The 144,179-nt window shown below is 37.4% G+C and overlaps 1 non-coding gene across 1 annotated transcript; it reads left to right on the top strand.

Annotated features, from left to right (window-relative positions):
• Window positions 1-61,896: 61,896 nt before the first annotated feature.
• On the top strand, window positions 61,897-62,003 carry LOC123953650. Its single transcript, XR_006820913.1, has one exon. It is a non-coding gene; the product is annotated as a U6 spliceosomal RNA (small nuclear RNA).
• The last annotated feature ends 82,176 nt before the right edge of the window (window positions 62,004-144,179 follow it).

Here is a 144,179-nt window from a genome sequence, read left to right as displayed (position 1 = left end):
AAGAGGCTGCCTGAGGAAGTCAGGTACAATAAAAGTTGTAACCAGGGCAAGGCAGTGGGGGGTGGGGGGGAAGGAGGGAGGGATTTGATTCCCCAGCAACATATTCCAATTTGAAATGTTTGCTTCCCCTTTTATGTTGAGCTTTATATTTGTAATCACATGCTCAGTGTCTATTTTTCCTACTACAATATGAGCTCCTCACAGGGCATGATTATGTCTGCCTTTTTAGAAAGGCAGTATCTCCAGTACCCAATATGGTGGCTGCCCCAGTGGAAGTACTCAAAAAAAGTTTTGGGAACAAATGAATGCACGTAAGACACACTGTGAAGGAAAGAAAACAAAATTTGGAGTCAAAACTTCTGTTCGGTAAGGGGAAGCATGATGACAGAAACCGGGAGAAGTAGAAACAGCAATGTTGGAAGAAAAATTATGCTGCTAGATGAATTTGAACTGATCCTGGGATATCCATGTAGAAATGTTCAGAAGGTCATTGGAAATATTGGATTATATGCTGAGAAAACTGCCAGTGCATCCTCCTTTAATACAGAAAATTGAGCTGGTTGGGTGAAGTCCTTTGATTTCTAAATTCCATTTGGCAGAGAATACATTGCAGTCATGTATCCAAATTAAAAAAAAAATGCACAAAACTAAGAAGCACAGTTACCTTTTCCTCCCCATTCTAGTTCTATGTCAGAAATTTAAATATCTGCTTTTATGCCATTTTTACTTTTAAGAGACACTTTTTGGTAAATTAAAAACTTGTTTTTTACAACCTGAGGGTTTTGAAGGGTCAGGGGTGGGAGGCTGGGGGAACAGGTGGTGGGTAATAGGGAGGGCACGTTTTGCATGGAGCACTGGGTGTTGTGCAAAAACAATGAATACTGTTACGCTGAAAAAATAAATAAATTTAAAACAAAACAAAACAAAAAAACTTGTTTTTTTTTTCCTTTTTAATATACTCAATTGAATTGGAAAAAATCATTGTATGAATTAAAAGAAAATGTATTAGATTAGAAGATGGTTTTTATTTATTAGTGGTATTAATATCTCCTTTTAGTTGGGATAGTTTTGTGCCCATCTCTGGATGCCAAAGGAATGTCAATGGTGAAAGATCTTAAGCTTTGATATCATACTGACCTAAACTTGAATTCTGAGCCCATCATTTTTTACGAGTTGCTTAATTGCTTTGGACCTCACTTTTCTCATCTATAGATTGGGGTTCTATCACCCACCTAACAGATTTTGTGAATGTGAAATATACACAGTTTTGGGTTGAGCAGTAACGTCCCAAACATTTTTCCATCTCTCAGAACCTGTGAATATGACCTGATTTAGAAAAAGGGTCTTGCAGATGTAAGGATCTCAAGATGAGATCATCCTGAATTGGACCCTAAGTCCAATAACAAATGTCCGTATAATAATAGACAGACACAGAGAAAGCCATGTAGAAAGGGAGGCAGAGACTGGTGTAACGTTGTCAGCCCCAAGAAGCCAGACAGAGCAAGGAAAGATTCTTCCTTAGAGTCTCCAGATGGAGTAAGGCCCTGCCAACACCTTGATTTCAGACTTGGGCTCTAGAACTGTGAGAGAAAAATCTGTTGTTTTAAGGCACCAGTTTCTGGCAATTTGTTACCGCAGTCCTGGGAAACTAATATACACACACTTATATACTCACTTACTCTGTCCACATACACACTCCCTAACTGCTAGTTCTTGTCCCTCATTCTTATTGAAACCACCACACCCCAAGCCTTCTTATAATATAAAAGTAAAACAAAATGACTGCTGGGAACATTTCACTGAAGGAATTAAGAGAATATCTGTGTGACATACTGGTATCAAGTGCGAGCGGGTAATTATGAGACACACAAGGAGTACAAATAAGGGAGTGATAGTAAAGGAAGAAGAAAATGAAGACGTAAAGAAGAAATGGGAGAAAAAAAAGAAGGAAAAACAAAACGCCCTCTGCTCCCTCCATCAGATCTTAGAGTCCTTCACGGTGGGCATTCAGTGGAAACCAGAAGGAAATAAGAGGAGACATAGTAAAGTGAGGAGAGCCACAGATATTTCAACTGTGCCCTCGTGGCATTTCAGAGCTGCTACACCATCAATCTTACCAGGTTGGAGGGACTGAGATATGGGGCTATTGTCAAGTGCAACTTTCATTAAAACCAAAGCCTTTTGGCTCCTAATTTTCAATCCACTAAATGTACAGTTTCTGCTTGACATCCAACAAACATCACTCATTCTCCCCTGTTTTGCTCAGCTGTCAGATAGAAAGTTAAAAGAAATATTAGGTATAATATAAGAAACTACAATAATCACAGCAGTCATAATCCCTCCTGTAACACTATATTTTTCTGAGTACATTAGTTACTTGTCATTTCTAAAGAGCATTTATTTAACAGTAAAGTTATTTTCTCTGCATCAGTGGCCCACATTCAAAAATAAAAAAACTGAAGTTCCCACGTATAAGCCATTAAAAAAATATTAGTATAAATAATCATATGGCATGAGGAGCATATTAGGAATAGAAAGAAAAACCTCTTCTTTCAGTCCAAACAAATATATAATGCAACTGGAACAATGAAATCTACCAAATACCAGGTGATTGTAGGCACTCCTATAATTTCTCCAGGAAAAAAAAAATTTCCTGATGCCCTTGATAATCACAGGCTTTCTTGGTCTCTCATCTCCCCAGTCCCCATAGTGGTACAATAGCTCTAGGACAATTATATTAAGTCCTGAGAGAAAGGCTGTGGTCACTTGCCATATGGTCAGTAGTCACCCTGATAAAGTGACATAAAAAAGTGGCTATACACATCTGTGATTTATTGAAATAATTGAATCAGGGTCTTATTTTCGTTTGTTACCATAGTTAGGCTGGGAATCCAGAATCCAGAATTCTTCTCTTCCCTGTACATTTTGCCTCTATCTCTGGAAAAAGAGACCAACACTGTGTTTCTAAAGATAGTGGTTAAACATAATTAAACACTAAGCCCTAGGACCTCAGAAGCACCGAGTACAGATCCAGTGACCTTCCTGAATTTGAATGAAACTTGTAAATTTCTGCAGGGACCCCAACAGCCTTAAGCCAGGACTGTCTCCAATATCTTGGGACATAAAAGCTCCTAGGCTTTTCTACAAGCTAATTCAATGGGAGATGTCTTTGAAAACAAGACTCTGATGATCTTGGCAAAGGAGGAGTTGAAATGGAATTCTCTGGAATTAGAAAAATAAAGAACTGTGAAAGATCTCACAATTATAAAACAAAATTTGTTAACTTTAACACTGGCCTCAAGGGTGGAAGTAAGTGAAAATTTGCCCAGTGTTATTCATTAGTTTGCTATTTAGGTATACCAGATTCTATTTGTGAGAAATTTCCCATTACATTAACACATTGTTCTTCAGTGGAATAGATGGCCTGGACAATTGTCATCCCACCCGTGATATCTCAAGGAAATGCTCTGCCAGTTCCACCTTTTTCCTGACATTCTGATAACTAGAATTAATCACCTCTGGTACAGGACACATGGAATAACACAGTTTAAAGGACAATCAAAGCTGGCCATGCATCTGAGCAGATTGCCAGGGCTTTGCGGGAAGATGACAGCCTCAGCCCTCTGATAAGGGAGCTAGGCAGGGAAGGCCAGATAACCCTGAGATAGTCAGAGATCAAAGCAGTCCAGGTCCTCCACCCTCACTGAAATGTTTTTCCTGAAGAGAAAACTTTAAAACATTAAGAAAAAAAGAAAACAAAAAGACCATATACATTTCTATCAGAGAGCAGAAGAGAGGAGTGACTTTCTTTTCACTAATGTCTTTCCCATGCAGGGGTCTGTAAGCTTCCTTTCAAGCACTATGGAGGGTTTCTTAGAGTCCATGGACACTAAACTGGGGGCAAAAGTTTGTGCATCTTTGTCAGGAAAGGATTTATAAACTTATGACTCAAAAGAGTTTAGGAACTACTGAGGTAGTGGAGGGAGATTCATTATTTCTCCTCACTATGCAGTATTTATTAACATAAGCCCTAAAAAGAATAGCTTTCAGTAATGTAATTCCAGTTCTGTGCCTCTATGTAAAAAGAGGTGAAAGCAAGGGTCCTAGACTACCTGTTAAAGTTGTCATGTTTTGTGACTCTGTGCCTGCCAGGAGCCGTGCACAATGAAAACTTACTCATTGTGAAAATGGCATCACTATAAAAACTCACCTCATTATATCTTCATGACCATCCTGTGAGGGAACTATTTTTACTTCCTGGAAAAAGAAACTCAGAAACAGGTTTGGTAACTTACCTGAGGTCACACAGTTAGGGATACATAAATTCAGCATTTGAATTCATGTTGTGGGTTCTAAAGCCTGTACTAGTTCTTAGAACTCTTATATGATGGTTTCATAGGTCTTGCATTCCTGTTCAAATGGATTTCAGATGCCTCCCATGGAGATGTTCATAGGTATACATTGAATATTTCCATATTTTTAATATATCCTGGTGATTTCAAATCCAGAAAAGGAAAGGTATTCTGGTTAGTGACAGTATGAGTGACTGTGCCTATTCTAACATGTCATGTTGATCATTTTAACTGAGCTTCAAAGGGTGATAACTGTAGCTAGATGGCACAGAGTGTGGATTCCTGTAACGTCTCAGAGTGGCTGAGCTACGGCTTTGTCACTATCTTGTGCTATGTTTTGGGCATGTCATCTTTCTTGAAACTATGTCATCATCTGTCAAATGAGGGCAATGACTCACCTCCCAAGACTGTGGTAAGGGTCAGATGATATCACTAATTTAAGAAATAATCTTAAGGTTAAAAATAGAAATAACCTACAACCTAGCAATTGCACTACTAGTTATTTAGTCAAAGAATACAAAAGTACTAATTCAAAGAGATAAATACACCCCAATGTATAGCAACATTATGTACAATAGCCAAATGATGGAAACAGTCCAAGTGTCCATCAAGTGATGAATGAATAAATTAGATGTGATATATATATATATATATATATATCACAGACATTATATATATATGCATATACATATATACATACATATATATGTACAATGGAATATTACTCAGCCATAAAAAAGAACAAAATCTTCCCATTTGCAATGACATGGATGGAGCTAGAGAATATAGTGCTAAGTGAAATAAGTCAGTCAGAAAAAGACAAATGCCATATGATTTCACTCCTATGTGAAATTTAAGAAACAAAACAAATGAGCAAAGGTGGGGGGTGGGGGGAAAGAGAGAGGCGGACAAACCAAGAAACAGACTTTGAATTATAGAGAACAAACTAATAGTTACCAGAAAGGAGGTGGGTTGGGGGATGGGTTCAATAGGTGATTAAAGAGTGCACTTGTTACGAGCAGTGGATGTTGTATGGAAGTGCTGAATCACTGTATTTTAAACCTAAAACTAATATTATACTTTATGTTAACTAACTGGAATTTAAATAAAAACACGTAGAAAAGGAAATACTCTGGATGTAGCACTGAAGATAACATTAAGATGTATAAATACTTTACACAAGGCACATTACAGAGTATTTCCATTACTTGATTTCAAACAGTAAGCTCTTTAAGGGCAAATTCCTATCTGCTTTGTGTTTGTCTCCACAGTGCCTTGAATCTCATAAGAGTTCAGTAAGAATGATCCAAGGAAGTAGTTAATTCATTCAAATCTATCACGAGGTCATAATGCCATCAGATATGCAACATGTGTGTATGTGTGGGGGTCAAAATTTTAATTTGTGTTGTAGAAGAATAATTATCAAATAGAATGAGTAAATGAATGATGTTTCTATGTAACTATTTGCAGAACTTGCAATTTAATTAAGGGTTATGCCTTCATTAGGAATATTAGTATGAAAAGTATTTTTCGCTGCTTGTGAAATTCAAGGCTTGTTGGAAAGCAGACAACTTAGCAGTCATAATCAAAGATTTTACTCCAGAAGACTATCTTCTAAACTGTTCAGCAGAATACTAGTCTCAAGATGTGTGTACGCAAATAATTTTGGAACATATATATAATGTTTCTTTCATAGAGATTTAGCACATTAAGACTTAGATAAGCTTTAAGGATGAATCCCACTTAATTTTGTTTAGCCAAGGATTATTTGGTCTTCGAGTTCATTTTTCCCCTTATTCCCCTCCCCCTTTTCAAGAATCATACACTTACAAGCCCCTGAATAAATGTGGGGGAAATGCTGATTTGGAAATAGAAGAATAAATGGAAATAGTCAATGCTTAAGCCAATTGCTGTTACATAATTATGGACATTGATTCAAACTTCCATTGTAGAGTTTCATTATAACCAAGTACTTTGTGAAAAAGCAAGAATATTTAATCAATATATGGTGTTGCAGAGGTGAAGACAGTCTGTATAAAAATATACTTGGAGTACACATGACATTGTGCTCCTTTAATTAACATATAAAGAGCCTTAGTAAATAAACAGAAAATGTCAAAAACCTCATAGACCGAGAATAAACAATTGAGAGAGGAACCACAAATATAATCTGAGGATTTCTGATAATAGAAGAAATGTAAATTAAGACTACAATGAGATAACTTTTTAAATTATTAAATGGTCAAAATCAGAAACTACAATAATACATGTATTGGCAAGAATGTGAGAAATGATAGTTCCATTCATGGTTTGGGGAATATAAATTAGCATAATTCCTATAGAGGACAATGGGGTAATAATCATAAAAATTGAAAATGTACGCCTCCCCCTTCGACATAGTGATTTCCTTCTGAGATTTAATCTATATTAGTACCAGAACATATCTATAAAGAAGTTTGTAGAAAGAAATTCACTGCATTATTGTTCATAAGAACAAAGGATTGGGAAAAAAGAAACAAAACTATATGTCCACAAACTGGTTGAATAAATTATGATAAAGCCATCCAATGGAATCCCATGAAGGGTTGGAACAAGGCAGCTTTTTATATGTAAATATGAAATGATAAGCTAAGCGACAAAATGCAGAACACTGGATGTATCTGTGCCATGTGCTTACTTAGGAACAGGACATCTTTGGAAGTTTTCATGGAACTCTGTTGGAAACAGTTGCTTCAGGAGAAGAGAAGGAAGTGGACAGGGTTAGGAAGGCTTATTTTTTTTTAATTTTTTTTTAAAGATTTTATTTATTTATTTGACAGACAGAGCTCACACGTAGGCAGAGAGGCAGGCAGAGAGAGAGGAAGGAAAGCAGGTTCCCTGTTGAGCAGAAAGCCGGATGAGGGGCTTGATCCCAGGACCCTGGGATCATGACCTGAGCTGAAGGCAGTGGCTTTAACCCACTGAGCCACCCGGCCTCCCCAAGGGTTATTTTTCACTACATACCCATTTGAACTTTTAAAATGACTTTTGATCATATATATTATTGAGTATTCAAATAAAATGTATTAGTTCAATTTAAAAAGAAAAGGAAAATGACCAAAAATGCACAAATATGTGCCATTCATGGACATATGATTGACTTTAAAATCAACCAAAGGATAACTTCTTAATGAGGTTCCACTGTTTACAACATGCATAGAAAAATGCTTACAGTATAGGAAAAACAGGAACAACATTTTCTGGAGTATTTGCAAAATGAAAGAATTAGCCAGAAAAGTTTTGCACACTTGTCCTGTGGAATGATGACCTCAAAATAACCTTTGTCATTTTGTCTTTATCAAATGTCAGACACATACGATTCACCAATATCACTATCATTCTTAGCTTTAATTGTATGTTAGTAATGAGTCATTTAGGAGGTCAGGAATAATGATACTCTGATATGGGATAGAAATCTCTCAGAAGAGAAATTACCAAAATAACCTGGCCCCAAAATGAAAGCCATGGAAAGCTCCATTTTTGTAAAGCTGAAAAGCATAAAGACACCTTTTTCAATTGTGACACGTTTCACCTCTCCTTCCCACTTGTTCACTGAAAGTAAACAAGAGGCTTTTGTTGTTTGTCTGGGGGTTTGTTTGTTTGTTTTTTTTAATTTACTATGAACTAGATATGGCAGTCATTGATATGAAAGAGATTATAATACAATTAGCTCTACAAACCTGAAAAGAGAATGTTCCCCTTTTCCTTTTTTTTCTTTCTTCCTTTCTCCCTTTCTTTCTCTCTCTCTCTCATCTCCACTTCCTTCCTTCCTTTCTTCCTACCTCCCTCCCTCCCTTTTTCTCTCTTTCTTTTCTTTTCCTTCCTTCCTTCCTTTCTTTCTTTCTCTCCCTTCTTTCCCTATATAATTGTTCTTTATCGAAGGGAATCTAATGTAAATTCCTAGCCATCAAATTATAGCACTCAAAGAAGCAAATTTTTCTTTAGTAAATTTTACTTTTGTTACAAACAGAAACAAATTAATTCAATAGGGAAAAACATCCAATAGCTTTGGGGTATGCAGTCTTTTAAGGCTGGCAGATTTGCCTGTATTTGAAGACCAACCTAATGGGCATACAAGAAAATTTGGTCAGATACCTATAATTAATGGAGAACAAACAGTGATTTTGTTAGACCTCATGGAAATGACTGGGCTTTACAAGATTTCTTTTTATTCCATGTAATTTCATCTTGCAAAGCAAAAGACAATATGTATTATATGTGTGAAGCAATGTTTTTATTTATAACATTGATCTGATTTAGAGACAACCTAAGCCTTCCTGAAAACTAATACATTTAGTCTAGTTCAGGTAAATTCCAACTGTATCTTGACTGAAATAATAGAACATTCAGTAGCTCTGCCTGTGAGGTTTTTCTCTCTCAGGAAAAGTTGCATGTGTGTTGCTAGTTGAAGAAATTAACTAAAGCTTACATAGAGAAAGAGTAAAAAAAGATGAGTTTATAACTTAACATTAAAAACTCATTACTAGACTAAAGCAAATACTAATGTAATTCCTTTATAAGCCCAATGATATGGCTTAATGAGTAATGAGTGAAAAAATTGGATGCTCTTTTTCTCTTCCATTTGAAATATGTAAAGTTTGGTAACAGCCAGATAATGTGGTTCAGTTTAAACTGTGTTGGATTGGCACCTACAACACTGGATGATCATTTCAATTCTGCCATTTGGTAGCTGAACAACTTTGAGCAATAATCGGAATGTGTTGGCTTCCATTTGTTCATGACCTAAAAGAATTGGACTAGATGATCCCTAAAGTTTGTTTAGCTATAAAATTCTAAGATTCTTATTCAAATCAGCAAGTGAGGTTTGCATGCCAGTAAATCAAAGCAAGAGGATGGACATGCTGTTAAAGACTCATTTGAAGGTTGCAGCATCAGAGAACTTGTGCAGTAGTATATCAATCCTTTGATACTGTGAATATGGTTTGGAGTTCTTAGCACTAAGAGCTAAACTGAAGGGTTAGCAAAGTGGTATTTATAACATTTGTACATTATAGTGAAAGAAAACATCAAAATGTATATATTGAATTATTTGATTTAAACCTTGTTTTTTAGAGAAAAGTAACTCATTCCATCTTTCATTCTATAGCATTCCCCTCTTATGCATTACCTCTGAGCCTTTCAGGCTCACCTGTCTTCAAGCTCATGTTAGATCAGATGAGGCAGATGAGGCACTGGCACTTCTTGCCAAGCGATTTATGGCGGGAGTACTCTTCAGCAAAATCTATAATGGAGTGAAGAAAGCAGGGTAAGGAAAGCAAGAAAAGCAGGTCTGCTTCCTGTAGGACCCAGGTTAACACATATTATAACCAGATTTTTACAAATAAAACTAAAGTGTCCTTATATATTAAAGCCCATACTTTTCATCAGTCTCTGAACTATCCATTCCAGGATGAATACTCAATCTTTGGATTTCACACTATACCCCAGAATACTTTCTGGTAGCTACTGGGTTAGACACAGACCTGGAAGAAACAGAGAAACCTCATGCTTTCTTTGCTGCTAATCAAACCCCACTAAGAAATGTGAGTTCCCTCAGGCTGAGTTTAAGACCCCACTCTGTAGATACGAGGAAATAGATAACAACCAGGTGCTCTTAATTAAGCTAAGAATGATTTGAAGCTTAAAGTCAAAAACCTTTATATAATAATTCACAGAAAATGGGCTTTGGGGAAGACGTATTCATACCAAAAACTCAATTTGTCCATCTGGAAAATTAAGGTTGTAAAAATTCAAAATAGAGAATAACCACTGAAATGTTACAGGGTTGTAGGGCTCTGAGAAGGAGGTCAACTACCTCTTAGGAGGAATCAGAGGGTACTATTCTATGTAACAGCACCTTGGCACCATCTGGAGGCCTGTCCTATATAGTCTTACTGGCCCAGAAACATAAATTGTCAGCATGCCAAAAGTGAGTCCAGTAGGTACATGGACTAAGCTCCCACTTAGTGGTAAAGTCCAGAATGTCTGTTGATTTCTATGTACTGAAAGCCATAAATGACAGGGCTGGGAGCCTCAGGGCTGCACCACTCTTCTATTGTAACATTTTAGAAGCCATATGATAATTACAACTTTGCTTTGTGAGCATGAAAGCAAAGTGAAGGAGGTACTAAAAAGAAGCTCTGACTCTATTGATGCCCTGCCCCAAGTCCCCAAGGCTCACCTCTGAATGTTCCCTTACCCATGGTGGACAATTTCAGCTATACCGTGGACAGCTTCCCACTTTAAATGCCTGCTTCTCTACACTTCTCTGCTTGAAGGCATCCTTTATGCTTACAAGATTGCTCAGCTACAAGCCAGAACAACACAGAAGGGCCAATGAGTTAATGCTGCCCTGGGTACAGTCTTCAGCAGAGACTGAATGGGAGTCCAGGGATAATGCCCCAGGCCACTTCTCCTACTGTGGTTCAATTCTGAGGGAGTATTTTATAAGGTTTCTCAGAAAGTCCCCAGCAAGATAGAACCCCAGTTATCCATATATCCAGCTTATTCATTATTGAGCGTTCTGTTGGCTTTTCTCTCTGCTAGTCTTGCTGGGAAAAAATGCAATCTGAATTTCAGATAAATAAATGAATGTGTATACATATATATGTGTGTTTTTATATGTGTGTATTCACATATCTGTATGCATAGAGAGATCACTGTATCTATCTATATATCTCTGTATATTTCTATTGATATATACATATAGGTAGATGTGTGAGTCTATCATCTACCTATCATTTATAATCTGTTATCTATCATCTGTTTCTCTATTATCTATCTAGTATCTTTCATCCATCACCTACTTACTATTTATCATCTATCTCTGTCTCTCATCGATCTATCATCTACTTATCAAGAGAGAGAGAAAAAGAAAGGGCAGCAATTACAAATCAGCTGGGATAAAATGTCAACCAGACTTGAATCTGGTGAAGAATTATGAGTATCCTGGGGTTCTGGGTGTCTCAGTCATTAAATCTCTGCCTTCAGCTCAGGTCTTGATCCCTGGGATGCTAGGATGTAGCCCTGAGTTGGGCTCCCTGATCAGTGGGGAGTCTGCTTTTCCCTCTCTCACTCTGCCTCTCCCTCCACTCACGTTCTTGCTCTCAAATAAATAAATAAATAAAATCTTTAAAAAACAGAGAAAGAATGAGTGTCCATATTAGTCTTGCAACTTTAAGTTGCAACGTCAAGGTAGTGAGGACTTGTCTAACAATTTAGGAGCCTCCTGATCTAGTTCAGCCCTTCATTTATAGATGAGGAAACTGATGACCAAAGGACCTGCTTGAGGACCAGTTGCTCTGTATGAGTGGCTCTTACACTATTCAACTTCAGCACAAAGGTATTGCATTTCAAAATAAAATACTTCTTTTACATGATACATAAGTTTACATTATACATAAATCAAAACATTAGTAATGCTGGTCCCCTCTATTCATGCAAATAACAGTTAATTCTGCATATATATTTTTAAAATATTAAACTTTATTTTGTTCCAAAACTTTAGCTTATGTTTTTCACCTCAAGAAAAAGCTTTCCTACTTTTATTGTGCCCAGTTATTTATTTTGGATACATTAGAAATGTAATATAACCTTGCCTTAGGATATATTTATATTCCCTGGAGGGGATAGGAGGGCGGGAGTTCTCTACCTCCTGCAGCTGTTTGAGGAGTAGGTGCACAGGTGTGGAAGTGGGTAGGGTGAAAACCAACCTTCCACTCTTCTTCCAGCTGTCTCTCTATGCTAAAGAGATCTTTCTTTCTTTCTTTCTGCTTTCTGTTTGCTTTTTTTTTAAATAGCTTTAAAGGAATGGAAAATTTCTGTGGTAGCTGATAGCAAATACAGAAAGGCTCATTTGCATATAGATGTTTCAGCTTGCAACTGCATAATCCCCTGAGAGAGGCCTTGTTTAAATGGGCAGGCAGGCTGGCACATGGCTGCCGGGCTCCTAATGAAAACTAAATTGAAACTTGGGAAACATTTGCCTTGGAGGTGGCCGGGCTTTTTAGAGTATCAATTTAAATCTGAAGGATGCAGGCAGTCCTGTGCCAAATTGCCCCTCACTCTTTAAAAGTCCTAAGTTAGAGGGTTGAGGAGAAATGGAGAGAAAACGATGACTGATTGGGTAAAATCTGAGTGAATCAATGCGCTTCTTCTACTTGGAAATTCTGCCTGAAGTTTCAAAACCATGAGCAGGTGGGAAAGTGGGGGAAGAACAGGGAGAACACAGAAAGTGGCTCCATTTTTTCTTGAAGGGACTATTCCCAGGTAACTAACTAGGTGAGTCAAGACTTTGAGACAACTGGTAATCCATTTATAGGCTAAAGACTTCAGATGGAAGCCCCCCCTGAACTTGACCTTAGGCTAAGCAGATAAGGACAAGTCTGAAAACAAGATAATGTGGAAAGAAAAGAGATTACAGAAAGGTCAAAAGATTAGCTGGGGGATAAAGTGGAAATCAGAGGAAAATAAGCAAAAGGTTAGAAACTGATACCAGGCAAAGAAGATAAATCAAGCTGGCAAGTGGAGGAAGTGAACATAGGAGGAAAATAAGAAATGAGATCACAACTGGCCACGGAATAGGAGAATACAAAGATTATTAAAACTGAAAATGCAAGAAAACAAAAGAACTGACAATGTGAATGAAGGAAATAAAATAAAAACATCAAACTGAATTATCTTTGTCTTCATGTCTGAATCTAATGAGAACTGGTATTTCAAAAATTTTTCCATATTTCCTTCCCAGGGCAAAAACAAAAAACAAAAAACTAGTATCTCCTTGTTGTTATTACCCAGAACATAGCTTTCCTTTGATCAACCTTTACTTCATAATCTTTCTGATTCAACATCTAGAATTGGGTATGATATCATCACTTATTAGCTAAAGCATAATAGGACTAGATCAAGCTTTTGATAAATGAATATCTGAAAGGAACTTTAGTGTAAGTATGAGAAAGATAATAAGACTTCTTCTACAACACATGTATGCACACAAACAGACCCAAGCACGCATACTTGCAAGCTTGCTAGATAGAGTATTTGTGATAAAGTATATACTACCCCCAGGAAGGACAACAGATGTATCCTACAGGGACATATATTATAAATAACATTTACTGACTGCCTACTATGATATTTGAGGTTGATGCTGAAGTGGTGGACTTGATTGGCAGTCTTTGTCCTCACATTGCTTACAGACTAATGTGACAATAAATGAGTACATGATGAGATATAACCTCTATAGGAAAGAAATAGAAGTGACAGGAAATTTTTTTCTAAAATCTTCTATCTATAGTGTCTCATCTAGATGAAGGATGAAACCTCAAACATGGTAGAACTTCTGTTAAACTTAGCTTAAAGACTGTATTAAGTGATATGGGTACCAGATTACAAGAGTGAAATTATTCTGTGTATGAAATAGGCAGAGATAGTGATCCTGAGGGAAGATGTTGGAATAGTATGAGATGGGGGAACCTAGCTAGAAACAGGAGTCTATAAGATTGAAGAGAAAAAGGGGTCCTGGAGGACAAAAAGAAAATGCACAATATGTAATATAAATCACCTTTTGCTCCTGTTCTGCAGAATCTCCAGAAGAACATCCATATTTTGTCAAGGTCTCATGAAGAAGGTTTTCTTTCAGGAATGAAGAGAATTGCTGAATTCTGCCCAAGGTTGCCTACCCTAAGGCTGTATCTGTTATGCAAAAAGAAAAAAAAAAAAAAATAAAGAAGATATAACAAGCTCAAACGTATTTATTCAGCATCTATTCTGTCACAGGCCATAGAGGGGGGAGGGCACTAGGGTTAAAATTATAACTGAGCCTGCCCCTGAAAATGACCTACGGGACTTTAGTAGAAAATATTTGATCTCTTTGCATCCATCATTCATGGATCCAACACCTCTTAAGGCAATATAAAACAAACGAGCGGGGCGCCTGGGTGGCTCAGTGGGTTAAGCCGCTGCCTTCAGCTCAGGTCATGATCTCAGGGTCCTGGGATCGAGTCCCGCATCGGGCTCTCTGCTCAGCGGAGAGCCTGCTTCCCTTCCTCTCTCTCTGCCTGCCTCTCTTGTGATTTCTCTCTGTCAAATAAATCAAATAAAAAAAAAACAAAACGAGCAAAGGCCAATGAAAACAAGTAGATAATCTCTAAGTATCTACAGCTAAATGGCACTGTGTGCTAACTGCATGTCAGATGCTATGCTGAACACTTTACATGCAGCATCTCATTTGAGCCTCACAACCAGTTTTTGAGGTAGGTATTTCTGATATTTTAATTATATAGATGAAGAAACTGAAACTTAAAAGTATTAAGTTCCCCAAATCATAACTATTAGGTAGCAATTCTGAGGCTAACCCATATCTGTTTTGTAACAAAGCCCATGTGCTTTAAAAAGATCATAGCCATTCTTTAAAATTCAAGGCATTATCTTAAAAATTAGAACTGGTTTAGTTAGGTTTTTTTTTTCTTTTCAGCGTAACAGAATTCATTGTTTTTGCACCACACCCAGTGCTCCATGCAATACGTGCCCTCCTTAATACCCACCACCTGGTTCCCCCAACCTCCCACCCCCCCCGCCCCTTCAAAACCCTCAGGTTGTTTTTCAGAGTCCATAGTCTCTCATGGTTCACCTCCCCTTTCAATTTCCCTCAACTCCCTTCTTCTCTCCATCTCCCTATGTCCTCCATGTTCTTTGTTATGCTCCACAAATAAGTGGTTTAGTTAGTTTTTATTATATACCAACGTCTTCCTCCTTGGGAAAAAGCACTCAATTTTAAAATGACAAACAACTGGGTGCCTGGTGGCTCAGTGGGTTAAAGCCTCTGCCTTCAGCTCCAGTCATGATCCCAGGGTCCTGAGCCTCTGCTCAGCAGGGAGCCTGCTTCTCTGTCTCTCTCTCTCTGCCAGCCTCTCTGCCTACTTGTGATCTCTGTCTGTCAAATAAATAAATAAAATCTTTAAAAAAATGACAAACAACTGCACTTAAAAATCATGAGGGCAATGTCTGTATTGTAACTACACAGTATTTTTTTTTTAAGATTTTATTTATTTATTTGACAGAGAGAGAGGTCACAAGTAGGCAGAGAGGCAGGCAGAGAGAGAGGAGGAAGCAGGCTCCCTGCAGAGCAGAGAGCCCGATGCGGGGCTCGATCCCAGGACCCTGAGATCATGACCTGAGCCGAAGGCAGCGGCTTAATCCACTGAGCCACCAGGCACCCCCTACACAGTATTTTTTAAAATATGTTTAATCATGAAAGTGTGTGACTGTTGGCTGTGATTCTACCCAGAATGTCAATTAGATTTTTCACTTGTGGGTTTTGGTGAAGAGTTAACACAGAAAATCACTGTAATCAACAATGCAAATTCAGTTCTAAACATCAAGGATTGTGTACTTGTATGGCACACGACCTCAGGATATCATTAAATTCGGCTTTTTTGTTTGTAAAAAAGTCATTTGAGTATTTGTGACAAAATATTTATGTATTGCTTGTGCCTAAGAGGAAAAAGGAAGGAAGGAATGATAGAAGGAAGGAAGAAGGAAAGTGAATGTATCTATTTGTATTGGAGGCTCCTTGCCTTCCATTTGACTAGTTTCCTTGGTGTACCTTTATCCTTGTCACTGACCCCAAGTGACTCTAAGCCCAGGCAAGATTTATCACATCAGAAATGTCAAGAATTTTTTAAAAAGTATTTATAGTTGGGCAATTAAAGACAAGATGAACTTTATATATAAAATTATATCCTCCTATAAAAAAATAGAAACCAGAAGAACAGAAATCCTTTTTCTTAGGCATTTTAATGACTATTGGACTAAAATCACTCATTACTCTTGGTCACACTGCATTTTGGTTGACCTTGTGGAATATCTCTTTTATGTTTTTCAAAATCACTTATCCATGCAGTTTTGGCATCTCTTTGCTGTGTTAGCAATCCCAGTTTTGTATTAGACAATACTTCAATCTTTTGTCTAGGTTCTGAATTTCCTCTCTTCTTTCTCATCAAAATATGTAAGCAAATACAAAGGAGTAATTGAGGGCTTGTCAGGTAATCTTAATATTTTGAAATGTTTATTCTAAATCATGCACATACTTGTATAAGATGCAGAAAGGTAGTGGTTACCTACCTGAAGTCCTGAGGTCACTAAGAAATTCCTAAATGTAATGATGAGAATCCTTGTAAAAAGTTCTGGAAACAGTAAAACAATGGGATGTTTACCACCATTAGATGACTATAATTTGGATTTTGCTTTATCTTATCAATGATTAAAAAAGGCATTGGTGTCTGTTCAGGGATGAAATTCATTTGTCTCTAAATTTTCTATCCTTTCTAGTCTTATTAGTTTCTTTAAATATTTATTAAGTGGTTGATTACTATTTGCCTGGTATTGTATTTTATGTTCATATATGATCTCATGTAATACTCATAGAAAATCTATATTCTGGCATGCATATTTCCATTTCATGGATATACCCAGAGAGATTAAGCAACTTGCCTGAAGCTCCACAGCTAGAAAGTGGCAGTTCTGGAATATGGATATATAGGTCTGTTTGATTCTAAACCCTGTTGCTTAATCTTCACTGCCTGCTCAGAGCAGCCTAGGAACTAGCCAAAGAGGCCTGATCTCCTAACCTCAATTCCCTCTACTTCTAACAAGAATGCTTGAGGACAAGATCCTGATCTAGGTCATGGTCTGAGTGGGACCAACCTACCCACCCCCCAACCTCGGTTCCTGGGGGAGGTACAAGATGCAGATATGGCCAATTAGAGCATCCCATGCTCTCACTATAATGGTTGGATGTGGTATTACCTGGCCTCAGTATATGGGCAGAGTCTACCCAAAAAGAAGCTAAGATGTTGAGAGGCAAGAATAGAAAGAATGCTAGACCTAGGAATAATATTTGAGCTTCTTTATCCAGTAGTAACTTGGACCCTTCTAAGGCCAATAGATTCTGTTCTTATTTTTAATTTTCCTCAAGCCAATTTGAATTTGGGTTCACTTACAATTGGAAAAAAACCTGATGAAGAGAACACATATTTCTCACTTGGTAATGAAACAACATTGGCAAAAGACATCATGGAACCAAGTGGAATCTTTTCCTACAGTCTTTCACACTTCCCTAACTTCTGACCATTTACAAAAGCTCTAGTGGGGCCACCTCTTTCAGCTTGGTGTTATAATCAAAGGTGGCGTATTAAAGTTTGCACCCTGTTCCTTTTTTTCCTGTTAAAGTCCTTCAATACACGCTATTCTCCTGCCTTTGTCTGTTTTGTTTTGTTCTCCTTACTGATACTTGGATCAGAAATGAAGATGGGGTCCAGGTCAAGGAGATTTGTAATAATTAGACCAAGAAGTTTGTCAATGAGTAGTAAGGGAAGATTTTTCTTTAAGTATTTTGTCATAATAATTTCATGAAGCAACTGATAAATTTGTGACAATAAAAAATCTTTGGACAATTAGCAAGTTACATTATATATATATATGACCTCTTAAAATATTTTTACTCAAATGACAAGAAAATTCAGATTGTATTTTTAAAAAGCAAAGATTTGCTTTAGAGATGCATGTATAGATGCCTCTGTCCTCCAATTTAGCTAGTGCTTAATAAGTGCTTATTGAATTAAAGGGTTAAAAATTACATCTCACCTTCTTGTTCATAACTAAGTTAAGGTATCAGAATCCTCAAACTAACCAGAATATGGCATTTGTCAAAGTACAGAATTTGTTCTGAAACTAGGTTCATTTTTAATTATGTTACTTTTTTTCCTGACTATTGAAATATATGAGTTCTTTATATATTTTGTATGTTAACCCTTCATCAGATACATAGTTTACAAATATTTTTCACAGGTTGCTTTTTCATTTTGTTGATTGTTTCCTTTGTCATGCAGAAGCTTTTCAGTTTGATGTGGTCTCACTCATTTATTCTCACTTTGTTGCTTTTGATTTTGGTGTCCAATCCAAAAAAATCACTGGCAGGATGAATTCCAAGGAACTTACCCCTCCTATGTTTTCTTCTGGGGGTTTTACAATTTCTGTTGTTACAAACAAGTCTTTTGAGTTGATCTTGTGTATGGCATAGGATAGTGCTTCAGTTTCACTCTTTTGCATGTGGATATCATTTATGGAAGATGCTACCCCTTCCATTGTAACATTTTGGGATTTTTGTTAGAATTAATTGGCCATATATACTTATATTTATTTCTGGGCTCTGTATTCTGTTTCATTGATCTATATGTCTGTTTTTATGCCAATACTATACTGTTTGATTATCATTTCTATGAAAAATACTTGGATTTTTCATAGAAATGATAACATTAAATCTGTAGATCACTTTAGGTACTATGGATGTTTTAACAATTTTGATTCTTCTAAACCATGAATACAGGATGTCTTACCATTTATTTGTGACTTCTTCAATTTTTTCATCAACATTTTATAGTTATCAGCATACATACCTTTTGCACCCATCCCTTGGTTAAATTTATTCGTAAAGATTTTATTCCTTTTGGTGCTATTACAAATGAATTGTTCTCTTATTTTCTTTTCCTGATAATTTTTCTGTTAGTGTATAAAATGCAACTGATTTTTGTATATTGATTTTGTATCTTTTAACTTTACTGAATTCTTTAATTAGATTTTTTTTGGGGGGATGCCTTCTTCTTTTTTCTTTTTTTTTCTTTTTATTTATTTTTTATTTCTTTAATTTCTTTTTAGCATAACAGTATTCATTGTTCTTGCACCACACCCAGTGCTCCATGCAATACGTGCCCTCCTTAATACCCACCACCTGGTTCCCCCAACCTCCCACCCCACCCCTTCAAAACCCTCAGGTTGTTTTTCAGAGTCCATAGTCTCTCATGGTTCATCTCCCCTTCCAATTTCCCTCAACTCCCTTCTCCTCTCCATCTCCCCATATCCTCCATGTTATTTGTTATGCTCCACAAATAAGTGAAACCATATAATAATTGATTCTCTCTGCTTGACTTATTTCACTCAGCATAATCTCTTCCAGTCCTGTCCATGTTCCTACGAAAGTTGGGTATTTATCCTTTCTGATGGAGGCATAATACTCCATCATGTATATGGACCACATCTTCCTTATCCATTCGTCCGTTGAAGGGCATCTTGGTTCTTTTCTTTAATTAGTTCTAATGTTCTAACATTTTGTTGTTGTTGTTGTTGGAATTTTTAGGGTTTTCTAGGTATAGCATCATGTCATCTGCAAACAGAGGATCATTTTACTTTTCCTTTCTGATTTGTATACATTTTGTTACTTTTTTTTTTAAATTTGTTTATTTACAGCATAACAGTGTTCATTGTTTTGGCATCACACCCAGTGCTCCACACAGTATGTGCCCTCCCTAATACCCACCACCTTGTTCCTCAACCTCCCACCCCCCGCCCCTTCAAAACGCTCTGGTTGTTTTTCAGAGTCCATAGTCTCTCATGGTTCATGTCCCCTTCCAGTTTCCCTCAACTCCCTCTCCTCTCTATCTTCCCATGTCCTCCATGTTATTTGTTATGCTCCACAAATAAGTGAGACCATATGGTACTTGACTCTCTCTGCTTGACTTATTTCACTCAGCATAATCTCTTCCAGTCCCGTCCATGTTGCTACAAAAGTTGGGTATTCATCCTTTCTGATGGAGGCATAATACTCCATTGTGTATATGGACCACATCTTCCTTATCCATTCATCTGTTGAAGGGCATCTTGGTTCTTTCCACAGTTTGGCGACCGTAGCCATTGCTGCAATAAACATTGGGGTACAGATGGCCCTTCTTTTCACTACATCTGTATCTTTGGGGTAAATACCCAGCAGTGCAATTGCAGGGTCATAGGGAAGCTCTATTCTTAATTTCTTCAGGAATCTCCACACTGTTCTCCAAAGTGGCTGCACTAACTTGCATTCCCACCAACAGTTTAAGAGGGTTCCCCTTTCTCCACATCCTCTCCTACACACGTTGTTTCCTGTCTTGCTAATTTTGGCCATTCTAACTGGTGTCAGGTGGTATCACAATGTGGTTTTAATTTGAATCTCCCTGATGGCTAGTGATGATGAACATTTTTTCATGTGTCTGATAGCCATTTGTATGTCTTCGTTGGAGAAGTGTCTGTTCATATCTTCTGCCCATTGTTTGATATGATTATCTGCTTTGTGTGTGTTGAGTTTGAGAAGTTCTTTATAGATCCTGGATATCAACCTTTTGTCTGTACTGTCATTTGCAAATATCTTCTCCCATTCCGTGGGTTGCCTTTTTGTTTTGTTGACTGTTTCCTTTGCTGTGCAGAAGCTTTTGATCTTGATGAAGTCCCAAAAGTTCATTTTTGCTTTTGTTTCCTTGGCCTTTGGAGACATATCTTGAAAGAAGTTGCTGTGGCTGATATCAAAGAGGATACTGCCTATGTTCTCCTCTAGAATTCTGATAGATTCCTGTCTCACGTTGAGGTCTTTTATCCATTTCGAGTTTATCTTTGTGTATGGTGTAAGAGAATGGTCGAGTTTCATTCCTCTACATATCGCTGTCCAGTTTTCCCAGCACCATTTATTGAAGAGACTGTCTTTTTTCCATTGAATATTTTTTCCTGTTTTGTCGAAGATTATTTGACCATAGAGTTGAGGGTCCATATCTGGACTCTCCACTCTGTTCAACTGGTCTATGTGTCTGTTTTTATGCCAGTACCACGCTGTCTTGGTGATCACAGCTTTGTAGTAAAGCTTGAAATCGGGTAACGTGATGCCGCCAGTTTTGTTTTTGTTTTTCAACGTTTCCTTAGCAATTCGGGGTCTCTTCTGATTCCATACAAATTTTAGGATTATTTGCTCCAGCTCTTTGAAAACTACTGGTGGAATTTTGATCGGAATGGCATTAAAAGTATGGATTGCTCTAGGAGGTATAGGCATTTTAACAATGTTTATTCTTCCAATCCAAGAGCATGGAACAGTCTTCCATCTTTTTGTGTCTTCTTCAGTTTTCTTCATGAGTGTTCTGTAGTTCCTCGAGTACAGGTCCTTTACCTCTTTGGTTAGGTTTATTCCCAGGTATCTTATGGTTCTTGGTGCTATAGTAAATGGAATCAATTCTCTAATTTCCCTTTCTGTATTTTCATTGTTGGTGTATAAGAAAGCCACTGATTTCTGTACATTGATTTTGTATCCTGCCACGTTACTGAATTGCTGTATGAGTTCTAGTAGTTTGGGGGTGGAGTCTTTGGGGTTTTCCATAAAAAGAATCATGTCATCTGCGAAGAGAGAGATTTTGACTTCTTCCTTGCCAATTTGGATACCTTTTATTTCTCTTTGTTGTCTGATTACCATTACTAGAACTTCTAATACTATGTTGAACAAGAGTGGTGAGAGTGGGCATCCTTGTCGTGTTCCTGATCTCAACGGGAAGGCTGCAAGCTTTTTCCCATTGAGGATGATATTTGCTGTGGGTCTTTCATAGATAAATTTTATGAAGTTCAGGAATGTTCCCTCTAACCCTATACTTTGAACCGTTTTCATCAGGAACGGATGCTGGATTTTGTCAAATGCTTTTTCTGCATCAATTGAGAGGACCATGTGGTTCTTCTCTCTTCTCTTATTGATTTGTTCTATCACATTGATTGATTTGCGAATGTTGAACCAACCTTGCAACCCAGGCATGAATCCCACCTGGTCATGGTGGATAATCTTTTGAATGTGCTGTTGGATCCTGTTTGCTAGGATCTTGTTGAGAATCTTTGCATCCATATTCATCAGTGATATTGGTCTGAAATTCTCCTTTTTGGTAGGGTCTTTGCCTGGTTTGGGGATCAGGGTAATGCTGGCTTCATAAAAAGAGTCTGGTAGTTTTCCTTCTGCTTCAATTTTTTGAAACAGCTTCAGGAGAATTGGTGTTATTTCTTCTTTGAAAGTTTGGTAGAATTCCCCAGGGAATCCGTCAGGTCCTGGGCTCTTTGTTTTTTGGGAGGTTTTTGATCACTGCTTCAATCTCGTTACTAGATATCGGTCTATTCAGGTTGTCAGTTTCTTCCTGGTTCAATTTTGGGAGTTTGTAGTTTTCCAGGAATGCATCCATTTTATCTAGGTTGCTTAGCTTATTGGCATATAACTGTTGGTAATAATTTCTGATGATTGTTTCTATTTCCTTGGTGTTAGTTGTGATCTCTCCCTTTTCATTCATAATTTTATTAATTTGGGCTTTCTCTCTTTTCTTTTGGATTAGTGTGGCCAATGGTTTATCGATCTTATTGATTCTTTCAAAAAACCAGCTTCTAGTTTCATTGATACGTTCTACTGTATCTCTCGTTTCTACCTCATTGATCTCTGCTCTAATCTTGATTATTTCCCTTCTTGCATGTGGAGTTGGTTTGATTTGTTGTTGATTCTCCAGTTCTTTAAGGTGTAGAGACAGCTGGTGCATTCTGGATTTTTCAATGTTTTTAGGGAGGCTTGGATGGCTATATATTTCCCCCTTAGAACCGCCTTTGCTGTATCCCATAGGTTTTGGACGGAAGTGTCTTCATTCTCATTGGTTTCCATGAATTGTTTAAGTTCATCTTTGATCTCCTTGTTGATCGAAGCATTCTTAAGCAAGGTGGTCTTTAGCTTCCAGGTGTTTGAGTTCCTTCTGAACTTTTCCTTGTGTTTGAGTTCCAGTTTCAAAGCATTTTGATTGGAGAATATGCAAGGAATAATGGCAGTCTTTTTGGTATTGGTTGAGTCCTGCTTTGTGACCCTGTATGTGGTCTATTCTGGAGAAGGTTCCATGTGCACTTGAGAAGAATGAGTATTCTGTTGTTTTAGGGTGGAATGTTCTGTATACATCGATGAGGTCCATCTGGTCCAATGTTTCATTCAATGCTCTTATTTCTTTGTTAATTTTCTGCTTCGATGATCTGTCTATTTCTGAGAGAGGCGTATTAAGATCTCCTACTATTATTGTATTCATATCAATATGACTCTTTATCTTGATTAATAGTTTTCTTATGTAATTGGGTGCTCCCATATTGGGGGCATAGATATTCAAAATTGTTAGATCATCTTGGCGGATAGTCCCTTCAAGAATTATGTAGTGTCCTTCTGTATCTCTGACTACAGTCTTTAGTTTAAAATCTAATTTATCTGATATGAGAATCGCTACCCCGGCCTTCTTTTGAGGCCCATTGGTATGAAAGATGTTTCTCCATCTCTTCACTTTCAGTCTGGGTGTATCCTTAGGTTCAAAATGGGTCTCTTGTAGACAGCATATGGATGGGTCCTGTCGTTTTATCCAATCTGCAACCCTGTGTCGTTTTATGGGCGCATTTAGGCCATTCACATTGAGAGTGATTATTGAGAGATAGGTTTTTATTGACATCATGTTGCCTTTGAAGTCTTTCTGTCTGTAGATTGTTTCTATATTTCTGTTCAATGATATTCTTAGGATTTTTTCTCTTTTATAGGACCCCCCTTAATATTTCCTGCAGTGTCAGCTTGGTGGTTGCATAGTCTTTTAAGCCTTGCCGGTTTTGGAAACTCTTTATCTCTCCATCCATTTTAAATGTCAGTCTTGCTGGATAGAGTGTTCTTGGTTGCATGTTCTTCTCATTTAGTACTCTGAATATATTTTGCCAGCCCTTCCTGGCTTTCCAGGTCTCTGTGGAAAGGTCTGACGTTATTCTAATGGGTTTCCTCTGTATGTAAGGAGCCTCTTTGTCCTATCTGCTTTTAAGAGGGTCTCTCTTGAAACATAATTCCTCATTCTAACTATAAGGTGTCATGAGGACTTTCAAGAATCTAAAATCTTGTGAGGAAGTCTTTCTGCCTCTAGTACATGAACGTTGTTTCCATTCATGAGATTGGGAAAATTTTCATAGACAACTTCTTCCACTATATCTCCTAGACTTCTTTCTTTTTCCTCCCCTTCAGGGATTCCAATAATTCTGACGTTGGAACATTTCATGGCATCGTTTATTTACCTGATTCTGTTTTCGTGGCTTCTGAGCTGTTTGTTCCAGGCTTCCTCCTGATCCTTTCTCTCTATCTGTTTGTCCTCCAGATCACTAATTCTATCTTCTGTCTCAGTTACCCTAGCTTTTAGAGAATTTAGATTGGATTGGAACTCATTGAGAGCATTTTGAACATCATCCCTGGTGGCTTTCAGTTCTGCCCTAACATTGTGAACATCATCCCTGGTGGCTTTCAGTTCTGCCCTAATCAATTCTGTTTGGTCATCCATGGCTTTCTCCAACCTAGCTATTGCCTGGATAATTGTTAGTCTGAATTCCTTTTCTGACATATTGTCTATGTCGATAGCCATTAGCTCTGTTGCAGAAGGCCCATCCTCTGTATTTTTCTTCTGTTGGGTATTCCTCCTCCTAGTCATTTTGGTAAGAGATGACTGAACAGATGCAGCTGGACTTATTGATTGTGGTGCAGTCAATGTGCACCCTGGAACGCTTCTGTGCAATCAGGATTCCCCACCCGAATGAGAGAAAAAAGAAAAGAAAAAGAAATAGAGAAGAAGAAAGAAAAAAAAGGGGAAAGAAAAAAGGAGAAAAAAAAAGAGAGAGAGAGAGAGAGAGGAAAAAAAGGGAAGATAAAAGAGAAGGCTAAGCCCAAATGGGCCACAAGGTAAGATTTGTGAAGTATGCAAACAAAAACAGACAAACAAAAAGAGTGATAAAAGTATATGACAAGAGAAAAAAATATGTATATATAAGCAAAAAAAAAAAAGGGAAGAACCTCATCAGAAAGAACCCCAAGTACAAGATTTATATATTATCAGGACAAACACAAATTCACAGAAACACTGACAGAAGGAAAAATTGGGAGAGTGGTTATAAATTCTCAGTGTGGGTGAGGAAGGTTATTTTGATTCTTCCTTAAGGTATCTTGATGTTTTTGTTAAGGGACTCAACTTTCCTAAGTTACTGGGGGATTAGAAACTGGTTTGCCTATAGGGGTAGCATTGATTGGGGAAAGGGGATTACCTTGAAGTTTAACTCTATATGTATAGTAGAAAATAAAAATTAAAAAAGAATAAACTAGACTAAACTAAGTTAAAATTAAAAAAGAATTAAAAAATAGAAAAGCAAAAGAAAAACACAGGTGTATGTATCAAAAAGTTCAGGTTAGAAGGTTATTAAAGAATTTGATGTACTGGACATCTCAGTGTGGTGGTAAATAGGATAAAAAATTATCTGTATGTATAAAAAAAAAGAACCAGAATATTGGTAAAGAGTTAAAAATAAAAGTTCTATTTATGAAGTAGTGGTGGTTGTTCTCTTGTAGTCTTTTTTTTTTTTTTTTTTTCCCTTCCTGGTTGGTTTTCTGGGGGAGGGGCCTGCCACGTGGGTTTTCAGACAATGATGTTCCCTGAGTTAGGTCCTCCTGCTCCCCTCAAGGGGGTGAGCTCTGAGGAAACTGTTTTTTTCAGCCTTTTGTTCTCTGGGGGTTTTTATGTTCTTTCATCTGCTTTCTCTCGCCTTGACAGCTTTTGATGGTTTTTGGAGGTTTAGAGGAGAGCAAACTGCACCCCGACCTCCCTCTCAGAGAGAAGCCTCAGACTGTTTTGCAAAAGCTGCTGGCAGAGTCGGTTCTGAGTCACTGTCCCTGGGGATGCAGGAGCTCCTCGTTGTACCCCAAACCAGGACAGCGGTGGCTGTTTGGGCAGCTCCAGACCGCCAGAGAGGTTCCGAGCAGAGATCGCACACTGAGATTTTCCTGCTGTCCCAGGCTGGGAATGTCTGTTTTTTCCGGATGCCAGAGCTCCAGGCTAGTGCCTATGAGCACGTATCCCAAGGGAGGGTATGGGACGCGCGCGTTTCAGGATTGGGGTCTGGCCAGGCTCCCAGCCCCTCAGGGGAGCCAGACCCCACTCGTTCTCGGGCGCGCTGACGTCAGGCGCACTGGCGGCTCAGGGATGGAGACCTGATTTCTTAGCCGCACTCTCTCTGGCTCAGCGCCAGCGGAGGCTGTCCGGGGACTTAGGTCCCTGACCCTAACCACCCAGGTTCCCACTATTACCGCCTGAGATCCTTTGCTCTTTGTTTTTTTGAGTGCTTTCAACCAGACTCCAAGTTAATGCTGGTCCCCAGACGCAGGGCACTCTCGTGTTGGGGTATTACTTTCCAATCAGTCACCTCTGGTGGCTCCCTCCCCCTTTTGTTTATCTTCCGATGTCAGTCTGACGCTCCCAGTCTGCTTTACCTGTCACTGGCGTCTTCTGCTCCTGTAGAGATCCAGACGTGTATAATTTTGATCTCAGTCTGATTTCATGGGTGGTCGGAGTTCTTTGGTAGGTAATCAGCTCACTTTAGGGTACAGGTTGAAATGGTGCCTCCTCCTACTTTCCCGCCATCTTGACTCCCCTACATTTTGTTACTTTATCTTGCCTAATTGCTCTGGCTAGGACTTTCAGCACTACGTTGAATGAAAGTGGTGAGAGGGTATCATTGTCTTATTTCTGATATTACAGGAAAAGCTTTCAGGTGTTCACTGTTGAGTATGATGTTAGCTGTGGGTTTATCATATGTTGTCTTTATTAGTTTGAGGAACATTTCATTAATACCTAATTATCGAAAGTTTTTATCATGAAAGGATATTTAATATTTTCAAATTCTTTTTCTGCATCTATTGGGGCAATCATATGATTTTTACCCTTCATTTCGCTAATGTGATTTAGCACTTTCTAGTTTCTGTAATGTAAATATTTCCACCATGGCTGATTTCACATTATTAGTGGTTCATTGACTGGCTTGCAAAATTCCTGAAAGTTTGGCCTTTAGATCTTATAAAGCAGTATGAGATTACCGATCAACTCCCACATGTCTCAGAATGGAGTTCCTCCTAAAAAAAAAAAAAAAGGAAAAGAAAAGAAAAGGAAAGGAAAGAAAAGAAAGGAAAAATCACTATGTTATTATCCTTGGCGGGAAAAACCTATAGTGCAATTGTTGGGTCATTGGATAGCTCTATTTTCAACTTTTTGAGGAACCTCCATACTATTTTCCAGACTGGCTGCGCTAACTTGTATACTCACCAACACTATAAGAGGTTTCCCCATTCTCTGCATTCTCACCAACATGTGTCCTTCTGTAATGTGTTAATTTTAGCCATTCTGACTGGTGTGATGTGGTATCTCTTTTGGGTTTTGATTTATATTTCCCTAATGCTGAGTGATGTTGTGCACTTTTTCATTTGTCTTTTGGCCATTTTTTAAAAATATTTATTTATTTATTTGACAGAGAGAGAGAGAGAGAGAGAGATCACAAGTAGAGCAGCAGGCAGAGAGAGGAGGGGAAGCAGGCTCCCCGCGGAGCAGAGAGCCCAATGCGGGGCTCAATCCCAGGACCCTGAGACCATGACCTGAGCCGAAGGCAGCGGCTTAACCCACTGAGCCACCCAGGCACCCCTCTTTTGGACATTTTTATGTCTTCTTTGGAGAAATTTCTGTTCATGTCTTCTGGACCTTTCTTGATTGGATTATTTGTTCTTTGGATACTGAGTTTAATAAGTTCTTTACAGATTTTGGATATAGTCCTTTATCTGATAAGACACTTGCAAATATCTTCTCTCATTCTGTTGGTTGTCTTTTGGTTTACTCAACTGTTTCCTTTCCTATGCAAAAGCTTTTGATCTTGGTGAAGTCCCAGCAGTTCATTTTTGCAATTGTTTCCCTTGCCTTTGGAGATGTGTTTAACAAGAAGTTGCTGTGACCTATGTCACAGAGGTTACTGCTTTTGCTCTCCTCTAGGATTTTGATGGATTCCTCTCTCACTTTTAGGTCTTACCTCCATTTTGAGTCTATTTTTGTGTATGGTGTAAGGAAATGATCCAGTTTCATTCTTCTGCATGTGTCTGTCCAATTTTCCCATACCACTTGTTGAAGAGACTTTTTTCCATTGGATTTTCTTTCCTGATTTGTTGAGGATTGGCTGATCGTAGAGTTGAGGATCCATTTCTGGTTTTTCTATTCTGTTCCATTGATCTATGTGTCTGCTTTTGGTCCAGTACCATACTGTCTTAAAGATTATAGCTTTGTAATAGAGCGTGAAGTCTGGAATTGTCTTTCCCCAGCTTTGGTTTTCTTTTTCAACATTCTTTGGTAATTTGGGGTCTTTTCTTATTCCCTACAAATTTTAGGATTATTTTTTCTAGCTCTGTGAAAAAAAGTTGAGGGTATTTTGATTGGGATTGCATTGAATGTGTAGATTGCTCTAGCAAGCATTTTAACAATATTTGTTCTTCCAATCCATGAGCATGGAATGTTTTTCCATTTTTTTGTGTCTTCCTCAATTTTGTGTCTTCCCCTATTCTTTTTTTTTTTAGATTTTATTTATTTATTTGACAGAGAGATCACAAGTAGGCAGAGAGGCAGGGAGAGAGGAGGAAGCAGGCTCCCCACTGAGCAGAAAGCCTGAAGTGGGGCTCGATCCGAGGACTCTGGGATCATGACCTGAACCAAAGGCAGAGGCTTTAACCCACTGAGCCACCCAGGCGCCCCACTTCCCCTATTTCTTTCATGAGTATTTTATAGTTTTCTGAACATAAATCCTTTGCCTCTTTAATTAGATTTATTCCTAGGTATCTTGTGGTTTTGGGTACAATTGTAAATGGGATTGACTCCTTAATTTCTCTCTCTTTTTTCTCAATGTTGGTGTATAGAAATGCAACTGACTTCTGTGCATTGATTTTATATCCTGTCACTTTACTGAATTCCTGTATGAGTTCTAGCAATTTTGGGGTGGAGTCTTTTTGGTTTTCCACATAGAGTATCAAGTCATCTGTGAAGAGTGAGAGTTTGACTTCTTTGTTGATGTAGATGCCTTTTATTTCTTTTTTATTGTCTGGTTGTTGAGGTTAGTACTTCTAGTACTATGTCAAACAACAGTGGTGAGAGTGGACATCCCTGCCGTGTTCCTGACCTTAGGGGAAAAGCTCTCAGTTTATCCTCACTGAGTATGATACTCACAGTGAGTTTTTCATATATGGTTTTTATGATATTGAGGTAAATACCCTCTCTTCCTACACTCTGGAGAGTTTAAATCAAGAGAGGATGCTGTACTTTTGCAAATGCTTTTTCTACATTTATTGAGAAATTTATTATTACATTTATTATTTATATGGTTTTTGTCATTTCTTTTATTAATGTAGTATATCACATTGATTGATTTGCTGATGTTGATCCAACCTTGAAGCCCAGGAATAAATCCAACTAAGTCATGGCAAATAATCCTTTTAATGTATTGTTGGATCTTGTTGGCTAGTATTTTGGTGAGAAATTTTGCACTCATGTTTATCAGGCATATTGGTCTGTAAGTCTCCTTTTGGTGGGGTCTTTGGTTTTGGGATCAAGGTAATGCTGTCCTTATAGAAAGAGTTTGTAAGTTTTGCTTCCATTTCTATTTTTTGAAATAGCTTCAGAAGAACATTCTTTAAATGTTTGGTAGAATTCCCCCAAGGAAGCCATCTGGCCCTGGACTCTTGCTGGGATATTTTTGATTACTGCTTTAATTTCCTTGCTGGTTATGAGTCTGTTCAGTCTTTCTATTTCTTCCTGTTTCAGTTTTGGTAGTTTTTAAATCTCTAGAAGTGCATCCAAATCCAGATTGCCGAATTTGTTGGCATATAGTCACTCATAATATGTTTTTATAATTCTATTTCTTCAGTGTTGGGTGTGATACTCCTCTTTCATTCATAATTTTATTTATTTGGGTCCTTTCTCTTTCCTTTTTGATAAGTCTGGCCATGGACTTATCAAATTTTTATCTTTATCAAAGAATTTTATTAATTCTTTCAGAGGACCAGCTCCTGGTTTCATTGATCTGTTCTATAATTCTTTTGATTTGTATTCCATTGATTTCTGCTCTAATCTTTATTAATTCTCCTCTCCTGTTGTGTTTAGGCTTCATTCGCTGTTCTTTCTCCAGCTCCTTTAGGAGTAGGTTAGAATGTTTATTTGAGACTTCTCTTGTTTCTTGAGAAAGGCTTGTATTGCTATATATTTCTTAGAATTGTCTCTGCTGCATCCCAAAGGTTTTGAACAGTTGTGTTTTTCATTTTTATTTGTTTCCATGAATTTTTAATTTTTTTTTTTTTAATTTCCTGTTTGACCTATTCATTCTTTAGTAGGATGCTCTTTAGTGGAATGCTCTGAATATATCAGTGAAGTCCATCTGGTTCAATGTGCCATTCAAAGCCCTGTTTTTTTGTTGATCTTCTGCTTAGAACATCTGTCCATTGCAGTGAGTGGGATGTTAAAGTCCCCTACTATTACTGTATTATTATCAGTGTGTTAGTCCTGGAAGATTTCTACCTCTCCTTGTATTTTGAATGACATCCTAGCTAGATAAAGTATTCTTGGCTACATTTTTTTTTTTTTTTCATTTAGCACCCTGAATATATCATGTCAATCTTTTCTGGCCTGCCAGGTCTCTGTGGATAGGTCTACTGCCAGTCTGCTTCTACCATTGTAGGTTACAGACCTCTTATTCTTAACTGCTTTTAGGATTTTCTCTTTGTCTCTGAGATTTACAAGATTCACTATTATATGTTGGGGTGCTGACCTATTTTTATTGATTTGCAGGTGTTCTCTGTTCCTCCTAGACTTGGATTCCTGTTTTCTTACTCAGATTAGGGAAGCTCTCTGGTATAATTTGCTCCAATATACCTTCTGTCTCTCTCTCTTTTTCTTTCTCTCTCTTTCCTCTTCTTCTCAGATCCCAATTATTCTAATATTGTTTCACTTTATGGTATCACTTCTCTTGAAGTCTCCCCTCATGATCCAGTAGCTGTTTATCTCTCCTTTTCTCGGTTTCTTTATTCTCCACCATTTTGTCTTTTATATCATTAATTCTCTCTTCTGCCTCATTTATCCTAGCAGTTAGAGCCTCCGTTTTTTATTGAGTCTCATTAATAGTCTTTTTAATTTCAACTTGATTAGATTTTAGTTCTTTTATTTCTCCAGAAATGGATTCTCTAGTGTCTTCTATGCTTTTCTGAAGCCCAGTTAGTATCTTTGTAATCATTACTCTGAACTCTATTTTCAACATCTTACTTATATCCATACTGATTATGTCCCTAGCAGTCAATACTGCCTCTTATTGTCTTTTTTGAGGTGAATTTTTTCATCTTGTCATTCTGTCCCGAGAAGAATAGATGAACAAAATACTAAAATGGCAACAACCTGAGGAATATACACTAAAAAAATGAGAAGAGACAAGAAACTGAAAAAAAATTTAAAAAGGGAAAGTAATCAGACAAGTGAACAGATAGAGCAATTTTCTGGATTCTCTGTGTGTTTTGGTCTGTTTCTTAGAAAACTAGATCCCAAAATTGTAAAGAAAGGAAAATTTATATATGTACAAAAATGAAATTAAATACAGTGAGAGGATAGAATGTATCTGTAAAAATGAAAATTAAAAGACCAAAAAAAGTAGAAATATAAACAGACAGGTGAACAGCACAGAGCAACATGCTATATCCTGAGTGTAAGGAAAAACATATATATACAAAAATAAAAATAAATGAAAGGGTAGAATGTAACTGTAAATGCAAAAATTATAAAAAATATTTGAAAAAATTAATAAATAAGAAATTTGTTGAGAAAGGAAAGAGAATAAAAATTAAAATTGAAAGAATAAAGACTCATGGTGGAAAAAAACAAACCATGAATTTTATATACTATTTTCCCCTAGCACTGGAGTTTTGCAGTTCTGTGTGATCCTTAAACTTGATCTTGGCTGGATGTTCTTGCTGATCTTCTGGGGAAGGGACCTATTGCATTGATTCTCAAGTGTATTTGCCTCAGGCAGAATTGCACTGCCCTTGCCAGGGTCCAGGCTATGTAATCTGCCCTGGATTGCTTTAGGCTTTTTGCTTTAGGCTTTTTGCCCTAGTTTAGTGGATGAGAATGAAAATGGCAGCCTCACAATCTCTACTCCTGGAGCTAAAATCTCAGGGCCCCACTTCTCAGTGAGCCCTCAGAGAAAAGCAGTCAATCACTCCTGCAACCATCATCTCTGTACTCTGTTCTTCCCCAGCCTATGGCCAAGTGTTTCTATCTTAGGAGTCCTGAGCTGAGAGCCCACGCCTGGGCTTGCTAATTGCAGTGGCTTCCCCACTCTAATGCCTGGGAACTCTGCCTCACTCAGGCACCCCCATTCTTCCTGTGACCCTGGGGACCCTGAGACCACACTGTCCCACTTGGGATTCCACCCTGCTTCACCACCTGAGTGCCTTTCAGGCAGGGACATCCCTCACCAGAGCGGACTTCTAAAAGTTCTGATTTTGTGCCCCACTACTATTATCACTCTTTGGTAACCAGTTTATGTAGGCACCCTCACCCCCACCCCCGAGGTTTATCTTCCCAAATATCACCTCAGAATCACTTCATTGTATCTTCTACCTTGAAGAAAATGGTTGCTTTTCTATTTGTAGAGTTGCAGCTACTCTTTTCTTAGATCTCTGGTTGAGTTTGCAGGTGTTCAGAATGATTTGATAGCTATCTTTTAAGATTTTATTTATTTATTTGACAGACAGAGATCACAAGTAGGCAGAGGCAGGCAGAGAGAGAGGAGGAAGCAGGCTCCCTGCAGAGCAGAGAGCCAGATGTGGGGCTCGATCCCAGGACCCTGAGATCATGACCTGAGCCGAAGGCAGCGGCTTAATCCACTGAGCCACCCAGGTGCCCCGATTTGATAGCTATCTAGCTGAATTCCTGGGACCAGACAAAACTTAGGTCTCCTACTCCTCCACCATCTTGGATTTCCACAGATGTATTTCAAATGCTCCATCCCCTGCAGTTCTGTCACTATAGGCTCTATCTTTGATGCTCTGTTTTGATCATTTTTTGGCTCCAGAAAGGATTTTCTTTTTTCTGCTGTTATTCTATATTCTGCTTCTTTGGTGTAGGACTTGAATGCTATGTTGCAAAAGCACACTTCCCAAGTTTAAGAAAAAACAAACCTAACTTAACGTCTAAACATTTGGCCTCATTCAACAATTTCTTTCCTTATAATTAATCCAAAAAGAGTTCAGATGCCTTGCTTCTGCTATTCATCAAGGTGATTGTCAATTGAAAAGAAGGAAAATAACAAAGAAAACTAACTCTTTAGAAACTCTTAAAAAAAAATAATAAGCCAGGAAGAGAGGGAACTCTTTAGAAAGCATTTGCAATTTAGAATGCATTTTAAATTATCCTGGTAGAATGTCCAGTGTTTCATGTATTACAGGCCAAAGAATACAAGGAACATTATTGATCATTTTCTTTGTGTGTGTGTGTGTGAGAGAGAGCTGGATTTTGGACTGCTCTGAAAACCTTTGCTGGCACCCAGAGTAGAGAAAAAGCAAAGATGTTCATAGCATTGTTATTTATAAAAGAAAACAATTACAAACAATTTAAATATACAAATATATGGAATGCTTTAGTAAATTATGGTGTAGCCACTGAATAAAGATTAGGCAGACACTTAAAGCAATATTTTTGAAAATTTAAAAACATAGTCAATAAATATTGCTTTATATTGTATAAAACAAATCACTCAATGTATGTGAATGTTCATAATAGTTTTATTATTAATACCAAAAAACTGGAAATAATTCAAATGTTTCTTTTTTAAAAAATTATTTGTCAGAGAGAGATCGCACAAGCAGGGACAATGGTAGGCAGACGGAGAAGCAGGATCCCCACTAAGCAAGGAACCTGATGCAGAGCTCAATCTCAGGACCCTGGGATCATGACCTGAGCCAAAGACAGCTGATTCACTGAAAGAACCACCCAGGCATCCTATTCCAAATGTTTCTTAAAATGTGAATGGATAAACAAAATTATGGTAGATTTATATAATGGAACACTATAAAAAGCAAATTATGATATGTGAACAAATCTCAAAAATATAATGTTGAGAGTGAATAAAAGCCACACACAGAAAACTATATACTCTGTTTCCATATATTAATTTCTAGAATAGGCAAAATTAATCTAAGGGAACAAAGAACAGATCAGTGCTAATCTGAAGCATCGGTTAAGAGGGACTCAGTGCAAAAGGACACAAGGAACTATGCTGGGTGGTATAAATGTCCATATCTTGATATGGGTAGTGGTTACACAGGAGTATTATTTGTCAAAAACCATCAAATCATATATTTAAATTTTATGCATTTTGTTATATAATTACCCCCAATGTTGATTTAAAACTGATATGTAGTACAATTCAATTAAGTGAAATAAATAAGAAACTATGCATAGAAAAATACTGTAAGGAACATTAATTGGTGTTAAATATTTACATTTGTTATGTCTAAGTTTGGAATTAACAATAATTTTTTCTCCTACTTGACTGTTTTGTTAAATTTCTACTAGATGTATATATTTTCAATGTTATAGATCTATATACTATATTATCTATCCATCTATCCACCATTTTGTTTTGTTTTGTTTTGTTTTGTTTTTGTCCCCTGGCTTTTCTATCGATCTGTTTCCCAATCCACCCATCCACCTACCTTCTTTTACCTTAAATTATAACTGTCATGTAGAACTGCAGTAACAGATATATATATATATATATATATATGTATATATATATATATATACACACAAATATATAATTTTTTAAAGTGTGCTTTAAGGCCCCTAGCATTATAACCCTCTTGCTTTTGATGAGTTAACTTGAAGATGCCTTCTTGATTAGTTTTATTGATATACCTTCTTCTGCCCTTCCCTGATTTGGGCAGTCAGTCCAGAGAAATTAATAAAATTGTTGATGTCTTTAAAAAGAGTTAGGCTCATTGACTGTTTAGAATGCTTTGATCATATATTTTGTCAGGATCAAAGAATAGGTACTATTGATTACCTGGTGTTCTATGTGGACCTATTTGTATGACACAAAGATTACTTGAATGGCATTGACTATTGTCTCTGGAATCTCAATGAAAATAGAGGTGATTCTCCTGGGAGGCAGCCTTTCTGAGCAAGAGCAACAACATCAACTATAATAACAAAAAAGAAAAGAAAAGAATCTAAAAGAATGATAATAATAAAATGTCTTGATAAACATTTATAAAACACTTTTACCCATAATAATTTCTGTGAGGTAACAATCCTGTGAGGTAGATAGGAGGAAATTATAGCCCTGCTTATCAGATGAAGACAATGAAGCTTGGGAGAATGGTCTCACTTAGATGAGAGAGCCACCAGGCAAGTCCAGAACTCCTCAAGTATTATTGTCTCTGCTTGCTTCAGTGAATTTTTGAATATTCCCTTTCTTCTACCCCCAGATTGCCATTCATGGAAACTTTCTCTTCTTCTGGGTTGAATAGACATGAAAAGTTCCTTTTAGTAAATCTGATTGTTACTATTATAAAGACTTTCTCTGTTTCATTCTTCACTTGAAGATGAGGAGAGTGAAATGTCTCTTACAGCTTACAAATATTTTTGGGCCACATCCAGAAAATTCACTAAAATCTAAAGACTTGGTTACATAAAGACAACAAAATTGGTTTGACCCATGTTTTCCTTCTCTGGCCTAAGTGTCATTATTCTGGATCCAACAGAAACCTGATTTGTGAGTGTGGATTATTGGCAAATGAGTAGAAATAGTGGCAATGCAGCTATACACACAGACAATTTCAATGAAGTTACTTAAACCAAAGCATTTCCTGATTTGTATAAACAAATAAATTTTCATTGGCTCTACAACTTACTCCGTAACCAATCAGTTTTAAGATACAGAAGATTTCTTCCACAAAACTTTTGTTCCCCAGAAGAATGTTTTTGGTTGCCAGATAAATTAGTGCCAAAAAGATGTATTTTACCAAAACATTTGTTTTATAGATTTCATGTTTACATATCCAGAAACATGATTACTTTTATTATTGGCATGAACACTTCTTTCTCATTTAAAACAAAAACAAAAACCTTTATCTGAGTTCCACATAAGAAAGCAATTGAGAACATTTCAAAGAAGGTACTTACTTTTTCACTATTATATTGGCTAAAATGCAATGAAAACCAATGTATTTAGCTGAGTGGAATCTTAACCCAATTATGTAAGTTTATGATTTTAATTAGCTAACTTCACTTTTTCCAAAAATAATGAAATCAAAGGTACCAAAATCATTTGAAGAGGAGAAAGAAATCGTATTTCTGAATTGTTGAAGCCAAGAGAAACTGCCTATGGAAAATTGGCTTAATCTAAGAGTTAATCTTTTTCTGCCTGAAGTTTCACTGAGCAGATGTTCCATTTTTCTCATTTTTCTTATCTTCTTGATATATGGTTTAAAAACATCCAGGGGAAAATTTAAAATTTCATGAAGGATGATGGTTTAGGACATTTTTTATATCTTCCAGAATTTTCTTCTTCAGGCAGATTATTCAGTAAGAATTCATGTTTGAAAATAATTGTAAACCCTGAGATTCCATGTGCTTAAAAATAAAGAACTAGTTCAAGCAAAGTGTAGTACACAATAGACTCTAGGGGGAAAAAATGGTTTGCAATGTGGTTGCTCTGAGTTTTGAAATAATTTTTTTGTTCCCTGCTTTTTTATTGCATGTAAGGGCAATTGCTATCAATCACATTATCTCCTTCTTTTATTTTTAATTCCAAATTTAATTAATGAATCAAATATATTTTACTTGCTTCGAGTAGTCAAAGTCAACATGCACTTTCTTCTGCCCACCTGTATAATGTAAAACAGAGGTAAAAGGTAGAAATGCAGAAAGAACAAGACAAGAACCTTGTTATCAGCATAGCAGGACTAGTTGGAAGTATGTTCATGCAGAATTTTCTTATTCACTCATTCACTCATTCATTCACTCATTCATTTAACTGTACCTGGCACTTAAAATTATTAAAGTCAGAAGACCACTATTTTGCAAATGACAAGATCTTGCTCTTGTTTCAGTCGTTAAAATGATTAGTAAGAAAACTGCTATCTGGAGGCTGACAAGGTCTGAGTATCTCTATTAATATTTTCAGGCCATTCTCTGGTATTTTTTAATGTTTTGGGTAAATACCCAATCAGTCAAGAAAATAGATCCCTTCTACCATCCCATGACCATCATCACAATCAGAGATCAGAGATGGATGAGAAAAAGCCTAATCATCACCAGAGGAAATGGAATGAGGCCTCTGGACTTTCTGTTTCCAATCACTTCACAAATAAGAGGGACCTCTGGGAACCTGCGGTGTGAGAACTAGACAAATACACTGAAGAGTACAGAAGCTAATTTATTATAATAAAATATGAGCACTGTTTGTAACCTGCATGCTGCCAGACCCCATTTTCTGATGACTATATAATTATTTACAGCATTGTTTGAGGATTATTTGTTGTAAGGATCCATGGAATATTGACAAGTCTATGAAAAACTGTAGATTAAAGAACTGCCAGAGGGCCATTCCCTAGGATCCTAGACAATATCAGAGCTTTTGAAATATTGTCATCAAAGATATCACTAACTAAAATGAAGGGATTTTTTCCCCCAAATTTTTATGATGTATCATAATTTTCTCTCATGGACTTTGTTGTTCCTTTTCCACTTAGGAGTTTGCCCCTATCCTTTGCCTATCGAAACATCCACAAACTGTGGAGTGTATACACTGTTCAAAAAAAGGCTAGGGGGGCGCCTGGGTGGCTCAGTGGGTTAAGCCGCTGCCTTCGGCTCAGGTCATGATCTCAGGGTCCTGGGATCGAGCCCCACGTTGGGCTCTCTGCTCAGCGGAGAGCCTGCTTCCCTTCCTCTCTCTCTGCCTGCCTCTCTTGTGATTTCTCTCTGGTCAAATAAATAAAATCTAAAAAAAAAAGGCTAGGGAAAGGACTCACTTCTCTAATCATATACCAGAAATGGGCCCCTGTAGACTGCAAAAGAAAAGGCTGATCTTACTTTACTTCCATCCCTGTCTACATGTAGAGTCTTGGTTTAATGGAGGGAGAGCTAAGTGCCAAGACTGTTTCTTTGCTTTATATACTAGGAATTGTTACCTAAGATTGATGGCACTTACATTGAGATGGCAAAATTCCTCAAATGAGAATGAAACCACAGCAGTACATATCGTTACATACTAGATACTCAATGAATATTTTTTGAATAGACTAATGAAAAATGAAAATCATTGAGTCTTGCTTCAACTATTCTCCTGAGTCTTATGTTCCTTGTCTATATGAAGTTGGACCAGATAAGAATTATACAAAGTTTTTTGGGGGTGAGAAAATTCTCTGTTCCTATCCCACATTACCGGATAAAAATGGGTAGATCAGCCAAGTCACCATCCCCCTCACCAAGATGTTCTCAGAAGTGGCACCAAATAATCAATCTTCTTCTTCTTCTCTTCCTCCCCCTACGCCTCCTCCTCCTCCTTTATTCTTCCTCTTCTTCTTTTTAGTGCAAAATGGTGGTTTTATTAAAGCACAGGGACAGGACATGTGGGCAGGAAGAGCAGCACAGGGGTTGTGAGGAGGAATTGATTATATACTATGAGGTTGGGGAAGGTAAGGAAAAATGGAGGTTTCAAAAAGATTTTCATAGGCTAAAGGGGACCTACAAGGAGGCCTTGTCAGTATCAAGTTAAGGCTGTTTTCCCCTCTAGCAAGGCATTAAGATTAAGAGTGTTGGTTCTACTCAATCTTCACAATACATATATTCTGTGTATCTATGTTCAGACAGGGGTCTGCCCAGTTGTTGGGAAGGCAGTAATTATTAGCATGAGGAAGGAAGAAGAAAACAAGAAAGCATGTTTTTCTCCCCAGGGGAAATGTCTCTGAGAAGCCAGGCAATAGGTAGGGCCTTAGTCCAGAGTGTTGTGACTCTGCAAAGGGCTAACTTCCCAGCAGGAAGTCAAGGCAGAAGGCCAGGCAATGTGGACCAGGCCCAGAATACAGAGGGGAAGAGAGGACTACCATTTGGTCAGGCCCCAGGTACCCAGCACTCACACCAGGCATACCAGATTCTGAATTTATGGCTAAACAGCTATTTTCAGACCCCTCCTGCTAGCAAAGCCATGACTCCTCACATACGCCTGCTTTGGTTCAGGAAGTAGGTGGGGTTTCCTGTAAGTGTAAATGTACAGCCAAAAAGGGAGAGGGTAAATGGCTTTAATAGACACAAACCAGCATCCTTACTATGGTACTGATTTGAACTATTTTGTAAAGTCCACTTGAAGCCTGTTGCATGGCCAGAAATGGAGGTGAAATGGAATGATGTTTTCTTCAGTCTAGATAAAAGCATAGAGACTTGTAAAATCACCTACTGGAGTTTTATGTCAATGTGTTCTCCTCCTTTGTTAAAAAAACAAAGGAAAAAATAGAGTACAGAGGGTTTTTAAAAAACATATTTTATTTCTGACTTGAGATATGCGCACAGTATCTAGAAGGATGACCAAGGGACAGACAGTTACAACTGATCATGTATTAGTTCAGTAGTCTAAAATATAGCTGGATCTAGCTGGACAAGATAAACAAATTAATAAACATGTAGAAATACAATGAGATTTTAAAGCTGAACAATGACTTCTACCATTGTACTACTACTAACTACCATTAGTAACGTCACTTTAAATCTCAATCAAACTGAAGAGCCTGCAGTGAAGATGCACCTGGGGATATTTTTCCATTGTATAAGGGCAGCTGAGATACAAGCTTAGCTTCAATCTTAGGAATCCAAATCCCAGAGCCTTTGGTTGCTTATGGCAGATCAGGATGTCCGTAGGAAGGCCCTTGGGGACATTTCTCAAGCTGGGAACTACTCTATAGGAGCCAATGCATACAGATGCAAGGATGTCCTTGAGGTTTATATTCTATTGGATTCCCTACTGTGGCTGGAAGTGTGTCTAATGGTGGCAACTTCAGATACTAAGGCTGACTTTGGGAGGGATGGGGAAGGCAAGAGAGAAATGTGAGCTTGTAGAGTCTTTTCTAGGGCCCATTAGAGGCATCAGGGCAGAGGTGGCCTGAGGCTAGGTGTGTGGCATGCTGACTTCAGAGCAGGGGTAAAAAGTTACTCTTATTTCCTTTCTTTTTATATTAGTCAGCTCAGGCTGTCATAATATTATACCATCAACTGTGTGGCTTAAGTAACATACATTTATTTTCTCACAGTCCCAGATGCTGGGAGTCAAAGACTAAGATGCTGGAAGACTCCATTCCTTGTGCAAGCTCACTCAGTCCTCATGTGGCCTTTCCTCTTTGTGCATATGGAGACATATCTCTGGTTTCTCTTCCTCTTCTTGTAAGTACCCCAGTCCTATAGGACCAGGGCTCTATTCTTAACGACTCTTTTAACTTTAATTGCCTCCTTAAAGGCCCTATTTTTAAATACAATCACATTGGGTATTAGGACCTCAACATATGAATTTGGGGAGGAGGAAACACAATTCAGTCCATAACACTCTCTAAATGATTTTGTTTTTGCAAAAGTAGCTGGAAGATGACAGCAGTAGAAAACTGTAACTTAATTCTAAGAGGGTAAATCCTAAATGGAACTTGAAGCAAAATAATAATAATAATAGTAGTAGTAGTAGTAATGACTTACAAGTACCTTTATATTTTTCTCAAAACACCATCATACAGATTTTTAATTTTATTTTTATGACAACCATGAGAGGTAAGTTGGAAAAAATATTGTCATTCCTTGCCAGGCAAGAAAACTTAGCCGGTGATAGGGAGGGTATAAAGTGATTTGCCTAGTAAGTCTGAGAGTTTAGAGGACCTGGGATCTCCATACAGATCGCACCATGTATGTTCCAGGCCTTTCTCCATCACATGTCTTTCTTCTGCAAGCTGCTGCTAAAACACTTTTCAGATGTCCTACAATGACTCAACAGGACAAGTATCTATAAGAATCTAGCAGTTATTATTATTAATAAGAAAGCAGCAGTTATTTAAAATAAGTGATATTAAGTCATACCCCAAAAGGTTGAGGCTCTCTATGTTGTTTCATTCTTGGTATAATTTCATTCTCAAAATATTTTCTGGGCATGGTTCCTCAAATAAATGGAAGAAAAATACCCTGGAGGAAGACAAAACCTTTAGTGTGAAATCTGTTGAATTTTTTTAAAGTAAAAATGAGGAAAGTTCAGAGAGAAACAGGAAAATTGAGCAGGGTAAGAGCTTTCTTACAAGGAATCTTTATATGATTGGTATCCAACAGGACCAGGCCAATAGGATATGGTTTGGAGTATTCCCCAAAACACAGTGCAGCTTTTCTGCGATTTTATAGGAGACACATCTGTGAAAACAGCTGCTTTCATAGTTTTTTCCTAATCTCTAATCAGCATGATTGGTCCATCCTTCTTCCTTCCCTCCCCTCTACTTCCTTGATCACTGAGCAACATTTGTGGATAAATACACACATGGACTCTGGAAAGAAGAAAATGAGGGAGATCAACCAGTGGTTCTCTGGATGTTTCTGGCAGGAGCAATAGGAGGTTTCTTCTGGTAGCCAGCCCATCTTCCTGTATTCTCTGTCACAGACCTATAGATTCTGCTCTGTTACAGTGGGTTGGACTTACATTCTACTGCAATAGTTTCCTCTTTCCTTTCCTTAAATTTTTATTTTATATTGTTTTGTTTCACTTTCATTCATTTGCTGTTAAAAAGGACATTTGGCAAACTGTCAGTTTAAGAATGATCTTCCAACCTAACCATTTAGGGTACTGAAATATTATCACTTGCAAGATTGCATTGGGTCTGCATGCTGAGAACTGCATGCTGTTCAGCTCTATGTTATGTTGATATATATCTATGGATTTTTCTTGGGTAGAAAAATCTGTGGAAAGGGGAGTTGGATTGTATTTTAAATCCGTAGTTGTGGTTACTTTTCAAATAATAGCATTCACCAGACCCATAATATTCTTGGCAATTACATTTCACATTAAATTGCTACTCTATGATAAGTTTGCTCAGAAACGGTCCACCTATATTACTTAGTTAAGTGCCATCTGGCAATAGAGCAGAGGGAAAAGGAGCTGAGTGAAAACTAAAAGCTGCTATTTACTGAGCATCAGCTATGGGCTAGGTCCTTAGCAAGCCATTTTATATCAACTACCTCAAATCATGTTCACATTCATTCTGCTGGTGAATGTTATCATCCTTGCTACACCAAAGGGAAAACTGAAGCTTAGATGAGCCAAACATCAAACTCCACTACCGAGAGTCTGGAAGCAGGACCTGGGACCACCAAAGGCAGTTATTTGGACCAGACATTACACTTCTGTCCCCAGAAGTCCTGCTATACCTTTCCAGTGCAGCATTTGCTGGTCCATGGTCATTCTATCAAGTGGGATCTTAACATTCCAGTAGCTTTGGTCAAGGAGTTTGTTCACATCAACTCCACTAACCGCCTTTGAAATACTTGTAACCTTTGTTCACCATTCCTACTATGCAAATGAAGTAATGAATCTGTAAGTCTTTGAAAAGCAAACTGTAATCAAAATTTCAGACAGCTGTATTATATAGCAGTGCTCTGTCATTCTTATCCCAGAGCACGTGACCAGTGGGGAATGGCTGTTCTGGAACTGCAGATAAACTGTGGTTCTGAGAGTGAAATTGAAGTCCATTATCAACTCTGAGAATACTCTGTTCATTACCAGAAAGATTACAGATTGATTCTATCTGTCCTACAACCTATTTTTTAATATTTTAAAATAACTTGTTAAACAAACATGTAACAATATCGATGGAATGCAAAAAAAAAAAAGGAAAGAAAATTACCCACAATCCTGACACATTTTTAAAAAATCTATTTTCATTTTTCTCTATTCCCTTCCAGCCCTAGTCCATATATATAATTTTTATAGTGTAAAACTCTGGTAGTGCTATAATCTTATATTCTACTTTTTTTTTCAATAAATATTAAAACCAAAGGTTTTCCATGTTTCAAACTCTTCCACTGCCATAGCTATGGAATGGCAGTGCCCACTTCTAGTCGAGGCCAGGCTGCGGGCAGTGCCCAGGCTCCGGGGCCCAAAGGAAGGGCACTTGTTTCTTTTCTTCCCATTATGTTTTTTTTTTGTTTTGTTTTGTTTTATTTTATTATTATTATTTTTTAATTTGTTTATTTACAGCATAACAGTGTTCATTGTTTTGGCATCACACCCAGTGCTCCATGCAGTACGTGCCCTCCCTATTACCCATTACTCATTATGTTTTGATCTATTCATGTTGAGAAATATGACAATAGTTCATTCATTTTAACCTCTATGAAATAGTTCATAGTCTGACTATACCATAGTTTAGCCGTATCCAGGGAAAAATCTGGGCAAATAGGGAGGGCTGGGTCTGCCCAGGGAAATGATTCAGTAATCAGCACTTGCAGGAAGAATCATCTTCTGGAGTCTGAAAACTTTGTAAAAAGGTGTTGCTATAGAGTTAAAGAGGGGAACAAAGGAAGCATCCCATAAGCAACCCAGGTTGGAAGTCCAAGATGATGCCATGGCAATAAAAGGAGGTGTTTTAAGAAGAGGGTCCAGGTAGAGCCGGGATAAAGTTAATGTAATGATTCCTTAGCCTTGAGGTCTTTGCAAATCATTATAAGCTAGGACAGTCATACATTGTTGATTTATTTTATTGTATTGATTTATTTTTGGAATATCTGTGCTCCCCAAGCTCACTGGACCCTTATTTCTCACTAAAACATTTTGATTATAAAATATTAAAAAACAAGGGTGCCTGTGCAGTTCAGTTGGTTGGGCATCCAACTCTTGATTTCCACTTAGGTTGGGTCGTGATCTCTGATCTTGGGTTTGTGGGATCAACCTGCTTTGGGCTCTGTGCTCATTGGGGATTCTACTGCTTTCCCTCTACCCTTATGCCTGCTCAGGCTCTCTCTCTCTCTTTCTCTCTCTCTCTAAAATAAATAAATCTTTAGAAATTATTTTAAAATATTCTAGAATTATAAAGAATAGCATAGCAGACACCCACATACTCAACCACTTAGCCTGATCAAATTTTAAAATGTCACATTTGCTTGAAATAATTTTAAGAACTAAAATATCTCGCAGATACAGTTGATTCTACATGTGTGCTCCTCCATCGTCCCATGTACCTCCATCCTTCCCCCAAAATAATAATATTCAGAAGTTGCTATATTTCCCATAGGCAATGATTTTAGAATATAGCATGTATATATCTAAATAATACATTATTTTGCAAATTTCATGATATATAAAAATAACATACCATTTGTGTCCTTCTGCAACTTGCTTCTTTTGCTCCACATTATGTTTTGATATTTAACCTTGGAGCTATGATTCATTCATTTTAACTTTTGTGTAACATTCTACAATATGAATATACTGTAATCATCTTTTCCTTTTTTGTGGATGAACATTTAAGTTGTTTTGGGGTTTTGCTATTCACAACAATTTTATAATTAATTAACTTTTTTGGTATGTCTCCTTGTGAACATATATGACCTAGCATTGCTGGGTTAAAACAATTATTTGATAACGATAAATTGCATTCCAAAATGCTTGTATTCCTCCACATCCTCTTCAATTCCTGGCATTAGCAAACTTCCCAAACATTGTGGGTATGATTGATGTGACATGGTACGCATCTCATTTTGGTGTATCAACCAACATTTTCTTGTTTACTAGTAAGATTGCACATCTTTTCATGAGTTTGTTATCAGTTCTGATGTCTTCTGTGAACTACTTGTTTATATCTTCTTTTTCCTTCTTTTCCATCAGGTTGTTTTATGTTTTTATAGTTAATTAATAAGAGTTCCTAAATTTGAATACTTGTTTTTATCAATTATAAGAATTGCAAGTATCTCCTTTTGGTGTGTTCCTTGTCTTTTAATACTATAGAGAGTTTGCAGAGAAATTCTGAAGTCTCCAACATTGGCAGTCTATTTTTTCTTTTTTTATTCATGATTGTGTTTTTATGACTTGTTTAAGAAATTTCCTCTCTAATACCACCTGACACCAGTTAGAATAGCCAAAATTAGCAAGACAGGAAACAACGTGTGTTGGAGAGGATGTGGAGAAAGGGCAACCCTCTTACACTGTTGGTGGAAATGCAAGTTGGTGCAGCCACTCTGGAGAACAGTGTGGAGATTCCTCAAGAAATTAAAAATAGAGCTTCCCTATGACCCTGCAATTGCACTGCTGGGTATTTACCCCAAAGATACAGATGTAGTGAAAAGAAGAGCCATCTGTACCCCAATGTTTATTGCAGCAATGGCCACAGTCACCAAACTGTGGAAAGAACCAAGATGCCCTTCAAAGGACAAATGGATAAGGAAGATGTGGTACATATTCACGATGGAGTATTATGCCTCCATCAGAAAGGATGAATACCCAACTTTTGTAGCAACATGGACGGGACTGGAAGAGATTATGCTGAGTGAAATAAGTCAAGCAGAGAGAGTCAAGTATCATATGGTTTCATTTATTTGTGGAGCATAACAAAGAACATGGAGGACATGGGGAGATGGAGAGGAGAAGGGAGTTGAGGAAAACTGGAAGGGAAGATGAACCATGAGAGACTATGGACTCTGAAAAACAACCAGAGGGTTTTGAAGGGGCAGGGGGTGGGAGGTTGAGGAACCAGGTGGTGGGTAATAGGGAGGGCACGTACTGCATGGAGCACTGGGTGTGGTGCAAAAACAATGAATACTGTTACACTGAAAATAAATAAATAAATAAATAAAAGAAGAAGAAGACTGGGATGCTTGGGTGGCTCAGTTGGTTAAGCAGCTGCCTTTGGCTCAGGTCATGATCCCAGCGTCCTGGGATTGAGTCCCACATCAGGCTCCTTGCTCAGCGGGGAGCCTGCTTCTCCCTCTGACTCTGCCTGCCACTCTGTCTGCCTGTGATCCCTCTCTCCCTCTCTTTCTCTCTCTCTCTGACAAATTAAAAAAAAAAAAAAAAAAAGAAAAGAAATTTTCTCTCTAACCTGAGATCAGTTCTTTTCCTATATCTTCTTTTAAAAGCTTAAATGCTAGTCTTTTCATATTTAGATCTTTAATCCCCCCTGCAACTTAAATGTGTCTATGGGGTGAAATAGGCTTTTAGCTCTTTTTTTCATGTAGTTGTCAATTTCACACCATCTATTAACCTGTGATCAGAGCTTGTTACTCAATTCCACTAGTTCATTCTCCATTCATGCTTCAGAATCATACTTTCTTCATTACTAGAGCTTTAAGATATGCCTTAATATCTGGCACAAAGTCTCCCCAACCTTGTTTCTCAAAAGTATCTTAGATTTTTTTGTTTGTTTTTGATCTTTTGTTCTTCTCATTAGTTTAGGGTCATGTGATTATAAACATCACTTGTCTCCTTTCCAATTCTCATACTTCCTACCGCTTTATTCTGTTTTATTGAATTGCCCAGGATCTCCTATCCAATATTGAATAAAATCAGTAGTAAACACTCTCATATTGTACTGTATCTAGAATTTTGGCATTAATTGTATGATATTTCATATAAGTTTTCAGTAAATAGTTTTTATCTGGTTAAAGATATTATCTTCTAGTTTTAGTTTACTTAGAGTTTCTTTTAATTAAGTATGAATGTTGAATTGTATTGAATGTCATTTATTTATTATGATAATCATATGAGAAATTTATTTTAATGTCTATTAATTTATTTTTTGAAGTTGCATTATATTTTTTATAATTAGGAAAAATCTGTATCTGGGAATGTAGTATTTAATATACTGATAAATTCTCTTTGGTATTTTTTAAAATTAATTTCTTTATTTATCAGAGAGAGATAGAGAACACAAGCAGGCTGAGCATCAGGCAGAGGGAGAAGCTGGCTCTCTGTTGAGCAGGGAGCCCATTGTGGGTGGGACCCCAGAGTTCTGGGATCAGGACCTGAGCTGAAGGCAGATGCTTAACTGACTGAGCCATCCACGTGTCCCTCTTTGTTAATTTTTAAATTACTTTTCTAAATTTATAGTTGAGATTGGTCTCTAGTTTTTTTGTTTAATATTGTGTTTTAAAGTTATATAAGTCAGATAGCTTTCCCTATTTTTCTACATCTACTACAATTTTATAGAATTGAGATTTTTCTGTTGGAGGAAGGTTTAGTAAAGCATTACCAAAAATTTTCAAAATAAATTTTCAGGAGAAGAATGTGTAATCAACTGGTCCAAGAATGATTTGGAATAGAACTTTCAATTACTGATTTCAATCTTAATAATGGTAATTGATCTGGAATTTTTTCTTGAGTGATTTTTTATAGTTTTCTAGAAAGTAATTTCAGAAAATTTTAGAAAGTTCTTATTGATTTTCAAGTTTGTTAGAATAAATTTGTTTGTAATGTTCTCTTTTAATCATCTTTGTTTTCACTATAGTTCTTTTCTTCAGTCCTAAGATTATTTATTTGTGACTTTTCTTTATTTCTTGATGGTTTGCTAAAACTTTCTTCTACTGTTTCATAAATGTTACAATGCCATGTATCACACTGAGTTAGTTGTTTTGTTTTGCTTACTTTGTGTCATTACTAGACAATACATTTTTAAAAAGGAACTATGGGGTCAAACTAATGACTTTTTAATATGTCAGTGTTTAATATGAATAACCAGAGGGAGAGTTTCATGTATATGTTTCTTAAATATATTTTACTATGGAAAACATTGCTTTTAGATCCATTTCATGTGGTTAGCATTCCACAGAAACTTTGGGAAAACCTAATCTTGCCTAAATCCTCTTAAAAATAAGGAAACTTACTATAGACCCAAAGTAGTTACACGATTTGACTAAGGCTGTTTGATTTATGTCTTCACTGAAGCAATCAGCTCATGATAGCAGAGAAGGATGAATGGAATATTCACAGTTTAAGAAACCTATCACCAGTTTCTCCCTCGTCCTCTGCCCCTCCTCCTTGCTTGTGACCTCTCTCTCTCTCTCAAATAAATAAGTAAAATCTTAAAAAAAAAATCTTTAAAAAAGTTTATCATGAGGAGCAAGAACATGGGAGTATTTAATATAAAATATAATATTTCCCTGTTATTTCTGTAAAGAATCTGTGTAGCAATAATGGTGATCTTAGTGGTTTGTTTTTTTTGTTTTTTTTTTGTTTGTTTGTTTGTTTGTTTTTGATTCTGCATCAGGATCTACCAGTCTTGCTGTTTATTTACAGGATTTTTATAACAATATCATTACTAATCAACGACGATGATAAACTTCCTACATTTTTATATGAGAGCTTTGAAAGAAGGTTAAAATGATTCCTTGATTTGAAACACAATTCTGGTGCTTCCAGTGTGGCCTTCATAGGTGACATAGCAAATGACAGCAAAACAGGAGACAGGCAGAAAAAGTTATTACCACCGTAACATGCTTCAACTTGGGCTTTGAGATGTTCTTGGAAAAGAGCCTTTACTCTTCTTATCTTTGGAACTAGTCCAACATCCAGAAGGCTACTGCCAACCGTAAGAACAAAACCACTGAAAAAAGAGTAGACATGCTCTATTTGATATTTAGATATCAAAGACCATCATTTCCAAACCAAAATTGGCATGCAAAATCTGATAAATACAACGAACTCCGGGACCCATATGGGAAATGTTTGAAGCTGAAACCAACCAAGAGAACAAATAACTTTAAATACTCAGGTTTGAGTAGAACTTTGTTACAGAGTTCTGGTTCTTTTGTTCTTAGTTGTGAACTTTTAAGCTATTCACTATCCTTGATTTAAACGGTGAGCACTTTAGTAAAATGTCTTACTTTAACAGCCTACAAAGTGCTATGCAAACTTACGCAAGGAAATGTACACATGTATTGCTGAGGGTTAAACTGAAGGTGGTTTTGCACTATGGTCTAAGTGCCCCCTGTCATCCTGAGGCTACTTAATGGAAACAAGTCCTGTTCAGGGACATTTCCAAATAAATGCCAAATGAACTTGTTAAAAAGCTAAACATAAATAATCAGTGGACGACATTAACTTAACAACATGGATACTCTAAAGATCCATCTGTTCCAGAATAATAGTTGAAAATACTGATATAAAAATGTGGAGCAGTATACTGTCTGGAATTACTGTCTTTTTTCATCATTAATTTTCCTTTCATTTTAAAACTTTTTAAAAGATAAATTACAGAAAGAGTAAGAAAGAGTAAGACCAAACATTACCCATCACTTGGCTGTTAAACTTTTATTTATATTTATATTATATTTATTTATATTTACTTGAATTTTTTTTTTTGTTTGAAACAAAGCCTTACAAATAAAATGAAACTCATTCTAATTCTCTTTTTCTTCAAACCCTCCACCTCCCAGTCAATATTGCTTTTCTCTTGACTTTCTTTTTGGTTTCTTCTAATGAAAGCTGGGGGTTGGGTGATTTTGGAGAGGGCTTTCTGGTAGATGAATAATGAAAGACATTCTGTAAGAGTTGAGTTAGAGAAGGGGTTTGTTAAGAGAAGAAGTGCAGGTGTAGGATTTGGAGGTACTGAAATGGGAGCAAGCTTTTTTAACAAATGAAACAGATTTTCTTTTACTTTCTTTTATGCTTTCCTATTTTTATATGTTGTCTTTCCCTAAGGCTGTAAGCCATGCTTATGCTTCCTTAAATAAATCTCACAAGAGAAAAGCCAAGTGCATCAAATCACCAGGCATTGATGCCTGTCTGTAAAATATAATCACATGCTAATCATGGAGTATAGATTTTCTTTCTTCCCCAAGGCAAGATGCTCGCTGGCACCTGTGGAGGTGAGCCCCAGCATGAATGATCTGTTTTTGACAGTCTTTTCATATATAAAAGCTCATTGACAAGTCACCTAGGCACACAATTTAACAATCCAAATTGCCATTTATGTTGGCTGTGAAATTGTACATCCAGAAAGCCAAGAGGAGCTTCTTCTACCACACTCAAGTTTGTTCCTGCCCTGAAAAATCTAACTCTGCTGTCCAATATCTTATCATTGGCCACAAATTGATATTTAAGTTAAAATGAATTAAAATTAAAAATCCAGTTCTTAGTCATGAGTGTGATTGCTAACTAGGCATACCAGTTACAGTTCAAGCATTCAATAGTCATGTATGTGACCAGTGGCTACCATATTGGACAATACAGATATAGAACATACCCAACATTGCAAAAAATTCTACTGGAGAGCACTGGTCCAGGATGCAGTTGCTGATAATATTATTCTCTATACAATTGAGTAAGAGTGCTCTGCATGCATAGTTCTTTTTGGAAATGGTTGGATGAAGGTAATGATTAACCTTCCAGTCTTGAGGGCCTTCTGTGGATGAAAATAAGGAAAGGACTAATTCTTTGCTGCTAAACATATCAGAAACACATAATCTCTTAGTTATTTAAGAAACCTGAAATAAACAAAGGATTGGCACAATGGTTAACACATAGTAGGTATTCAGTAAAGGTTAGTGCCTGTCTCTACAGGGCCCAAGTAGGAGACAGAATCCACACTAGTTATATAAGAACATTTAATGTAAAGAATCATTAGCAGGGTATAAATTAGTTAACCGAGTAAGTAGGGTAGCATGGAGTGCCTCCAGGAGCTAGTTTTTATTGCTACAACTGAGAGTGATGATAGAGGTTAGAATTACCAAATCTTAGAAACTCAAGGGACAGAATGTGATGGGAGATGGGTAGAAAGCAGATTGCAGAGGACCAGAACTGTAAGAGAGCAAGCACTGAGAAACATGAAAGAAGGCTGAAAGCTAACATGGCAAAAAGACTAGAAATATGGGTGTGCAATATTTGCAGTTCTTGATATAAATCCTCATGCCATTGGTAAGTTCACTTGCTGATGTTTTCTGGAAGGGAGTTGTTTGTTTTGGTGAAAATTACAGAAAAAAGGTTGTTTGCATAAGTGGGTCAATAACAAGGATATTATCTCCCCTCAATCTGTGATGTGTGTTTAATTTTATATCTTGGTATTAGATGGGACATGAGGGAAGAAATATGGAAAAGACTGATAGAGTGCTGGGAAACCCTATGTGGTTTATTTATAGGATAGAACTGATAGTCTTCCAAGAGGAAGTCAACGCAAGGACAGGAGTTGCGCTAAACCAAATAATAGCCTCTAATTGTCAGGGCTATGTGTGTGTGTGTGTGTGTGTGTGTGTGTGTGTGTGTGTGTGTGTGTAGAGAGAGTGTACCATTTTTAATAAAAAGAATAATAGCTATCATTTACTAAGTAACTGATACTGCATTTAATCTTCACCACAACTTACTTATACATATGCATGTTTAAAACAAAACAGGATATATCTCTCCAAGGCTACCCATTTAAGAAATAGATTTGAACCAAACTGGGTAGGTGTGATTTCAAGCAGACACTTGTTCTACTACAGCTGCATGAGGCATCTGCCCCTTGGATTTATAGTTGCAGGTGAGAGCCAGAACTAGCAATCTATCTTTGATTTTATTTTTTTTTAAGATTTTATTTATTTATTTGAGAGAGAGAGAGAACAAGTATAGGTGGGATGAGCAAGGGGACAGGGAGAGGCAGACTCCACACTGAGCACAGAGCCAGACACAGGGTCTGATCCCCACACTCTGGGATCATGAACTGAGCCAAGGCAGATGCTTAATCAACTGAACCATCTAGGCGATCCCAAATTAAGTGTGATAGATGATAAAATGGTTCCACTTTAAACTCTAGCTAGTGTGGACTCTAATATTTCATTAGCTTTACAAACCCTTTCCCCTATCCATTGCAGAAAAAGATTTTGTTTAAAAATAATAACAGCATCAACCTCTTTGCTTAAAAATAGCAACAGTAACAAAAAAATGAATGCATGAATCTTCCCCTATGGTCTATTGACTGCTGTAGTAGAGGCTTGGCCTTCATCACTTCCCTGGCCTAAGTATCACAGGTCATTTTATGCCATGAACTTGGAAACTCTGCTTCGTTATGTCCTTGGAACAGTTCTGCCCTCCTACCTGGAGGTTTTTTCCTCCCCCAGCTGACCATATGGTGGCTGTTTGGCGAGCCTGCTGCTGTCCGTCCTCTGCACATGGCTATTAAAACAGTGCTCTTGCAAAGAGAGAGTGAGGAAGTATTTTTCTCCTTTTTTTCCTATCCAGCGAGCATTTGGCTATATGCTATATTATATATGTGCCTATATATAGTATGCATAGCTTTGGCGCTTTGGCCAAGCTATATATTGTACGTATGTGTGTATATATATATATATATATATATATATATATATATATATATATACCGTGTATAATACATGGTGAGAAGATGTTAGCTCACTCACTTAAGAGGATTTTTATAAATAAGGATTTTCTTTGTACCTCAAATAAACAAAACCCATCCTCTCCCAGTATTCTATAATTCTTCATGGGGAAAAATTAATTCTGAAATGAAAAGAAAAAAATGATGCATGCTTTTTAGTAGGTATGGAGTTCTGAGCCTTATAATTAACATTATCATAATTCATGATCTCTCTTATTCAATAAACATTGATTAGGCACCTGCTATAATAATAAAAATTATTTATTAGATTTCTACTATGTGATAGGCATTTTGCTTTTGCCACTTTTTTTTTTTAAGATTTTATTTATTTATTTGACAGACAGAGATCACAAGCAAGCAGAGAGGCAGGCAGAGAAAGAGGAGAGGAAGCAGGCGCTGAGCTGAGAGTTTGATGCGGGACTCTATTCCAGAACTCTGGGATCATGACCTGAGCAGAAGGCAGAGGCTTTAACCACCTGAGCCACCCAGGTACCCAGCTTTTGCCACTTCTAATCCACAGAACAGCTCTATGAAGAGGATAGCATTATTCCTATTTCATGAATTAAGAGATTGGGGCTCAAATGATTGACAAAATTGATTTAACATAATATAATTTGCAAGGAAGCAGGGCCAGATTTGAACTGCTATATGGATGACTCCAAATATAATATCCTTTCTTCTGTACCCTGTCATCTTTCTTTGTGCCAGGCACAATGAAAGGTGGGTCATAAAGATGGAACACATCCTTGAAGGGCATGCAGACTGGTGGGAAAGTAAGCCATGGAAACCCTTATTGTTACATATTCTTCTTCATTGTTAGCTTCTTTCTCCACACTACTTCAGAAAGTCAGTTGTACACCTTCTCCACCCTTCCCTCTCCAAAGTGACCACCTAAACAAAGTAGCAGAAGTGCTTCATTGGTAATACTCAATGAGATAAATTTCTTTTCCACTCTCATTCCTTAAGTTATTGTTTTTATGTGTAATCATACCCCCGTGCAGATTTGCCAACTGTAATCTGTGATCTATAATGTGGAAGATAAGATAATGAGGAGCTCAAAGAACATAATTCACAGACCCATTCAGGAAAACATTTTAGAGCAAGGGCTATTTTCTTTTGTCCAGTGCTGGAAGTAAAGACTGAGTTCAGACCTAGGACTGGAAGTAGAAAAGCTAAAGCAAGCCCTTCCATGTACATAGTGTTTGATTCTAATTCAGGGTCAGAAATTTGCAAGCCAGATCCCATCCTTTGGTGATTTGGAAGTACACGTGTGGATTAAAACTATGAAACATGTCCTTTGCTTCATCAGAATGGTCATGAGTCATCTTTACCCTTAGGATTTCAGCAGTTGAAAGCCATTATTCCGAGTTAAAGAAAAACTCAGGGTGACTGACTCTGGCCATCTTTTGACATGGGTTCTCTTGAGAATACTTCTGATACTGACTTGCCAATGACTTGTTATGTGACCCTGTACAAGTCATTTCCTTTAAAAATATCTCTCTGTATAATAAGAAATAACCATTCCTGCTCTTTGAAATATATATATTATTGAATTTCAATTGTATATATTATATTATAAAATGATATATACTTATATACATGTATATAACATATAATTATATATATAACTACATACATATACATACACTCAAGTTTTAAAATATTTAAAGATAACTTTTAAAATTAAGTATTCGTTTACAATGTTCTGGACACTGTACTAGGCATAGTGCCCACATGACTTCAGTGACTCTCCACAAAGTCTCTATGAGATTATTACTGCCACTGCCCTTATTTTATAGATGCAAAAATTAGGTTACTTTCCACAACCCACCCTGGTTATAAGTGGTTGTGTCAGGACCACTTTATCTACATTCATAGCTCATGTTCACATTATAAATTCACAAAATTCTATGATTAATAATATGAACCTCTTACTAGATTGCTAAACTATTCATGTTTATATCTCCTATAGCGTCTTGCAGAGTATTGATGCCTAGTAGGAACTCAGCAAGTTTCAGTTTATAATTCATAAACACGAATGAAAGAATACATAAGAAAGTAAGTTATTGTTATTGTTTTCATCATTCATATCTTTTTATTAATAATATAATAGAAAAAGCCAGATTCTCTAGCAGCTATGGTGACTTATATATCATTATATATATATAGATCTAGAGAATATTGATTAACTACATTACATATTTTTTCCAAAAATAAAAAAAAAAGGCCAGTGGAAGTGTATATGGAAAATAATAGCAATGTCATACTCCAAGATGTTTTTGGATTTACAACTGAGCAATCCCAATATATCTTAATATTTTATCTTTTTATTGAGTTTTTATTTAATTCCAGTACAGTTAATATATAGTATTATAATAGTTTCAGGTGTAAAATGTAGTGATCCAACAATTCTTTTTTTTTTTTTAATTTTTTTTATTTGTTTGTTTACAGCATAACAGTGTTCATTGTTTTGGCATCACACCCAGTGCTCTATGCAGTACGTGCCCTCCCTATTACCCACCACCTGGTTCCTCAACCTCCCACACCCGCCCCCCCCCGCCCCTTCAAAACCCTCTGGTTGTTTTTCAGAGTCCATAGTCTCTCATGGTTCATCTCCCCTTCCAGTTTCCCTCAACTCCCTCTCTTCTCCATCTCCCCATGTCCTCCATGTTATTTGTTATGCTCCACAAAGAAGTGAGACCATATGATACTTGACTCTCTCTGCTTGACTTATTTCGCTCAGCATAATCTCTTCCAGTCCCATCCATGTTGCTACAAAAGTTGGGTATTCGTCCTTTCTGATGGAGGCATAATACTCCATTGTATATATGTACCACATCTTCCTTATCCATTCATCCGTTGAAGGGCATCTTGGTTCTTTCCACAGTTTGGCGACCGTAGCCATTGCTGCAATAAACATTGGGGTACAGATGGCCCTTCTTTTCACTACATCTGTATCTCTGGGGTAAATACCCAGCAGTGCAATTGCAGGGTCATAGGGAAGCTCTAACAATTCTTTTTTTTTAAGCTATGTTATTTATTTATTTGAGATAGAGAGCACAAAGCAGAGAGAGGGGCAGAGGGAGAGAGAAGAGGAAGAGAATCTCAACCAACTCCCTGCCAAGTGTGGAGTCTGACATGGGACTGGGTCCCAGAACCCTGAGATCATGACCTGAGCTGAAACCAAGAATTGGATGTTCAACCTACTGAGCCACCCAGGTGACCCAGTGATTCAACAATTCTATACATTTCTCTGTGTTCATCATGATAAATTTACTTTTTAATCCCCTTTACCTATTTCACCCATCCTCCCACCCACCTTCCCTCTGGTAACCATCAGTTTGTTCTCTGTAGTTAAAAGTCTCTCTCTTGCTCTCTCTCTTTTATTTCCTCTGTTTATTTGCTTTGTTTCTTAAATTCCACATATGAGTGAAATCATATAGTATCTGTCTTTCTCTGACTGACTTATTTCACTTAACATTAACTCTATCCATATGATTGTGAACGGCAAGATTTCATTCCTTTTGATGGCTGAGTAATATTCCATTATATGCAGACATATATATACCATTATATACCAATATAAATACATATAATGTAATATTCCTATATATTGCATATACATACATACATACCACCTTTTCTTTATCCATTCATCAGTCAGACATTTATGCTCTTTCCATAGTTTGGCTATTATTAATAATGCTGCTATAAACATTGGGGTACATGTACCCCTTTGAATCTGTATTTTTGTATCCTTTGGGTAAATACCTAGTAGTTCAATTTGCTGGATTGTAGGGTAGTTCTATTTTTAACTTTTTGAGGAGCCTCCATATTGTTTTCCACAGTAGCTGCATCTGTTTGCATTTCCACCAAGAGTGCAAGAGGGTTCCTTTTTCTCCACATCCTCACCAACACCTATTGTTTCTTGTGTTTCTGATTTTAGCCATTCTGACTGGTGAGGTGATATCTCATTGTAGTTTTGATTTGTATTTTCCTGATAATGAGTGATGTTGGGTATTTTTTTCATGTATCTGTTAGCCATCTATATATCTCTATATATCCATCTATATATCTATATATCTTCTTTGGCAAAAATGTTTATTCATGTTTTCTAATATTTTAAAACTTGGTCTGTTAGGATTCATTAGAATAATGAACCCTGTACTCATGTGGCATAAATGATAATTTTGCAGTGTAATATCTTGCTACATCTTATAGACTATGAGAGGCTTACATTTTGTTTTTATGTCTATAATTATTTGTGAATCTTGTTTCATAGCACTAAATTCTGAAATCTCTTTACAACCCAAATTTCAAATATATTTAAAAGAAAAGAATTACTCAATATTTAGGGCAGTTAGTAGAAGTACACACAACCACAAGAGTTAGTGAAAGTTCATTTGTGTGTGTATGTATGTGTATGTGTGTGCCTACGTATATATATAGATGAAATCATATTGTATATATTTTTAAGAAAAATCATGTATCTGTTTCCTGAATCTAATCTATGGAGTTCAAAGACGGGGTGGGAGAAGGGAAGGAGGCCAAACTGCATAATTTCTATACTTGAAATATTGGTAAAAATATGTTTTGCATGAGTAAATAAGCCATCTGTATACTCTAAGATTCCTGAGTCCACAATGTGCACTATACATACCTATATTCATCTGTTAGTTACTATGTCATGAAAATAAAAGAAGAGCCAGCATTTCCCTAAATTTAGAGTGGATATTTTGGATAACAAAAGTTAAAATAAAGACTATGTGGCATATGTAAAATTCAGTTTGGAAATTCTGAGGAGCACCTCCAAACAGGCAGTCACCTCCTATGGGTGGCTAAAATTAAGATAAGTAATAAGTAATAAGTAAGTAAGTAATAAGACATCATGTAAAATCACAAGAGCATACTTTGACAGAAGTTAATCTCAAATGGGAACACTGTATGGTGGGTTCCAGAACAGGAAGAAAATTATTTGATGGATGGTAAATATATTTATTTACCATGGTAAATAAATATGGTAAATAAATATATTTACCATCCATCAAGTAATTTTCTTCCTAAGCTCTTTGTAGTTTTGAATAAATTGATATCTGTGTTCTAACAGATTTTATTATTTTATAAATAAATAAACAAATAAAATAATTCTTCAATAGGTACAGTTTCAAAGCTATTTGGTTAGATCAATTCTTTGTTCACTTTGGAATCATTTTGCAATTTATCTCCTCTCGTTGTTTGCAAGAATAGACCTTTTTTATCCTAGGAAAATGCAGAATTTTTTTTTTAATCACACCTAGCACTGATACGAACCCCTGCCAAATGAGCATTTATGCTTCTTCACCAGAACCCTGCTACTGAAAGTCAACGAGTCAGTGATAGCTGCTGCTTCTGACAGGCAATCATCAATAGTTACATGTACTCCAGAGATCTTGCTTCTGGGCTAAAGGCCAACAAACCTCTAACCAGGCTCTTCTGAAAGATCACTCACTAGTTCTGAACACCACACTCTGAACACACTCTATTTGATCAGTAGTTTGTTTTGATGTCCTGTGTCCTGCAACCACAAACCCGCCTTCCTTAGCAAGCAACAAATTCATCTTCTTGCTTCTGGTATTGTGGTGGGGGCTCACCTCTTTCTTCATTCTTTGACAGCAGTGAATTTCCATATGAGGGGATGCAGGAAAGAAAGTGCATCCCTCCCTCTTATCCACAAAAATGTGGTTCTGGCACAAGCTTTCCCTCAACATTAAACTAACCTTAATACACAGTGTGTGCATTTTAATTTACTACTTACTAGTCTGTATTCCTTCTCTCTCCAAAAATGAGGATACATGTACTACTTGTGGTTTGGGAGATCATTTTGCTGGTATACAGATAAACCTAAAAATTTTTTGTGTGTGTGCAATCTGTAATGAGCATTTGAAAAAAAAATGTAAAGGTAGCATATCAAATCAGTGATTTCAGGAATATTATTGCCTAAGTCAAAGTGAACATAAGATGCGAATTTAAAACAATCCATTTAAAGAAAAACATTAAATAAACAAAATAAAGATGACTGATACAGTAAAATAATGATATTAGTATACAAATATTTGAAGCTTGAGTAACCTGCACTGCATATTATAAGCTCTTTAAGGGAAGAGACTAGACCCATTATTTTGCCTAACACAACGTCTAGTGTATAGAAGTGTTTGATAAATGTTTATCAAATGAATGAGTAGAATTCCAGATAAGCCTAAGATTAATCAAGAACAATCACAAGAATCAGTGTAAAATTAGATAGTGATGGCTGCAGGAGGTAAGGGTAAACATAGCTCAATATGATGCTTTTCAAGAAAACATGAGGATTCATGCCTAGAATGACCTTCTCATTCAGACTTCTCTGCAAACCCTTAGCATTTGTCTTCATTACGCATTTGACATTTAAGCAAATTCTCTTTTATATTAACAGAAAGAACTTACAGTTGTTTGGCATTTTAGTTCACAAAACAATTTCACATATATTATTGATTAGAATGTTTTAGCAACTTGATGAGATAGGCAGAGCATGCTTTCCTATTCTATAAGAAAACTAGGGCTCCTGGAGGTTAAATGACTTACTCACCTTGAACAAATACTTATTAAGCACTTATCCTGTGCAAGGCTCATGTGGCTAGAAATTCTGCAGGAAGCTCCTTGGGCTTTTGGCCTTTCATTTCACAGAGTTGTGTAGGTGTTGACTGTGTCTAAATTCTGTATTTGCTTCGTGATAGGTGTGGACATAATTTTTCCTGATAGTATATAAAAACTAGGACTAAAAATTTTAACTCTATAGAACTCCTTCAAACAGAAGGAAAAGGCTCTGTGTTCTGAGAAGCCAGTTTAAAAAATAATAATAGAACCAATATCTTAACTCTGTATATAGCTAATACTTTTCCTTCTATTCCTGTTTCATTAGCTTTTTAGTTTAGGAATTCTATCAGATACTTTTCTTCAGATACCATTTTTATGTTTACACTTTGTTTTTGTTTAATTTGTTGATACAGTGAATTATATTGATAGATTTCCTGACTTGGGGCCATGATTAAAATCCCAGAACAAATGTTTTTATTTACTATATCTTTCCACCCATCTATGTACAGTCCATTTGATCATATCTCATTGATTATTTTATATCTATTTATAGATATATATTTATAATACATACATAGACATATGTTTATATATACTTATATCTATCTCTTCATTAGTGAGATTGGTCTATGAATTGGTTATTTTATACTCTTTGTAGCAGGTTTTACAATTTATGATCTCATAAAATTAATTGAGCAGCCCACCATCTTTATCTATGAGCTGTAAAGTAGAAGGTAAGCTCTTCAAGAACAGAGACCTTATTTCATTTACTATTGCATCCTACAGCCTGAAACAGTAACTGATATATACAAAGCACTGATAAATATTGGTGTAAGGTACAAACAAAGAAAGGAACAAGGAACAGGAAGGAAAATGAGAGGGCCTCTGAATTATCCATGATATTAACAGGTGCTATTTATTTTCTTTTAATTAATTAATTTATTTTTTCAGCGTAACAGTATTCATTGTTTTTGCACAACACCCAGTGCTCCATGCAATACGTGCCCTCCCTATTACCCACCACCTGATTCTCCCAACCTCCCACCCCCGCCCTTCAAAACCCTCAGGTTGTCTTTCAGAGTCCATAGTCTCTTATGGTTCGCCTCCCCTTCCAATTTCCCTCAACTTCTTCTTCTCTCCATTTCCCAATGTCCTCCATGTTATTTGTTATGCTCCACAAATAAGTGAAACCATATGATACTTGATTCTCTCTGCTTGACTTATTTCACTCAGCATAATCTCTTCCGGTCCCGTCCAAGTTGCTACAAAAGTTGGGTATTCATCCTTTCTTTTTTTTTTTTTTTTTTATAAACATATAATGTATTTTTATCCCCAGGGGTACAGGTCTGTGAATCGCCAGGTTTACACACTTCACAGCACTCACGATAGCACATACCCTCCCCAATGTCCATAAGCCCCTCCCCCCTCTCGCAACCCCACCTCCCCCCAGCAACCCCCAGTTTGTTTTGTGAGATTAAGAGTCATTTATGGTTTGTTTCCCTCCCAATCCCATCTTGTTTCATTTATTCTTCTCCTATCCCCCTAACCCCCCATGTTGCATCTCCACATCCTCATATCAGGGAGATCATATGATAGTTGTCTTTCTCTGATTGACTTATTTCACTAAGCATGATACCCTCTAGTTCCATCCACGTCATCACAAATGGCAAGATTTCATTTCTTTTGATGGCTGCATAGTATTCCATTGTGTATATATACCACCTCTTCTTTATCCATTCATCTGTTGATGGACATCTAGGTTCTTTCCATAGTTTGGCTATTGTAGACATTGCTGCTATAAACATTCAGGTACACGTGCCCCTTCGGATCACTACATCTGTATCTTTAGGGTAAATACCCAGTAGTGCAATTGCTGGGTCATAGGGTAGTTCTATTTTCAACATTTTGAGGAAATTCCATGCTGTTTTCCAGAGTGGTTGCACCAGCTTGCATTCCCACCAACAGTGGAGGAGGGTTCCCCTTTCTCCGCATCCTCGCCAGCATAACAGGTGCTATTTTTGATAGAAAATATTTACACTCCTTCAACCTCTTCTGTATTTATTTGGTCAAGTTTTCTAGTTCTTCTTTATTTATCTGGGTTCTTTATATTGTTCATTTTCTTTATATTTTAAAATTTGTTGTCATAGTTTCATCTAGTGTTCTTTTATACATTTCAAATGTATTCTTTTTTCTAGATGTGGTTATGTCTCCTAACCTTGTAGCTTTTCACTTATTCTCTTTCTTTCCCTTTCCCTTGAATTTGGATTAGAAGATATTTACCTCCTTTCAGCTTGTCAGAGAACTAGCTTTTATATTTATCTCTTCTACTATTCTCACTTTGTTTTGTTTTCTAGTCCATTACAGTCAGATTACATGTTAATTCTCTTTTCCTACTCTTTTGGTAGGTTTTGTTGTTTCACATTTTTTAAGATGAATGTTAACTTTCCTTAATTTCATTTTTTCTTTTTAAATATGAAGTAATTTAAGGTTATAGCTTTTACCATGAATATTGCTTTTGCTGTTTCCCATAAGTTTTAGTGTTTAAGTGTTTACTGTTTTCCATAAGTATTAGTATAAAGTGTTTTCTTTTTCATTCTTTCCAGATAGAACATAATATTAGTTTTGCTTCCCCTTTAAGCTAAAGGTTAATAGTAAAGGCATTAATTGTTTCAAAGAGGATATTGCTTTACCATTACATTTTTTCTTATTTTATTGGATGATTTTCAGTGTGTGGCATTTATGATCAAAAAATTTTATTGAATGCTCACTTTGGTAGCACATGTACTAAAACTGGAATGATACAGAGAACATTAGCATGACCCCTGCACAAAGATGACAGGCAAACTTGTAAAATGTTCCATATTTTTTTTAACAATATAAGAAACAATAAATTATGGTGAAGATGCAGAGAAAGAGGAACCTTCTTGCACTGTTGGTGGGAATGCAAACTGGTGCAGCCACTGGAAAACAATATGGAGGTTCCTCAAAAAGTTAAAAGTAGAATTACCCTACAATCCAGCAATTGCACCACTAGGTATTTACCCAGAAGATACAAAAAATACAGATTTGGAGGTGTAAATGTACCCCAATGTTTATAACAGTGTTATTGATAATAGCCAAACTATGGAAGGATCCCAAATATCCATTTGACTGATGAAAGAATAAAGAAGAGGTGATATCTATCTATCTATCTATCTATCTATCTATCTATAATGGAATATTACTCAGTCATCAAAAGGAATGAAATCTTGCCATTTGCAATCACATGGATGGAGCTAGAGTGTATTAGGCTAAGTGAAATGTTAGTCAGAGAAAGATAAATACCCTAAGAAATAAATAGATTAACATATGAGAAGGGGAAAAAAAGAGAGGGGAAACAAACTGTAAGAGGCTCTTAATGATAGAGGCAGAGGGAAGGTGGGTGGGAGATAGGCTAAATGGGTGATAGGTATTAAGGATGGCACTTGCATTGAGCACTGGGAGTTAAATATAAGTGATGAATCCCTAAATTCTATTCCTGAAACCAATATTACACTATATGTTTACTAACTAGAATTTAAATAAAAATTTGAAAAGAAAAAAAAATTAAAGTCTTATTTATATCCAAATATGTAATTGATTTTTCTAAATTTCTCTATTCCCTAAATATGAAATTCAACACACCAATTAAATGAAGTTGATCAAATACATTATTAAAGTTCCCTGTGCCCTTATTAATATTTTGTCTACTTGATCTCCCTGATTCTAAAAAATATAAGGAAATATGCCATCATTTATATTTTACTGAGTTCTTTTGAATCACTATTGTTTTTGCTTTATTTCTTTAACTTTTGTGTTGTTTGGCATCTACAGAGTTATGATTGTTTTTCCTTCTTCATAAATCATATCTTCTTGTTATATAATACCTATTTTTATTATCAGGGGTTTTAATTTTAAAGCTAGTCTTCGTCTGATATTGCCCTTTCTGCTTTGTTTTTATTTATATTTGCCTAGGTGTATGTCTATCCCTTTCTTTCCATGCTTACCAGTTAACTTTAACTGTGTTTCTGGTAAATAACAAACAGCTTGAATTCGATTTTTCTCCAGCCTAATTCTCTGATCTTTACTGGGAGAATTCAGTCTTTTATGTTTGCACAGGGATATACTTGATTTTATTCAATACTCTGTACTTCATTATTTATTTAATTTGTTTTCTTTGTCTCATTTATTTGAATAATTAAATTATATTAACTTAATTGTTTCTTCCTCCTTATTACCCAAGGATTTCAAGTATAATTTTATTTTTCATAAATGATCACCTTCCTTTTCCTCATATCCATAATTATACCCACATTTATTTAATATTATATGAAAACAAGATCTTAACTGTTTCCCTAATTAAGGCTCTTTAATCCCCTGCTTCTCTTTCTCCTCCCAATAAAGAGAGAACTTGAGAATATTTTCACTTGCTCACTAGCTTCCCAAAACTCCATCTGCAAACCATATGGTTTCTTCTTCTGGAATGTTTTTGTTTTACTCTTCTTTCTCCCACCCAAACTCCTTCTCAAATAATTTAATACTTTTAGTTTTACATGATTGTTACAATTTTTCTAGGAGTATACCTTTTTTTTTAATTTTAAAAACTCTTTTATCCCTCAGTGTACAAATTCCCAGAGAACCTAAATTATTCAGTGATATTTAATTATAAATCTATTACCAAATTCTTTTCTCATCAACTTTACCTCTTCTTCCATTCCAACTATCATGAGGTTCAGATTTATTATTCTTTGGTTTGAGTCCTTAAGTGTTTCCTCAGATGGAGTATATGAGTGACATAATCTCTGCAAATAAAGTCTTATAGGGTGTTAAAGAATAATATCTTATTACATATCCAGTCCTTTATTCTAAAGCACCCGTAGGTACTATTCCACAGTCTTGTAGCTTTGGAATTGCACAAATTAATGTCCACCTGATTTCTTTTTCTGTGTGTATTACTTATGTCTGTCTGGATGCATTAAATATTGATTTGTCTTCATCACTGGAGTCCAGTAATTTGATAAGGACACATCTTGATGTATGTACTATCTCAGCAGTCTGATCTGGAACTTGATGAGCTGTTTAAATCTGCTGGCCCAGGTCTTCAACTAAGGGAAATTTTCTTCAATCATGTATTTAATCATTATCTCTTCCATTGGTCTCCTCCATTTTTTCTCATAAATCTATTTTCTAAAATGTACATGTTCCCCCTCATGTTTCTGTAGAACTTTTCTTTTTCTTTTTCTCCCTCTATGACCTAACATTTTCTTCCACCTGATCTTCCAAGGCACCAATTTGAACATCGATAGTGCTGATTTTTTCTTTCACTTCATCTATTCAATTTTCAAATTAAAAATGTCATGTGGTTTTATATATTTCTTATAGGAGCGCCTGGGTGGCTCAGTGGGTTAAAGTCTCTGCCTTCAGCTCAGGTCATGATTCCAGGATCCTGGGATCAAGCCCTGCATCTGGCTCTCTGCTCAGCGGGGATCCTGCTTCCTCCTCTCTCTCTGCTTGCCTCTCTGCCTACTTGTGATCTCTGTCTGTCAAATAAATAAATAAAATCTTAAAAATAAAAGATTTATAGAAATTATAATGAGTGCTATATTCAAATCTCTTTACATATTCTTCTCCTTTTAGATCTAATTTTAAAAGAAACAACTCTATTTCTTCAGCAGTTTATTCTGATTTTGTTGTTGTTGTTTATTCTGCTCTTTGACTTATGTGCCTTCTTAACAAAATGTCATTTCTGTATTTGCTCATTTGGCCATCTTATGTGGGAGTGATCCTGAAAGTGCTGGCAGGTACAGCCATCCTGTCTGGTGACTCATTGTGCATATAGCTGACTATGCATTCCTCTTGTTTCAGTGCTCAAAAGCAGAGCTTCTGTGTTCTTATTGTCTCCAAATCTCAGAGGTAGAGATGAGTAAAACCCAATTGTTCATCTTCTCTTCAGATCCTTAGGGTCAGGGAGACCCTGAAGTCTAGAGAGCTGAAATGGACTTTCTTTCCAGGAAGGGCTGTTTTCTGATCCTTGCTTTGGGTTTTTGTACTGAGCCCTAGAATGCTGACCCATAGGGGAGGAAGTATGCAAAGAGGCTTTGGCTCACCCCTGTCTATTGACCTGCAAAAAGTAGCTGAATTGGACTCAGAGGCCTGAGTGGATGGATATGGGATGCCTCAGCCACCATTCTCCCATAGTTCTAATTTTCTCTTTTAGGGCAATATTTTTGAAATATCAGCTTAAACATATTACTAGCCCTTCCTTTACCACTAATTGATAATGCAAGTTTGACTGGTCACCTACCTCTTTGGGCCTCCAAGTGCCCATCCCTGAAATAACTAAACCTCTTCCTTGAGTCTAAGACATCCTCCTTCTTCCAGTCTGTTAGTTGGCTCAGTTGTGTAACTGCCATGTATTCAAATGAGAATTGCCATTCTCTGTATCAACTCTGAGTAAGAAAATTATTTTGGAGTAAAACTTGGCAAAACAAGATCTTGAGCTGCCAACAAATTATTCTGCAAGATTTCAAAACATTAACTTTTTGCATTCACTCTCAAAGTCAAGCCAATTTTGCTTAAAGGAACACTATTGTTTGAGTTGAAAAAAAAAATCAAACCTAAATTGTGGTTATGCATCTGGCATTTCTAATATAAGTATGAAAGCAAGAGATTTGCCTGTTTTTTGCTAAATCACACAGGCTGCAAAAAGTATATACACATATGGAATTTCCACATTCAGAAAGTTAAATTCAAATTCTGTGAAGACTGGTTCCTGAGAAGTATGGGGGACAAATGCCTAAGAATTTTTACAGTACTTCTGTAGCAATAGCTTGACCTTTCTTCTTTTTCAACTTTTACCCTTATTTTTTATTGCTCCTTTTAGGTTATATTTATTTAACAAAATTCAGTGATTGAAGAAGCTACAAACCTAAGTACCAGGTGCACCCTCTAAACGCTCATATGGAACATTTTAGTAATCTCTTTGGCTCCTGTATGTTCTCTTTGCCTGAAGTGTTCTTCCTGTATCCTTCCTGTTCCTATAATTCAAAAGCATAATGGCCTTTCAATTTCTAGAGTCTTTCGATTCCAGCAGCTATGGATGTGGGGGTAGGGGTTTGGAAATTTAAACTTAGAGCCCTCACATATGGAATTATAGATGAGTCAATTCTACTAGCTACTTTAGAGGCCCTTGTATTTATCACAGTTATATGTGTAACCTTTTATTCTCCTCTCCTAGATTATAAGCAGCTTGAGGATGGGGTATGTGTCTCTGTAATGTATGACCTCCTAGAGGAATAGGATTATTCCACCATACAATAGATGTTTATTAGTTTACAATGAAGTTACTTGAATTACTGAATATTTTTTTCTACTTAATCTCTTGCTTATTTTTAATTATATATTTGAGCACACATGAACTAAGGTTAAATTCCCCCAACCCAATTAAAGTTAATTAGACAAAACCCCATTTCCATAATGCCCACTTAGAAGATTTAATGCTGAAATCCAAAGATAGGGTAGGTAGAAACTGCTCTTCCATAAATACAGTTTAAAGATGCATACCATCACCTCCAGTATTTCTTCATTACGGTGTGTTCACAAAAAGGCATTAGCCTTTTTCTACTGAAAAGTGGGAAACTACTAAAAGTCAAAGAATCAAGCCAAATTGTATGATGATTTTCCTTGATCTGAAATGTACAAGCATTTCTTGATTCAAAGTTGTGGGGATTTCCTTCTTTCTCTCTTCCTTCATTTCTCCCTTCTTCCTTCCCTCCCTCCCTCTTTCTTTCTCGTTTGTTCTTTCTTTCTTCTCTCTCCTCTCCTTCCTTCCTTCCTCTCTTTCTTTTCTTTCTCCTTCCTTCCTTGCTTCCTTTTTTTCTTTCTCCCTCTCTTTCATTCCTTACCTCCTGTTGTCCTAGACTGTAGTTTAAGTGATTGACAGATTGGAATCGATTGCATGCACTCTCACTATCCCTGCTTTTGCTTCTGAGCAGTTGTGCTGGGGTGGCAAATGAAGGATTGGAGGGTAACTCTCTGGGGCGTGGAAATATACATCAGTCTGTTGCCACTGCAGGGTAACGGTAATCTTTGGGCAGCCAAATATCACAGCATATTGTTCTTGTGGAGAGAAGGGTTCATCTTGAAGAAAAGCAACAGTAACAACAACTATTTTGTTCTCATCGATAGCTGTCCCACACTCTCTCACTCCTTAACCTACTACATACACACACAACACACAGGTACACACACACACACACACACACACATACAGAACAAAATATGGGCTCTTAGGAATTACAGTAAGCTATTTATACAATTTTACAATGCCCAGACTAGGATAGGTTTAACAAGAAAGGCTTCGTTCTGAATTTCAGGATGTTGACATTCTGTAAAATCCCCTGCCTCTTTCATTCTTGCCATTGGCTGTTGCAGAAGAGATTTCCTCCTAGCCTTTTGCCTGTGTGGTTCACAGCAATTACGGAAGATTCATTGGGTCTGTTACCAGCAGGAATGTTAGCCAAATTAGTGAATGAGAACTCTGGAAAAAGCATTTCTTGGGGATCTTCAGAAGTGGTCTTTGGATTTGTTTTGTTTTTATCATCGTTCCTCTTGAGGAAAGAAAGAAATCAGTAGCCCCTGGAAAAGGTGGGGAAAGGAAGGCCTGCCCCCCTTTCCTTCTCCCCTCGCTTGACTCTGGAGCATGCGAAAGATCAATGCTGAGAGTGGTAAGAAGTGGGGAGAACAGTGCTGTTGTCCTAGTTTTGTGGAAACAAAGCACAAGTGAGTTTTCTGGAAAGGTCTAAGAACTGGAGCATAGATCCTATTGAGCTAAGGGGGAAAAAGGAGAGGAAACCTATGGGATAAGGGATATTATGTCTTATGGGATAAGACGTTTCCTTGCCTGTTAGGCAATCATGAATTAAGCAAAGGACATTTAACTAATTTGTGTTTTGCTTATTTTGTTTCATTTTGTAAGTATATATATGTATTTGCTTTTGGGTTCAGCTTTTACATATTCTCTTTAGCTATAGCATTTCCTAGCTTACTTTCTAAACACCAAGGCTATAAAAGCTGCTTAAAAGCATAAGCTTTAGAGGTGAAAGACCTGGGTTTAAATCACAAGTCTGCCATTTACTAGCTGTTCGACCACTGGTCCTGGAGCCGCAAATAGCTGATTTCAGTCCTGACTCTGCCACTTACTAGTTGAGTGACCCTAGGCAAATTGCTTAAACTTCCTAAGTATCAATTTCCTCTTGTGTAAATTGGAGATAACAATAGTACCTAATAATAGGATGTGGTAAGGATTTAATTAAATAATGCACGTGCACTTACAGAACTTTCAGAGCTGAGACTTATGTACAATAAATGCTCAGTAAACATTAACATTTTAAAACTCATTCTATAAGCTTAACTGCACATAAATGCCTGGGGAGAAAATTTGCCCTCTATTATAGTATTTATTCTGACTGACACTTGGTTGTTGCTATGTCAGGCAAAGTGTGATACCTCTCTTCTCCATGTCTTAAAGTACATGCGTGTGCAAACATACACACAAACATACCCCAGAAATTATAACATTTACAGCAGAGTTGAAAATACATGGATTACACCTGTGAGTAACAAGTCATGGTGGTGACTTCAGTTATTGAATCTAGGCTGAATCAAAACTCTTCCCTAAAATTCTAACCTAAAGTAACAAACATTGCCATAGATGCCTTTCCTCACCAAGCATTTATATCTGAAGAAGTCAAATGTACCTTTCCCATCTGTTGTCAAATTTTGACAGCCGCATACCAAAACAAACGCTAATTAATAGATAACATTTGAACCCCCTCATTGTGATTCTTGGAAGCCCAATGGTGTGATAATTAACCCATGTTTGAAAGAAGAATAAAAGAAACTCTTGAAGACTTCTCCTTGCTCAGGTGCCTTGGCAAATTGTTTTTTTGTTTGTTTTTATTTTTTTTAAGATTTATTTATTATTTGAGAGAGGGAGGCAGGAGGGGCAGAAGAAGAGAGAGAATCTTCAAGCAGGATCCCTGCTGAATGCAGAGCCCCACACAGGGCTGGATCACATAGCCCTGAGATCATGACCTGAGCCAAAATCAAGAGTGGATCTCTTAGCTGACTGTGGCCCTCCAGGCACCCACCTAGCAAACCATTTAAATTAGGTTTTAATCACTAATGGTGACATTTCTGTTCAATCATAATGAACTATGTCTGTATCTATGTGAAGCCCCAGGAGGCAAGAACCCTCCCATAACACTGAAGGTTTGATCAGGCCTTCCCACGAAACCATACAATCCTCATAGGCCACTGGGAATAGCTTTAGATTTTTACAGATGAAACTGTTTCAGAATGGTGAACTTCTTTGCAGGTCATATAATCAGTTCTAGCCAATTCTTCTTGCCCTCTTTTATTCCCCCAAAGGGACTATGACCGTAAAAATCAGAAGTGTCCAAACAAGAGGAGGAAGACACAATAGCATGGAGAGAGGACACAGGAGCAGAGGAAAGAGAATGAGGGAGAACCAAGAAACGATATTGCGATGGTTTATAACTACTTTCTCTTAAAGTGTGCCAGTGACCGAAAAGTCTCTGATTTATTTTTACAGTTCCCATTCATTTCTTGTGAATACAGCTAACAGAAGATGCTCATTTTGCCTATTTCAGGCTGGCATATGACCTTTACACCTTTGTTAGTATCTGATACATGAGGACAGTGACATTGAACATAGAAGTTACTTGGCTAATAATTTCATTACCCACAATAATGTCAGCTTTTTCAACTGTGGTTACAACAGGTTGTAACAGGTACAACGAGTTGCTGCGGACAACTGATAAAAGCAGAGTTTGAGTTTTAGGAGTTGTGTACAGCACACTCTAAGGAAGGCATGGCTGAACTGTGGACAGATGAGGAAGCATGAACTCTGAAAGAAATAACTGCAGAGATGTTTTATAGTTTACTTTCATAGTAGTCTCGACAATGACATGCCTTGGAGAACTAAGCAGCTCAAGATAACTTAGCACCTATGCACTTTTTAATCCATCCATACGAATATTATTCTGACAACTGAAGTGGTGGATGAAGAGAAGGGCCGCACAGACTTCCTTTCAAGTGAAACTGGTTGTCCAGCTGTGGGGAGTGTGATCAGCCACCACCCTCCAGCTGCCAGCTCCTTCAGGGTGGATCTTAGATGCAAAAAGCCTCCCCACCCAAGGTCAGAGCCTACACTTGGAGACTGAAGGTGTATGCACACCTGCATGCATGTGTGTGTGTATGTGTGTGTGTGTGTGTGTGTGTGTGTGTGTGTGTGTGTTGGGAAAAGGAAGAGTATAAAGGGTCGGCTATTTTGGTCCAAAATGCATAGGAACATCTCTGACAAACACTATCTGTTCTAGACGACCCTCTCTGCCTCCCTGGCCTACGCTGGCTCAGGCTTTTTGAAGCTGCATGACAGTTTGGCCTATCTCTCTGCCCAACTCTGCTTCCTCCTAACTTTCACAGGTGTTGATTCCTTAAAAATACCTAAAAACACCTTGCACCTAAATTCCATGTCAGCATATGCTTTCAGAGATCCTAATCCTCACCTAGACATGATTACAATTTCTCATTAGAACACTGGTTTTCGGGGTGCCTGGGTGGCTCCGTGGGTTAAAGCCTCTGCCTTCTGCTCAGGTCATGATCTCAGGGTCCTGGTATTGAGCCCTGCATCAGGCTCTCTGCTCAGCGGGGAGCCTGCTTCCCCCTCTCTCTCTGCCTGCCTCTCTGCCTACTTGTGATCTCTCTCTCTGTCAAATAAATAAATAAAATCTTAAAAAAAAAAAAAGAACACTTGTTTTCATTTTCTTTTCTTCAGAATCTAAAGGGCACGTGATTGGAGCCACTGCACTAAGATCAGAAGTAGAAGTAATATGGATTCCACAACTAGTGGAATTTGATGTTACTTTAGTGAGGGCAGGGTGACTCCATACAGGATTAAGTGAGGACTGGGAGATTAATCTATCAACTTCTATGGATTTAAAGTAGAATATGGAGGTGGGGATGGAAATATTGTATGAACAATATAACCCTCGACTTCAAGAGGGGCATCACCTAGGAGAGGTTAAAAGACTATACAGACAAAATTATCTTTAGCAAAAGAAAAAAAAGTAAGAAGAGTATAAGATTGGGAGAAACGGTGAACAGAATATAGACAGAGAGATATAGTGGAGGACAGGTGTAGGAGAAAGAGGAAAAAGACCAATTCACACCAGCTTAGCATCCAAAGACATCAGATCATTCATTGGAGGAGGAATTTTTCTTTTTATCCAATCATCACATTAGTATTTTGAGACTAGGATATATTAGATTCTGAAGAAAAGAAAATGAAAACAAGTGTTCTTTTTTTTTTTTAAGATTTTATTTATTTATTTGACAGAGAGAGAGATCACAAGTAGGCAGAGAGGCAGGCAGAGAGAGAGGGGGAAGCAGGCTCCCCGCTGAGCAGAGAGCCTGATGCAGGGCTCAATACCAGGACCCTGAGATCATGACCTGAGCAGAAGGCAGAGGCTTTAACCCACGGAGCCACCCAGGCACCCCGAAAACCAGTGTTCTAATGGGAAATTGTAATCATGTCTAGGTGAGGATTAGGATATATTTCCAAGAAAACTGATTAAACATTGCATATACAATGGATAAAATAAGGAAAAAATAAGAAAAAATATAAGGAGATTCTCAGTCTCCTTCAAGAGTTTGTGGTGACTTTCCATCTAATTTTCTTGTGTCTCTCCAGTTACTACCTCTTTTTTAGGCTCTGCTCACGTTTTCAAACCTTACTCAGTCAGCATGGATCCTATACTTCCACCCAAATGTGTAAGCATTCCTTCTGTTCAGGAGAACCAGCCCTTTGTATTTGATTCTTTCAGTCCAGGCAGATGGGAGCAGGGCGGCCAAACCAGTGCAGTCAGAGATTTGGATGAAATCCAGTTGACTGCTGGGGTCTTTATATTATATCAGATGATGGTAGTCAATGTCACATAAGAATATATGCAAATTAAATGCAGACATGATGACATCAGAAAAAAAGAATCAGCAAAACTGTAGTACTGAGGTTGTTAGGTAAGTGAATTGATTCAAAAGAATTTAATTTAGAAATAAGTCTGTTTGAGAGAGAGTAGCTTAAGTAATAAATACAGAGAACGGAGTTAGAAGAGGCTAGGAACGATTAAGGAGTTAGACAAGAATGAACAGATTGGGAAAATCTTAAAAATTATTAATGAATAAAAAGGTAGGAAAAATAAGGATAATACACAACCACTTTTATTGCTAAAGACTTTAATTTTTACTGTACTTCAACCTATTCTCTCACTCTTTTCTTCCAACATCCTATGAAGACTGGAGGAGAAGTAATATTTGCATTCATTTTTAAATGTGGATACTGAGGTCTGGAGAGGATCAAAAGCCCATTTTTATAAATTGCACCACTAGTTAGTGAAAATACTGGGATCTGTGTCCCATTCTCTTGATTCTGAGCCTAACAGCTCTTCTCATTAGACCTTGATTAATGTCTTCTGGGACCAAGGAAAGTGAACACCGAGCTGCCAGGACCTCCATTCTTTCTACGACCCAAAGAAAACTTGAAAAAAAAGAAGGAACTTTGTCCTTAGAAACAAGCCATCTGTTACAGAGCAGAGCAAAACACCCAGGCATTCCTGAGCCTCACATCAGTCCTGCCAGGGTCTGGCTGGGCAGCCTCTGTTGCAAGCTGTTTAATCTCTAATTCCTGTAAATCAGGAACAATATCAACTGGATGATAAAGAGTTTGGAGAAGTTTAGGGCAAAGTAAATGCAACAACATCTACCAGCTTAGCTTTAGCCAAGACCATCTCTGTTAATTCTTTTCTTTCTGGGGCAGATAAGATCCTTTGGGGTTTACCATTAGCTCAATTCCTAGATTAACAAGACGAACATTCATGCTTTTCAGGCCATGATGTTTAGATTTTTTTTTCCCATTAAACAAGGATGAACATTTTCATTTCAAAAGAAAGGTATATTAAAATCAGAGCTAGTTCTTACTTTTGTTTGCCTCACATTTTATTAATCTCTTATAATGCATCACTGGCCATATCAAAGAATGATGATAATGCATCTCTTTTATTCCTTTCTCTCTTATTCTTGTCTCACCCATCCATTTTTTTTTTTAATTTTTAATTGTGGATGGGAGAGTTATAAAAATGCTGCTTTGGAATTACTAGGAAGAAATTATGAAAGATCATTTTTGAAAGCCTTATATTTGGGGGCCCCAGGGTGGCTCAGTTGATTAAGTGACTGCCTTTAGCTCAGGTCATGATCTTAAGGTTTCTGGGTTCAGTCCTGCATCAAGGTCCTTGCTCAGCAAAGGGTCTGCTTCTTTCTCTGCCTCTCCCTTATGCTCACATGCTCTCTCTCTAATAAATAAGTAAAATCTTTAAAAAAGAAAGAAAGCCTTATAATTTGCCACGATGATAGCAGAACTCAAAGATGGGTGTTTTGTGATAAACAGATATGATGTGCTTTATAAAGTGGCAAGCCAAATTGTACCCTTGAGTGTTAGGCATGGCCCTGCTCCAAGGACTTTGCAGTTACTTCCCTCTGCCCGAACACCTTTACCATAAATATATTCCCTCTCTCAATTTCTCAAGATCCTTCAAATTTTCACTCAAATCACACATCCTAGTGAAGCCTTCCCTAACAACCTTATTTAAGATTCTATTTTCCCCTAGTTTGCTCTACTCCCTTTCTATACTTAATATTTTTCCCAAAGAAATCATTGACTTTTAACATCCTCTATATTTAACTATAAACTAGAGGCAGTTGACTAGAGTGATTGAGAACATGGACTCTGCAGCTAGTCTGCCTTGCTTCAACTTCTTACTTATTTTAGAGCTTCTTACTAGTTCTAAAATTGTGGACAAACTATGAAAAATGATCTGGAAAATAAGGATGGTGAAAAACAGTAACTATCTCATCATGTTATTGTGGATTAGATTAATCCACATTAGATTAGATTAATGTCTGGTGCATAATAAACCCTATATAGATGTTAGCAATTAAACACTTATTTCCTGTTATTAGAACATATATTCCATGAAGGCTGATTTTATCTCTTGTTCAATAGTGTATTCCCTGTGACTAGATTAGTTTCTGACACATAGTAAGGCTCAAAAAATATTTAGTGAACAAATGAATGAAGGAAAGAAAAATGCATGGATATGAAGCCAGTCCTTTTTTTTTTTTTTTTTTAAGATCCTATCTATTTATTTCACAGAGAGAGAAGGAGAGAGCATAAGCAGGGGGAGCAGCAGGCAGAGGGAGAGGGAAAAGTAGGCTCCCAGCTGAGTAGGGAGCCTGATGTGGGGCTTAATCCCACGACCATGGAATCATGAACTGAACTAAAGGAAAACATTTAACCGACGAGCCACCCAGGTACCCCGAAGCCAGTCCTTTTTGTACACAGAGATGAGTCTACAGTTATAACATATTTTTCTGCCCCCAAAGACACAAGCCTGGTTAGTTTTAATTTCTTGCCTATTATCAAATTTTTACATTTGAAGACCTTCAGTGTGTGCAACGTAGAGAACAGGCATATTAAATTTTTCCATTGTCATCCAGATGTTCTTGTATTCAATTTTGTAAGTGGAAAAAAAAGTTATATTGGGTGAAAGTTTCAGAATCTGTGGCTCCCACAATTTCCTCAAGCACAGAAATTTCTTCTTGTTTGTGTACCTGAGAAAATTACTCATCAGTGGGATCACAGCTTCACCAAGAAAGGAAAGGGTGTAAGGATTGTCTGAACTGGAGGAACAGGGTAAGGAAATCAGGACAGAAGGGCCATGGTTCCAGAAAGCATTCAAGGTGGAAGTTAAGCAAGGGGAATAAGGTAGGTACCCAGTGGATATAACTGGTGTTGCAAGATAATATTTTGATATATTAATCGATATGTTTCTCCTTCCTAGTCTCCTTCTCTGAAATATTACCAAAGAAAATAACAAAAGAAAAAAAAAAGAGTCAAAGCTCAACTTTTGCGTATCAAAATAAACTTTTAAATATTGTTGCAGAGAGTGGTGTAAGAGAAAGAGTTATGAGTTTCAAAAGCCTTGCTTTGGGTTTCTAAAACTCATAGCCCTGAGAGACACAGGCCATAAAGTTTATGCACTAAGTAATAGATGGGAAAGAATACCAAATGGCACGAGCTAGTTTTTTTCATCCCATCTTGCCCCCACACTAGCAAAGTTTCTTTTCTCCAGGCTACATGAGAGAATTAAACCAGGGGAAAGCAGAATTTCATACACATGTGTGTCCATGAGAAGGAGTGTTGTGCCCTACTCTCCTCTCTCCAGCTGAGAACAGAGGCCAGGTCTTTAGAAACCAAGATAAGTCTAGGAGGTCTGATGGTAGCATCAGTAGGTATACTGCTTGCTAACTGGAGCTGGAAGAGGCAGGTAGCCTCGACTGTCTCTGTGCCATCCCGAACAGCTGAGATGACTATACAGACTCTTCTTCAGTATTAAGTAAGCTTAGAGAGTTTCTGTGTCCCAGTCTTGGTATGAGGATCCTCAGAACTTTCACCACATGCCTGAAAGGAGTTTAAATTCAGCTCAAAGAGCAGTCTGAGGCCCTTGCAGTCTGATGAGGAAAATGTATTATTTATGTCTTTTATTTTCTGTATTCTGATGCTTTGACATCAGGGGTCATACTGACCCTGGAGGGACTCATCCCTCCCAGGGTTAGCCAATTTCTAGAGATAGTAAACAACTTGCTACTCTAGTCAGTTTTTTAAATGCAAACCAGCCAGTCCAGAATTCATGCTCCCAAATAGCTTCCTGATTGGAAACTCATATTCTGGGCCACGATCTATCTATCCTAATCACACCAGAACAAGATACCGCCAACTTATGTCCCAGAACCCATTGAAATCATTCAAACTAGCCAGTCCTAAATCTGTTTAACCCATTTTGACTATTTCTTCCTACAGAAACCATAGTAGAGCCTCTTGCCCATGATTCCTACCTTCCTCTGCCTCCTGATGACCTTGGTGCTTCCCCATGTGGCACCTCATGGCACACTGCATGCCTTTTCCTCTTGGAATCTGTGAGCACAACAAACTATAATGGCAGTCACCTCTGGATCTCTTGGCCTTATCATAACAAAATAATAATATAACTATGCTAAAACAGGCAGTGTCTTGTAGATCAACAAACAGAAACTAGAATGATAAGGCCAATGGATACATGAAGGCAGCTACTCCCTCCCCTGATATGTGCACTACGGGAGCCTTCTAAAACAGAGCCACAACCTGGGAAAGGAAGAAAACATCGTGAGTTGATGAAGAAAGCCTTAAAATCAATGAGATAATCCTGAATTTAATATGAAAAGCTGAGATGAATCTGAATTGGTGGAGATTTAGTTGTTGTTTTTTTTTATTCATTTATTTGTTTATTTACAGCATAACAGTGTTCATTGTTTTGGCATCACACCCAGTAGTCCATGCAGTACCTGCCCTCCCTATTATCCACCACTTGGTTTCTCAACTTCCCACCACCCCCCAGCCCCTTCAAAACCCTCTGGTTGTTTTTCAGAGTCCATAGTCTCTCATGGTTCATCTCCCCTTCCAGTTTCCCTCAACTCCCTCTCCTCTCCATCTCCCCATGTCCTCCATGTTATTTGTTATGCTCCAAAAAGAAGTGAGACCATATGATACTTGACTCTCTCTGCTTGACTTATTTCGCTCAGCATAATTTCTTCCAGTCCCGTCCATGTTGCTACAAAAGTTGGGTATTCATCCTTTCTGATGGAGGCATAATACTCCATTGTGTATATGGACCACATCTTCCTTATCCATTCATCCGTTGAAGGGCATCTTGGTTCTTTCCAGTTTGGCAACCGTAGCCATTGCTGCAATAAACATTGGGGTACAGATGGCCCTTCTTTTCACTACATCTGTATCTTTGGGGTAAATACCCAGCAGTGCAATTGCAGGGTCATAGGGAAGCTCTATTCTTAATTTCTTCAGGAGTCTCCACACTGTTCTCCAAAGTGGATGCACTAACTTGCATTCCCACCAACAGTGTAAGAGGGTTCCCCTTTCTCCACATCCTCTCCAACACACGTTGTTTCCTGTCTTGCTAATTTTGGCCATTCCAACTGGTGTCAGGTGGTATCTCAATGTGGTTTTAATTTGAATCTCCCTGATGGCTAGTGATGATGAACATTTTTTCATGTGTCTGATAGCCATTTGTATGTCTTCGTTGGAGAAGTGTCTGTTCATATCTTCTGCCCATTTTTTGATTATCTGTTTTGTGTGTGTTGTGTTTGAGAAGTTCTTTATAGATCCTGGATATCAACCTTTTGTCTGTACTGTCATTTGCAAATATCTTCTCCCATTCCGTGGGTTGCCTCTTTGTTTTGTTGACTGTTTCCTTTGCTGTGCAGAAACTTTTGATCTTGATGAAGTCCCAAAAGTTCATTTTTGCTTTTGTTTCCTTGGCCTTTGGAGACATATCTTGAAAGAAGTTGCTATGGCTGATATCGAAGAGGTTATTGCCTATGTTCTCCTCTAGGATTCTGATGGATTCCTGTCTCAAGTTAAGGTCTTTTATCCATTTCGAGTTTATCTTTGTGTATGGTGTAAGAGAATGGTCAAGTTTCATTCTTCTACATATCGCTGTCCAGTTTTCCCAGCACCATTTATTGAAGAGACTGTCTTTTTTCCATTGAATATTTTTTCCTGTTTTGTCGAAGATTATTTCACCATAGACTTGAGGGTCCATATCTGGGCTCTCCACTCTATTCCACTGGTCTATGTGTCTGTTTTTATGCCAGTACCACGCTGTCTTGGTGATCACAGCTTTGTAGTAAAGCTGGAAATCGGGTAACGTGATGCCGCCAGTTTTGTTTTTGTTTTTCAACATTTCCTTAGCAATTCGGGGTCTCTTCTGATTCCATACAAATTTTAGGATTATTTGCTCCAGCTCTTTGAAAAATACTGGTGAAATTTTGATCGGAATGGCATTAAAAGTATAGATTGTTCTAGGCAGTATAGACATTTTAATAATGTTTATTCTTCCACCAAGAGCATGGAACAGTCTTCCATCTTTTTGTGTCTTCTTCAGTTTCTTTCATGAGTGTTCTGTAGTTCCTCGAGTACAGGTACTTTACCTCTTTGGTTAGGTTTATTCCCAGGTATCTTATGGTTCTTGGTGCTATAGTAAATGGAATCGATTCTCTAATTTCCCTTTCTGTATTTTCATTGTTAGTGTATAAGAAAGCCACTGATTTCTGTACATTGACTTTGTATCCTGCCACGTTACTGAATTGCTGTATGAGTTCTAGTAGTTTGGGGGTGGAGTCTTTGGAGTTTTCCATATAAAGAATCATGTCATCTGCGAAGAGAGAGAGTTTGACTTCTTCCTTGCCAATTTGGATACCTTTTATTTCTCTTTGTTGTCTGATTGCCGTTGCTAGAACTTCTAATACTATGTTGAACAAGAGTGGTGAGAGTGGGCATCCTTGTCGTGTTCCTGATCTCAACGGGAAGGCTGCAAGCTTTTTCCCATTGAGGATGATATTTGCTGTGGGTCTTTCATAGATAGATTTTATGAAGTTCAGGAATGTTCCCTCTATCCCTATACTTTGAACCGTTTTCATCAGGAACGGATGCTGGATTTTGTCAAATGCTTTTTCTGCATCAATTGAGAGGACCATGTGGTTCTTCTCTCTTCTCTTATTAATTTGTTCTATCACATTGATTGATTTGCAAATGTTGAACCAACCTTGCAACCCAGGGATGAATCCCACTTGGTCATGGTGGATAATCTTTTAATGTGCTGCTGGATCCTGTTTGCTAGGATCTTGTTGAGAATCTTTGCATCCATATTCATCAGTGATATTGGTCTGAAATTCTCCTTTTTGGTAGGGTCTTTGCCTGGTTTGGGGATCAGGGTAATGCTGGCTTCATAAAAAGAGTCTGGAAGTTTTCCTTCTGCTTCAATTTTTTGAAACAGCTTCAGGAGAATTGGTGTTATTTCTTCTTTGAAAGTTTGGTAGAATTCCCCAGGGAATCCGTCAGGTCCTGGGCTCTTTGTTTTTTGGGAGGTTTTTGATCACTGCTTCAATCTCGTTACTAGATATCGGTCTATTCAGGTTGTCAGTTTCTTCCTGGTTCAATTTTGGGAGTTTGTAGTTTTCCAGGAATGCATCCATTTCATCTAGGTTGCTTAGCTTATTGGCATATAACTGTTGGTAATAATTTCTGATGATTGTTTCTATATCCTTGGTGTTAGTTGTGATCTCTCCCTTTTCATTCATAATTTTATTAATTTGGGCTTTCTCTCTTTTCTTTTGGATTAGTGTGGCCAATGGTTTATCGATCTTATTGATTCTTTCAAAAAACCAGCTTCTAGTTTCATTGATACGTTCTACTGTATCTCTCGTTTCTACCTCATTGATCTCTGCTCTAATCTTGATTATTTCCCTTCTTGCATGTGGAGTTGGTTTGATTTGTTGTTGATTCTCCAGTTCTTTAAGGTGTAGAGACAGCTGGTGTATTCTGGATTTTTCAGTTTTTATGAGGGAGGCTTGGATTGCTATGTATTTCCCCCTTAGAACCGCCTTTGCTGTATCCCATAGGTTTTGGACCGAAGTGTCTTCATTCTCATTGGTTTCCATGAATTGTTTAAGTTCATCTTTGATCTCCTGGTTGATCCAAGCATTCTTAAGCAAGGTGGTCTTTAGCTTCCAGGTGTTTGAGTTCCTTCTGAACTTTTCCTTGTGTTTGAGTTCCAGTTTCAAAGCATTGTGATCTGAGAATATGCAGGGAATAATGTCAGTCTTTTGGTATCGGTTGAGTCCTGCTTTGTGACCCTGTATGTGGTCTATTCTGGAGAAGGTTCCATGTGCACTTGAGAAGAATGAATATTCTGTTGTTTTAGGGTGGAATGTTCTGTATACGTCGATGAGGTCCATCTGGTCCAATGTTGCATTCAATGCTCTTATTTCTTTATTGATTTTCTGCTTCGATGATCTGTCTATTTATGAGAGAGGCATATTAAGATCTCCTACTATTATTGTATTCATATCAATATGACTCTTTATCTTGATTAATAGTTTTCTTATGTAATTGGGTGCTCCCATATTGGGGGCATAGATATTCACAATTGTTAGATCATCTTGGAGGATAGTCCCTTTAAGAATTATGTAGTGTCCTTCTGTATCTCTGACTACCGTCTTTAGTTTAAAATCTAATTTATCTGATATGAGAATCGCTACTCCGGCCTTCCTTTGAGGCCCATTGGCATGAAAGATGCTTCTCCATCCCTTCACTTTCAGTCTGGGTGTATCCTTAGGTTCAAAATGGGTCTCTTGTAGACAACATATGGATGGGTCCTGTCGTTTTATCCAATCTGCAACCCTGTGTCATTTTATGGGTGCATTTAGGCCATTCACATTGAGAGTGATTTTGAGAGATAGGTTTTTATTGACATCGTGTTGCCTTTGAAGTCTTTCTGTCTGTAGATTGTTTCTATATTTCTGTTCAATGATATTCTTAGGATTTTTTCTCTTTTATAGGACCCCCCTTAATATTTCCTGCAGTGTCGACTTGGTGGTTGCATAGTCTTTTAAGCCTTGCCAGTCTTGGAAACTCTTTATCTCTCCATCCATTTTAAATGTCAGTCTTGCTGGATAGAGTATTCTTGGTTGCATGTTCTTCTCATTTAGTACTCTGAATATATTTTGCCAGCCCTTCCTGGCTTGCCAGGTCTCTGTGGAAAGGTCTGACGTTATTCAAATGGGCTTTCCTCTGTACGTAAGGAGCTTTTTTGTCCTAGTTGCTTTTAAGAGGGTCTCTCTTGAAACATAATTCCTCATTCTAAGTATAAGGTGTCGTGAGGACTTTTGAGAATTTAAAATCTTGGGAGGAAATCTCTCTGCCTCTAGTACGTGAACATTGTTTCCATTCGTGAGATTGGGAAAATTTTCATAGACAACTTCTTCCACTATATCTTCTAGATTTCTTTCTTTTTCCTCCCCTTCAGGGATTCCAATAATTCTGATGTTGGAACGTTTCATGGCATCGTTTATTTACCTGATTCTGTTTTCGTGGCTTCTGAGCTGTTTGTTCCAGGCTTCCTCCTGATCCTTTCTCTCTATCTGTTTGTCCTCCAGATCACTAATTCTATCTTCTGTCTCAGTTACCCTAGCTTTTAGAGAATTTAGATTGGATTGGAACTCATTGAGAGCATTTTGAACATCATCCCTGGTGGCTTTCAGTTCTGCCCTAACATTGTGAACATCATCCCTGGTGGCTTTCAGTTCTGCCCTAATCAATTCTGTTTGGTCATCCATGGCTTTCTCCAACCTAGCTATTGCCTGGATAATTGTTAGTCTGAATTCCTTTTCTGACATATTGTCTATGTCGATAGCCATTAGCTCTGTTGCAGAAGGCCATCCTCTGTATTTTTCTTCTGTTGGGTATTCCTCCTCCTAGTCATTTTGGAAAGAGAAGACTGAACAGATGCAGCTGGACTTATTGATTGTGGTGCAGTCAATGTGCACCCTGGAACGCTTCTGTGCAGTCAGGATTCCCCACCCAAATGAGAGAAAAAAGAAAAGAAAAAGAAATAGAGAAGAAGAAAGGAAAAAAAAGGGGAAAGAAAAAAGGAGAAAAAAAAAGAGAGAGAGAGAGAGATAGGACAAAAAGGGAAGATAAAAGAGAAGGCTAAGCCCAAATGGGCCACAAGGTAAGATTTGTGAAGTATGCAAACAAAAACAGACAAACAAAAAGAGTGATAAAAGTATATGACAAGAGAAAAAAATATGTATATATAAGCAAAAAAAAAAAAAAAAGGGAAGAACCTCATCAGAAAGAACCCCAAGTACAAGATTTATATATTATCAGGACAAACACAAATTCACAGAAACACTGACAGAAGGAAAAATTGGAGAGTGGTTATAAATTCTCAGTGTGGGTGAGGAAGGTTATTATGATTCTTCCTGAAGGTATCTTGATGTTTTTGTTAAGGGACTCAACTTTCCTAAGTTACTGGGGGATTAGAAACTGGTTTGCCTATAGGGGTAGCATTGATTGGGGAAAGGGGATTACCTTGAAGTTTAACTCTATATGTATAGTAGAAAATAAAAATTAAAAAAGAATAAACTAGACTAAACTAAGTTAAAATTAAAAAAGAATTAAAAAATAGAAAAGCAAAAGAAAAACACAGGTGTATGTATCAAAAAGTTCAGGTTAGAAGGTTATTAAAGAATTTGATGTACTGGACATCTCAGTGTGGTGGTAAATAGGATAAAAAATTATCTGTATGTATAAAAAAAAAGAACCAGAATATTGGTAAAGAGTTAAAAATAAAAGTTCTATTTATGAAGTAGTGGTGGTTGTTCTCTTGTAGTCTTTTTTTTTTTTTTTCCCTTCCTGGTTGGTTTTCTGGGGGAGGGGCCTGCCACGTGGGTTTTCAGACAATGATGTTCCCTGAGTTAGGTCCTCCCGCTCCCCTCAAGGGGGTGAGCTCTGAGGAAACTGTTTTTTTCAGCCTTTTGTTCTCTGGGGGTTTTTATTTTCTTTCATCTGCTTTCTCTTGCCTTGACAGCTTTTGATGGTTTTTGGAGGTTTAGAGGAGAGCAAACTGCACCCCGACCTCCCTCTCAGAGAGAAGCCCCAGAATATTTTGGAAAAGCTGCTGGCTGAGCCGGTTCTGAGTCACTGTCCCTGGGGATGCAGGAGCTCCTCGTTGTACCCAAAACCAGGTCAGCGGTGGCTGTCTAGGCAGCTCCAGACTGCCAGAGAGGTTCCAAGCAGAGATCGCACACTGAGATTTTCCCGCTGTCCCGGGCTGGGAATGTCTGTTTTTTCCGGATGCCAGAGCTCCAGGCTAGTGCCTATGAGCACGTATCCCAAGGGAGGGTGTGGGACGCGCGCGTTTCAGGATTGCCATCTGGCCAGGCTCCCAGCTCCTCACGGGAGCCAGACCCCACTCGTTCTCGGGCACGCTGGCGGGCACGCTGTCTTTCAGGCGCACTGGCGGCTCAGGGACTGAGACCTGATTTCTCCGCCGCACTCTCTCTGGCTCAGCGCCATGGGAGGCTGTCCTGGGTCCGGGGACTTAGGTCCCTGACCCTAACCACCCAGGTTCCCACTATTACCCCCCGTGATCCTTTGCTCTTTGTTTTTTGAGTGCTTTCAACCAGACTCCAAGTTAATGCTGGTCCCCAGACGCAGAGCACTCTCGTGTTGGGGTAATACTTTCCAATCGGTCACCTCTGGTGTCTCCCTCCCCCTTTTGTTTATCTTCCGATGTCAGTCTGACGCTCCCAGTCTGCTTTACCTGCCATTGGCGTCTTCTGCTCCTGTAGAGATCCAGACGTGTATAATTCTGTTCTCAGTCTGATTTCATGGGTGGTCAGAGTTCTTTGGTATGTAATCAGCTCACTTTAGGGTACAGGTTGAAATGGTGCCTCCTCCTACTTCCCCGCCATCTTGACTCCGGTGGAGATTTAGTTTTAACCACTCACCAGAACATAAATCGGAAACAGAAATTAGTTTAAGTTATAGAAAAGTAGGGGTGCCTGGGTGGCTCAGTGGGTTAAGCCTCTGCCTTCGGCTCATGTCATGATCTCAGGGTCCTGGGATCGAGCCCTGCATCAGGCTTTCTGCTCAGCAGGGAGCCTGCTCCCCCCTCCCCCACCTGCCTCTCTGCCTACTTGTGATCTCTGTCTGTCAAATAAGTAAATAAAATCTTCTAAAAAAAAAGTAAAGTAATGAAAATTATATTTCCTGTGACTACCAGCTTATAGCCTATAATCTGGTTACTAGAATGGGTAGAAGAGAGATTTGGTATATAAATAAAGGATGCAGTTCACTGAAGAATATGGCAAACTATGGCCATGGGTCAAGGACAACCCTGATTTTGTAAATAAACTTTTGTTGGTACAGAGCTACATTCATATATGTGTATTCTGTGGTTGATTTCCAGCTACAAAGGCAGAGCTGAATAGCTATGAAACAGAGTGTTTGTCACTAAGTCTCAATTATTTACTATTTGGCCCTTTACGAAAAAAGTTTGCCCTGACCTAGAGTACAACCTCAGCAAAGGTAATTAATCTTGTGATTGCACTCTTCTGACATATGATTGCTTAAATTTCTCCTATTGAGAGTAAGCTTGGCCCTGAAATCTGGGGTGGGTGGCCCAGTTTCAGAGGTTATGAGAAATATGAGAAATAAGAACAGCAGATAGGTGGCACATTATTACAGCTGCCCTCAGAGCTCCTCATGTAATCTCTTTCGTGTGTTGGTTATCTATTTACACATGATGATTTGATTTTGTATCCGTAAGGTATATGTTTTGAGTTACGTCTGGGCAGTCCAATCTGTGAATGAAAGTGGTGTAGGGATTGGGTAATTTTATTCCCTGAGTTCCAGTCCTCCAAGGATGAGAACACAGAATGACAATTGGTCTTAGTTTTGATTTGGTTATACTTTCTTTTTTTTTTTAATTTATTTATTTTTAAGATTTTATTTATTTATTTGATAGAGACAGATCACAAGTAGGCAGAGAGGCAGGCAGAGAGAGAGGGGAAAGCAGGCTCCCCACTGAGCAGAGAGCCTTATGAGGGGCTCAATCCCAAGACCATGAGACCATGACCTGAGCTGAAGGCAGAGGCTTAAACCACTGAGCCACACAGGCTCCCCTGGTTATACTTTCTGTTCAAGACATCTGAACTGGTGGGGTTCTCAATCAGAGGAGATAATTAATCTCTGTATCCCAGGGAACATTTGACTACATCTGGAGACATTTTTGGTTTCCGCAACAGGGTGAGGGTTGGAACTATAAGCGGGATATAGGCAGGTGGCACTATAGGTAGACAGAGGACAGAGATGTTGCTAGACAACCTACAGGGCACAGGATAGCTCCACACAGTGAAGTCTTATCCTGAATCAGGATCTCAAAGTGATATTAGCCCTCCTATAATCACTGGAGCACTATTCACAATAGCCTCGATATGGTTATAATTTATATGTCCATTGATGGATGAATGAATTTAAAAATATGACATATACATATAATAGAATATTATTTGGCTTTAAAAAATAAATAAATCCCTTAATATATGACAACATGGATGAACCTTGAGGACATAATGATAACAAAAATAAGCCATCCAAAGAAGGAGACATACCAGATGATTCCATTTATGAAGTATCGAAAATTGTCAAACACATGGAAGCAAAGAATAGAATGGTGGTTATCAGGTGCTGTGGGAGAGAAAATGGGAAATTATTAATCAACATGTGTAAAATTTAAATTATGCAAGATGAATACATTGTAGAGATCTGTTGTACAAGAGATCTATTGTGCCTGTAGTTAACAACACTGTTTGTACATTTAAAAGTTAGTTAAAAAGTAGATCTCATGTTAATTGTGCTGACCACAGCAAAATCTTTTTAAAAATTGGCTAGTCTAAAATGTCAATAGTGCTGAGGTTGAGAAAAACTGATTTAGACATTTTGGAGTTCAGTTACCATCAGCTACCTATATGTTCCACCTCACACCAATTTTTCCAAGATAAAATGAGATCACTATGTAAAAGATCCCATAAAATAGATGCTATTCTCAGTATTCATTAGAAATGCTAACTTACTACAACAATGTTTTCTGTAAAACACTAACTATTCCTGTCCTCTTATTCAACAGATCACAACTGATTTTTTTCCAGATTATTCCATTTTATTGAATCTAGTCCTAATACTGAAATTAATCATGTCTTAATCTGGCTCAGGGAATATTCCTTTGTTTTAGGATTTACCACATTACATTAGTTATGCATAGCCTTATGTACACTGTCTTTCTTTTGAGAGTCTGGATTATACCTCACTTCCATGGTGCCAGCCCAAATTCAACACTCAGTAAATGGTAGAAGTAGGTTCTTTGAAATGTCCAGTTATGGGTGGATGTGAATTATTGAAAAACATTGGGTCACTTAGGAATGCTTTCAACAGCAAGTGTCCCCAGACTTGATTTACACTGGACCCAAAGGAAGGGAGGGGTTAATTTCACTCTTTAGCAAGAAGTCCGAGAGTCTGGAAGCAGATGTCAGCACTAACATCTCTTGGTTCTTTGGTTTTCCTTTAAGGCTGGTGTTTTCTCTTCTGCTCCAGATAGCTTTGACCATGCTCAAGGTAGAAAGTAGAGGGAAGTGAGGAGTGTTGCTTAGGCTGTAACTATACTTTAATTTCAGTAAACAGTTACTTTCCCCAAAGTGTCTTTGGTTCAATTCTGCATATATATCATAGTCTGGAAGTGGATTACATACAAACTCTTCTCTGTTTAAAAAAAAAAAAAAAAAAAGCCATGAGAGGGAGCACGTGTGTTTCCAGTCTCTCTACTAGTGTTCAAGGGAAGAGGATGCTGACAGTGGCTTTAAGGAAGACATCCACACTACATTTCTTGGGTGTTCAGGCCATATTAGTCCATATTGAAATAAACCTGATATTCATGGAGCTTAGAATTAAAAAGAGAAGAAAGACATTTAAAGGAAGTATAGAACCAAGAAATAATACTGACATTCTAGTTAAATATGAGAACTTCTCTAATTTTATCTTCTTTCTAAATATAAAATGTGTCTCAAAAGGTTTACTGTAACATGTAACATGTTTGCCTACATATGACATAACAATATACCAAGAACAAAGATAGCAGTATGTTTATAACCTATTATTTTAAATGAAATCAATAATAAAAAAGGAATAGGAAACCTTTGTTATTTGGGGGACTCTAGTATATAATTCTTAATTCCCATTTGGGAAATAACACCCAATGATACAATAGTGGGAGGCATGGTATATTTCCTTTCATCACAGAACAGAGAAAAGATTCCTTCTTCCCGTGGTTTCATAGCAGGACACAAGCAGCCACTAGACCTGGTGTCTGCCAGCTGGATCCTTCCTGGGGCTTGAGCTCCTTAGCAAAAGGAGAGGTAGGATTTATTTACAGTAGCTGTGAGAGTGACCAGCAGCAGTGGGTCTCTGCAGCAGGGCAGGGCTATTCTTGCCAGACAGTTCCTATTAAAATATCCTTGATGCATATGTTGTGCTCTCTCTGAAAAATTTGTTTCCTTTTTTAAAAATATCTTAAGTCAGTTGTAGGTTTGCAAACAAGAATCCTGACTGATAGCATAACTATTGGTAGAGATGCATACTTCTGCTTTCAAAGTTAAGGTCAAATAGTTTGTGAAATTGTGTGACAAAAATAGGTTTGCATCCTAGGTTTTTTCTCCGTGCAAACTAAAGGTAAGATTGTTAGCAATAAGTAGACAAAAAGCCCTCAAAATGAGAGAGGAAATATAAATAGTCTCCAATCTGGCATTTTGGAATTTGAGTCTTGGATACTGTGAGCAAAACAAACTCCTCCTGCCTCCTATGAATTCTTTGTACATTTCCCCCTTAATTCCTTATCAAGCAATGGGTTTGTCTATTAACCAAGACCAGAGACAAAATGTATTTCCTCGGTTCTTTTGTTAAATTTTTCCTTTGTGATTACCAGTTGAGAAGTTAACAAGAACAGAATAGCCTGCCAAGCATAGCAAGTACATAAAACCGAAGAGAACAGCATTGATAAAGCTAGTATAGATGAAGCTGGAGCCTCATGAATCAGAACTAACACACATGATGATAGTGGAAATATCTTATCCACATCTGATTTGCTCGCACATGGTTATTTAGATAACAAATCACACTCCTGGATAGGGAGCCTCCGATTTTATTTCAATCGTGTCGTCCAAGTAAATATGAAATGACTGCCAGCCTAACAGACATAAATCTCTACTATCTCACGTTCATCAGGCTCCGCATCGGCAAAAATGGGACTGAAAGGCATTTTCTCCCACCTTGTTTAGTACACAATTACATGGTTTTAAGAAGATAAGAATTTCAAATTGTTAGAAGGATAACATTACTCATGATTCTCTGAGGACCTAAAGTATTCCCTCTCCCCCAAATGTAGGCCCAGCAAAATAGAACCAGTAGGAATGAAAAATGTTAATTGTCTCATGTTCTTTAATTTTGGGTTTAATGGCACAGGCTGTGTGCCACTGAGTAAAATACTTATTTGGAGAAAAAGGCTATTGTGTTACATATTTCTGATTAAGGACAATTTAAACTAATTTTAAGAAAACTCGTACATACCGCCCATGCCATAAAGTGAGCAATCCACTTAGAAACCAAATGAACATGTATGAGCAATGTGGGTGAATTATGATTGCCCTGGGAGTCTTGGTTTTACTTCTCCTTGCCTTTGCAGGTTTACATGATTGTTCTAGGAAAGATGTTGACAAATGGATATAGCTGTGTGGTTAGGCCTCATGGTTTTAAAGGAATGATATTGCTGTGAAAACACTCAGCTCTCTGAGTAACAGGAGGTGTTCAGCGGTGTGTTTGCTAGCTAGTTCACTACTCCTGCAGTGCTTTCTGCTAACCGAAGTGTCTCTCACTAGCACCTGTTTATGTCCTCGGCTCCAAGAAAACGGGGCTCGCCACATAATCAAGTGTGCCATGACGATTTTCAGCCACTCAGATTTTCTTCCCCGCTCTCTGCTGTAAACTCAACTGTTTTCTAAACCTTCCCAGAGTCCGTTCATATTTTTCCTTTACAAATAGTTTTACTTGAGATGGCAGAGGGTGGAAGGGAAATCTTGCAGCTATTTTATGGATGTGTCTGTTTTGTTTTGTTTTTAAGATTTTATTTATTTATTTGTCAGAGAGAGACACCGGAAGAGAGAAAGAACACAGGCAGAGGGAGTGGGGGAGGGAGAAGCAGGCTTCCTCTGAGCAGGGAGCCTGATTCAGGGTGGATCCCAGGACCCTGGGATCATGACCAGAGCACAAGGCAGCTGCTTAATGACTGAGATACCCAGGCGCCCCATGAATGTGTCTTGATCTTGTTATTTTCCAATTGATGAGAAATTCCTTGAGGACAGGGCCCATTTCTTCTTCCTTCCCTTGGTGACACAGCAGAAATATAGAGAACATAGCCAATTAGGGAAAACTCATATTCATAGAACAGAGTCATTCCTACTTTCTGTTTTGTTGCCCAGAGTCTTAGCCAGGTCAGTCCCTCCTACTTGCTGAGAACTCTCAATTCCCTCTCTCTCTCCACCCATTGCCTCACATATTAGAAAAATCTGACAACTTACAACTCTGGCAGGCATTTGGGACAAATCACTCCTTCAGGCTTCAAACTGTTAGCAGAGAGGGAGCTATTTCTTCAAAGTAAATCTTATCCATAATCCTAATAAAGCACTAAGCACAAATTCCAACTGATCTTCAACTGTGCGTTTATTTGCTTAATACATACTCCCAAGGCCTGGGTCCATGCTTGTTTTATTTAGCTTTGTATCTCCAATGTTAGCCATACAACTGTGTCATAGACCCTGTCCATTCATATATTCAGCAAATACAGTGAGCATCCACTAAGTGCCAACACTGTTCAAGGAGCTAGGGAGACAGTAATAAAGTAGTAATCTGACTTCCTTAACTAGTCACATTCCTGTAGATTATGGCTGAACAAAAGCAACTGACTTAGGCAGACTTTTCTAGGTAAGTCCCCTCTGCTGTATAGCTTAGAGTCTTTTTATTTATTTATTTATTTATTTTCATTGTTTAGTATATAGAGGCTTCCCATTCCTTTCAGAAACAGATAGAGGGACTAGAAGAGGCAAACTAGTGTTAAAGGAGGGAACAGATAAACAGGCAGAGGTGTGATGGCAGTGCTCTTGTCACCCAGGCTTCATCAAAGATCTCAGGAAGAACTAGACTGGTAAGAAAGAAAGCCAGGCTGTGTAATGTGGACAACGGCAGGGTCAGCCTGCTGAAGGACACAGCATTTAGTCAGCTTCAGGTGTCCACAGCTCATGCTACACATCCACATGATGAGAGCTGCTTAGGGACTCTGCCTTCGATGTCATCCTCAAATCACTGAGCATGTATTCAAAATTCTGATGATCCAAGCTTCATACTGGGGGCAAGGAATGCAGAGGTTGAGAAAATATAGTCAGTCCTTCAAAAGCAATGTGTCTAGGTTCAGAGCTGAGATTTTGGGGCTGAAATATTGATCTGAAATCTGACTGGGCCACGTGCTGAGAAAACTTGGGCAAGTTATTTAACCAATCTGTGCCTCAGTTTCCTCATCTCTAAGATCAGATAGTTATATTATTATTTCAAAGATTTCCCAGGAGGATTAATTTGAGTTAATATATAAAAGCACTTAGAATACAATGCTAGCAACATAGAAGCAATATATCAGTATTTTTAGTCAGCTGTAATTGGGTAGGGTACATAAATATATTACTGGAGGACTTTAACATGAGGTGGTTGAAGCCAAATCCCTGAACTCTGGAGGGACACACCATTAACAGCAAACTAAGTGAAAAACAGGTTTAGTAGCAATGGTTGTGGATCACATAATTATGACACAAAATAGGTGCCTTAATAGACTTAATTTCCAGAAGCTCTTGAATCACGCATCGTGTGGTTTTGGAGGGTCTTGGCCCTATATGCCTTCCAAGGACAATTCTGGTCAGAGAGAAGATAGTGCGGAGTGAGGGAAAAGCGTGAGCTGATTTGGGTCTACACAGGAGAAAAAGCAGTTATTATTTCCTCCCTTATGTGTGTACTTGGTGGTAGGGAGGTTTTCTCATGCTCTCTTTTCACTTTGTGACTATTTCTATTTCAATAAATATCAACAGATAGGAAATGTCTAAAACAGAAAAAGGAAGGAATTGTCATTAAGAAAGTTCCTCAATGGGTCCCAATGCCTGGCAGCCTCAGTGATTATACTGTGCCAAGAACTGAGCCCTAGAGTCAGCTCAGATCTCCACACTGCTGTGGCAAGAGGTCATGTCAGTTGGGCTGGTTTCCTGCAAAGAACAAGAAATGTGGCCAGGAGACAGGGTGCCACTGCCTGATCATGAAAATGTTTCTGTTGTTTATGAGTTAATCTGAACTGTTCACGAAGGAAAATGCTATTGGTCCTCTGAGTCTAGTTTTTCTTTCTCATCTCTTCTCTCCTTTTCAAGACAGCCAGCTTTCCAATGAAATTCACATCCTAGATAAGACCATTGCTGCACGGGCAAGATAGCAGACATCAAGGCTCACTGACGTTGGAAGTTATGACCAAATCAAAACCACTGCTCTGTGTCCTGTCCAACAGAGATATGACATTTGTATTAATATTTGGCTTAGTTTCTCAATTAGTGATTGATGAACTAAGCCTCATCTTCATAGTGAGGTGATGTAATTTTCCTCTCTGGGTGATGTTTGCATTGTAAATCTTTCAGAGGGCAGGAATGCTACATTCTTACCATGTAATAATATCTCGAAGTGGGCCTATACTGAAAAGACATTTTTTTTTCTATACAATCTAAGAAATAGTGTATTTCACATAAAAATAGTGTAGTCTACATACAATTTGAAACAAACTGAGTGGGTGCCTGTCAGATAACTAGTTACTGTGGGAATGGGAAGTGATTACCCGTTGCAAGGGTATTTGGCCTCCTGTCACAGGTGTGGCTGTCATCTGATAAGTAAGGTGTTAGGGAGTCCTGGACTTTTAAATTATAAAGACCTTGTAAATAATTAGATGTCTTTCCTCTCTAACACCTCATAATTCCTGTAGCCTAGCTGTGGAAATAGATTTCAATTTATTTATTATTAAAAATAAATTCTTTTCATTTAATGGTAACTTTAAAATTCAAGTTTTCATTTTAGCCAAATAATTGTCATTTTGAACCAGTTTCAATGCGTCAGAATCCTAAGCAGGGGATCAGTATTTGGAAAAAATTTCTTCAACAAGAAATGGACCCAATTTTTACTTAACTCAAAAACAATCATTATCTATTTGCCTTGATTAAATTTTCCTTTAGCTTGTGTCTTAAAAATAACATTTACACTGCTGGGCTTGCAAACATTTTCTACATTTTCTTGGTAACATTTATATATATTATTCCACTACGTGTGTAGCCACAGACGTGATCTGTTTTTCCTTTGGGCTTTCTCCCCACTTTAACTTCAGCCAAAAATGAAGTGTTAATCCCACATTTTGGGCAGACATCTTGCCTGTTTCTAAAAACCTCAGCCACCAGCTAGCATTATCAGAGAGCTTTTAAGATGTTTCTACAGGCACAGGCTATGTCGTGGGAAATGGATTGTGAAAAATCCAGGAATACCAAGGGCTATTTTCCTCTCCATGTTGGAAAGTGCATGTCCTCTAAGCACAGATGAGGAAGGTCTCTTTTCTCAGCCTGCTACCAGCATCATGACACATTATGCCTTAATCGGTAAACATTTGTCTGCCACTACCCAATTATGGAGACAAACAAACAAAACCCCTGAATGTGTGTTTCCAGTATTTCCAGCAATATGTAACTGCTCTGTTTCATGTTACCTTGGGCCAAGAACACTCTTTCTGTGCCACATTCCACACTTTCCTCATGAAGTTTACAAACTGTGTCAAATATAGAAGAATTTCTACACAATGGAAAGTGAAGTTCAAGTCTTACAGAAATAACCTAAGGGCATTCAAATGAAAACAGAGGCTATTAATTCAGAACTCTCAGGCAAGTAGTCAGCTTTGTTTGGTAAAGAATCAAAGGCAGGCAGGGAAGTGAGAAGGCTTAATAGTGGGGGGAAAAAAGTGGGGGAGTCTTCTGGTATGCTCTGCTTGGAGTTTGTTTGCAGATGCCAGCTGAAACAGGCATCTTATGTGATAGATTGGGGAGTATATTTGACTTTCTCTGGTTTGTCCTTCATGAAAGGATGGAGTAGAGGAGGGATAGGGAAGTATAGTTATTGACCAAGCCCTGACCAATTCAAAACAATTGTTGTAGATGTTATAAGTTGATTTCCTGGAACAGAGTTTGTTGTCATACATGGTCTGGTTATTATCTATTTATGTATTCAGTCTGTGGGTCTATATAAAGGAAAGACTCATCTACCAATGAAAGTTTAGAACAGCTTCATCCTATATGGTAGCCACTGGACTTCTGTGGCTATTGAGCATTTGAAATGTAATTAATCTGAAATGCAATGGGATGTGCTGTAAATGTACAATACCCACTGAATTTCAGAGCCTTCATGTAAAAAAAAAAAAATGGAGCTCAATTATGATGTTTTTAATATTAAGTGCATGTTAAAATTATAATATTGGGGATATATTTAGTTAAATAGAATATATTATTAAGATTAATTTCACCTCTTTCTTTTTACCTTTTTTTTTTTTTTAATTTCATAATTAGGTCATGTCTGTGGCTTGCATTGACATATCAAAGTCTCCATGAACTTGAGTGTGAGGATGATGTTTTCACTGGAAAATCCTTTATAAATCTTCACATATTATATGTATTCCATAACTACAGCAGAGCAGCTCATAGTGAGAAGGCCCTTTTTTGGATTCAGGAGATGAGGAAAAAAGACTTATCTATTCAAAATACTGCTATTTAAAAATTTCATAGACTTGGCTCTCTCTATTTATAGAGGGAGCCATAGGATTGGCTCTATATATCTTTGAGAAGAGGTTACACATTAGTTTAGGATATCCTTTTAATTTACCCTTTGAGTACATAGATACCAAATAATAGAGAGATTGAATGGAGGAATTTTTAGCTGGCATTAAAAAGTAAAAGGGTTGCTTACTGAATTGATGAGATTATTGTGGTATTAATATTTTTTTTTTCTCTTCTGTAGAGAAAGAAGCAAGCAGCCAAACATGAGAAGAGGGCCGTGGGAGTCAAGAAGGACACTGCACAGTGCCCATATTTCTGAATGGCAATCAACTGGGGTGATAAGGAAGAAGCTATCTTTAGGGGAACCCTTATGGTGGGGTTAAGTATAATAACCAATTTTAAGCTCTTTTCCACTTTTGCTTTGGAATTCCTTGTTTATTATGGTCAAATCTGTAGCAAATCTAGCAAATCAAGACATTGGGGTTGGGATTGGCACCTATTCAAGTAATGAAAGAAAAGACTTGTAGGGGAGGAAAAATTATTTTTCCTCTACCCTTTTGGTTCTGTGCTGAGACTCTCCCCCTTCTCCATAATAAAAGACAGATTAACTGAAAAAGAAACACACAGAAGTTTAATAATATATATAATTCCTCTGTTTACAAGGGAGAAACCTATGAAAATGAACTCTGAAATAGCACAAGCCACCATTATTTCCAGCTAAAGACAAAAGAAGATGTTGGGGGTGGGAGAGCTAGTTACAGAAGTTTATCAGGCAAATCACAGTAAATAAGGGTATGGTTGTTATGCAGATTTAAGTTCTTGATGCCCCATTGAGTTTCTAAAGTTCTTCCTGGTACAGAAAGAAAGACACCATTACAAGTGAAGATTTCCCTTATAAATTCAAATATATCTTACCGAAAGTTTTTCTACTTAGTTCTCAGAGGTTCTCCCTTGTCTGCTGAGTTTTTGTTGTTGTTGTTGTTGTTGTTGTTTGTTTGTTTGTTTTAATAACTAGGTCGAAATAATCCTTATACCAAAGAAGCATATCTTGGAGTGGTTTATTCTATTCTCCTTCAGACTGCATACACATTTTGGGTGGACAAAGCATATCCATCAAATCCTCCACTTTCATCCATGTCCTTTGTAGTGTGTTTGTTCAAAAGCAGGCATTTAAAAGAAGACATACAATTTTAATGCCATAAAACTATTATCCACTATTGTCTTTCATGAATCTTTTTTCCTTTGGCTCAAGAATGCAAAAATTGCAGCAACTCTCAAAGGGTTCCTACTGTTGAATGGGTTGCTGTAGATTAAAAATAGCGCAGCAGTTTATCTTTGGCTGCTGGGGTATTGGTTTACTTTTCTCACAGAAACAGGCTTTAATTACAGAGCAAAGAATAAACTGGACTTGATTGCTCCTTGGAAAGACTGACATTTTGGTCTCTCCCACAAAATACTTATTGATGTTGATGTAAGGGAAAGAGAAGAGTCAGAATACAAAGGAGCTTTGTGTTGCCAGCAGTTGGATAAGCATCCTTTGTCTTCCCAACTTAACAGTTTTGATATGGAAGTCAGCACGAGAGAATAAATATCAAACACAACATTGTCATTTTCACAATCTCTTTTGTGACTGGTACTTTTGAAAACACCCAGAGTGAGACAATTGAAGTTTTTGAGCTTCTGGAGGAAAAAGAAAAACTGACCACATCCCAAATTTATGCTTAGGGAAAGATGCTATTTACAACAATTTTAGCTGCATTTTCCACATGTGTTGAAAGACAGATGATGACTCAACATCCAAAAAGAAGAGAAAAGCCCTCATTTAGAATAACTGGTGACATGTAAACCTCTCTTTGAATGTTGTTTGGGTTTAATTAAAATGCATATGCAGTGGTATATTTCAAAAGAAAAGAAAGTGTTGGGTATTCAAGACTAAAAATGTCAGGAATTCTTTTCCTACCCCATGAAGGATTTCATAACAGTTCCTTAGAGTAATATTTCTTTTAAGTAGGTAAAGGGATAACATGAGGAACAACCATCAAAGGAACAATGCAAATGGAAAGATTTGCATTAAGAAATACACGTAGCTGGAAATATTTTCAGACTTTGGTTACAAATAGCAGCTTCTTAGCTTACTGGCTTGAGGTCATACTTTTTTCTGTATTGTGACAGCAAGTCCCAACAAGATGGAGTGGAAAGAGAGAGAGAGTGAGTGAGAGAGAGAGAGAGAGAAAAAATCTTTCATTGATTCCACAGAATACAAAAGCAGGACATTTTATCTGTATAATATTTTATAAAATGAGAGAAAAATGAAAGAAAGCAATATTTAAAAAAATAAAAAGGCAATGTGAAAAATTTCTGAAGTCCAAGCAATTTCTTAGCATTCCTCAAAAGAGTATGATATGAGTAGGGAGATATAAGGACTTCAAAATATGAATTCACTCCTAGTCAGTTTAAGCTAGTTCTTGGCACCCTCAAACCCTCATCATTCTCAAGTGTGCAGAAGGAATGCTTTAAATAACTCATGAAAATGGCAAAGTAGAATTTCAGATTTCAAAACATTTCAGTGCAAAGCAACCCAAAAGAACAGCATAAAAATCATCATTCTCTAACAGTATTCCCCCCCGCTCCGGGTCTGTGGCAGCATGGTAGGATATGATACAAAGCAAAAGGAATATAGGTACTCCTGCTTTTTAAAGACTGCACCAAGTGTTACTTCCTTTTAAAATTTTGATACTAAGTCAAGTGTCCTTTTATAGACTGACAAAATAAAACTCTGAAGATAAATAAAGTTACTTTTATAAATGGTAGGATTACCATTTATAAATAACAGATTCTTAATAGGAAACTTGGTAGTGTTAGAATTATATTCAACTAGTTTTTCATCTATAAGCCATTATGGTTATTCAGCATGAGCTCCAGAAATATTATTTATTTAAAGGTAGGTTAAAAAAATATTGAGATAATGGGTTCACTGCTTTAGGATGAATTGAGAAAATGGCAATCATCAACGTAGTATTGACTGTCTAACTTTCTTAGGTCTACTGTTCTCAGAATGTGACTCCTATATTCTGTCTGTCATTACTAAAGTTTGGGTGGATCAACCTGAACCTCTGCTACAAGTGGGAAATCCATAAGGGAAAGACAGAACTGTTGTTCTGGGAAGGTAACTTAAATTCTCACTTTCTGGAATAGCACCGTGGGTCTGAATTCACAGATGCTATGGTACTGTTATGATTACTCAACTCCCTAGGTCACAGTGGCTCAAATTCTGTCACTGGCATTTTAACCTGTGCCCCAACTGTTTTATTTGTCATATTGCCACCTGTGCACTCAGACCAAAACAGAGGGGATGGCTAGAAGCCATAATATTGATGGCCAAGGTCAAAAAAGTCATGAAATTTCATTGGGCTGCCAGTGGTAAGGGTTCTTATCTCTGAACTCATCTCAAAACAATAACTACCTTCTCATTAAAGAGTTATTAGTAGACCCTTAAAATAAACAACCTCCTACAACAGACTTGTTATGCTGCCAGTCACTAGCTTAACAAATATGATCTCTCTTAATTTGCAAGTAGCATTAACTACCTGAAAAGACTCATTTGCTATAATTCCTGGAATTTTGTATATTTAAGTCTATGACATAAACAACAGATTATAGAAGCTTAGAGGGATACCTGATCAAATTAGAGCAAATAATTTTTCTCTGATTCAACACTGTATAGTTTATATGATCATTTCTTTATGGTATGTGGTAAATGGGGCAAAATATTAAGGAAGATCAGATTGGAAGTGTTTAACTTGTACTGTGGTCAGGAAGAGGCCTTTTTTAAAAACAGATTTTATTTATTTATGACGGAGAGAGAGCGAGAGAGGGAACAAAGCAGGGGGAGTGGGAGAGGGAGAAGCAGGCTTCCCACTGAGCAGGGAGCCTGATGCAGGGCTCTATCCCAGGACTCTGGGATCATGACCAGAGCCAAAGGCAGACGCTTAAGGACTGAGTCACCCAGGTGCCCCAGAAAGAGGTCTTTTTTATCTCAAATCTTATGTATGAAATTTAGAACATAATAATAAGAGAAAAGATCTTGGACTCTGATCAAAATATGAAAACATTTGCGGTTTCTCATATGAGACTAACCAGCAAAGTTGGGTCAATTGCAACACATACAATAGGAACAAGGTAAGTAGCTGAAATTCATCTTCTACATTATCTTTAGGGCCTATGCTAAAGTCCAGCAAAAGAGAACCTGTCCTTAATGGCAAGAAACATTATAACTTCTAAAGTTAAAGTTTATTTAATTTCCAGAAAAGAAAAATAAAAAGGTCTTTCTTAAAAGTGGCAAAGTTATGATGGAGATCTCCTAGAACTTGATGGAATCACTTGCCTCACTGGACCTCAACTTCCATATTTATAAAGCGAAGGAAATCATCCATTAGGTCTCTGAGTTCCTTTTTAGCACAGATAGCCTTGATTCCAAGATACTCCAGTTGTCAACACAGTATCATATTACAAAGATAATAATAAGCTCAGTTAGGATATTAAAATAAGACCAATGCTTTATTTCCTTGTGACTTGGCCATTGCCTCTGCTCTTACGGTGGATACACAGCATTCTGTTTGTGTATCATTAAAAAAAAAAAACCTGTTAGTTGCTACTTCCTGTGATATAAAACTGGAATCTTTAAGGGACATCTCTTAAGTATTTATCCTTGGTAAATAAAGCAGATAGTGGCATAGGTACTTATTAGTTGTCAAAGTAGGTATGAAATCTGTTAGTGAAAAGCCAATGGTCTAGGAACTGGTTTGGAATCCATAGGCTAAACTAAAAGATGGTTTTATTTCAGTGGTACTTAATAACCTGAATTAAAATTCAGATTACTCTGTATTTGGAATACTTATCAATATATTAAGTGCATATGAAGTCCTGCTGAGAATGTGCAAAGATTTCAGCAGAGCCTAATTTCTATTTCACTGCATGAATTCCTCTTTTTATTGAAATTCTGTAAAGCTTTTAAATTGTCCCTGACTCCTGTAGCACATTTAGCATGTCTTCATGGGAATAGGATACCAGACCTATCCCTCCCCTTCAAAGTTAACAAATATCAAAGCTAAAATGAAGTTAGGTAAGGTGTAAGATAAATATTGTGTGTGTGCTATAAGAAATAAGTCTAGTGTAACTGAATGGTATATTGGTAGAAGATAAGTAGCTAGATTTCTTGAAGTTGCAAGCAGGGTTGCATTTGCAAAGCTTATAGGGGGAAAGGAAATGTATACATTTTCCTATGAGACTTTCAAGAACCATTTCTGGTGGATTCCATTCCCTCACATACCATGAATTTAAGCCAATGAGGACTAAAATTTCTACCTTAAGCAAGCTCTAGATACTGGTGAAACTCTTCTTGGACCCATGGCAAGTCTTTTTGCCTCCTTCAAAAAAGAAAAGAGAAAAGCAACATATTAACTGAACTCGGAGAATGAATCAGGATCTAATTACATAGTTTAGTTAGCAAATTAATTCAAGAATTTTCCAACATTTTTAAAAGGACACTTGTTGAAGTGCTGAACTTCTGCCCCTGGTAGAGCTCTTAGGGCCCTTTTGAGACATGCAGAAACAGAGAGAAAACATGTAAAATAATGAGAAGCATTTTCATAATATTTAGTGATATTTGCTCTCAGAATTCTATTAATTTAGGAGAATGACTCGCAACTGTTACTGCATTAAGAAACTTGGCAAGTGCTAGAGTATAATTACTCCTGCTACAGCACTGACACATACAAAAGAAAGGAAACCATTCAGGGAATGTGTATATGTATTCATGGCTATTCTTATTTATATTGTTTTGATTTACAATTCCCATAAATTTGCCTCCTTTCTTCCTCCATGCTGAAGAAGGACGTATATACACATGGCATTGCATTTCTGATAATTCATATTCCCCTGAGGGGCCAGCCCTGACTAAATAGGAGATGCTAATTCCTAAGAAACCTATTAATAATTCCTTAGCAACTGCTTTATGGCTATCCCAAAGATTAGTTCTTTCTTGGCAGTATTCATCATTATTTGCTTGATAGCTAAGCAGGGTAATTCTTAATTGTGTGAGAGTGACCTGAGCATTGCAGATGCTTCCCATGTCTTACTCCAGATGCACTAAATGCCAAGAGTCATAATGACTACCCAACACATACCGTATATGAACTTTTCTTAGAGATCTCTGTTTGAAGACCACTGCAAATAAATGAATCTTCAGGAATGATCTTTAAGTTATCCTGGGAGTGCTTCTATGCTAAGTTTTCTCTTAAGATGCCTCTAGTAATATTGTAGAGTGTGAGAAATTTTAAATGCCTCCTCTCCCTGGGGCCCTCCCTAGGGTTTCATATTGTTAAAAATAATTGCTCTTTGCCTGGTTGTCTGTGAAGTTAAAACAAAAACAAAAACAAAGCAATGGCACTTTCTTTACCACTCAGCTGGCTGAACCATCTCATTCTGCTACCTAGAAAAGGTAGTAGCGTAGAGTTATTTCCAGAATATCTTTTCTACATCAATATACAGATATGTGTTGTCCGGACGTACAGCAAGGACTCCTGTGCTAATCCTACTTCACCATACATTTTTGGAAAATGAATCATTAAGCCAGAAATTAACCAGAGTATTAGCCCTTTGTTTGTAGTGTCATTTGCAAATATCTTCTCCCATTCCATGGGTTGCCTCTTTGTTTTGCTGACTGTTTCCTTTGCTGTACGTAAGGTTTTTATCTTGATGAAGTCCCAAATGTTCATTTTCACTTTTGTTTCCTTTGCCTTTAGAGACATGTCTTGAAAGAAGTTGCTGATGTCAAAGAAATTACCACCTATATTCTCCTCTAGGATTTTGATAGATTCCTGCCCACGTTGAGGTCTTTCATCCATTTCAAGTTTTTGTTTTTTTTTTAAGATTTCTTATTTATTTATTTGACAGAGAGAGATCACAAGTAGGCAGAGAGGCAGGCAGAGAGAGTGAGAGGGAAGCAGGCTCCCTGCCGAGCAGAGAGCCCGATGCGGGACTCGATCCCAGGACCCTGAGATCATGACCTGAGCCGAAGGCAGCGGCTCAAACCACTGAGCCACCCAGGCGCCCAATTTCAAGTTTATTTTTGTGTATGTTGTAAGAGAATGACTGAGTTTCATTCTTCTATACATAGCTGTCCAATATTTATTGAAGAGACTTTTTTTTCCACACTGGATATTTTTTCCTGCTTTGTTGAAAATTATTTGACCATAGAATTGAGGGTCCATGTCTGGACTCTTTACTCTGTTCCATTGGCCTATGTGTCTGTTTTTGTGCCAGTATAAAGGACTCCTCAAACTCAACATCGAAAAAACATATCATCATGTCAGAAAATGGGCAGACGACATGAACAGGCACTTCTGCAAAGAAGACATACAAATGGCTAAGAGACACATGAAAAAGTGTTCCTCATCATTAGCCATCAGGGAGATTAAAATCAAAACCATATTGAAATGTCACCTTACACCAGTTAGAATGGCCAAAATTAACAAGACAAGAAACAACAAGTGTTGGAGAGGATGTGGAGAAAGGGGAATCCTCTTACATGTTGGTAGGAATGCAAGTCGGTGCAGCCACTTTGGAAAACAGTGTGGAGATTCCTTAAGAAATTAAAAATAGAGCGACCCTATGACTTTGCAATTGCACTACTGGGTATTAACTACAAAGATACAGATGTAGTGAAAAGAAGGGCCATCTGTACCCCAATGTTCATAGCAGCAATGGCCACAATCACCAAACTGTGGAAAGAGCCAAGATGCCCTTCAATAGATGAATAGATAAAGAAGATTTGGTCCATATACACAATGGAGTATTATGCCTCCATCAGACAGGATGAATACCCAACTTTTGTATCAACATGGATGGGACTGGAAGAGATTATGCTGCATGAAATAAGTCATGCAGAAAAAGTCAGTTATCATATGGTTTCACTTACTTGTGGAGCATGAGGAATAGCATTGAGGACATTAGGAGAAAGAAAGGAAAAGTGGATTGGGGTAAATTGGAGGGGGAGACAAAGCATAAGAGACGGTGGACTCTGAAAAGCAAACTGAGGATTTTGGAGGGGAGGGGAGTATGGGGATGGGTGAGGCTGGTGGTGGGTATTAAGGAACGCATGTATTGCATAGAGTACTGGGCATGGTGCATACACAATGAATCTTGGAACACTGAAAAAATAAAATAAAATTTAAAAAATTTAACCAGGGAAGGGGGAACAGATGAAGACAGGGATCAGTTTAAATTCATCTGAGCTCAATAAAATGAATTGACAGCTGTCAAAAGATTAGGGTTTCAAATAAAATTCTGGTCTTTGATTAATAATAATGTACCAATGTTATCTTCTCACTAGTGCTAGTGGTATACAAATCAGTATAATGTAATTTCTGAGACACTGTGTTCAGTAAGCTGTGCTATATGTCATACTTTTGGCAAATATACTATGGTTACACAAGATGTTAACAGTGGGAAAAAAACTGAGTGAGGGGTATAGAAGAAATCTGTGTGCTATCTTTGCAACTTTTTTTATATATCCAAATTTTTTCCAAAATTTAAAAAAATCTGTATCTATTTATAGGTAGATAGATACAGATATAGATATATTTAAATTTCCCTCTAAACTCATTCCTTTTAAATTGCAATGCCTTCTTTTTCTTCCCATTCTTTCTTTTCCCCACCTACCCTGCTCCCCACTTTCTTTTTCCCTCTCTAGACTTCCAGCTCTACCTATTTTCCATCTCAGTTTGCTGCAGATGCTCAAAACCCAACCCATTGCCTTCTGAGTGCCAGTTTCTCATGAACACTACACTTCTAGCCCTGTGCTCTCTCTTGCTTGCTTTCCTTTTTGTGTTTTCTCTCCTTGTTAACTTTTTAAATTGTGTAGGTCTTTATCGTTTACAAAGCAACTTCCCATGTACTTTGTTTTTTGATCCTCATAATATCCAGGTAACTTGGTCCTAATTATGATTATTCTTTCATAATTTTTAAAGTTTTAATTCTGGTGTAGTTGACATAAAGTGTTAACATTGGTTTCAGGGATATAATACAGTGAATCAACAGTTAAATACATTACTCAGTGCTCATCATGATAAGTGTACTCTTAATCTCTTCACCTATTTCGCCCATCCTCTCACCCACTGCTACTCTGGTAACCATCACTTTCTCTCTCTCTCTCTCTTTTTTCCTTTGTTCCTTTGTTTTGTTACTTAAATTTCATGTAGGATGAAATCATGTGGTATATGTCTTTCTCTGACAGGCTTATTATTTCACTTAGTATTATACTCTCTAGCTCCACCCATGTGGTTGCAAATGTCAATAATCCATTCTGTTTTATGGTTGAATAATATTCCATTGTATATGTATACAATTTTCTAAAAAAATCCATTCATCTATTGATGGACACTTGGACTGCTTCCATAATTTGGTTATTGTAAATAATTTTGCAATAAACATAGGTATCCATACATCCCCTCAATTTAGTGTTTCCACATTTTTTGGGCGAATACACAGTAGCATGATTATTGGATTGTAGACTAGTTCTATTTTTAATTTTTTGATCATATGGTCTTCTACAGTGGCCTCAACCATTTGCATTCTACCAACAGTGCCCAAGGGTTCCTTTTTCTCTATACTTGCCAATAATTATTATTTCTTTTCTTTTCTTTTCTTTTTTTAAGATTTTTTTAAATTTATTTGATATGTATAGAGAGATCACAAGTAGATAGAGAGGCAAGCAGAGAGAAAGGGAGCAGCAGGCTCCCTGCTGAGCAGAGAGCCCGATGTGGGGCTCGATCCCAGGACCCTGAGATCACGACCGGAGCCGAAGGCAGAAGCTTAACCCACTGAGCCACCCAGGCGCCCCTATTTCTTGAGAGTATTTTGTATTAGCTGATCTGAAAGATGTAAGGTGATATCTCATTGTGGTTTTGATTTTCATTTCTCTATGGTGAGTGATGTTGAGCATCTTTTCATGTGTCTCTTGGTCATCTGCATGTCTTTGGAGGATATGTCTGTTCATGTCTTCTGTCCCTCTTTTTTTTTAATTAATTAATTAATTTATTTATTTAATGTATTTTTATCCCCAGGGGTACAGTTCTGTGAATCGCCAGGTTTACACACTTCACAGCACTCACCATAGCACATACCCTCCCCAATGTCCATAACTCCCTCCCCCTCTCCCAACCCCACCTCCCCCCAGCAACCCCCAGTTTGTTTTGTGAGATTAAGAGTCATTTATGGTTTGTCTCCCTCCCAATCCCATCTTGTTTCATTTATTTCTGTCCATCTTTTAATTGGGTGATTTGGTTTTTTGGTGTTGAGTTGTATAAATTCTTTTTAATAAAAAAAATAAATTTTTTTTTTAGCTTTAGTTATCAGATATATTATTTTCAAATTTCTTCTCCCATTCTTCTCCCATTAGTTTTGTTGATTGTTTGCTGTGTGAAGCTTTTTATTTTGATATAGTCCCAATAGTTTATTTTTGCTTTTGTTTCCCTTGCTTCCAGATACATATCTAGAAAGATGTTACCATCAATGCTAAAGAAAATACTGCCTATGCCTATTATGGTTTAGGTTTCACATTTAGGTCCTTAATCCATTTTGGGTTTATTTTTGTATATGGTATAAGAAAGTGGTCCAGTTTTATTCTTTCTATGTAGCCATCCAGTTTTCCTAACACTATTTGTAGAAGAGACTGATTTATTTATTCTAGTACTGTCTTAGTGAAGTTTTTAGGATTTTCAATATATATAGTATCATGTCATCTGCAAATAAAGTTTCACTTCTTCCTTACCAATGTGGAAACCTTTAATTTCTTTTTGTTGTCTGATTGCTGTGGCTAAGCCTACCAGGACTATGTTGAATAAAAACAGTGAGAGTGGGCATCTTTGTCTTGCTCCTGACCTGAGGGAAAAAAGTTTCAGATTTCCCCTTTCAGTATGATGTTAACTGTGGATTTTTCATACATGGCTTTTATTATGTTGAGGCATGTTCCTGCTAAACATATTTTGTTGAGCATTTTTATCATGAATGGATGTTGTACTTTGTCAAATGCCTTTTCTACAGCTATTGAAATAATCAATCATATGTTTTTATGCTTTCTCTTATTGATGTGATGTATTATGTTAATTGGTTTGCAATTATTAAACCACTGTAGCATCCCAGGAATAATTCCACTTGATTGTGGTGAATGCTTTTCTAAATGTATCATTGGATTTGTGTTGCTAATCTTTTATTGAGGAGTTTTGCATGTATGTTCATCACAAATATTGGTCTGTAATTCTATTTTGTTGTACTGTCTTTATCTGGTTTTGGTTATCAGGGTGATACAGGCCTCATAGAATGAATTAAGAAGTTTTCATTTCTCTTCTATTTTTTAGAATAGTTTGAGGAGAATCTTTAAATGTTTGATAGAATTCACCTGTAAAGCTGTCTAGTCCTGGACTTTTATTTGTTGAGCCTTTTTTGATTACTGATTCAATTTCTTTGTTGGTAATCACTGCTCAAATTTTCTTTCTTCCTACTTCGTTTTGGTAGATTTTTTTGTTTGTTGATTGTTTGGGTTGGGTTTTGTTTTTGTTTTTGGTTTTTGGTTTTTCAGTAGGTTAAGTGTTTCCAGGTCTGTGTGCTATCAAGAAGGGATGAGCAGCTGCTGCCAGGACTGGGCCAGGAAAGGTGTAGTATGTAATTTTAACAAGATTCCCACTGCTTTGGTATGAAGACCCACAAAGTCTATGGGTAGGGAGACAAGGTTTTGGCAAGGTTTGTGCTGGTCTTCTGGTGGACTGGACTGAGACAAGCATGACTGGAAAGAGCATATCTGCCAAAGTGGGGATAGGATGAGAGGTGGGCTTTGTGTAAGTGAGTTAGGTAGTGAGTGTCCATACTGAGCTAGCCCCTACAGGTGTCCCTGTGTTTATGCTAGAGAACAGGAGAGGGAAATAGCACCTGCAAGCTCCTTTGCTCCAGTAAGTGTCTCCCTCTGAACCTTGCTACCTGGGACATGCCCTGAGTGGAGTGAATAACTCTTCTTCCCATATATCCCAGGCATTTTTCAAACTGCTACTTCTAAACTATGTCTCCACAGGTTGTTTGTTATCCTGTCTCTTTAACTTTGAGGACTCTACTTCTTATTGCCCTCTAGGCTCTCCTAGAACTGAGCCTACTGATTTTTAAAGTTCCAGGCTTTAAGCACTGCTGGTTGTAAGAAATCACAAAATTAAGCCCCTCTTGTTTCAAAGACAAATGTTATGGGGATTCATCTTCCCTGTTGGAGCTTCCCTTTGATAGCCTGTTTCTCTCCCTTCTCTGCCCCTGTGAATCCTTCCCCAACACAGACATTGAAGTCTGGCTAGTTTTCCTCTGAGTTTCCACACTCCGACACTCTTTAATGTGGCCATTCTCTACACTTAGTTGTGGAATTTGTTCTGCCAGTCTTTGGGCATTTTCTGGGTTATTTATATTGATGTGAGTGTTTTCTCTTTCTGAGGGATGAGGTGAGCTTGGGGCCCTCCTACTCTGCTATCTTCCCAACCTTTAAATGTGGTCATAATTATAAATAAATGGAAATGGAAATAATGGAGGTTCAGAGAGGATAAATGATGTAAGTGATTGGCTCAACATCATTCATCATCAACAAGTCAGGACTTAAATTCAGAAATCTTGACTTTCAATTATATCACATTTCCTCAGAGTTAATTAAGATTTTGTTTCTTCTACATATCCCATTACTTTTTGAAATTTGGGAGGAATTTTACAAGAAAAAAATTACTCAGATAGTCACAACTTTTTTTTTTTTCTTTTTTAAAAGCAGACTACCACATGCAAAATCTCATTTCAGTGTGTCTGGAGTTTGGAAACTTGACTGCCTTATATTCTGCAAATGGACACTGGAAGCTTGTTCTGCAAAGGTTCTGCAAAGAAGTACAGTTACTCATATATATTCCTCTTTTATCAGAGAAGGTTCTCTTATTCAACCAAGCTAGCTCACATGTTCCAGAAGAATACACAGAGTGACCAGGGAAGAAGGGGACCCTGCCTAACTAGCCAGTTAAGCCTAATCAACACTTGCACTCAGTGGAGTGACAGATACTGCAGCCATCAGATACATCACCCACATATCCATTAATCCCTTATCTTGATATAAAATACAATATAATGACAAGTAGATTAACAAAAACAGGATTTAATGAAGTTAAAGATAAACTCAATTCATTTGAATGTCAAAGTGAAGTCAGATTATTTCACTGAAAGTAATATTCATAAAAGGATGGAATTGGGAATGCTGTAATCATCATCTAATTGACGTACACCTCAGGATGAGGAAACTTGAGGCAGAGAAAATGATATGAATTCATTAGCCTATTTAAAATTTTCCTCACAAACTGAGGCACACAAGAAGACTAATTTGCCAGCCACCTTGAAACTACCTGCTACTGAATTCTGTCCAATTGAATGTAGGCATAAATTCTGTACATTCTTAACCATAGCATGACTTATGCAATCTTCTACTCTATGTACCAAGGCTGTACAGCTAGCTGGAAGGGAAGTTATCTTCCACTTCAGGAAAGCTGGAAACATGGAAGAGAAATTACATTAAATCTTTGGAATCATGGATAGTATGACCTAACTTATCTTGACTAACAAACCAACTTCTCTACTGAGTAGGTTTCATATGCCTGTTCCGATAGTAAACTACTTGCTGCTGGTGGTGATATTAGCCAGGTACCCCCAGTTGAGTCAGTGATGTTTACAAAACTCCGTCTGTGTCAATATAGACATAACCTTAGAAATATTCCCTTTTTGTTGCTGTTCTCCATGTAACTGTGGATGAACTCACCCCATTCAATTTTTTCATAAATCCATATAAAAAGACCTAGAAGTATTGGTGGGGAAAGAAATGGGATGAGGTTGAGATGGGGTCGAGGGAACAGAGATGCTTGAATGTGACCAATTGTATTATTTGAATAGTTTTACAATGAAAATATATTCATGCAAAACTTTACAAACAGAAAGAAATTTAAAAATTTTCAGGTCAGCATAACTACTCATGCAACTTCTATACTCAGTCTTTCAATACCTATTGAAATCCTATCAACCCTTTATGGCCCATTCAAATGCTACCCACTGCTTTGATGATCTTCCTTATCCTTCCTAAAGGGAATGCTACTTCTTTCTTCTGAATACCTAAAGAACTAAGTGGTTGCTTATTGATTCAGTGCCTTTGTATTTGTCTAATATTCCCTTATTAGATGGAACTTTTCAGAAAAGTAGAAACTATCCTGTATTTCAGGTAACTTATCAAAAAAAATTATACCAAAATAGAAATCAGGGGATTTCTGGAATGACAGAGTGAGTAACTTGGTAAATCCTTTCTCCAAATAATATCCTTTCTCCATAAAATCAGAAAAGATAGTAGGGGCACATGTGCAGCTCAGTCAGTTGAGCACCCAACTCTTGATTTCGGCTCAGGTCCTGATTTCAAGGTCCTGGGATTGAACCCTGTGTGTGGGGTTCCACACTTGGTATAGAGTCTGCTTACCTCTCTCCCTCCCCCACTTGCTCTCTCTCTCTCAAACAAACTAGAAAACATTGTTATAAACAATGATTTCAGGACTTTAGGCATACAACAAACTAAGCAGCATTTATTTGAGAGAAGTTACTAAATCCCAGGCAAGGACAATGAGAATCCGTGGTGTAAGGCCGCTCTCATTCCTCAACTAATACCACCACTTCTAGCTCCATAGTCATCAGAGTTCTATTATGACTGATAAATCCATGAGAATCAACAACTTCATTGTTAGAGGAAGTTGTCATCACTTGAAGCTAAATGTGACAAATGCCAAGCCCCAGAAACAGCCCAAGTGCCTACTAATAGATAAATAGACAAATATATGGTGGTATTTCCATACAGGGAAGTATTATTTAGCTATAAAAAATGATCTACTGACACAAGTGGCAACATGGCTGGACCTCAAAATTATTGTGTTAAATGAGAGAAGACAGAAAAAAATTGTGCATACTGTGAATCATATTTATGTAAAATTCTATGATATCAAAAAAAATGTCATGACAAAACAATTCAGTAGGGATGGGAGTACAGAAGGGGAAGGGAGGAATTATAAAGGACATGAGAAAATTTTTGTTCAGTATCTTATGGTGATGGTTCTGCAAGTGAATACCTTTGTCAATACTTAAGAAATTATGGACTTAAAATATGTGAAGTTAATTGTATGTCATGTATACATTAATACAGATGTATTAAAATTTATCTTATCCCAGAATTGTTAAGTTACATCAGCCTCCTAAAGACATATTCTATGTATGTCATATGGCTCCATTCACCATTGATACATAACTTTAAGTCCCAATGCATACAAATTTCTACAAGAAACATGAATTTAGAGGAAACAGAATCATTGTACCAAAGAAATAGTGATTCCATGATTTATAAATGTAAAAATAGAGCATTAGAACTAGAGCTTGATACAAAAGTTGGGTATTCATCCTTTCCGATGGAGGTGTAATATTCCATTGTATGTGGAGATTATGCTGAGTGAAATGAGTCAAGTAGAGAAAGTCAATTATCATATGGTTTCACTTTCTTGTGAAACATAAGGAATAACATGGAGGACATTAGGAGAAGGAAAGGAAAAGTGAATTGGGGGAAATCAGAGAGGGAGAGGAACCATAAGAGACTTTGGATTCTGAGAAACAAACTGAGGGTTTTGGAAGGGAGGGGGTTGGGAGATGGGCGAACCTGGTGTTAGATATTAAGGAGGGCACATATTGCATGGAGCACTGGCTGTAGTGCATAATCAATGAATCTTGGAACACTGAAAAACTAGAGCTGGACCACATTGTCTAACTTTTCATATTACACTCAAGAAAACTGCACTCAGAGATGAAGGGACCTGGTTGAGGTCAATAGGCAGCCAACTGAGGACTCAAAGACAGGTTTCTTGGCTGTAAGATAATGGAAAATACAGGAATTAAATACTGACTTTGCTGACTTTATCATTTGTTTGGGACATTTCTATTCAGAAGAACCACATGACTAGAACCACAATAAAAATATCAATTCTTCCTCAACTCTCACTGGCTTCCAAAAAATGAAAACAAAGCCAAACCTGTATTTTAAGATGTTATCTTTCATCTAAACATTCTTTTGCCTTTTCATTTTATTGTTTTCATGTAGTTTAAATCTTTGCAGAAGTATTTTTGAATCTCTGAGAGCCAAAACCAGCTGTGTTTGCTAGTGAGGTTGGAGACAGAAACAATATTTACTAGCAAAACCAAGATCAGACTTGAGAAGAAAAAAATATCAATTGGCAGCAATGGAAAGAAGAAGAGTTTCTAATGTAGAAAAAGTTTTTGAACTCTGACACTTATTTACCCTTGGCCAAGGAGGTCTAAATTCATACTTCAAAAAGAGGGACCATCTTGTGTTCATTTCTAAAGGGTGGCTAAAAAGAGGCACAGGAGAGAATGCTCCTTTTTCTTAAATTTAGGCATCAATAATGATCTATTCTTTTCCATGCACAGTGAGAAATACATAGGCACAGAAGTCAGAAAAAAAACTGAAGTCAATTCCTGTGTCCTCCACTTATGGATAATTTTCTAATTCATGATTTCCTCACCCATAAAATGGGTCTACTTTATATTGGAACTGTTAAGAAATTCAGAAATAACATATGCAAATTCCATTTTACAATGCCAGGCTTATATAAATGACATGTGGGCACTCAATAAATGATTAACTGTTACTATTTATTTTTTTGAGACTTAGCACACAACCATGAAAAAAGCTCCTGTTGGGAGCTGGGATGTACCTACTGCACTTGGCAATTCTTTTTAATCACATAGGAGCTGCTGATATTTGCCCCTCAGTTTCCAGCTGTTTCCTTCTGCTACACCTGATGCAGTATAAGAAAATTTCTCTGCAGGTTTCTGCAGAGGCAGCCAGCACTAAGGTTGTGAATCTCTTCTTGAGTTGGGTGAGAAATTTTTCCTTTCATGCCTGGAAGAACATGCTCTCTCAAATACAGGCAAGAATTTAGCTGACTTTGAGAACTTGATTAACACATTTAATTAATTTTTCCTTTATAAATTAATAATAAATTTTACATAAGTATAGTTATTTCCTCCATTGTGCCTCCTTAGCCCTATACTAATTTTTTTGTCATGGTAATTATCACAATGTGTTATGGGTATTAGCTTATGCTGCTACTAGTATATCCACCAACTGAATTTTGAGTTTCTCAAGAACAGGGAATATCTACTTCCTTTGCGTGTTTTCAGCGCATAACATGGTGACTGCACATAGCTGAAACTCTATAAATGGTTGTGGAGTGAGATATCAGAAATCTCAACTATACTAGATGAAAACAGTTTTTTTCTTCTTTAGAATATTATAAGTATCTAAAGTTTTTATGGACTGCAATAACAAACACAGTGTTCCAATGGCTTCCCTTAATAAAAATGGAGCACATTTGAAAGTTGGAAAATGATTTCTTATTGGGTTTGATTTTAGACCTGAAAGAGTATATACATCTACTTCTTTGAGGAAGAATATACAAAGATGTGTTAGGATCACAGTTTGAAATGATAGAATACAGTTAAATAGTATGCTGGACTAGTATGTGTTTGTGGGAGTGAGGAGGGAGATCTCCCAACATTAGCTTGGGAAATAGAAGAATTGGCAATAATTAATCTATCGCATGTAAGCCACATTTTATTCCCAAATAGAACCAATATTACTCCCAGATAAGTTCTATTCAAGACATAAAGATACAACTTTGTGAAGAATGTACTTGGTTATACAGCAACCCATCTGAGGATCTTGCAAAAATTAATTGCATTTATTTTAATGAGATATGTTTTCTTAAGGTTCTTTTCAATTCAGAACTTTATAAAACAAAAGAAGTTTAACTAAAAAGGCTTGAACCTACCTAGTGGGATCCTCTAATAAATAAATAGTTAACTTTGGTGTAACTAATTTAGTGAGGAGTCTGAATTTGTTGCTGCATAGGAATAAAATGACTTCATTCTTCTAATAATGGTTACTAACTATCCTCAGTCACAGTCTCCTTTCAGCTGGCAGAGGATTCGCTTGACAACCTCTCACTCAATTCTATTTCTTTTTTTTTTTTTTTTTGCCTCATTTAATTAGTAGAAGAACCTCTTTTTGGATTTTTAAGATAGTGTATTATTTGTTTTTATACTTTCCACAGTTTACCCTAACATACTATTCTATAGTATATTTCATAATTTATTATATGGAGTTTAACAACCTTTACATTTTCTTCCCCCATCGCCATCTCCCCATCTGCACAGGGCAAATACATGCCTTTGGAGTCTTGGTGGGTGTGTAAGGTGCTGGGTTCACCTTGAACTCCCACCTCTGTCTGCTCACATTCACCTCTCCCTCTTCTGCATGTTCTGTTTGGGGCAGGTGTACAGAATGAGGGAGCTGGGAGGTAAGACCTCTTTCAACATGACTACCAGTGTCAGATACTATTGGAAAGCTACTCCTACACTGTAAAGGTTGAAGAAGCTAAAAACTTCCCTACTTCTGTTGCAGCTGGAGTAACAAAGTAACCCAGTTCTTGTTGATGAGATATAAGCTTGTGATGGAACTTTTTAAAAGATTTTATTTATTTATTTGAGAGAGAAAGAGAGAGCACAAGCTGGGAGCATGGCAGAGGGGAGGGAGAAGCAGGCTCCCTGTTGCAGGGGTGGATCCCAAGACCCTAAGATCATGACCTCAGGCAAAGGCAAACACTTAACCAACTGAGCCACCTAGGTGCCCCTGTGATGGGACTTCTGAGAACACTTTTATTTTCCTAATGAAAGTAATAGATTTGGTGGTGGTCTTTCATTCCTAGAATTTTTCTTTTCTTAAATGTGGACTAGAGACCTGAGGTTGAGACAACCATCTTGCAGCCATGAGGGGGAAGCTGAGAAAATTTCAGAACCACTGAGATAAGGAACGAAGTCCAGTATAAACTTCCCATTGGATACCGTGTCAAACAAGAAACACACATCTCTATTTGTTAAGGACATTGAAGTATAGGCTTTGTATTACTTGCAGCCAAATACATTTCTAACTTGTATGTTGTCCATGGATATGTTGCAGTTTTTTCTTTGTCCAGAACCTCGATCCACCTGCCCATCCATGGTTTTGTACAGAAAGGAGGCATCACCAATCAGCCCTGCAGTCACCTTACTTCTTAGAAGTTCCCATGAGTATTAGTAGCCCCTTAAGGAGTTTGTCCATACCTGCCAGCTAATTTCCAGCAAATGGCATCATGCTTCATTCCTCAATTGTCTGTGCCTCTGCCATTTCATGTGATAGTTCCCTCATCGTATGTAACTTCCGTGACTTCCCAAGCATCACAGATCCCACTTTCTGTGCCTCTGGAGCATCTAGCACTAAAGAGAGCTGGTGACCTTCAGTGACCTCCCAAGCATCACAGAATTCCACTTTCTGTGCCTCTGGAGCATCTAGAACTAAAGCCCCTCTCTACACATAGTGACCTCACAGCCATACCATCTCTCCTGTGCTCTGATGGAAAGCGGGGTTATGATAAGCAAACTCCAGAAGCTAAATGGACATGCAGGCTTCTGATTAAACATGAGTCTCTTTGCTTTGTGTGAGCAATTTTCCTGGGGCCTTTTTCAATTGGTTTCATCCCCCAGAAGGAAGTTAGGGAAAGGCATATCCTTTCTTCATGAATATTACACTGTCCTCTCTCTACTTGCATAATTCCCTTTCAGCCCCCTTTTTATATCTACCAAAGTAGGAGAAAGAGGGGTAGGAGGTGGCAGCTCTGAACTGGCATCTGTTAGCAAATTGTCAAGAGAAGGCTGACCCCATGAAGGAGATGGTCTCTAAGCTTACAATGTATACAATTCAGTGGTTCTGTTTTCAGTTCTGACACTTGGTATTTAATACTGTAATAAGTATTCAGAGTGTATTATACATATCTTCTGTATTAGGATTGTGGGCATTTCTTTGCTTTTATCACCAACACTGCTCCACATTCTATTGCCATTTTTTCTTATATCAGAGATGAACTGCTAATTAAAATTTAAAAATTCTCACTCTGCTTGTCTTCAGTTGGCTGAATATTCAGTTTTGAGTGTGGATCATATTCATGCTCTTTAGAGAGAGGATTAACTAACTGTAAGCCCTTCTCCTACCAGCTATATCATGAACCCATAGCACACTACTTCATTGCAAACATGCCATTTTAATGTCAGCTGTGAAAAGTCTTCAGAGATATGCCTACTGCAGCCTCAGTAGAAGGGGTGTTTGTAGACCTCCTTGTCTTTAAGTACTCTAAGGATATATTTCAGGGCACATGCAGCCTAGAAGCCTCTCTAACCTTAACTTCTTTCTTGATTTATTTATTTTTAGTGATTTATTTGCTTGGTTCCCTTCTCTCTCACACATGACTTCCATGCAACTCTTGGGTAGAATGAAAATTGTGCCTCTTTCAGCCTGTCTGAGGTTTAGTGGGCAACAATTTTATGCTCACTTACATTTTTCTCACTTGCACTAGTCAATTATTTTACTCATAAATTAGTCAGACAGCAAACACAGGAACTCAGACAAGAAGCAATCTCTTTTTCCCCCCCCTATTAAAAAGAAAAAAAAAAAAAAGGTGAATCCAGTTAAGACTAAAATTGAGTACTTGAGCCATCACAGTAACTTGGAAAGCACTTTTTCTCAATTTTGACCATTTTCAAACTCGTTTTGAACTGTTGTGGAGGTACAATATTGGATAAATGCTTACTGCCCATCAAGAGATTGTAATTCATTGAGAGTTAAAAGAAATATTACCAACAACACCCAGAAACTCTAATCATAAATATGAATATGTTTTATATTGTTAAATAAGAAATCAAAGGAAAGTAGCAGGAACATCTTTAGAATTTAGGAAAGCTTTATTCTTTCTGTTATGTAAAACAAGTACTGATCATGAAATCTAAATCTTATCCAGGCCATTCAACCATTTGCTTAGAAGACAAGATGGATAAATGTTTGTCTCATGTTCAAAGATGCCGGATATGATGTTTATTCACACGGGGATAGTCTTATTCATTCTTTTACTTTTCCCTTTAGCAGCGTGAATGATTACTTGTGATTTTGTTTTGTTTTGTTTTCTTCATTTATTTTGTTGTTTTAGGCAGAGTTCACTTAGATTGCTAACAAACTTTGTGGGAGTGGGTTTTTTTTCCCAAAGCTTTAGATGCAAATACATCAAAGGACAAGAGCTCTAAGGCTTGCTGAACACAGAGCCAGCTCCAAAGCAAATGTTTTTGGTGTCACACTCACTGTGGTTTCTGATTTGTAATGGTTTCCCAGATTTGTATTTTGATTGATCCATTCTAGGCAGCTAGACTGTCTCACTCACTTACAGACTTGGTTGTGGACTATGTGGTTTCTAAAATATCTGCCTGCTTCCTTTCTATTGTCTGAAATCTTACCCTCATACATTCATTTCTCCCTTCAGAGACTTTTAGCCTCATTGCTTTAAGAGGGGATGATATTGGCAATGTTTCTAGTGTTTTCTTCAGGTTATCTGTGATAGTAGGAAAACATGCAACCCAAGTCTTTGGAGGGGACTTGGGGGTGGGAGGTGAAACATGATGGGAAGATTGGATACCACCAAAGTGAATTTTTATTTCTTCATTATTTTGCCTAAATCAGATGTTGATTGTGGTAATAGACTTGTAAATCTTCTGTCTGATCTCTCCAATTTGTATACATGGGATACAAAGGAAAAGCCTGACAAGACAACACTATAAAGCAAACATCTAAGGAGAAACTGCTTGCTGAACATAAAAGATCAGAGGATTTAATCTTACCTGACAACCTATAGAACCAGAATAATTGAACCTCTCCCCTGCTTGGTTCATCTACTTTATCTGCTTTTCACAGTCTTCTCTTAGCCTTGACTTGGCCAATGGCTGTTTTCTAAGATGAGTACTAAAGAAATTGAGTCTATAACACTAATTACTCAATAAGATCACTGATACATCCTGACACACGTTTGTTTAAAACTACAGGTATTTATAAAAACACCAAAAAAAAAAAAAATCCAATAGAAGTTAATGAGATGAGGTTTTTTAAAGTGTGTTATATTCCCTGGAAGCAAGATGTCTGGTGAAAGCTAGGCATGTTTTACTTCTTTGACTTTGCTTTCTTTCCATTTTAACTTGCTTCTTCCTGATAAATATCAGCAATTCCCTACTCATGCCTTCAGTTTTAGTACTCCTTTGGGAGACCAGCAAAACAGCTGTGTAATGGACCAAAGTCAGGAAGAAACTAATAATGTTCACCTGTTCACCTTTTTTTTTTTTTCCCCATGTTGAGGATACTTCCTGGCTTTTCATTTCCCCATCAATTGTGCAGTTTAAAATAATAGGAGTCTACTTGAAATGTTTACATTATTCTAAGTATTGGTTTTTATTCAGGAGAAAAAGCTAGTGATTTTGGCCAGGTTTAAATTCTAACTATTGCATAGTCCCCTTAAAATTTTGTTTTTAGAAATGTGTTTATTTATACCCAGGTCCAAATACAGTCATCTCAGATTAAAAAACAAAAAACAAAAAACAGAAACAAAAACAATTGTTGGTATTTTGTGTTTTGAGAGAGACTATGAAAGCTCATCATTGACTTACTATATTTTTCCAAGCAAACAACAAGGTGTCTGAAGTTCTACCACAATTTGTTGTTTGGTTCCTTTTTTTTTTTTTTTTTTTTTGACTAAATGTCCTTCAAGAGTTTCCAATTAAAATTTAACTGCTCTTGGGAGAATTAGACATTAAGCTTTTATTATTGGACACCTTAACAAGGCCTTGAGAACTTGAGACCTAACACTGTTACATGTGGCTAAGAGTAAACAGCAGAAAAGCAACAGAAACAGAAGTTGGAGGTGTCACATTCAAGTTTTGAAGGCAACATTTTCAAGTTTTGACACCTCACGAATTATTGAGAGCCCAATCAACTTCTCAGCATCTTCACGCAATCTAATGTATTTATGGGTTCAAAAATAATCTGTATTGAATTCTTTGATCAATTAATTGATTTCAATTTAATTTAACTCTTCAAATATTTGTTAGGTATATTTTAATGTGCCAATAAGCATGCCAAGTTCTGAGAAGATAAGGAAAATATGTGTCCTGCCCCCAAGGAAGTCACAAATAGAAGAAACAGACATTCAAAAAAACCTAATATTAATATTCAAGGCAGACCAAAGTGAATGCCAAATAAAGATAGTGACAGCAAGCTATGGGGAAGGGGAAAATTTTTGTTTATTCTCTTTGACAGATCAGAAAGACACTCAACAGAAGTGATGGCATTTGATTTCAGTTCTGATTGATGAGTAGATAGGGAATGGGAGAAAGACTATTCTAGGCTGAGGCAATACCATGAAGGTCAGGACTGGAAGTTTAAAAGCCTATTGCTTTTCTAAGAATGAGCTATTATTTAGTATGGCTTCAGTTCTGAGTATACGGAATGGTGTGATAGGAGAGATCATTCATTCAATCAATAATACTTGGATGTTTTCATTCATATGTTTATGGCATTTGGCCTTGAAAAAACACATATACAAAATAATATACATAAAAAGTAAGTTATAGAGCAACAGATACACACACACTCATCCATACATATACCCCTCACTATAGCACTGACTTCTTTTCGTACAACTTTCTCTAGCACAATAGATATCTCTCTTCATCTTTTTTTTTTTAAAGATTTTATTTAATTATTTGACAGACAGAGATCACAAGTAGGCAGAGAGGCAGGCAGAGAGAGAGGAGGAAACAGGCTCCCTGCGGAGCAGAGAGCCTGATGCGGGGCTCGGTCCCAGGACCCTGAGATCATGACCTGAGCCAAAGGCAGCGGCTTAATCCACTGAGCCACCCAGGCGCCCCTCTCTTCATCTTTTGAACTTATACAAGTAGGAAAACAACAACAACAGGAAAGCGGGAAGGTGGCTAAGAGTGACCTAGAATGGGCTCATAACCAGGGCCACAATGTATTCCAGAGAGAAAAACATGAGAAATAGCTGAACCAATGGGCTGGAGAACTCTTCTCTCTTTGAGGGGAGCCCTGCAGAAGTTCTGGAAAGACACACACCAAAGTAGATGTTACTAAGTCAACCCTGTAATACAGACAGTTGGTAAAAATCTAGCAATGCTCTCTGGAGTACCACCCATTGGGTTCAAAGATGGGGACAGATGGTAAAATAGAGACTAGAGTCAAGTTAGGGAAGAACTTACGTGAATCAATAACAACAATAGTGAATAAGAGCAATGGTTAAAAGGCAAGGCACTCTACAGGCCCAAAGAGTGTTCCATCCTGCTTCTGAAGGCCAGGTAAAACTCCATAGCAAGGTTGATAGGCCAATTGAGAATAAAAAAAGGCCAAGAAGAAGGAGAGGACATTGCATATACCCCTGCCACAACCTTGCATACATGCAGAAGAAGATATTCCATAGCTCATTTGAGGAAGTAGTTCAGAACAACTGAAGTGACAGAAAAGAGAGATGGTTTGAAGAGAGAAGTAGGATAAGAAATGGGTAGGAACCAAATTTTGAAGAACTGCATATGATATACAAAGGAAATTAAATTTTATTGCATAGAAAATGAACTTCATTAGGGGATTTTAAGTAAGGTTTTTATGTGAGCAGAGTTAACTTTTAGAAAGTACTCACTGACAGTCTTGTGGAGAATTGATTGAAGAAATCACATTGAGGAGACAAGTATGAGTCTAGTTGAAACAATAGAGTATCAGAGGAAATAAATAAAAGATCAGATTCAAGAAACACTTGAGAGCTGGAATAAATAGAATGTAAGGACCAATTATATGGTGGGGAAAGTTTGAAGAATAGAGAGAGGTTTAGAATGACTCATCTTTTTTTTTTTTTTAACTCAGAAAAACCTAGAACCAACTTCTAGATATATCTCCAAAACTATCTTTTTCTAAGAGGGCTTATGTGTGGTTTTCTTCATTTCATCTTGAATCCTACCTTCTAGTTTAACATTTCTCCACTCCCTCACAGGAGGAGGAAAAGTATATAATTCTCCATTCCCACTAAATGCCAATTTTGGTAGTGCCAGTATAACCTTATAGCGAGTATATATAAACTTCTCCATATATTTGTGTCAGTTAGCGTCACTGGGGAAAACAACCAGAAAATTCATTAGGTCAGTAGAGGGAACAAATTACACAGGTGTCATATGATCAAAGAAAACATTATCAATAGCAAAATGTCATTGCTAGTTGTAAGGGTGAAGGAATAGGGCAAAGGGTCTAGACTGCTACTTGGAATTTGCTGTGATGGGGAGCTTGCCCTACCAAGGAATAGAGAGTCCATCTGGAGTTGGCATAAGAGCAGACATTAAGCCACTGCTGATGGTGCCACTCAAAACAGAGAAGAAATATCCTGGATACTCCCTTTGTTTTAGCTTCTCATTTTCTGCCAAGGCCTACTTCTCACTCTACCTGGGAGCTGATCAGTTAGGGAAGGTAGGAACTGCAATTTACAGGCAACACCCTCCTGTGTACAGCTTAGAAAAGAGGTCAAGAGATACATCTCAGAAGCAATAGATAACTAACTGGCACATATGTGTATGTGTGTTTATTTTCTTTTAGGTAAAATAATATATAGGAAAGACATATAGATTATATGATCTCAGATATAGACAATGTATTTTTCTTTCTTTTTTTTTAAGATTTTATTTATTTATTTGACAGACAGAGATCACAAGTAGGCAGAGAGGCAGGCCGAGAGAGGAAGGGAAGCAGGATCCCTGCTGAGCAGAGAGCCCGATGTGATGCGGGGCTAGATCCCAGGACTCTGGGATCATGACCTGAGCTGAAGGCAGAGGCTTTAACCCACTGAGCCACCCAGGTGCCCTGGCAATATATTTTTCTTTTCTAGATACTGCCATGCAAGTATAAATATTTTAATAATATTTATTTTATTTATCTACTACATAAATTCAGAAGAGCAGATTTTCAAAATTCAAAATATTGTATACAATGACCCTTGTGAGTTAGTTAGCAATTTCTTCATTTTCTTCATAATTTCTAGTTTTTATTATCATAGTTCTCTTAGTCTAAATTGTTATATATGGATTCATTTCCTGTATTATGTAAGTGCTGAAGGACAAATCTCTCTCTCTCTTTACTTACACCCTGAGCACCCAGCACAGGGCTCTGCGCAGGAGGTTACTGAATAAATACTCTTTGCTAATGAATTCATGGAAGTAGAGCTTGCAAGGTGACAGTTTATTTTATTTCTTGTTTCCATTTGCTTTTCTTTCCCCAGCAGTTCTCAGTACCTTAGAAATGTATTCAATGTGAAGAGTTCCAACACTAGGTTAATTTGTGGCAAAATGAATATGTTTTCCCTTCATCAAGCTACATTTACTTTAAAGTCCATAAAATAGTTTTATTCATGTTGCTGTTAATTGCAGAACTCCTGGTAATCTGCCAAGGATAATGACGTTTGCTACTTTTGATCAATGCTCTGCTATAGAACAACTGGTTCAGACCCTCGCTGAGAAAGGGAAAAAAAGCCTTATTAAACGGATCACAACACATTTGTTGTTTGTTGAGTACCAAACTGAACTGAGATCAGAGAGTATGATAATGTCATGATTCATCTTTTAACTCAAAAATAAAGAAACCATAAATGACTCTTAATCTCACAAAACAAACTGGGGGTTGCTGGGGGGAGGTGGGATTGGGAGAGGGGGAGCGGGCTATGGACATTGGGGAGGGGAGGCGAACCATAAGAGACTATGGACTCTGAAAAACAACCTGAGGGTTTTGAAGGGTCAGGGGTGGGAGGTTGGGGCAACCTGAGGGTTTTGAAGGGTCAGGGGTGGGAGGTTGGTGGAACAGGTGGTGGGTAATGGGGAGGGCATGTTTTGCATGGAGCACTGAGTGTTGTGCAAAAAGAATGAATACTGTTATGCTGAAAAAATAAATAAAATGAAAAAAAAATAAAGAAACCCTCAAATACATCATGACTGTAAAGGCTCTTCTTTACCCATGCATTTTTTTCTTAACTTTCTAGCATCTCATCTTGAACCAGCTTAGCTTAGTTTCTCCTTTGACTTGTATTTCCATTTAAACTGAAGGGTGATAGTTAAACCAGAGTCACCGATTCATAAGACAGAAGACTTGGAGGAGTGAAGCAGGCTGTGGTAAACAAGATACATGCCCCAGCTCAAGAAAGCAACTGCTTCTCAGCATCATTCTGCCCTAGGCAACAAATTACACCAGCTGTATACTTGCTCTAACTGCTGGGAATACACCAGTGAACAGACAAAATTCCTGTCTTATTTGGGTTTTATACTTCAGTAGTAAAAGATAGATAACAAATAAGTGAATACATAATAAGTTGAATGAAGACCAGTGCCGAGGAATTAAGTGTAGTAAAGTTATATCCAGATGCTGGGAAAGAGGATTTTGCAGTCAGGGTGGAAAGTGACATGGGATGAATTACCAGTGGGATGGGAGCCATCATCAAGTCATGTGGCTATTTGGAAGGAAAGAACAGATCTTTCAGGCAGAGAAAATAATTCAAAATGCCTTCAGGTAGTGGTTCTCAGATTTTGCTGGACATTGGACTTAAATGGGTATCCAAAAAATGACTGATACTGGCTCCTACTCCCAAACATTCTGATTTAGTTAGGTTGGGCTCATGAAATAACCTGAGTCTCAAAACCGCCCCATGCAGAATTGCAGGATTGTAGCTTCTGACCTTTCCAAGTATGGTCAGCAAGCCAGGTTTTATTTTTTTGTTTTTGTTTTTAGTCTTTTAATTTATAAATATAAGTCTTTTTTCCTTTTTTCTATTTCTTTTTTTTTTTTTATCTGAAAAGCCAGTCTAAACTACCTCTGAGACAAATCTAGTCTATTGGCTATGAATTTGCAATTTCTGACTTAATGGAGTGAATCCACAGATTGCCCCAAATAAAGCGTGTCAAGGTGCAAAAAAGTAAGGCAAATGTGGACATAGAGGAAGGCCTATCCTATGATCTCCATAAGCCTGACCCAATGGTGGATCATCGCCACTTGATCTTACCTTAGGAGTGTGTCTCTGCTCTCTGCTATCTCAACTTATATCTAAACTAAGTTTGACTAGGGTATCAAGCCAGGCATCTAATTTTAGCTGTCCTTTTTGATTTGGGTGTCATTGATAAAACTGCTCTCATTGGATTCAGTTACATATTTTAGTAGTATCTACCACTTACCACTTACATGAGAAAATCAGATTACAAAAGAGCAACATGCGATAGAATCTCATTTTAAATAATAAATCTATATAGATATCTTAATAGATAGATCCAGCGGTCTGGAAGGATATACCTAATGTTATTGTATTTACCGTTGAAGGGCAGAATCTACGCATGGTTGAACTCTCTATTGCTGTCAATATAGAATGTAATTTTTAAAATATGAACTTATTTGTAGAATCCAGAATATTTTTACATATTAGGCTCTCCCAGACAGAAACAAGTTGTGTTCTTAGCCATTCATATGAAAGAGACGTGAAGAGAAAGAGAGAGAGAGAACGTAACACCTGACACATTGTAGGTGTCAGATAAATAAATATAAAATGAATGAATGGAACAAACAAACAAGTTTTAGACAAAAATTTCTTTATATTTAAGTGCATTATAAGCACAAGCCTGTGCCAGCATTCAGTGAAAAATCTTTTTAAATATTTAGACGAACCAACTATCTGATACCAAAAATAGGGGGGACAGAGCATAAAGGAGGGAGTGAGAGGTGAAGGTGGAGCAAGACAATCATTCTCTCTCTCTTTTTAAAGATGTACTTATTTGTCAAAGAGAGATGGAGAGAGAGAGCACAAGTAAGGGAGTGGCAGGCAGAGGGAAAGTTAGGCTTTCCTCTGAGCCCAGTGCAGGACTTGATCCCAGGAATCTGGGATCATGACCTGACCAGAAGGCAGATGCTTAACAGACTGAGTGAAATTCTGGTGTCCCGAGGACAAAGACATTCTTAATGGTCTTTCTGCATCTTTTTCCCAAATGCAAGTTTACGCTAACTTCTAACTTCCTAAAATATCCATTGCTCTCTGTCCTCGTGGACCACCCACTGTTGCTTACTTTATTCTGAATTACAGCTCTGACAACGTGGCATCAGTGAAAAATATAAACATGGTCTATTTCTATTTCTGCTTAATGTAAAGATGGAAAATGTTAAGATATTATTTATATCTTACCTACTTGGGAAGTGGAAATTTAGGCAGCAGATTTGTTTTTTGTGATGAACACTGGCTATAAGATACAGTATTGCCTTTCAATGGGCTGAAAATGTTTTCTTCCCCTTTAACCTTATCAGCATTACCTGGACAGACAAGAAGCAATAGACAAGAGGTGTGATGCTTGTTCAGCACAGAGTCCCAGATTGTTAGAGCCAGGGATGTCCTTTAGATTTGCCTTGCCCAGTGATTCACCAACTTTTTTAACCATGGGACCATTTTTTTCCCCAGAAGAAATGTGATGTAGTATCGCTGTGTAAAGCATATAAATGCAGCATGGCTTTATTTAAATAGAGGTCGGAGATTTCTTCTTGTTTCTTTGGGTGACCCGAAGGACTACATTAGAACCCTAGGGCTCCTTAGAGCAGTTTTAATAACTGCTGAGCTGGTCCAAGCTCCACATTCTACAGATATTGAAACTAAGCCCCAGAAAGACTGTGACTCATATTACACTGTCAAGTTAACACGCAGAAAAACCACCTCTTGAATGTTTAATAGTGATGATGAGTGGATTCTTAATGGCCTTATCCAGTTTGTGGATTAGTCTTGCCATCTGTTTCATCTCTTCTTCTCTAAGGCTGCCTGCCCTGTGGCTATTTCACATTCATTAATAGTTCCAGCAGTGATCCAGTAAAAGGAAAAGAAGTTGGAAAACTCAAATCCCTTATCAGATCTTATCTATATGAAGAAAGATTGAACTAGTGAACATGGCAATATTGTGTGTCTGTTCTGGCTGGGTCTGGAGTACTGTCAGCTCCGTTCCTCATCTGTTTCAATACTTCTTCTTACAGGCATGTGTTTCTCTTCACCCCAATGTTAGCCAGACTTGCCTCCTGACCAAACATGAAATTTAGGACTTAGTTTATTGCCCAAAGCAGCTAATTTCAGTATCGAACTTGGTCTTGCTTAGATTGAGACGCTAGCTGACACCAAGCTCCATCTAGGTTCTCTCTCCTCTTGGTTAGAAATTTTGATGGTTTCAGCATTCCTGTTGTCTAGCTGGTCTTTCTGAATTGTGATGCAAACCGGCCTTTCTGTTGGAGCATGTGTGGAACTGTGTTTTTGTTTTATTTTGTTTTGATTGGTAGGTTTTCTTTTTTCTTTTGCTTGGTTTTGGCTTTCTATCACAACTTGATATCCATTGCCAGTTTCTGGATTCAGCTCTCTGGGACTGACATGTTTTACATTGAGGAAATGACCTCTAGGTTCCTGGCTAATCCTAGAACATGGCTACCCACTGCCTCCACTATAAGCCTAATGAGAACTTCATGATGCCTTGTTTTACCAGAGTTCCTGATTTTGCTGCTACCAAATTAGAACTAGTGGCCATAGCTCATTGCAGGCTTAGAAACAAAAACAGCAGCTCTGCCCACCCAATATCATTTTTGTGAGCTGAAAATGGCAACCTCAAAAGAGAATTAATAAAAGTATCAGCTGTGTGCAAAACTTACTGTTAGGCATTTTTCTGATCCAAGTCATTCATCCTTTTATTCTCTCAATTTCATATGTTTATACACAAATATACAAATATGAGATGAGTACATTTATATGTTCATATAGTTTGAATATAGCTTTAGCTGCTCTAACAGAGACCAAATAACAGTGGCTTAAATAAAGGATTTTCCTCTTTTAAAATTAGACCTTAAAATTGTACACATTTCCTGTGTTTGTCAGTTATTAACTGCAACACTTGTAGGATCCTGTATCCTGTAAGACCCTAAGACACAGTGTTGGTTTACTGACAAACAACGAACATTTCAGAGTGTACCATAGTCCACTCCTATATATAAAGTCATTTAAACTGTCTTACCCCAAATAGCTCTCTTTCACTCGAGCATAGTTAATACATTTGTTCTTTTCCTTTGGTAGATTTTATGTTCCTTGGAAGTGGGAATTGTGTCTTCTATAATTTACCTCCAAAGGTCTTTGGATGTGTAGACAGTGGTTATTAGCCATTTGCTATTACCACAAAGGACAGAACAAGGAGAAATAGCTTCAAGGGAAAGTAGATAATGAGATAAGTTGGTCAGACATTAGAGTCACTTATTGAGGGAGCTTGTTGAATTGTCTTCTTTGAAAATATTTTAAGTAGAACATAAACCTGTGTGTCCAGACTGGTTTAGAAGCAATTCTGCCTCAATATAAGTGCCTAAATTTTGAAGTAAATGTTTTTCTATAATTTGGATTAATTCAGCTGTACTGTTTAGACCTTCATTAGCAAAGGGCAAATAATCCTGATTGTAAAATATCATTGCCCTTGTCTCAGTTTGGATCTTTTCATCCTCTATTCTCTTGGGGTGAACTTCTAGGAATCCCCTACCAGGATTCACCAACATTATTCCATTTTTACTTACTCATTTTTTTCAGTTAATGTATATTGAAGGCGTACTATGCCACAGGTACTAGATATTGACTGCATAACTGTAAAGAGAGGAGGATAAACTCTGATGGTGAGACTCTAGTGACCTAAATAGTTCCCCAACCTGCCAAATCTTAATGAGCTGCACAACCTCTGAAGATCAACCAAATGAATCCCATGTACCTTCTAACATGGGGAAAAAAACCTCAAATTCCCTGTATTCCTACAACCACTGTAGCTATCAAAAACCCAACTCTAAATTCTGATCCTATATTCTTCTTATACTCATCTACATGTCTGAGTGCCCAGATCCTTCCCTCTAGTGGAGATTGTCTGGGTAGAGTCTGATCCCTAAGGTCATAACAGATGCATATTTTATCATCTCCTTTCCTTTGTCTTACTAGCAGGAGAAAATTAGAAGTGGGACAGATAGTCAGAGGTATGTGAGGCTTGGTCATTATGCACATTCCCAAAGGTAAGTGCTGACCCTCACATCCCATTTCCCTCATATAACATCCCTGAAAGGAGAATGAAGGTCAACATCACCACTGAGATCCTAAGGGATTTATAACTCTGCAGTTTTATGTTTGCCTTCATCCTTTTAACACCTATGTACCAGATGCCTCCTAAACCTACTGTTAATCTTTGCAACCACCATGAAAAGTATTATCTTTATACTACTGATGAGGAACTGAGACTCAGAAAATCTCAGAGGGGCTACCTGCTAACATTTAACCTCCAAATTTCAGTGTCTTGACAGAGCATAAGATTATCTCTCTCTTTTTTTTTTTTTAAGTTTTTATTCATTTAGTTGAGAGAGAGAGAGAGAGAGCATGAGAGAGAGAGAGGTCAGAGAGAGAAGCAGACTTCCTGTGGAGCTGGGAGCCTGATGCAGGACTCGATCCTAGGACTACTGGATCATGACCTGAGCCGAAGGCAGTAGCTCAACGAACTGAGCCACCCAGGCACTCTTCTTTTCTTTTCTTAAACAATAGTGCAACATGGTGTTCCTGGCAAGTAATCCTTCAGACAACAACTTGAGGTTTCAGGATGGAAGTAACTTGGAAATCTCTCCAGCTGGTTAGTAGGGAAAGAGAATGTAGAATTACATGTGGTACACATCACTTTTCTCAAATTCCATTGGCCAGAAAATTGTCATATGACCATACCTAAATACAAGAAAGGGGTGGGGAGGGATATAGTCTAGTAAAAACAAGAGAAAATGAAAACGTTTGGTGAACAACTAGCCAGTCTCTAGCAATCTATATGCTTACCTGAGGTATACGATATATGTAGTAAGGGTAGGGTCCATAACTTCTGATCTGGGACCTAATTATGTATTTGTATGCTTCTTCAGCAGAACATCAGGAGTACCTTGCCAAAGGCAAGTATTTTCTTGGAAAAAAGATGGACAATTCTTTTATTGGGATCTAGGAAGTACATTAGAGTCAAGAACAGCTCTATCATTCCATCTGTAAGTGGAAGTGATGAAGATCAGTGACAAAAGAAGGAAGTAAGAGCTTAGAGATATTTCTGTTACTCTGCCAGCAAACAGCAATTCTACTTGGAGTTAGCTTCTGCCATTCGAAGGCAGCTGATCTATGACTGCAGCCTGCAGGAGGGAAACTCTTGACCATGTGTTTTATTGAAAATCTGTGAATTCTTCTGAAAGACCTGTGCCCTGCAACCATACCACTTCTATGAATTCCTTAAGTGACCACAAAGACCTGAGGATGTTAATGAAGAAATGCAACTCCAAGTAGGAGAAGACTCTAGCTCAGAAAACAGTCCATCAACCAAAAGAGGCTAAGTCAGTGATGGCAATGGACCAAAAACTATGTGCTGCAGAGTACAGAAAGCAGAAAATAAATGTATTTAGGATGATTATAGGGCCTACTCTGAAAAGAATTTGCATCTAGAAACATTGAGAAGGACAGGGGACACAGTGATTTCAGGGGCATAATATTTGGCTACTGTGAGATATCATGCTTGACTTCTCTTTTTCTATGTAAATTTCACATCATTTCTTATTTGCTTATAAGTCGGTATCAGTCCAATAGATCATCTGGAAACTCTGGAAACCAGAGTTCTCTAGGTTTGGGGAAATAGCATAGACTCAAAGAAGTGAGTCATGCCTGTAAAATAACCTGGACTCCAGGTGTTGGGGTCCTCATGGATACAAGTGTTGCAGTAATGTAAATACCATAGGAACATCTCAGTTTATCAGAGTTAATTTTAGTAAGTATATAGTCTGGGAGAGTAAGACCTCACAATGCTCTTCTTATTTTATAAATAAGTTCATGAGTTCCAACTTGCCTCTTAAGGCCATACACTAAGTTTTATTTAAAAGTAAAACTCTTAACTGGTATTTTTATGGTAACTTTTTTCCCCTTTGAAGGTTTCATTTTTATTTTTATCTGTATCTCTATGGAAAATATACCTGCACTTTTCTATGTTTTTTCTATTCCTTTGTCCATTTTTTGTTATTAAATTTCTTTGAGGACTAGAGTGACATCTCATTTTCTAATGCATAGTAGTTGTATTGCCCTTAGCATCCCACTATGCAGATGGAGACAAGCCCACGATAACCCCAGCTACACAGAGTCTATGGCTGTCTTCCCGGCCAGGAGTGCCTAAACTTTTCCCAAAAATGGTTCAGTTTGTCTTTAATTAAAACTTAAAGCATGAGCTTCTTGGCTCCAGCAAGGGCTCTCAGATGAGAACCTGCCTCACACAGATTTGTCTCACTGCAATCTGCCTCACAGCAGGCCCCTTAGATGGCTGCCATTGGATTCTGGGATGAGAGAAAGCTTGCAAGCTCACAGAGCCACAAAGAAAGGCAGTTAATGGCCAGAAGTACCTGCAGCTCCTTTCAGTTCATTAACTAAAGCTAACTTGGGGATCATTACCAGAGGGAGACTATTTGGCAGCTGTCAGCACAGAGGACAGAGATACTGGGCTGAGTGCATGCCATGTGAACCCAAGGCCCTACACCTATTCATTGGTTCTCTCACCTCAAAGCTCAGCCACAGCTTGTGAATAAAATATCTGTCTATCCACCACTCACCTTTATTCCAAAGTAGATCTGCATTTTGATCTAAAACTCTCATAGGATCTTTAACAACATTAAAAAGCCAACTAGCCTATTAACTAACAATTATTTATTATTCCCACTTTCTACCAAAAGTGCTAGGGAAATAAGGGAAGTAAAAAACATTGCTCACAAAGAGCTTTCAACCTAATTGGTGAAGTGAGTCCATAATGAATAAGATGTTATTATATTCAGAGGTATGAAAAAATATATGCATATATATGTAAAATTACATGGAGCAAATCACATAAATTTAGAATATTATCTAATATACAGAGTGGACAAAGAACAAGACCAATTCATGAGAGGAAAAATACTCAAATGGTCTTATTACTATTTTGTTCTCCTCCAGTTTGTCTAATAAAAGTTCCCTGTTTAAAAAATATGAAGCATGTGGGGCACCTGGGTGGCTCAGTGGGTTAAGCCACTGCCTTCGGTTCAGGTCATGATTCCAGGGTCCTGGGATGGAGTCCCGCATCGGGCTCTCTGCTCAGCGGGGAGCCTGCTTCCCCCTCTCTCTCTCTGCCTGCCTCTCTGCCTACTTGTGATCTCTGTCTGTCAAATAAATAAATAAAATCTTTAAAAAAAATATGAAGCATGTAGAAAGCATAGACAGACATTTACAGTTGAAATGTGTCCTGAATTCTTCCACTATTTATGTAATGTGTATCAGTGGTTCCCAATTTATCAGTAGAAGAGTCTAAGAAATTCTTAGGTGTTATAGAATCTGCAATTCCATATTAAAGAATCTCCAATTCCATATTGCTAATAGACAGAATAAGTACCTTATTTATTTTTCAAACATTTTGTGACGCTGATATAATCAATTAGTTGCCAACCCTTAAGGGAAGTTGTTGAACCCACAGGAGTTCTTCATCATTTTATATCATCTTTTTTAAGTCAATGGAACTAATTTTACAACTTCTATATATGAAATAGTAAATTTAACCCAGATTCTGGCCATTTGACATTCGTTTGTCATTTTCTTATCTCAAGTACAGAATTATATTCTGAATATTTTCAACTTGTAAGTTTCAGGTGGTTAGTGCCTAACTAAGAAATATTTTGTTTTGTTTTTTTTTTAAAGTATCTGTCTTATTAGGTTGCTGCACTGAGCAATTTTGATAGAAAGAAAAAATTTTCTCATTCATGAAAACCTTTGTTCTCACTGGTGAGGTTTCTTTTTTTTTTTAACTTTATTTTTTTTTATTTGTTTATTTACAGCATAACAGTGTTCATTGTTTTGGCATCACACCCAGTGCTCCATGCAGTACGTGCCCTCCCTATTACCCAACACCTGGTTCCTCAACCTCCCACCCCCACCCCCTTCAAAACCCTCTGGTTGTTTTTCAGAGTCCATAGTCTCTCATGGTTCATCTCCCCTTCCAGTTTCCCTCAACTCCCTCTCCTCTCCATCTCCCCATGTCCTCCATGTTATTTGTTATGCTCCACAAATAAGTGAGACCATATGATACTTGACTCTCTCTGCTTGACTTATTTCGCTCAGCATAATTTCTTCTAGTCCCGTCCATGTTGCTACAAAAGTTGGGTATTCATCCTTTCTGATGGAGGCGTAATACTCCATTGTGTATATGGAACACATCTTCCTTATCCATTCATCCGTTGAAGGGCATCTTGGTTCTTTCCACAGTTTGGCGACCGTAGCCATTGCAGCAATAAACATTGGGGTACAGATGGCCCTTCTTTTCACTACATCTGTATCTTTGGGGTAAATACCCAGCAGTGCAATTGCAGGGTCATAGGGAAGATCTATTCTTAATTTCTTGAGGAATCTCCACACTGTTCTCCAAAGTGGCTGCACTAACTTGCATTCCCACCAACAGTGTAAGAGGGTTCCCCTTTCTCCACATCCTCTCCAACACACGTTGTTTCCTGTCTTGCTAATTTTGGCCATTCTAACTGGTGTCAGGTGGTATCTCAATGTGGTTTTAATTTGAATCTCCCTGATGGCTAGTGATGATGAACATTTTTTCATGTGTCTGATAGCCATTTGTATGTCTTCATTGGAGAAGTGTCTGTTCATATCTTCTGCCCATTTTTTGATATGATTATCTGTTTTGTGTGTGTTGAGTTTGAGAAGTTCTTTATAGATCCTGGATATCAACCTTTTGTCTGTACTGTCATTTGCAAATATCTTCTCCCATTCCGTGGGTTGCCTTTTTGTTTTGTTGACTGTTTCCTTTGCTGTGCAGAAGCTTTTGATCTTGATGAAGTCCCAAAAGTTCATTTTTGCTTTTGTTTCCTTGGCCTTTGGAGACATATCTTGAAAGAAGTTGCTGTGGCTGATATCAAAGATGTTACTGCCTATGTTCTCCTCTAGGATTCTGATAGATTCCTGTCTCACGTTGAGGTCTTTTATCCATTTCGAGTTTATCTTTGTGTACGGTGTAAGAGAATGGTCAAGTTTCATTCTTCTACATATCGCTGTCCAGCACCATTTATTGAAGAGACTGTCTTTTTTCCATTGAATATTTTTTCCTGTTTTGTTGAAGATTATTTCACCATAGAGTTGAGGGTCCATATCTGGGCTCTCCACTCTGTTCAGTATAGGGATGGAGGGAACATTCCTGAACTTCATAAAATCTATCTATGAAAGACCCACAGCAAATATCATCCTCAATGGGAAAAAGCTTGCAGCCTTCCTGTTGAGATCAGGAACACAACAAGGATGCCCACTCTCACCACTCTTGTTCAACATAGTATTAGAAATCCTAGCAATGGCAATCAGACAACAAAGAGAAATAAAAGGTATCCAAATTGGCAAGGAAGAAGTCAAATTCTCTCTCTTCACAGATGACATGATTCTTTATATGGAAAACCCCAAAGACTCTACCCCCAAACTACTAGAACTCATACAACAATTAAGTAGCATGACAGGATACAAAGTCAATGTACAGAAATCAGTGGCTTTCTTATACACTAACAATGAAAATACAGAAAGGGAAATTAGAGAATCGATTCCATTTACTATAGCACCAAGAACCATAAGATACCTGGGAATAAACCTAACCAAAGAGGTAAAGGACCTGTACTCGAGGAACTACAGAACACTCATGAAAGAAATTGAAGAAGACACAAAAAGATGGAAGACTGTTCCATGCTCTTGGATTGGAAGAATAAACATTATTAAAATGTCTATACTGCCTAGAGCAATCTATACTTTTAATGCCATTCCGATCAAAATTCCACCGGTATTTTTCATAGAGCTGGAGCAAATAATCCTAAAATTTGTATGGAATGAGAAGAGACCCCGAATTGCTAAGGAAATGTTGAAAAACAAAATCAAAACTGGCGGCATCACGTTACCCAATTTCAAGCTTTACTACAAAGCTGTGATCACCAAGACAGCATGGTACTGGCATAAAAACATAGATCACTGGTGAGGTTTCTTTATTGCTCAGAAGGAATTGTTATCAATTGTGACCTCTCACTTCTTCACAAGGTATTTGTTAGTCATCTTGTTTAGGAACTATTAAGAAATGCCTAATAATAAGAATTACCCAATATATATCATCTATCACATATCATATTATCTAACATATTATATGATTCAATCCATTATCAACCCTCTTATATGATTACTATTTATCTATACATTATGGATGAGAAAACAGAGACTCAGAGTTAATTAACTAATAATATCTGGCCAAGGTAGAATTTGAACACAGATATAGTCAATTCCAGAAACCATATTCTTTCACTGTAATAAAATGTAATTTGAGACATTTTGAGTCTGTCTAAATCCAGTATGTCTCTGCCACTAACATAGTGACAGAAAATGCATATATTTATGCAAAAGAGGAGGAAATGTTTTATTTTACTCAGAGCCTATATTAGGCATGATTCTTCTCATATCTTTCTAATTCCTCCCTCCCTCCCTTCCTTCCTTCTTTCCTTCCTTCCTTCCTCCCTCCTTCAATGTTCATTTAGAGAGCACCTCTGTGTGCCAGGCATGGGAATACAATGATGTGCAAGAGGCAATTCCTGCCCTCACCCTCATGTGGCTGGGACATGAATGGGAGCCTGTGGAAAAGAAATTCTAATATAAGTGCAATAATGGATAAATTGAGATAAATCCAGAGCACCATAGGTTATTTTAAAGAAGAACCTAACCACCTTGCAAAGAGGAGGGAATCAGTCATTATGAAAGAGTAGGTCCACACAATATTACCTTTTAGACTATTCCTAGGAGTGGTTGAGTGCTAGAGCATCTAATTTAGTCTTTTCATTGAAAAGAAAAAGAAATATTCACATAATTTCATCTTTTTAATTTTACCACCATGAAGGCAGTCTTCAATTGAAGTAGCTAATGAAAGTTTTGGGGAGCTTTAATACTTTGGATATACTTGAGGAGGTATCCAACCTGTAGCATGCACTGTGATCACTGCAATCTCTATATCCCTTATTACAATCTCCAGTCCATACTCAGAGCCAACACCACTGTCTGGGCCACCACATCTCCTGCCCGAGCCATGATGAAAACCCCTGAAGTGGTTTCCCTGTCATCTGTCTTTTTTTCTTTTCTGGTATATTTTCTACCCAGAAGGGCTGTCTTTAAACTAAACAAAACAAAGTAAAACAAAACAACAAAACATGTAGTTGTCTTGCTCCTCTGTTTAATGAGCTTACTATTACCCAAAATAAAAGCCCAAACTCCTTATTAATATAGTCCTGAAGACCCTTCACAACCTGGTGTTTCCATATGCACCATGCATTGGCTCTTCATTGCTTCTTGGCCATAACTCCTTTCTCTCTGTCTGACTAACACATTCTCCTTCAAGACTCTCCTGACCCCCCTAGAGCCAAGATGGTCACATCTTTCTTTATGTCACCATGGGATCTGTTACCACCTTTATCATAGGACTTAGATCTCTTTGCTATAATCTCTGGACTCCATATATGTCTTCACTGCTTCACTGTGAGTTCCTCTAAGGCAGAAAATACTGTCTACATTGTCCACAAGTGTATCCTGAGTGCTTAGCCTAAATCTAGGTTTGTAGACAATACTGTACATGTATTTGCCATTTATTCATAAAAGCAGCCAGTATTTACTGAGCAATTACTGGGTAAATTTCTGTTATGCTCAGTGCTTTCCATGCATTATTTCCATTTTTCCTTATAATTTATCTCTTTATTAGGCAGTACAAATATTTTATAAGATAGAAAACTGAGGCTTAGAATTTGGTACATGATCTATCCAAAGTTAAATCAAAGAAAAGTGGGATATCTAAACTTCTCTGAATCACTGCAGTATATTGTTGGATGAATGAATGAATGCATGCATACGTGAATGAATGAATGAGTGAATGAATGAATGAATTGGAAAAAGCATGTTGCTGTTGATTAAATCTCTGGTTACACTAGAAATTAGGATAAAATTACTCTCAATTATTTTGTTAAATCTCTTCTCATAATAAACTTTGAAAATTAAGTAGGGCTCTAACGTGTGTCTGTCTTATCTCTGGGTAAGTAGCAATCAGTTTAGGGTTTATTGTGAATTGTATATAGTGATAAATGACTTACATCCTGGAAATTTAAAAAAATGTATTTATCTGAACATAAAGTTGTTATTCTAAGCAAGTATTAAAAAACTTATTTCAGATAAACAATGGGAAAAACATTTAAATAAATGGAAACCTAAACAGAAGTCATTTAATAATCAAAGATTTTAAAGGAAGGATTTAAATTCTGTTCTCAGAGTTCAGATATTATGATTGCAAGATACAAAACAGGAGCCAGGAGCCAGAATCCTGTAGTCTTCTTGCTGTGTGACTTTGGTCAAAATTTTCAGTTTCTCCAGGCTTCTGTTTTCTCAGAGGCACAATTAAATCCAGTGAAATTCAACAGATCTTTATTGATTGGTAATCCGGCTGAAAAGGTTTTTTGGATGATCTCCAAGTTGGCTCTTATACCTCCCAACCAGTGATATCAAACTCTTCAATTCTCACATGTGGACCTGGGGTCCCTGGGAGGGGGGTGGTTTGCCATAATTACATAACTAATTAATAGCAGAAAACAAACTCTCATTTCAAATCAGTAACATACTATGAGCTAACCCTCCCTTTCCACACAAACACATTAAGGACTGTCTGTAAATTGTGGGAATTCATCACCTATTATCCTCAGCAATGTCTAGGATGAACTCTGCCTAATTTAAGAAATGTGGAATATTTGCCAAAATTTTAAAAAGAACTCCAGGAAATGAGAAAATGGTGTCATAATATTATCCATTAAAACAAATGAAAGTTCTATTTTTTCAGGAGAAAAAAGCCAGAATAACTCACATTGAATTCTCATTTTGCTGTATACCAGCTATGTGGCCTATTTCTCTGTAAGTGTCAATTTCCTCATATCCAAAATGAGATGTTTTTACTCTCAAATGAGACAACGTATATAAAAGTCCTCTGTAAACATCTAAAGCACTCAAACATATTTGCTGCTACTAACTGAAGGTTAACTAAGGCAGGTTGTTATATTTCTCCATCTTCTAAGACAATGAAACTGTATTAAATAGTAGAAGAATTTCATTTTGACAAAAGAATCACCTTTCTTGATAATAAGAGCTTTGAGATGTTGGCAGGGAGTGTGGACAATAAGGTATGTTAAAGCAGTATTTTGTCAGAGGAATTTGAAGAATTTAAGTGTGTAGTTTGTTCCTTGAAGCAGGAAGAAAGAATAGATGATCTCTGATAAGAAATATCCATAGTAACAAAGTGTATTTGTGAGATTCTAAGACTGTGTTGTATCAATTTCTTTTGTTTTAAATAAGAAAGAGGGGGAGAAAAAAACATGGTAACACTTGTTTCAAATATTTCAGAACTGCCAACAGTCCTTGTGTAGATTGTGTAGATATGGTGATCACATGCATTTTTTTTTTTGAAGATTTTCCATTTGGTCAGGAAAATAATTTGATCTTTCCTACACAACTGGGTTCTCTGGGTGAAGGCAAAAACCCTAAAAACAGTTTATTCTGTAATGGGAAAAGAAAAGAACCCAGAGAGCCGAGATGTTTCCATGTTGTAGTGCTCAGACCTGACAACACACTTAGGGGCTCAGAGACAATGTGTATTAATTGTATTGCTGTTCTTTTCTCCAAAGAACAATTTGGGGAATGAAAGTTGGCATTTGCAAGAGGTTAAAAGAAAAAGAAAATTGTTACCCTGCTGTGAATTTATTTTTGTGCCTGTTTTGTGTTTCTAAATAACAGCCTGTGGGTTTATTCAATATAATTGTGAACTGTATTCATAAGAGGTTAAGAGAGAGAAGTTTCTTAAGTTAAAAAAGTATGTAAGGGCCACTCCAGGAGAGGAGACAAGATGGCTGGGAAGTAGGAGGAGGCGCCGTTTCAACCTGTACCCTCAAGTGAGCTGATTGCCTACCAAAGAACTCCAATCACCCATGAAATCAGCCTGAGAGCAGAATTATACATGTCTGGATCTCTACGGGGGCAGAAGATGCCAGTGGGCAGGTAAAGTGGAGAGAGTCAAGTATCAGATGGTTTCACTTATTTCTGGAGCATAACAAATAACATGGAGGACATGGGGAGATGGAGAGGAGAAGGGAGTTGAGGGAAATTGGAAGGGGAGATGAACCATGAGAGAATATGGACTCTGAAAGACAACCTGAGGGTTTTGAAGGGGCGGGGGCTGGGAGGTTGGGGGAACCAGATGGTGGATAATAGGGAGGGCACGTATTGCATGGAGCACTAGGTGTGGTGCAAAAACAATGAATACTGTTATGCTGAAAAGAAATTTAAAAAAAAAAAAAAAGTGTATAAGGGACCCAAGACATGGGCAGCATTTTTTGGTGCAAACTTTGGTCTTCCAGCACTTTAGATTGGTCCATTAAATATAAACTGTTTTCCTAGTCCATATACAATATCTGCATTATGTATATTTTAATGGCATTAAGATAAAGTGAAGGAGCAGGAGAGTTCTGTTTGGTCAACTTTTCATGTTGCAAAAGGACTGTGAGACCACCCAGCATTATGGCCTCTCATTTACCAGAGAACAATTGGGGCTGTCTGTTCATTATCAAAAGAAATTAGTTCTCTTTGAGTGCTCAGTAGCACCTAGCACAACAGTCACACCTGGAAGATAGTTGATGCATTGTTTTTGAATTGAAATAAATCAAATAAAATCCATCTGATTATGACTTTAGTTACACAGAGAACCAATTGTGTCTCTTAAGCAGCCTTTGGCTCCTTTTTAATAACAAAGAAGTTTACACAGGCTTCCTTGGTCAGAGCACAGTCATTGCCTACTGGTACCCTGCCTATGCACGTACTAACTGCTTGAACTTGGTAACTTACTTCTCCCTCAATTTCTTCACCAGTAAAATAGAAATCTAATTTAGAGTGCTTACCTGAGTGAGTTGAGGCAAGTAAATGAGATAATCCATGCAAAACTTTCAGAAGACTATCTATCCTATAGCAATTTTGCAGTAAATATTGGTTATAAGTGTTAGTCCCAGATAAAGCCTTAGCAAACCGATTTCAAATGTGAATGTGAATAATATAAATGTGTAAATATTCACTCTCACTACAGATGTTTATTATGGGGTAAGCATAGCTGTTTTCATAACAGAAACAGAGATGAACAAGACAAATGATAAATAGCATAGGCCACAAACAAAATGAAAGAGAGATGTGGTAAAGAACGGCTTAAACGGGAGTTGGGTGTGGAATCTGGTGTAGGGGTGCAGAGGGGACCCTTTGAGGGACAATATTTGAGCACAGAAGAGAAGCAGCAGCTAGTTTATACCTCAGCACTACTGATATTTTCGTTGGGACAATTAAGCCTTTCTTCTGGGGACTCTCCTGCACATTAAAGGATGCTCCTCCCGGCCTCTGTTTGACACCCTGAAATTGTGACAACAAAATATGCCTCCAGACACTGTAGAGTGTCTCCCTGGAGGCTAAAATCCTCCTCTCCCATCTCCTGCTGGGAATCACTGGACTAGTGAATGGACAAGGTAGACAGTAGTTTTATGTGAAATAAAAAAATGTTAGGGAAGATCTTGATAGTTTCACTTAAGCAACACTTCTAAGGCATTACAGGCTAATCAGATGAACTTGCCACCCACCTCCCAGCCAGAATATAATGTCTGGACATGTAAATAATGAGGGTGAAACTTCTTAGGTCACCCACCTCAAGTGTCACTTATGATTCCTCTTCTGAGCCCCGAGGCCTGTATCTCTATTTTTCTACTCAGAAAATGAAGCAATTTTTATGTAGTTTTCATGTCACCATGTAAGATGTGTAATATTGAATGGTAGGTATTCCTAATAGGATAAGTATTTGAAATGAAAGTAAAACCACGTTTCTTTAAACTAAAAATGCTAACACATGATGTATTTCATTAAGTAAGCATTATATTTATTGTATGTAAAAACTGAACGAAAATAGTTGTTTCTTTTGAGTTCTCAATGATGAAGCATTTGCGTGCAGCTTTGATTTGGTGTATTTACCTGAAATTTGCAGATATAAGTTAGGTTATAAGGGAAGGGGAAACTATCAACAAAGGATGTCAATAGTAACCCTTCTGAAATGCTTCCCAATCTCTATACAATATTAGCAAATGTATTGTTTAGAGTATATGTGACTTAACAACTCTGCTGGCCTCATAATTAAGAGGTGTTTTTATTTGCTGAAAAATGAATAATTTAACAAGACATCTCTAAATCATTTTTACAAGAATAACCAAAAAGAGGACTAACATCTGAATAGATATAACCCTAATCAAGATCAGCTCTAAACTAACCCCAATGGTTTAAGATCTGCCTTCATCTTAAACCATCATTTCTTCCTTGAACATAGCAACACCTCCACTAAAAATGACTTTCTTGGATGCAGAAAATGCCCCCAGAATATTTTCTAGATACATAAGAAAGTAGAAAAAGACCTGGCAGTTAGTCTTAAGGAATACATTTAGGAAATTTGAACAGTGCTCTGCTTTCTTTCCTGCTTTGTAGGATTGTGATTTTTTTTTTTTAACTTACCTGTGAACTTTTCCTAGATTAGAATTAGTGGCTGGATTTAATCCCATTGTAAAATGGTAGATGCTAGAGTACTCAGGCATCCAAAATATGAGAGAGCTAAGTCAATACTCAGGAGACTTCTGTATTTAAGTAGTAGTTAAAACCTGTCAACTTTACGAGATTTGTCCTGCTAGACTAGCTAATGTTTCAGATGCTATCACTTACACTAAGTCACTTGGAAAGCCCTTCAACAGATAATTTCTGCTTAGCACACATATCAGGTATTTGAATTTTTTTACCTTTCATCATTCAACTCATATGCTTCAGAATAATAACTAAAAATAAGACTTTACTAACAATGTCTCCCTGCTGTGGGAATTTATTTCTTCAGAAGCGGAAATTTCAAGAGAGGAAGGATAATTGAACCCAAGAATAGACTACCATGGGAATCTCTCCATTTCTGGGGAACATAAAGAAAAGAAAATGCAACCGTCTGCTAGATGGGCTAGACATAGCCCTGTCTGGACTGGGTGGTCTCTTGGGCTCCCTTTCAGCTCTAGTATCTATGATTTTTTTTGTAGAGGAAAAACGAATGGCATGATTTTTTTTTTAATACTGTAAATCTGTTTTTTTTTAAGATTTTATTTATTTGTTTGACAAAGATCACAAGTAGGCAGAGAATCAGGCAGAGAGAGAGGGGGAAGCAGAGTGCTTCCCAGCTTCTGCTGAGCAGAGTGCCGATACAGGGCTCAATCCCAGGACCTTGAGATCATGACTTGAGCCAAAGGAAGAGGCTTAATCACTGAGCCACCCAGGCACCCCAGTGAATCTGTTTTTTTTTTTTCTATTAAAAATCTTCATCAGTTTTATTAAATTACAAAGTTAACACATGCTCACTTCAAAAAAAATGTGAAAATTTGCCCCTGACCCTAATCCAATTCCATTCCTCAGATACAGTTTAGCAGTATGGAAGGCACCCTTCCAGCAGTTTTTCCGTATATGTATGAATGCATTTTATGACTATATCTATACATTCAAAAGAAACTACATATATGTCTGTTAGTAGACATATTTTTAAATCTACATAAACAGACATGTATAGCTTCTTTTCTTTGATAAAAATGAGTTCTTCAAAACTTTCCTCTGAAGATTTCCTCTGTTCTGTGTTTCTTGTTCTTCTTTTTCATTCCTCTTAACCTTTATATTCAGTACCACTGAAAATCAAAGAACCCTTCTGAAAAAGGATTACTCCAATGGAAGGTGGGATGGGGAAGATTCAGAGAAGCCAAGACAATAATCTTCTTCAGTAGGCATATACCATAAATATGTGTTATGTGTTTATGTGTATCCATATATCTATATCACCTATATTTGTAAAGTTTGTATATGATAATTTATACAAGATATAACATGGAATCACTGTGTCTAAGGATATGCTTCTATTTTTATTTATTTTTTAATTTTTTATTTAAATTCAATTTGTCAACATGTAGTACATCATTAGTTTCAGATGTAATGTTTAATAATTTATCAGTTTCATATAACATCCAGTGCTCAACACATCATGTGCCCTCCTTAATACCCATCATTCAATTACTCCATCTCTCCACCCACCTCCCCTCTAGCAGCCCTCGGTTTGTTCTCTCATGGTTTGTTTCCTTCTCTGATGACTTCCCCTTCAGTTTTCCTTCCTTTAACCCGTGATCCTCTACGCTGTTTCTTATATTCCACGTATTAGTGAAACCATATGGTAATTGTCATTGTCTACGGCCATACCATCCTGAATGCATCAGATCTCATTTGATATGCCTCTATTTTTATTATAACTTTCTTCAAAGAAACCCGAGAATCTCCCATAAGATATTTTGTTGTGAACTGCCCTTATAAACATCAGACAGCATCTTGCCATTCCCCGAGGAATTTACTTGTCTGGGAGGAGAGTAGGGTATGGATGTTGCTCTCCAGTGAACTCAAAATTGATGTCTTAGTTCAGGGAAGAGTCTGACAGTAAAGCGGAGAAGAGCATAAGAAAGCTATGAATGGAATCAATTTTAGCAAGGTGTAGAAACAGGAAACCAGACAGAGCAAAACAGAATAACTTCTTAATCCTGCTTACCAATTACTCACTTCTCTGTCTCATCTCTCATTTCCTATCTTTTGTTCAAACTTTTTTCTTTCCCTAGAAACTCTTTCTTTATTAACTCATCTCTCCCTCCACACAACCTAATATCCAAAAGAAGAACCACTTCTAGGTTCTTGCAGCATGCTGTGCTTTCCTCTATCACAACAATTATCACTTCATACCATTGTTTGACTTTTTAAAATTACAATAATAAATTAAAATTCTTTAAGACAATCTTTTATTTCTACATCCTCAACACACCAAGCAAAGCCTGGTATATAGTAGATGCTCACTATATGTCAAAGAGATGAACGAAAGATTGATGATCTATTACATTATTAGATTACTAACAGATTACTACTAATAGATTTTTAACATCATCTTGGCATCAGAGAGTTTCCTTACCCAAGACACTGATTTATTACATTAATTCCAATTATTTTCTAACATATTAAACCAGAAAATACTTAACAATCTTCTATTAAACTTGGTCAAAATTACTGCAAAGAACAAAAATTGAGAGAGACATGTTTTAGTCTATTTGGGCTGTTATGACAAAATGTCACAGACTGGGTATCATATGAAAAACAGAAATTTATTTCTCACAGTTCTGGAGGCTGGAAATCTGAGATCAGAGTGCCAGCATGTTTGGATGAGTGCCCTCTTTTTGATTGTAGACTTTTTACATCTTCACATGCCAGAAGCAGCTATGGAACTTGGTGAGACCTTTCTGATAAGAGCACTAATGTCTCCATCCTCATGACCTAATCACTGATCCCAAACTCCATCTTCTAAAATCATCATATTGGGATTTCAACATGTGAATTTTAAGGGGACATAAGCATTTAGACCATAGAAGACCAATATATGGAAAAATATGGCCATCATAAATCTGCAAACTTATTAAAATGTCTATTAACTTTTTTCTTTCTCTTTCATTCACTATAGATGTTTATATCAAAGCAAATATGACCTTCTTTTCCTTCTTTATAAATTGAATGGGTGGTGACTTTCCTTCCCTGTAGATTTACTATTTGGAAAGACAGATATACTTACACATTAAGATGCAAGTGATTTTCTCCAGAGTCAGCAATGTATCACTGGTGTTAGGACATTACCATTACTATGCCTGTGTGATAAATGGATAGAGGTCAATATGGACCTTCTGAGGCTATAGCTTGGACTCTCATCCTGAAGTTCCTTAAAAACTATCTGGATAGCAATGAGTAGTGCACTAACGTTTGCATTTTCTGCTTCATATTTCTAATGTTCAAAATACATTTTATTTAAATAATATTTCTTAACATCTCAATGGCATCCATAGCAAAACATATTTACTTTTCTTATTATTAGAGTTACTTTGTTCTCTTTTTCTCTTCTCAACTAAGAACTAAAACTGTTTCCTCTTTTCCCAAGTTGGATGCATTCTATGTTTTAGGTGGAAATTGTCAGAACATGAAGACAAAGAGCACCTGGGTGTCTCAGTCATTAAGTGTGTGCCTTGGCTCAGGTCATGATCCCAGGGTCCTGGGATCCAGCCCAGCATCAGGCTCCCTCCTGGGCAGGAAGCCTGCTGCTTCTCCCTTTCCTGCTTCCCCTGCTTGTGTTTGCTCTCTTGCTATCTCTCTCTCTCTCTCTTGAAAATAAATAAATAAAATGTTAAAAGAAAAAAAAAAGAAGAACATGAAGACAAAATCACCAGAGAAAGTAACCCTTATCAGTGAAACAAACCATCTAGTGATATACTTAGAAAATATATATGTATTTCTTCAACTCGGAAAGCCTACTTCAGCACAAGAATTACCCTGAGGCACTCCCAGCTATGCCATCAATTAGGCTCTGAAAATATGTCAAATGTCCTTGTAACCTCTTATCTGGGTGTGCAGTCTGCCTTACCTAGCATTTGTACTATACTGCAGCAATGACTAGTTCAATACCTTGGGCTTTTCCAAGGGAGACTGAATTGACACCCTGTCCTATATCAGCTCCTCCTCATGAACACATAGCTCTTTCTCTATATAGAGCAGAATGGAGTCACATCTTCCTGACCAGTTCTCAGAAATGGAATAGTCATTGCTTCAGTCCTAATGTTCTCTGTGTGCATTTATTTTACTACATGGTGCAGAACTGAAAATCTCATGCTTAATATGGTGCACAGAAAAAGACTATATGAAGTTAATTTCCCTTTATATCAAACATTCATCTAAGTGCACTGAATATAAAGCAATTGCGCCTGCTCACTGCAGTCTCATTTTTAAATAGTTGGAAAATGGGAACATCGGCTCTAAAAAAGACAGAATTTTTATGTAAGTGGTGATAGCTTGTATTTTTTTTTTCTAGTTTCAACATTTGATATCAACTGCTGACTGAGTTTTAGTGGTGAGCTCATTAAAATCAAGATTCCAATTGTTATTTGAGGTTGCTGGGAAAGCAAGGGCTAAGGTCAATGATATTTTGTTCTTTCATACCTCACAGCCCAGAGAGCAGAAGAACCTGGAACTCCATTCTCTTCCTTCTATGTTCCTCACTCTATCATTTCTGTTCCCAAGTTGACTTGTTCTTTGGAGTGCTTGGCCACCTTTTCCTAACACTAGAATAAGGGTGAAAATAGTAGGTTTAAAAAATAAGGAGTTCCACATATGTGTCTGTCAGGATCTAGTCAGAAGACAGAAATCACACCAGGTATTTCACCTAAGATAATTTAATATAAAGAATTGGTAATTAGGTATTGAAATTTTGAAAAGATAAAAATGGAATAATAAGGTGTCATGAGGGTGTCAACTGCAGGAAGCAGCTACTATACCTTAGAGATGGTGGCAAAATGGGAAGAGGTTGAAATGATTAAAACTTAGAATTCACATTCTCTCTTACTTTCTTAACTCTTTCTTGCTCTTAAAAATTATAAGCCACCCTTCCATCATAGGTACTTCATTGCTTGCACTCACTGTATTTGCATTCTGCCTTTTTTTCCTGAAGCTTTGTAAAGTGATAGCCATAAAGTTTGCTTTTATTCCTCTGGGTACAGAAAAGATGATAAACAAAAGTTAAGTGACCAGTTGTCTTGTAGAAAGCTGGGCTTATGTTGATAGTAAACCCTGCCAGTCCCAGCTATTTAGACCATGGAACCATATTAGCCCCCTTATATCCTGGTTTAAGACAGGAATTTCAGATTTATCTTTCCATCTTTGCTGTCCAAAGACATAGTCTTCTCTGTACCATCCACCAATCTTAACCCTGATTGCAGTGCTGATATATACAGTTGACTTTAGGGTAAATCTCACTTTTGTTTTTCTCTTTTACATGCTTGTAAAGAATGCCATTGGCTCTGTTTAACTATTTTTTGGGGTCAGTTGGTAATTTTCTTATTTAGCTCTAGCATGCATTAAAATTTTTACTTTATCCAACACTAGTTGTTTTATAATGAAGGAACCATAATTGTATTTAGACTACATTACTATCTAGAGGTGATGCTTCTTGACAGATGGATGGGTTTTTTGTGTTTTGTCATTCTATAAATGATGTCATTTTTGAAAAGTAAATAATTGCTTTATTTTTGTCATCTGAACTTT

The sequence above is a fragment of the Meles meles genome, chromosome 11 (assembly GCF_922984935.1).
Source record: "Meles meles chromosome 11, mMelMel3.1 paternal haplotype, whole genome shotgun sequence".
In the NCBI taxonomy this organism is placed as follows: Eukaryota; Metazoa; Chordata; class Mammalia; order Carnivora; family Mustelidae; genus Meles; species Meles meles.
The sequence above is the reverse complement of the archived record's forward strand: the minus strand, read 5'-3'. Positions and strand labels throughout refer to the sequence as shown.